This window comes from Myripristis murdjan, chromosome 16, assembly GCF_902150065.1.
Source record: "Myripristis murdjan chromosome 16, fMyrMur1.1, whole genome shotgun sequence".
NCBI classification, from domain to species: Eukaryota; Metazoa; Chordata; class Actinopteri; order Holocentriformes; family Holocentridae; genus Myripristis; species Myripristis murdjan.
The window spans coordinates 13,062,634-13,190,000 of NC_043995.1; the positions used below are offsets into that span (position 1 = coordinate 13,062,634).

General features: G+C 40.8%; 6 protein-coding genes across 15 annotated transcripts in view; 3 read left to right on the plus strand and 3 right to left on the minus strand.

Moving 5' to 3' along the window:
• Positions 1-873: 873 nt before the first annotated feature.
• On the minus strand, positions 874-10,567 carry LOC115373855 (protein LYRIC-like). Of its 2 annotated transcripts, none has more exons than XM_030072451.1 (13): positions 9,793-10,567; positions 9,421-9,549; positions 8,543-8,624; positions 8,004-8,177; positions 7,533-7,583; positions 7,213-7,359; positions 6,306-6,389; positions 6,110-6,178; positions 5,856-6,001; positions 5,008-5,124; positions 4,549-4,659; positions 3,838-3,964; positions 874-1,643 (listed from the first exon to the last, which is right to left on the minus strand). In XM_030072451.1, exons 1-13 carry the CDS (start codon positions 10,123-10,125, stop codon positions 1,579-1,581), a joined length of 1,635 nt encoding a protein of 544 aa, XP_029928311.1. In that variant the 5' UTR covers positions 10,126-10,567; the 3' UTR covers positions 874-1,578. The 2 variants fall into 2 exon arrangements, with proteins under 2 accessions (XP_029928311.1, XP_029928312.1); XM_030072452.1 differs by having other exon boundaries at positions 7,213-7,353; positions 9,793-10,565.
• A 15,325-nt stretch (positions 10,568-25,892) lies between these two features.
• ubr5 (ubiquitin protein ligase E3 component n-recognin 5) lies at positions 25,893-67,283 on the minus strand. Of its 6 annotated transcripts, none has more exons than XM_030071656.1 (58): positions 67,059-67,283; positions 63,867-63,911; positions 63,662-63,743; positions 62,598-62,674; positions 59,426-59,545; positions 58,406-58,691; positions 57,502-57,661; positions 57,016-57,165; positions 55,799-56,010; positions 55,438-55,554; positions 55,048-55,158; positions 54,683-54,837; positions 53,796-53,913; positions 53,419-53,603; positions 52,384-52,493; positions 51,802-51,914; positions 51,519-51,665; positions 51,253-51,364; positions 51,003-51,157; positions 50,543-50,740; positions 49,900-50,110; positions 49,254-49,380; positions 48,167-48,318; positions 47,750-47,845; positions 47,316-47,439; positions 47,033-47,130; positions 46,469-46,626; positions 46,153-46,244; positions 45,850-45,996; positions 45,478-45,596; positions 45,114-45,240; positions 43,631-43,760; positions 43,146-43,306; positions 42,772-43,011; positions 41,731-41,854; positions 41,186-41,297; positions 40,931-41,062; positions 39,636-39,893; positions 38,731-38,999; positions 37,867-38,078; positions 37,200-37,433; positions 36,765-36,838; positions 36,373-36,545; positions 34,496-34,645; positions 33,830-34,047; positions 33,586-33,706; positions 32,682-33,027; positions 32,399-32,486; positions 32,151-32,295; positions 31,728-31,858; positions 31,438-31,498; positions 30,837-31,018; positions 30,315-30,399; positions 30,063-30,218; positions 29,622-29,735; positions 27,208-27,352; positions 26,945-27,030; positions 25,893-26,105 (listed from the first exon to the last, which is right to left on the minus strand). In XM_030071656.1, the coding sequence occupies exons 1-58, from the start codon at positions 67,118-67,120 to the stop codon at positions 25,893-25,895; spliced, it is 8,526 nt and encodes a 2,841-aa protein (XP_029927516.1). In that variant the 5' UTR covers positions 67,121-67,283. The 6 variants fall into 6 exon arrangements, with proteins under 6 accessions (XP_029927516.1, XP_029927515.1, XP_029927519.1 ...); XM_030071655.1 differs by having other exon boundaries at positions 30,837-31,015; positions 32,655-33,027; XM_030071659.1 differs by having other exon boundaries at positions 30,837-31,015; positions 34,532-34,645; positions 67,059-67,120.
• A 7,650-nt stretch (positions 67,284-74,933) lies between these two features.
• On the plus strand, positions 74,934-79,736 carry LOC115373238 (Krueppel-like factor 10). The gene is made up of 4 exons (XM_030071520.1): positions 74,934-75,076; positions 76,025-76,255; positions 76,601-77,510; positions 77,899-79,736. The coding sequence occupies exons 1-4, from the start codon at positions 75,071-75,073 to the stop codon at positions 78,156-78,158; spliced, it is 1,407 nt and encodes a 468-aa protein (XP_029927380.1). The 5' UTR covers positions 74,934-75,070; the 3' UTR covers positions 78,159-79,736.
• Positions 79,737-80,417: 681 nt separating this feature from the next.
• Positions 80,418-88,975, minus strand: LOC115373770 (antizyme inhibitor 1). Of its 2 annotated transcripts, none has more exons than XM_030072321.1 (12): positions 88,748-88,975; positions 87,840-87,962; positions 86,380-86,590; positions 85,866-86,039; positions 85,275-85,447; positions 84,717-84,851; positions 83,916-83,997; positions 83,673-83,747; positions 83,325-83,490; positions 82,995-83,110; positions 81,936-82,153; positions 80,418-81,751 (listed from the first exon to the last, which is right to left on the minus strand). In XM_030072321.1, exons 3-12 carry the CDS (start codon positions 86,479-86,481, stop codon positions 81,637-81,639), a joined length of 1,356 nt encoding a protein of 451 aa, XP_029928181.1. In that variant the 5' UTR covers positions 86,482-86,590; positions 87,840-87,962; positions 88,748-88,975; the 3' UTR covers positions 80,418-81,636. The 2 variants fall into 2 exon arrangements, with proteins under 2 accessions (XP_029928181.1, XP_029928180.1); XM_030072320.1 differs by having other exon boundaries at positions 81,936-82,156.
• A 5,552-nt stretch (positions 88,976-94,527) lies between these two features.
• On the plus strand, positions 94,528-104,436 carry atp6v1c1a (ATPase H+ transporting V1 subunit C1a). Its single transcript, XM_030072742.1, has 13 exons — positions 94,528-94,687; positions 95,286-95,458; positions 96,114-96,181; positions 97,418-97,503; positions 97,902-97,996; positions 98,255-98,346; positions 99,100-99,198; positions 99,360-99,428; positions 99,722-99,814; positions 100,073-100,166; positions 102,658-102,755; positions 102,846-102,972; positions 103,686-104,436. The coding sequence occupies exons 2-13, from the start codon at positions 95,327-95,329 to the stop codon at positions 103,782-103,784; spliced, it is 1,152 nt and encodes a 383-aa protein (XP_029928602.1). The 5' UTR covers positions 94,528-94,687; positions 95,286-95,326; the 3' UTR covers positions 103,785-104,436.
• A 1,089-nt stretch (positions 104,437-105,525) lies between these two features.
• spire1b (spire-type actin nucleation factor 1b) overlaps positions 105,526-127,367 on the plus strand; it is a 41,669-nt gene continuing 19,827 nt past the window's right edge. For all 3 annotated transcript variants that reach the window (XM_030072516.1, XM_030072517.1, XM_030072518.1), the window contains exons 1-4: positions 105,526-106,093; positions 110,514-110,542; positions 120,725-120,955; positions 123,908-124,033. In XM_030072516.1, the coding sequence (XP_029928376.1) occupies positions 105,724-106,093; positions 110,514-110,542; positions 120,725-120,955; positions 123,908-124,033 (756 nt within the window). In that variant the 5' untranslated portion in view covers positions 105,526-105,723. The remainder of the gene's footprint in view (positions 106,094-110,513; positions 110,543-120,724; positions 120,956-123,907; positions 124,034-127,367) is intronic.

Genomic DNA, 127,367 nt, shown 5'->3' on the forward strand with positions numbered 1-127,367 from the left:
GTAATCAAACACAGATTACATGACAAGTGCATATACAGTAGAAACACCACTGTAACGCTCCTCCAGTAGTCAATAATGATCTTCCAGTGACCGCATCACACTTGGTGCTAGTTTACTTCCTATGGTTAACACTATAAAAGTCCAAGTTTCCTTACAAGGTCTTCTTTATGAGGACTTTGTGATACTGAACTGGTTTTTACCTACAGAGGCATCCCTATCATGTTCCTATTGTGACACAGCTCTGTTAACTTATGTGTGCTTCTTTAAAGTTTACAGTTACTATTGCTTTATTTGTCCAGGGGAGCAGCCTGCAGGACGAATGACCCAAAATGTCCAGAAAAGCTGTTTGCAGTGCAGGATGATGGTGAAAATATCTAAACTATTGCCCCATTCTGTCTCATTAATCATGAGACAGTAGTGGGTTGCTGACCCAGAAACTGAGTGTGCTACATCTCCAATATAACATCGTTGAAGTGGAAAAAAGCCAAATGTAGAAAAAAAAAAACAGGCCTTTATTTAGTCTTTTTACATATGGCTTTAGCTTTTCTTTTATTACAAAGAGGTTTTACAAAAGGGTTCGAAGACGTTTGAATCAACCACAGGTGGACGATGATGATGATGATGAAGTCAATGACACTGCAATGGTACATCTAAGGCCAGAGGCTCCCGGGTGGTTCTGGCCACAAAGTCGTCACACAGAGTAAAAAGTAAAGAGCAAGGAAACGACTTCTCTCAATACACACAGCAGAACAACATCAGGCAAGGGACATACCGGATGGATTCAGTCAGGTGAAATGTTCATAGCAGATACAGAGAAATGCAAAAAGTACAGAACAGACAGGGTTCCCCTTTTATGCACATAACAATGCTCATGTCTTTTTTTTTTTTTGTAGTTTTTTTTTTTTTTTTTTTTTTAAATCACACATTTCTATGCACACGTTCTTCATTGTTTACACCCTGGTGAGCCTAACTCAAATGTTGGTGTCCAATCACTATTCAAATAAACATCTGATGTACTTGTAGTGTTTCTGCTTCGTCCAACAGCGCTCACTGTAACTGTGTGAATGTAAGAGGCTGAAAGAAAAGACTACAAAGCAAAGGCCAGTTCAGCATTATGGGATAGTCTTGTGTGACCTGATGCGCGCTGTGGACCGGATCATTTTCTATACAGTAAATCTCATCCGTTAGCCACCACAACATCAAATTTTCTAAACATGATCAGTATTTTCTAAACTTCTAATAATTACAGTACAGTTCCTTCAATCAGTCAGTTACTTGATTCAGTGGACTTAAGGACAGAATCTGAGTGAATCAAATGCATAATTGGAAAGAAAGAAAAAAAAAAAAATCAGCGTTAACATCGCATTATGTCAGCTTGCGCCATGTCCTGAATGATCCACCGACTGACACTCGAAAGTGTAGAAAGGTTCAGAAGTCTTTTTTGATTTTTCCAGACAGGTTTGAAGACAAGTCCATCATGTAGTTTTAGTTCAAAGTTCTTGTCACAAAAGGTGTCGTTGCATAAACGCGATATGGAGTCTTTTGCATACAGAAGTCTGTAGAATGGACTCTGTCTCATCATGTCTCTCTCCTCGCCTTCTTCTTTTTCGCTGGCTTAGGGGCTTGGCTCTCCTCGGGTTTTTCTGTGGTTTAAAAAAACAAAGGCAGAGGAACAACATGTAACTGAGCACTGAACATGTGATCACGGTTTGTTTAATTTCTGAAGTTTTCTCAACTGCTGAGGATGGTCCAAGCCAGTAGGGTCACCTATTGTACCTTTGGGTGCTATGGGCCTAAATCATCTACATATTTAGGATGGGAGACAACTGGGGGTGAACAATTAATCAGAATATTATCAAATTTGTGATATGGCTGAATAAAACCCAAATCCTAGGTGCTGGTGTTTTTTAAGAAAGATAAACTGCATTACAAATTAGGTGTTGTGATGCTACAGAGATGCCCTGCCCTTGACATTGTTTTCTCCAAACAAAATAACATGTTTGTTTGGGAAAAACCCTAGCAAAATATTTACATAATTTTAAGGGATTTTTCAGTGTACATGAAAATTAAGACACAAAGGTCCTTCTCACTAAAATCATGAATCATATTGCACTCTTTCAAATTAACTGCTGTACGATTTTGCCATATGATTCAGCCCTAGAGACAATAACTTGAAAACTGTTCCAACTCTTGTTCCTTTAAACACAAGTAATAATATTTACTAATGCAAGCTTAAGCTGTAAAGTGCTGATCCAACCAAGTAGCTCATAAAGCTCACAAACAGCAAGGTAAATCATGTTCAGCAGCTCTGCCTTATGTTGTTTACACTGAAGAAACTGGTTAGGGCTCAACATGCTGGCAAGGACATTCATAGAGAACAGAACTGACATCTGGCAGCAATAATCTTCAGACCTCAGTCACTTCCTCCACCTCCGTAAAACACTAAATAAACCTGAAGACTTCAGCAGTAAGTCTGGACTGAGATATCAAGCAGAGACGAGGGAGAGGAGCAGATGAAACCTCCCCATCACCTGCTAACCTCCAACTGTCTTATGCTTCAAGACAGTTAACAGGTAGAAACAAGATGAATTCCTCTATCTAAATCTCAAGGAGTCTGAGTTAGAATTGGGACTGGGATGTAATTCATTCATCTGTTATCAGACCGATGTTACCGATCCATGTGCCAATCCAGATTTGATCATCTAATATTTTTATAATTATAAATGCGAAATAATGCAATTTTAAGACAACAGCTTAAATGCTATGGCACATAATTAGTAATTAAACAGTTCTAAAAAGATTTCCAGAAGATCCCATATGTTTGTCTCCCAGAATTCTTTAGATGCACAGGTGCGAGACCATTAGCCTGCAACAGATTGAGCTAGTAAAGGGCTTTTTACACAGGGGACGAAAATCACCTGGCCTCAATGCATTTTCAATAAGAGGTGAGCTGAGGAGCAACGCAGGGGGAGTGATGCGGGCAGAGCAGGACACAATGGTTTGTCCTCGTGAAAACACTGCACCAGTGCTTGTTGGTGCACATACCTGCCCGCACGTCACGGTTGACTCATCCTGAATTTTTGGCTGCATGACACAGAAATCGCTCACCTAGTTCACCAGTCAGCAGACACTACATACATTATGTCTAAATATAAGAAGTGCTGTGTGGTTTACTACAGCCTTATGTAACCTTACACATAATTCTAACAATAATAATCATAAAGATAACAATAATAATAATTAAAATTACAGTGATAACATAAAAGAGCTCTTGTATCAGAATCTGATCAGTACTGAAAGAAAGGGGATCAGCGCATCACTAGATCACTAGTTAATGTGATAATATGTCAGTGTGTCCAGTACTATGACATCTTTGTGTTTTCTGTTGCTAAAGTTTAAGTTTCTGTAGGTGGCACTCTTTTCTTTATCTGTTCAGCTATCCTGGCTATCACTACTCTCTATACTACACATTAATGTAAAAATAATTCTCCACATCTATTTGAAGCACTGAATTAAAGACAACAGACCCTTTCCACAGGAGCCATTTTTTACCTGCAATAGAGCAGGGTAACCACAGACAATATAAGGTTGTTTCATTTAGATCTTTCCAGTGAGCCAACATGAGCAACATCAGGACCCCGGCGCTGTTAGACCTAAATGGACTGGAATCTTAATTAATGTCATTAGTCACATCTGTGCTCACCCTATTCCATGTCAAAATAGCTGCAGTGACAAAGGTCTGTCATCTGTCCCACGTATTCTGACTGAGACTTGCGAAACCCTCACTGGTGTTACATATGGCAGGCTGAGGCATGAATGTGAGGATCTTATCCTTACTTTGTTGTGTTGGAGCAGGAAGGGTGTTCTGCTTGGCAGTGGGCACTCCCTCGGTTGGCTTCTGTGGCACTTGTGTGACGGGGGGTTTCTGGGATATGTTGTCCTTCACTGGTCGCTCCACTCTCGCCTACAAAGGGAGGGGAAACAGGGTGACGTTTGACCATGGCAGCAAGGAAAGAGTTCAAGGAAACTGAGTTTAGAACCACATATTTTCTTCACTGGAGCAAGATAAAAATCACTCCTACTCTCTGTCCCTCACCACTTTCTCTTTGTCCAAAAAGAGCAAACATAATGAAGCTAAGAGGACTGCCCACTCTAAATTGCTACAGAAAAAAAAACACAGTAACACAATCCGCATTTCCATTTCTTCATTAGACACTGCAATAAACATCAGGGTTTTCTTGAGTGCCGAACATTTTCAGGATTCTCCTAAGTGCAGTAAACTTTCGAGCACAGTTACACAGGAGTTCCAAAACCCCATAAGTCAGCAGTGTCTAGGGCTACACGATACATCTGGATTTCTGTATATTGTTATTTTATAGTTCCACAATTCATCAACATGTATTTTTTCTACATTGCAGTGTGCTACATTTTCGATTCACCTGAAAAGTCCTGGTGGGATAAGCCAAGCAGAGGCTGAAGTGTGCTGTGGTTATCTGCAGGGAAATGAATTTTACATTATCTGCTCAGGCCTGAAATATTAACACTGACCTCGACAGAGGCTGTTTTGACAGGCTGGATGGCGGCGGCATTCTCCTGAATAGGCGGCTGCTTCTTCAGAGGGGCCTCAGAGGCCACGTCCTTCTCTGGCTCCTCTCCCTCCTGAAGAAACAAGGACACAAGGCTAAGTTTATATTCAACTGTCTGGAAAATAGGATTTTAAAGGGCCTCTTGTCAGAAACAAAGAAATACAGTTAATTAATTTGGTGGAATCACCAATGGGAATTTAAAAAATATATATTTTTCCCCAATATTGAAGAAATTTTAATCAGCATCTTTGATTTTTACTCTGCAATGTGCAATGTCAAAACTATTCGTGATTTCAGGTAGTTATGTGCTCAAGTCTCATCAGAATCATCACTGTGTGTGTGTGTGTGTGTGTGTGTGTGTGTGTGTGTGTGTGTGTGTGTGTGTGTGTTTATGTGTGTGTCACTAATAGAGACATTTTACCTGGCCAACAGGTCCTCCCTCCTCAGTTGTCTTCTTCTTCTTCTTTTTCTTCTTTTTAGTTTTACCTGCTCCGTCAGCAGCAGTCTCCACCTTATCCTTCTCCTCCTCATCTTCATCCTGAGGAAAACAAATGGAAAAGCAGATGAGAAAGATGAAAATCAAAACATAACAATAGACTGGGATAGAATGCAGAGCAGCAAACATACAGAGTATTTAAAGTCCTTAAAGTATTTCTAACCTCATCACTTCAGCAACATCATTCATTTTGAATGAAAACAACAGAAAACACAGTATTTTAACTGAAAAAGCCTTCACTACAAAGTGCTGTGACAGAACTTTGCCCAACAAAAAAAACTTTTAATACCAACTGAGATGATGCCAATAAAAGACAAAAGAAAAAAGTACACCCATGAGCCAATCATAGTGTACACATTGACCTGATGGTCTTAGTGTTTGTGAGTTACATCACTACAAAATTGGCCTTAACAGTGTCTCTTTACAAGCCTCTACTGTACTGGTGTCTAAACCACACACTGAGCAAGTCAGCCATTGTTTTTCAGGGTTCATTCAAAGGCTATATACATACTGAACAAACGGTAACTGGTAGAATGGCCTCCAATAGGTCCATTTTACCTTACTGTAACAAACAAAGAAAGGCTGTGCGTGTATTTTAACCATTTTGTGAACTCATTACTGTAGGTAGCAGGGCTGCTTTTGGTGGGGAATAACCAGGACAGCCGTCCTGGGGCCTGAGCCCTGAGGAATCATCAATTACTGGACTGTTATTTTTACAACTTCTAGGTACCTCCCATCATGCAAAGTTTGGTCCCAGGCCTGGGAATACTTACAGCCGCTCTGATCAGCAGGTTGACCTTGGCAGGCTCAGGGAGAGGCTGCGGCTGGGGGGCTGGCAGCTCAGGAGTGGGCTCTTCGTAGTTGCCCCAGGCTTCAGAGGGGGCGTTCCAGTCAGAACTGGGGTCGACTGAGCCGCCGTCTGAAAAACACAGGTCATCAAAGTCAGAAGGTAGCTGGAACAGTGGACTGTGATGTCTGAAGTTAAGAGGAGCCAAACACAGAAAGAAAGCTGATTCATGAGCCTTACTCAGTCCAGACCACTCATCATCCACTTGGGGCTGGCTGAGCCAGGGCAGCTCAGTCACAGGCTGGGGCTCTGCAAAACAGTGGACACATTAATGACACCTGCCTGTCAATTTGTGATGGCCTGGGAAATTGCACCATCTAGTGGCCTAAGCTGGGTTCAACCTCAACTCATCCCATTATCAGCTCGAGCCACTTACCAGCAGCACCAACTCCCAGTGCGCTAAAAGACATAAGATTCAGGTCCGATGTCTTCATCCCACTTTCAATCACAGTCCATGACCCTGAAACACACAAATTTCAGATCTGACTTTAAAAAAAAATTCTTTAAGAAAGTTAACTAGAAGTCACAAGACTGTTCACATAAAGCTCAATATTGTACCGGAGTGTGTCTGCACCTAAAGTTCTGCATTTTAAGGATAACTTTTTTCTGTTTTTGTTAAAAAGCTGATCAATATTGAGCTACATACTCCTCAGCCTGCAGAGAGCACTGTTCTCCAATGCAAAGGTTGAGTGGCTACAAGCACAACGTACCTGTATGTTGAAGTGACATGTAATATCTTTAGATTAATTTAGATTAATGAATTAAATGCAGCCGTTCTATCATGATTCTGGAGATTCTATTCTTACATAGTTAAGTTCACTTGCACGGCTGTGGGACAAAACTTTTGTTCATAGTTTATTTAATCAACAATTATTCTATTACTGTGTATAAATACTGACAGCTATTGCTAATGGAAATACATTACACCAAATTTATCATTCATTCACAATATTATAATGATCCGAGTCTATTTTTTGTCAATGCGTTATAGCTAAGAGACACAACAGTATATATATATTTTTTTTTTTTTGAAAAGGCTAATTATTAGTATTAAATCAGTGTATTTTGCTCTTCTAAGGCTGCCTCTGTCTTTAAAAAAAAAATACTCAATAATGTTTACTTTTAAAAACCTTAAAAGTATAATAGTGGTCTGCAGGTATGTAACTGCTTCTTCAAGTACAACAAAGCCTCAAAGCACGACACTCCATCACAGGTTCAATAACCACACACGTCCACAGAAGACACAGTACTGCCACAACAAAGATTGCAGTCCTGAGTCTCACCATCAATCTCTGCTCCCCACAGCGATTGTGGCTCCCGTTTGGCTGTCCAGCGGCCCAGGTCTGGATTAACTGTGTGAGCTGGAGCCTTGACAGGGACGTCAGTCAAACCACCGGCCACCACTGCCGGCTCGCTGCTGTTTACTAACACCAAGAGAAAGGAAACATCTTAGACTCAGCCAGAATACACATACGCAACACAATTAAATTAGGGTAGTAAGAACTAATTAACTAAATTAAGTCACAAATGGAATACTTCTATGCATGGTCTTGACTGGTCTTGATCAGTCACTGTTAGGTGTTCCCCTGATGCTCCCACTTACCTTGAGATACACCAGCCTCAACTTTCTCTGTTTTCATCTTGGAGGCTTCCCCTGAGAACAAAAGGGTGAAGGGAACGGTTAATATATGCCAAGAGGTTTCCATATTAATCAACTTGTTCGAGGTTCCACCCACATGCTTATGTGCACACACACACTTCAGCTAGCAAGAGAAAAACTCACGAGACTGTAACCAAATCCCCCAATGCCTTTATTTATAGTCAATCCAGTCAACAAGAGACCAGTCGAACTCAACAACAGACTGTACAGAAGCAAGAGAAAGAACTGGCTTCTCTCTAGATGCCAAATTAGGCTGTTTATCCAAGATGGTCTGGAGGGTTTGTGGTTTGTGTGTGCACATACAAACAAGAAAACCTTGTAAGCTTGTTCCCTCTTCGCAACGGAAAAGAACTCTTGAGGGAAACAAAACCAGACCAAATTGAGAATTCACAGCTTCAAAGAGTTCCTAGCTACCTTTTTTCTTCTTCGGGCCAGCAAGTGCGGGGGCTGTAGCAGTCTTGGGTTGCTCTGGGGGAGCACTGACAGGAGTGTCAACTCCTCCAGGACTCGCTGAGCCATCACTGGAAGTTTTGTCCTTCTTGCGTTGCTCACGCTTCTCCTTGTTACTGACCTTGGTCTCCCACGTGCCTGAAAAATAACAAGAGTGCAGTGTGGAATTAGTTGCAAAATACCACATGGGTATAATGTGGGATCAGTGGGGAAATATAGAATGGATTAGGAGATTTAAAGGAATAGACCCAGAGACTGTTCAGCTCAACTATGAAGAGATTTTTCTGGGAGGAAAAAAAAAATCATGTTATGCCTACCTTGAGTCTACCATGATAAATGAGTCTTTGACTAAAGCCACGTCACCATTACTAATGCATTACCACTTTAATACAGAAGTCAGTTTTCTCCTAAGCAGTGCAATTATCTTGCCAAAATAAAGTTACATTAAAATAATAATAATAAAATCAACAAAAAACTGCTCAATGACTGAGGTGATGATTCACCTTCTTCTGGTTCTTTTCCATCTGTAGTCACAGTCTTATTCTCCTTCACAGCCTGTTTGGCTTTCTTCTTAGACTTCTTTACCTAGCAGAACAGAGGCAGATGGGGGAAGGTGGAAAGAAAGCCACTTTATGTTTAAGTGTGTGGTATGGTGAGGCTGGAATTTAATAGAGGCACAGGCAACATTAAGTCTGCAGACAATGTAATATACAGCACACAAGTTCACTTCTAGGAATAGCAACCTGGGCAAGTGACCTCATGATGAGCTATACATAGTTAATCAAATCAGCATGTTCAAGTCATATCTAGATATAACTGAAAATACTTATGCAATCCAACATTCCTCAAATTTATCACAGCCATTGCATCACTATTGATCTGCTGGCGTCTTCATTATTACTTCTATCAATACATATTGAAGTCTGACCAGTGACTAAATGTGCCTGACAGTTATGAAGGTCCAGTTTGCCCATGCTGCTTTTGTGGTTTCTAGAAGGCGGCATTTGATGAACTGGCCACACCTGACACTGCCCTAAGTCAGGAGTCATCCTCCAGGATTATGCTGCATCTGCAAGTTAAGACGGTAACCCAACACTGCCAGCTGGTCTGGCCACATCATCGCAGGACGACATTAAGAAAGCATGGTGCACTTTTGAATGTTTCTCAATGAAGTGCAAAGAGGACCCGCTATATTTGTCAATGAGAGTCATCACAGCTATTGCACTTAAACACACCAATTTATGTAGACATTGTCCTGGCATATATACTGTACCACTGACAAAGATATTCAGGTCACACCTTGTTTTGTTGCATGTGCTATCATCTTATTTTAACATAGCTCTTTAAATTAGGGCTTTAATTGCTGCCAACAGTTAATTACCTCTGCAACCTTTTCAGCCTTGACTTCTGGTGGAGGCGGCTGGTGATGTGGCACTATCTCCTCTGACACCACAGCTTCTTCCTGGGGTTCAGCAACAGCTCTCCCGTTCGGCTGGGCTGCCTGGGCTTTCTGGAAGAGACAAGCGAGGACAAAACGTTGAAAACTGTCGCCTAACAAAGTCTAAATCAAGTACCGGGCGAGCTAATGTCCGTTCAAGTATTTGACGTCTAACCTAGCAAGGCCGGACACTAGCAAACCAGTTAACTAGCCTATTAGCCACAATCAAAGTGTTACTGTCACTGGGATGCTAGTTAAATAGCCTCGCTAACGGGATCACGCTCAGACATGATGCGGGTGGTTTTCTCTACATGCCTTGTCTGCCTTCTTCCTCTTTTTCTTCTGCTCCTCGGATTTTATCGCAGCCTTGGCGCCGCTCGGTTTTATTTCCGTGCCGTCGTGCGCGGAGCTGACAGCGGCTCGTTTCTTGAAAGGAGACCGGCAGGCTGAGGCCCACAGGGCGACCATTAGCACCAGCCCGATACATGCTGCTAAGAGGATCACCCATGGCGGAATAAGCTCAGGCTTCAGCCCCAAATCCACGCCGAGCTCGGAGTGCAGCAGCTCCAGGCCGTGAGACAGCAGTTCATTCAGTCTGTCAGTAAGCAGCTTGACCTGCCGGGAGGCCGCGTCCTGCCACTGCTCCATTTGTATTGTTTCTCTTAACAACAGACCGATTAGTCACGCTTGCTCGCTACTATTAGCCTGCAATGCTAGCTAAAAATAACCGGACGATTTCGACATGATGGAAAACAATAAAGTCATCACCTGCTTTACCAACAGCGTCCGCCTAGCCGAGCAGCTAGCTAACATTACCTATATCCGAAAATTTATAAATGTTGCGTCAACACGTTAACAAGCGAAAATCATCGCAAAGTAGGGGAAGCAGCGTTTGGGTTGCCCACCACAATGAGTCCAGTGTGGGGCTTGACCGCGGGCAAGGCAGGTTCACCTCATATGGCTCCGTTTTGACTGGAGGAGAAGCGCTGCCTTCAGGTGCGCCTCGTTAGGTCCTTCTTTGGACCTTAAAGCCACAACTGAAACTTGCAACATTTAACTTCTCTTTTTGTCAAATCAAAATCTAATTTGCGTGGCTTTGATGCTTCATCTAAAAAAATAAAATAAATGCCATGTCTTTTGTGCTTTAGCGGCAAAATGAACAGTGAAGGCGCATCTGGCATGTAAAAAAAAAAAAAACAAAAAAAACAATGTTGTTGTTGTATGAGTTGTTCTGTCAACTGGTAGCAGGGCCTTCATGCTCTCATCCCCTAGACATCACATTTCGGCAGCTCAGATATCATTAAAATATGAACTTGTCCAGTCTACTACCCGCTCGTCTGGGTCGTTCTTCCACACTCTACACCCAATTGCAGTATTTCCGACAGTACATGAAGGGATCCAGCTCCGTGCCGACAGGCACCCAACTGCAGTCAAGATGGCGGACATGAACGCCGCCATACATCCAATCCATACCGGAAGTTTCTTCTTCGTGTATGGTGTAGAGGCGAGAGAACCGCAGTTTTTTTTTTTTTTTTTTGAAATCAATGAATGAAATTTTATTTTAATCTGAAAAACACCGGCGTTACCAAGGCAACGCTGCTACCTGATTTTTTTTTTTTTTTTTTTTTTTTTTTAATTTTATTTGTCACTCCACGCATAACAATAGTTCAACCGCAGTTCTGGACCCCTGGTTTTTGCGACAGCGTCATCTTCAAGGTTGGATTTGGTGTTGTGCACTAAAGTAAAATACTAACAATACTAACAACAATTTCAGCACGACATGCCCGTTTTGCGGAGATGGTGGTGTCTGTTGCTTTTATAAAACAACACCTTGAGCAGCTAGAAATAAGTAGGGAGACTGGGGTAAGATGAGCCATTTTTCATATTTAGGATCACTACATCAAGGCAATCATAGTTTTGTTGCTAACTAATATATCTGCATATATTTCAGGATGTTGTGCATCTCTTCAAACAAACAGAATGAGTGTAAACATAACTGTTTCCATAATATAGCATGTCCAAAAAAAGTGGTCTCGTGGCACAACTTACCCCGTGTATGGGGTAAGTTGAGCGTAGGAGCGGGGTAAGTTGAGCCGTATCCCTACTCACCCCCCCACCTTCCTCCCCACCTCCATCCCACCCCTCCCTCACCTTCTCCCTCCCTAAATAACAGTCACTTCTTCACATTCATGTGTATTTTTATGTATTAAACACAATTCAACAGGTACAGTAAACAGCTGTTATAACATGCCTTAAAGTGCTCTTGGGAAGAGAACATGAACAGCTGTGTTTTTGGAAAGAAAACACTAGAACACTAGTTTCTTGGTGTCCTTGCTGACAGTAAGGTCAGTTATGAACATATGAATGTAACACATTTGGTGGCCGCGGCCACCATTGGCCACCACATAGCTCCGCCCCTGGCTTTCACTCAATATTCCACCTGTCGCGGTTGCAGGGGAATACAAATTGCTCGGACCTCCTTGCTGTACCACCAACTCTGTGAGGTTTGGGGAGTTGTAGAGATTTAATATATAACCCTTGTAAAGGCTTAAGGGGTCAAAGCGGCCTGAGCCGGTGGCTCAACTTACCCCTGGCCAAATGGCTCAACTTACCCCAGAGCTACCATTTTGACTTTTTTAGTCCCCACAGCTAAAATTGTGCACTTTTATGCTAGGTTTATGACCTCATGTTGTAGCTCATAGATACCACAATTGATGTATAAAACAAATTTAAAATGATCTATTTTGGTTTTAACACAATTCTCAAGAAACTGATGATAGACTAAATTCACTTTCAAGAGTAAAAAATGTTTTTTTGGAAATAAATGTCTAACCACTTTACCCATGTGGTTCTTACCTTCACAGACTCCATGAAATGATACCTTCCTCCTAAATATTTGGTCACATGATCAATATTTTTTACCGTTTCCTAGCAACAGGGGGTGGCTCAACTTACCCTTTGGCTCAACTTACCCCAGTCTCCCTATTCAGTAGATGAGATGGCCTAATGAACATTGGTAGCCATTTTTATTTTTCCATTGTTTGATGTTTTTTTCATTCATGTATTATGTACACGCGAGTGCTGACCTCGGGCCCTTCTTTATTTAAAACTAACTCTATTTTCTCATTTGTTATTCTGTTATTGCTATTGACTGATTGTGTCAGTGCTTTACGTATATTGTCTGTTGCACTCCAAGCATGTTTTGGGTTTACTTGAATCTTTAGGAGGCACTGTAAAGTCATTTGATACTTGTTTGGCTTGAATAAACTATACTGGACTGGAGTAGAAGAAGCTCAACTTCCTTGTACTTGTAAGATATTATGTCATTATAGTAATGGAAAAGTCTTTGCCCACTGGACCAAAGAATGCCAGGAGCTCCTTGAGGGAAATCATATTCCAGTCTTCAGGCAGAAGAGGAAGGCTGTGCAAGACACTGAGGTTAGTTATCAAGATGGATGATATATAACTGAAGTTTTATTGATTTTAGTGTTATTGAAAACAGTTTAACACAAGATTGTCTCTGTTGGAGTCCTTCAAAATGCACAAGGTTTTCTGGATTACCATTGTCATGACCCTGCAAATTGACTTTTCCAGAAAACCAGGGCAGAGAGGGCCTCTGATGACAACAGACAGTGCATGGCTGACCCAGAGAGATTCTGTGTTTTCCAGACATCAAGAAACACAGGACAGAGGTTGGTTTGAGACTTAATTTAATAAATGAAAACCTCTAGGCCTATTCAGTATTTTTAAGAAGTGACTCGGACTTTGTTTAGTTTTTATAGATAAATCTGGGAGAAAAATGATTTATGCATTCACATGCACTGTATAAGGATAGCAATTGGATAATATATGTGTGTTTCATTTCAAAGATGTCTCTTATGTGGTTAGACTGTTATACCCAGATGCTGAGTCTCTGGAATGGGTCCAGTGCCAGATGTGCAGGGGTTGGCTGCACAAAGAATGTGCGGGAAAGTATATCAGCAATGACTCATTCAATTGTGGATGCACAGATTTCAATGAACAACCTAGGTATAACACCATTTACTATTTTAATATCTGTACATAATGTCACTAAAAAATGACAGAAGCTAAGAAGGAAAAGATGAACACTTGGCTGGCACAATTAGCCATGACTTTTCTAAACAAGTCTTGATGAACATTTATTTAACTACTGTGAGAAAATGCCAGTTTAGGGAGAATTATTGAGAGGAATTACTAACCCCCAATATCAACCCTTTTTACAGTGGTGTTACAAAATATCTGTGTGCTATCTGTGTGATTGGACAATAGTTCCTAGAATCACTGCAGCTGCTGGCAGTCCTAATTTTTTCCATCTTTCTCTGCAGGATCATGGATGCTGTTGAGAAAGGAGGGATTCTGGCAGTGTTTTCCAAGACACAGATGAAGGTACATTTTGAATAGACTGCTTTCAGCAGTTAAGAGTCTCTCTTATTTTCTCCGCCAACACCTACCCCCGAGAGAACATGACCCCCGTTCATTGTCTTTTCATTGTTGTATGTTCATTTATTTGTGTGTCTGTTCTGTTTTTTGCTTGCTTTGGTTTTTGAGTAAGCATTTAAGTGAATAAAGATGTTTACAAAAAAGAGAACTCCAAGTCAAGTTATTATTGCCAGTATGATAGTGTAATATTGTGTTTTATTAGATTCCAGAAATAAAATAGCATTAACAGAAGACTGACAATAGGAAAATGTAATTGTTGCATTAATTTAATAGCTAAACCTGATCATGAACACATTTGTAGACCCAGGAAATACCTGTTCTGTTCAGTAACAAATGTCTGGGGGCACTGTGTTGCCCATGATGCCCCCGCTCATCCCTGAAGATCCCTGGTCGACCAGTAGGATTGAAGTCATTTTGCTAAGCTGCTCTTCATTTTGCTAAGCTGCTCTTCTCTGCCTTTGAACAAACAATGTATGGGGAGCTGTGTCTGTGCAGTGTTTGAATGATATTTGCTCCAGAGGCAGATTAATACACCAGGAATCTACAACAACTTTCCTTCCTCCCCAGCAGTCTGCAGCATAAAAGACTGCACAGACTGATGAAACATCTGCAGCATCTTAGTACACATGTCAAGAGATCTGAGCTTCCTTAAGAAAAAGAGGTGGTTCAGACAGCACAGTTCCCCAACCTGACAAACTGGCCTTCCTGTCAAGTAATCTGTGATCCAAGAGATAAAGGAAGGATCATATGATCAATGCATAATGTCTGGGCAGTACCACCAATGATTTACAGTGGCTTTTTTTTTTTTTTTTTTTAATTAAAATTAATATTAATGTCAAAGTAAGTAAGTATGACATATGTTGTGACTGTGCATGTTGCAACTGCTGCCTAATCTTAAAGTCTTCAGTTAATTTGGTTGTGTAAATTCTCATTTTATTAATCCTCAGTTTATTTAATATGAGAATTCAGTCTATTCAATATTAGGTATTACTCAGTCCTATTGAGAGAGAGTGTGTGTGTGAGGGTGGAGCCCCCTACCACCACCACCACACAAACATAATATTCACATTTGTATTTATAACGTTGTTATTAAAGTTATATTCATGACACATTAACGCTAAAACTTAGTGATTAGTGTAGGCTTACTAACTTCTGAGTTTTACAGTAGCCTTGCGGAGTCAAAATAACTAGTCAATTCCCCACATCAGCGGATGGATAAATAATCTCAAATTATTCTAAAAATCTGTATATTACATGTCTAACAAAAATGCCTGAACACTCTTTTCTTTAATGGATTTGTTTACCCTCCTAGATTAAGACTCTCACATCTTTGGCTTTTCTTTTCTGTCTTTTTTTTTTGTTTTGTTTTGTTTTGTTGTTTTTATTATTATTATTATTATTATTATTATTATTATTGTTGTTGTTGTTGTTCTATTTTCTTTGTCTGAAAGCTGTTTCAACTTTGGATAATGGATACACAAATGGTGCCTTAAATGTTGTATTTTTCAGATGACTAAATAAAGTTATAAAAAAAAAACAACAACAACTAGTCAATTATACGTTTACGATAAACATGTAACTGCCAAAAAATCCGTACAATTATTTGTAAACGTTCGTGGTTTTTTATGCTTTTATTTTTATTTTTGGTCGGAGTAGCCATTAACTACTCCGCTTGAGACTTCCGGCATCGGTATGGACCATAGATATAGAAATGGTCAAGACCTTTCAAACGATGTCTTCATTGTTGTTCTGTGACAAAGTTTGATTTTCATCTTGCTCCAAGCCAAGGCTGTCTCAGGTGTACATCTGCAGACCTCTTTTAGGGCCAAGCTTGATAAAATCAGTCAAACTTCTTTAAGGGGTATTTAATGGCCAAATTTATTTATAATATTGATGTTAGTCTTAAACACAGTCATACTTTTCAATTTGGACCATTTCAAAGCTTATTTTCCCCTTAAAATACTCAGTGTTTCATATTTCATATTTTCCCATTAACTTAATATGGCCACCTGAGACACTTTTAAAGGCTTACAGTGCAGCAACAAAAAAATGGCACAGACATGGGGTCAACATTTTTGGAAAGCTCTTGACCTCTACTATCATGCCCGATGGCAAACCAATAGGGGGCGCCACTGACTAGTGTCAAAACGTGGAAAAAACATGATTTCACTATCTTAAGAAAAAAATAAATAAAATTGGACCAAACAGCCGTTCTTCCCACACCCAAAAACTATGATGAAGATTGAAAAATTAGTGATCACAACATCACATAATAGACATAACATATTAGAACTACAAAACCTATGGTGCAGCCTAGGACACCTCTGTGTGTTGCAACTCCGCGCAGATTGTAGTTCTGGTACGCCTCTACCGGGTTAGGGTATAAGTTGTGAAATTAGGTTTAAAAAACATACATACGGTAGTTTTTCAACACCAAAAGTATAGCCTTAACATGTAGCCTATGTTTATATCATGAATAAAGATATGTTATGAAAAAAAATATATATATAAATCTTTAGTGCTATTTTGATGTGTTTCCGCAGTTTTTCCACCCGCTCTGTTTCGCTGACTGAAAGGGTTGTGTTCAATGGCGTAACATATCAGCATATTATCAACTTTCATGCACTTTATTACACTTTATTGACTTTATTGATGAAAGTCAAATCAGACACGTCGCTGATAAACACTAGGATTATGGGTAATGTAGTGCTTCTCCGTGATATGATCTCGCAAATAAAACGTTTTTTCTTAAAATAAAGTTGATATTATACGGGACTTGTGGACTCGGCAGAAGCACATGCCATCGTTACACAACCTCATAGCTCGTGGTAAGTCTGCCTTGGAAGGTTACAACGTTATGGCTAATAATCAGACCTTTTTCCGGAATATCGATTAAATTTGCACTTCAGGGATCTATGAACCACCACCCACAGCGTGACGTCACGGATTCTCGCTGACTTTCAGTGGACACTGTTTGTGTGGTGACCACATTGAATTAAAACCATAGAAATCGATTAAAACAGGTTACGTGTGAGGAGCACGCAATGTGTTATTAGGAGGTCATGCTCATTTCACGGATTTCTGTGAGAGCAAGTTAACCCCACACCTCCCTCCCCAGATTTCCACGGTGACAGTGAAGACAATACTTCTGAGCGGAAGCTACATCAGCGACAGTGGTAGCAGCGTCCATAGCAACAACCATAGCAACGATAGAAACCTGAAAGAACTTTTCATATGATATCATACGAACCGTTTCATGAGAATACGTTGATACAAACATATGTTGATATGTTGTGCAGATATATTTCATAGCTTGCAAAGGTTCAAAGATGAAAGGTCTCAATAGATGTATTTTAGTGTATTTTTTTATTGCTACTTTTTTATTGTGATAGGTTAGGGTGGTCGATTTTGGTGAGCTCTTTTACTTTGGAGCCACTGTTGGGGGACATGTTGCATGTTGGTTAGGGGTAATGGTGGGTTTGGGGTCTTGTGGGTGGGTCTTTCATGTTGTTTGTTCGCAGGCTACTGCCTTGTTGGTCTACAAAAATCCAGTTGAAGAATCTCCTCATCCTTGAAGGCTTCTTCTTGGGCTTGACCGGCTTCTCGTTTTCTTGAAGACAGGTCTCGAGGTCTTTCGCATAATTCTCTCCTTTTGGGCCCTACGGAGTGCGTCCAGATATTTGTAATTCAACTCTGTCACTTGCTCTTCATTGTGTTTTTTTGCCAGGTTGTACATTCTCAGCTGCATATAAAAGGATTCATCCAGCTCTACATTCTCTTCTGATATCTCTCTGATTTGCTTGTCCTTTTCCTTGATGAGAATTTTGAGTTCTTCCAATTTTTTGTAGAGAACCTGGTTTTCGGCCTCCGTGGGCTTCAATTCTTTACAGAAAGCCTGCATTTTGGCCTCCGGGAGATTCTGGTTTTCAGCCTTGCTGGCTTCCAATTTTTTGCAGAGATCCTGGTTTTCAGCCTTGCTGGCTTCCAATTTTTTGCAGAGATCCTGGTTTTCAGCCTTGCTGGCTTCCATTTTTTTGCAGAGATCCTGGTTTTCAGTCTTGCTGGCTTCCAAATTTTTGCAGAGATCCTGGTTTTCAGCCTTGCTGGCTTCCATTTTTTTGCAGAGATCCTGGTTTTCAGCCGTGCTGGCTTCCAATTTTTTGCAGAGATCCTGGTTTTCCGGCTTGCTGGCCCTGAGCTTCTCTTTTAGCTGCTCCAGCTTTTGATGGAGATCTTGGTTCTCTTGCTCCCATATCTTGATCTTCTCTGGTGGCTTGGCGGTGCTGGGGGACATGCCTCCCACACAGCATTTTTCCTCCTTCTTCAGCCAGAACCGCTTGGCCTGATGGAACCCGTTGCCGGGTTCCAGGCCTTTGGGTTGGTTCTCTTTCTCCCATATCTTGATCTTCTCTGGTGGCTCAGCGGTGCTGGGGGACATGTCCCCTGCAGAGCATTGTGCCTTTTCTTCCTTCTCCACTCTTGGAGGTGGAGAGGTGACCTCATTGAGGTGGTCGTCAGGTTCCAGGCCTCTGGCTTCGGGCTCTTGGTATATTGGCCCATCAGCTCAGATTCCTGTTCCTGGAGATGTTTGGCTTCTCTGAGTGGGTCTTCCTGGATCATTGTGATCTCTTCCACTGTGTTGGGTTCTGCATGCGATCGCTGCATGTTTCAGTTGGGGTTGTGGTGAGTCTAGGGTGGGGGGTGAGATCTGTTAGCTGGCACTCCCTTTTTTTTTTTTTTTTTTTTTAATCTTTATTGACAATTCAGATTGATACAAACACGTTTGGATAGAAACAAAAAACAACAACAACAACAAAAACAAACAGACAAAAATATAGAGTAATACTCAGTGTCATGCAATTGCAATAAATGATGGTAGTAAATAAATAAGTAAATAAATTAAAAGGACGTAAAAATTAAGTAAAGAGGGAAGGAGTACATACATTCATTGATTGTAACAAAAGTCCAGGCTGTCGTAATACTGTAAGAATAGTTCATTTTTTTTTATCGTTTATAATTCTTAGAGACTTTAGATTAAAGTTGAAGCTGGCACTCCCTTTTATGACATCTGTATAGGTGGTGATGAGGTAACCACTGTGACGTCACGGTTTGAACAAGGACAGATTGTGACGAAATTGCTGTCACCCAGGTCACAAAGGGTTAATGACGAGGCAGCGCCTCAGCCAATCAGAGCGCATGTCTGAAACACGTGGGCAGGCCAGACCAGTGGCTGAACGGTGAAAATGTGAGTCAGATAAAATCATCAAGAACTAAAGATAATGTTGTAATGTTGACAATTGGGAAAGGTAACAGCCTGTATATTTCAAGATTGCAGTTGTGTGTGTGTGTGTGTGTGTGTGTGTGCGCGCGCGCGCGCGTGTGGTAAGCCCTGCTCACTGAAAAGTGCTGAGGGACGCGGTGCTAACGTTAGCATATCTGAAGCTAGCGAACTAACAGCAGTAACACTGAGTGATGAACACTTGAGCATTCTCAGTTAGCGCAGAGCTGTTTGACAGCTCAGCTGGAAACAGGAGAAAAACGGGACAGCAATGAAAAAATAGCACACCTCATGAAAACCTGTGTGTGTGTGTGTGTGTGTGTGTGTGTGTGTGTGTGTGTGTGTGTGTGTGTGTTTTAATAGTTAAACATATGGACGTTTGATCTGTTTTATGGCAATACTGAGAGATCCAAGTCAGTGTTTCTCATACATAGGAAGTTAAATTATCCTGTTGGACCGAAAGCCCGTTGAGTAAAGATGCCCATTAGTCCGACAGCCCGTCATCTGACCTGAAGCCGGCCTAACCCCAACCATAACCATAACGGCCTGTCAGACTTATGGGAACAGTGGGCTTCTTTTTCCGGGACAACGGTTAACACTCGCCAAACCTCCATTGAAAATACACTGACACACAGCATCTTTTGAACAAGCTGACAAGAGTATGGATGAACAATAAGGGCCAAGATGAGCGGCGAAGACTAAAATACAAGGAACACAAGGGAGACAGAACATTTAAGTCCAAAACTTGAGTCAGAACATGAAAATAGCAAACGAGAGGAATCAAGAGACAAAAAGAATCCAGACGAAATACACATAAGTCCAAAAACCACAGAGCCATAACATCCACAGTGCAACATAAATCTAATCACAAAATCTAATCGCTGAAGAGTACGGAAGCGTAGAGCTGCCAGACCAAGAAAATAAAAACCGAGAGGCTCAGTATCACGTAATTACGTAAAAAGTTTATTGTTATAACAATATATTTTCACGTTATAACGTGAAATTATCAAGTTATTTCATTATATGATTTTTTCACGTTATAACGTGAAAATATCACGTTATTTCATGATATGCTTTCACGTTATAACATGAAAGTATCGCGTTATTTCGTGATACGACTTTTTCACGTTATAACGTGATAGGTATCACGTTATTTCGTGATACGAATTTTTCACGTTATAACGTGATAGGTATCACGTTATTTCAAGATAGGAAATTTTCACGTTATAACGTGAAAGTATTACATTATTTCGTGAAACGTGTTTTTGTTTACTGTCTGCTGGCCATCTGTAAATCATGGCTGCTTTACATGATGCCGTCCATGGCGATGTTCAAGCTCACTGAGGAGAAGCGTGTATGATGTGGATGATTAGGTATCACGTTATTTCAAGATATGAAATTTTCACGTTATAACGTGAAAACATTTTATCACGAAATAACGTGATACTTTCACGTTATAACGTGAAAACTACCTATTATGAAATAACGTGATATTTTCACGTTATAACCTGAAAATATATCTTGAAATAACGTGATACTTTCACGTTATAACGTGAAAACTTCATATCATGAAATAACGTGATATTTTTTATGTTATATCGTGAAACTATATTGTTATAACAATAAACCTTTCACGTAATTACGTGATAATGAGCCCCCATTTTTTTCTCTCGATGTGGCAGCACCACGCTTCCGTAGAAGAGCCATGACAAAAAGGTGGCGTTTCCCTGCCTGTAATTTCAGAAAATCATCACTGGGTGTCACACTCGTGCCGCTTAACAACGGTGCAAAAAAAGAAACCTCTGACAAGCGATTTATTCATGTATTGAAATATTTTCAGTCATATTTTAAGCAATCAAACCATCTCCAAAGTCATAACAATGGAGTTAGATGCACTGACTTGATTCATTGCAGTTAAGTTAGTGTCAAGAGTTCTCTGGAAAGGTGGAGTTACTTTATTACAAAATGACTATTGCCCTGAGAAAAGCTTAATTCTATTTTTTGAAAATTGGCATATTTTCAACTTAGTTTAAAAAAAATATATATAAACATTAAATTCAGACTGACTGACAGATTATGATTAATCAAATAAGATGTCGAATTCTTTGGGGAAAAGTGAGATTATATCACATCAATTGCTCTCATAGACAAGGGATTTTAAAACATAGGAGAAAATATCAGTTATTTATGTTTTCACAACAACTTTTGTTGACAGTGCCGTTCATAGCTCTTTTCAACAGGAGTTAATTGGACAAAAAAATCAAAACCAAACTGATAAAAATGTCCATGTCCTAACAACTGTGTTTAATCAGATCTGTCAATATAATCATATTCCAAAGGGGTGTTATGGTGGGTCTGTGACGCTACATTGCGACTTTATTGTGACCTCATCATCAAGATATCCTGTGGTATCGCGATAATATTCCTATAATATTCCAGTGTGTCTGTATGTGGTATTACTACAGGCTACTACTCCTATAGAGGCTTCCAGTTTTGTTGTGATCTTCATAGGTTACATTTAATAGCTGACAGTATAAAGCAGAATAATTGTGCTATATTACTGCACTGCAATAGCGCAGCTGCTGACTACATCTGGTGGTGGTTGTGGTGAGGGGGGGGGGACGGCCCTCTGATTGGAAACCCCTGGTGTAGCCACAACCACCGCCCCCTCCTGCCACGCCACGCCGCTCCGGCACGGCAGCGGCTCTCCCCGCTGTCGCATCACCGAGCGGGGAGGGGCCCCGGTCTCCACTATTGGCCAGTACTACCGACAGCTTTACGGTAGGGCTACGGAGAGAGGATGCGTGAGTGTGCGTGCCAAATCAGAACCGTGGTCTTTTTTCTCCTCACAAGTGCAGAGTCCGCCGGCTTTCAACATGATTTTAAGACGATTTTAGCGGCTTTCCCCCTCCCCTTTGCTCCACACACAACCGCCGATACCCGGACTATTCAAACCGTGAAAGAGATGCGCCCAGATCAAGGTGGATACATTGATCTGTGGCAGTCAGCCTTGCTGACTGGTCAGCGGAAGTCAGCGGTTTTGAACCGCTGACTTCTTTCCAACCACTGTGTCTGTCTGACTGGGTTGCACCCTCATACAGCTGATTCACAATATTTGGGTCCAATATTAGTCAGTAAATGCTGTTAATACAACCCCTGCTTCAGCATCATCACTTTACAACTGGCGTCAACCTCACAATAGTTCAAAATTCACAGTTTCAGCAACAGCACAGTCACTGGGATCAACAGGGCTGGGACGATACACTAACCGTATCTCCCAATTCCACACTCTGACGAACCTCGGGTGCTGAGTCCACATGTGTTGAATTTCTACAAGTATTACCTCTTTTTTTTTAATCCCATTTGGACTGCAGGGTTTGTGGCCCAAACTGCATGGGATTAGCGGAAGGTGGGCATGTCTGCACACACGCACGCACACACACACACACACACACACACACACACACACACACACACACACACACACACACACTCACACACACGTACAAGCACACACACACACACACACACACACACACACACACACACACACATACGCACGGGCAGGCACCTACACACACACACACACACACACACACACACACACACACACGCACACACACAGAAGGGTGTTGGCTTGCTGTACAACTTCCAAAATCCCTCCCCATCCATGAGACCGTCCCCTCCTCCATACATTTGACATTTTGAAAATACCATCGGACTGCAATGAGAAGCTCGTGGCCACGACTTTATAGTAAAAATGACATTCAAGAAATTAATTCCAGTTATTGTCATGGTCCAGTCAAAATGCACTCTCTCTCCCAAAGCCAGAAACTCAGGAACACAGACTGCTCAGTGGAACAAGTGCAGCTGTTTCATGTCCATGTTCATCACAGACTGAAGCCTCAGTTATGTGGGGGCTGCGGTCTTACATGCTGCCTCTATTGTTTATGAAATAATCAAAGACATAGAGCAACTACTTTTCAAATTTTATGGAAAATTAAAATGCACTACATTAAAAAAATAAGTCATCATGAATACATATGACAACTGGACCTTTTATGAACTAAATATATTACAGCAAAATAGACAATGTACACGGAATTGGAAGCGAAAAAAAACTCAAGGTTTTTCTATCAATAGATGCACAAAATTCTATATTAATAAGAAAGTGAAGGCTACAATCATTGCTGTGAAAGAAGAAATAAAATAACCACTAGAGCATCTTTGAAATGAAATGAGTCATATCTCACTGATACTCTCCAACACTCTAAAGGAAAAAGAAGAAAAAAGTTAAAATGGTTAGCGGTTCTGCTGACCATGCTGGCAGTCTTGAACATGTTTTAAAAGACTAAAAGACATTTTCTGTACATTTATATTTTATTTTAGTTCGTATTATTAGAACACAAAATCATTTCAGTTATTTTTTTTTCTTCCTTAAGTCTAGTTTTTATTTATTTATTTATTTATTTATTGTGTCTTGGTTAAGTTGAGGGAAATGTTATTGTTTTATTCACCACAACTGTCTATCTGTCTTTTTGGCTTTTTTATTTCTTTATTTTATTTATCAATTCAATTTAATTTAATTTCTATTATTATTATTATTATTATTATTGTTATAATTTTAATAGATCTGTGGATATCATCAACATCCCAGTGTTATCTGAATCGCTTGGAGTCACTGGGCTCCTCCTCTCTCTCTTTTCTATGACACTTCATATTCATCCAGATTGACAGTAGGAGCATATCATCATCATCATCATCATCATTTGTGTCATCTTCCAAAAGATCCATGTCATTGTGTGGCAATTTTATTATATATTTCATTATATTTAGTGATTGATATTTCTACATAAGCTTGTAGAAAGATCAGTGACATATCTTTTAGTTTTTTCCCCCCATGGAAAAGGCAAAATCACTGAACCGTTTTGTGGTACTCTGCCACGGGGGCCACTAACTTATTACTCAGTCCCTTGTTTACTTGTTTTTCATAGGACAAAGTGGCATTTCAGTCATGTAGCCCATGTTTTTCCCTCCATGTGTTGTCTTGACAGACTAAATACCTACTGTTTTGCATTCCTCAGGCCCACTGAGATGTGATCAGGGAAGATTTAATGAGCATCTGTGCTGGTTTTCCAACAGTGCTCTGCTTCTCACTCATACAGTGAGAGTCATCCACACCCAGGTGCTGTTCAAAACATCCACAGTCCTGCTGCTGGTGACCGAGCAGTTTAATGGTAGTTAATGAGGGAGTGGGACCGGGTTCATTGACTTTCCTCATCCAGATTCTTCCTGTCAGTCTTCCAGCTCTGATCTTGCTTGTCCGACCTTCAGGGGACATCCAGTCCATAACAACTTCAGCATTATGACTTGTATTAAAACAAATTTAACAGTGAATAGCAGGGGCCTCCTTATGGCCTATTTTAAATATCAAAATATTTTTTTTTCCATTTTAATTTTACAAGTATGTATTCCCCAAGTGCCCATGGATAGAGGACCACAATATTGAACCATTTACATTTAATTTCTGTGAAACGCTATCTGGATGGCCTGGGTTACACAAGAATGATGTCTTGGCTTGTTTAAGGGAGTATTTGCAGTCTAGCATATTTTTATGGAAAAGGTTATCACTTTTATATTTCTTAACAATATGTGTTCACTGAAGTCCAATTTTGGTAGCCAATACATTCTAATATTTTACAGTAATTTTCAGTAAAATTACAAGCACATCAGTGTTTTCTGGCATTCACATTTGTTCTAGTAACACCATGGAAAGCCTCATTAATATGCACATAACATACTCTCTCATTTTGAACAGATCAGACAAGAGCCTTTACCATTTTGTTTTGTTACAGTGGCGTTAAATCGAGAGAATCTTTTGGTAAGAATAGACCGTGACTGCACCTGACTGTAAAGAGATTCTGTGTAATCATGTTTTCATCAACATTGCAACATTTGTCAAGGGGGAAGCCACCTTCTGTCACACTAAAGCATCATTCATTCCCTGCCAAAGTGTGTGGTGAGCTGTATTAGAACCAGCAGGTAGTAGATTCAGTAAGAGTCCAACGTCAGGACTATACGCTGTTGAAGCTGAGATGAGCGATTCATTTATGCACTAAAAAATAAAGACCAGATAACTAATTTGCATCCAAGTTTATTTTGAAATTCCCTACTCCCCCTATACAAGAAAAATGACTTTTCCACAAAGGCAGCAGTGAACTGTCAGTGATAGTATTTTTTCAGGGCAGGGAAAAAAAATCATAATCACAGTGTGTCTTCTTTTCTTCTTTTATTTTAAATACTTCTACTGCTGTCATCTTTGGCTGGGTTTCGGCAGACAGCTTGCTGTCAAGCCAAATTCCTGGGAAGTAAAGGTTTAAGCCAATAGAGCAGAGCTGTGGGCTTTACATCTTTACAATGCCAATGCAGGAATGTTCTAGACAGTATACCTCTTTATAAGCACAAAAGAAAAAAAAAATAAAAAAACAAAAAAAAAACAAGCCGTTTGTGTTCACAACACAAACAAATATTACCGCCAGGGGAGATAGCGACAGTATGTCGAATTTCATAAAATTGTATAGACAAAAAATAAATCTACAAAAATGGAACTAGGTAAATATTACACAACAGTAAACATGTTTTCTGTTATTTTTTTAAACTTTCTTCTGTCGAACCTCTACACAAAACCAAAATTCTTGGTCTTAATGGCTAGCAGGAGTTTCTGTTTTAGAATCTGTTTGGAAGAATAGAGTGGCACGTAGAGACGTGAGATGCAGGTGTTGGCTGTGGGGAGGTGCTGGTCGTCCGGAGGCCGGATGGTGATGGAGGGCATTGGCTGGAAACCCTCCTCACTGGCTGGCAGAGAAGGACTGGAGGTCCAGAAGTACACCTGAGGATGCAGAGGAGTGCAAATTTATGAGGAGAAAACGATAGCAGCTTACATCTGACTGGCACCTGAGCTTTAAAGCAAACTTTTGTAATGTTGCAAATTAACTGCAAATTAAGCACATTTCCATCAGCTGTGCTGCCAAGAAAAAAGGCCTCCTGCATATAGAACAGAGCTACAACAGAAAAAATAGCAGCCAGAAAAACTGGAAAGTATTGGCTGTAGTTGTTTTTTGGTGTTTGTTGATTTGGCCACATTTCATGCAGTCTAAGAAATGAAAATGAAATGCAATTGACAGAAATAATAAAATGTTTTGCAGGTGATAGTAAGCAATGAACAAAAAGAAGACGTATAAAAACAAGAGATTACATGAACTTAATCATAAATCTGTCAACAAAAAGTGTTTTTAGGAAGTGATTTTAAGACTGAGCTAGCCTTAGGTCTTTTTCCTTCCTCAGTACAGAGGAACAATCTGTTATATATTCAAAACCCTTTGGTCTTCAATCTATTCTTAAGCACAAACCCATGGCCAAACAACCACAATGGATGTTGTATACATGCAATAATCACCAGGTGCATCATTTGTGAAGGTCATGGTAGACAGTTTATACAGACAAAGCCAAAGTCAGTGTTTCCTTCAGTTAACACATTTCCATTAACACTTATCATGTAGTTTCTTCAGTTCCACCTCAAACTTGTATGTCACTGAATAAGTTGTATGAAACACCTATTACTTTGCAGAAAAAACAGCCAGATGGAAGCCCAACTGTTGAGCCTGTTCAACACTGTACTGGCAAGAGCTTTTTGTTTTTGGCAGCATTTGTGATGTAAAACAGACTTACCAGATCTTGCCTCTCCGTCATGCTCATCTTCTCAACTATGGACCAAAACCAGCGTTTAAACTGCAGCAGCTTGTCTGCATTTTCTCCTGTGAAATCAAGCAAATACAAGTCTTTACCCAATACACTAACAGCAAAAAATGTACAGATACAAATCTTCTTCTCTTGAATTGCTTCTTATGGAAATTGAAAAACAACTACAGGTACGAGACACATAAGATAGAGAGATTGACATACACAGATAAAGAAAAAGGAGAAAAGCATACCGGACTCATCATTGAAGGAGGTGAAGCTGATGAGCATCTGGACGTTGACCTCTCCACAGCCATTGACCAGCAGCCTGAAGTCCTCAGCTGTCAGGTCCTCCAGGGAGTTTTTAGGAAGCACATCCAACAGACCCTTCCTCATTGCCTTGGAGACACAAACACAACTGGAATGAACACTAGAACACCACCTGGAACTGGTGTGATTTCCCATGTCTGTGTGTCTATGGAGGAAAGAGTGTGTTGCCGAGTTGTTTGGTTGTAACTACGGCTACAACAAGCATCAAGTAGGGCTGTAGTCAACCAGAGAAAATCTTGGTCGACTAAAGTCCTGAAATTTCGACCAAAAGTCGACTAATCGGGGGCAGCGGGAATACAAAAAACAAACAAAAAAAAAGACTATTTTTATATTAATTAACTGGACAGTAGCCTACCTAGTAGCCTTGTTGCCTAAATGAATTATAAATAAACATAAACAAGTATTTGCAGTATATTAAATCGCACTGAATGACCATACTTGCCAACTCTCTCGATTCATGCTGGAGACTCCTGATTTTTAACCCTATCTCCCGCAATGCTCCCAGTCAGTAATTTCTCCCGCTAATCTCCCGATTTCACAGTGAAGGAAACAAGTCAGATTGTGGGGGGTATTTGTCGCAGTATCTGGCCATAGCTGCCAACACTCCTGTTTTTCCCAGGTTTCTCCCGTATTTTAGACTCATCTCCTGCCGCCCTCTCGTTTTGTCTTTTCTCCCGGGAATCTCCCGTTATTTACAAGCCCCAATTTTGTTTGTTAATAATATTGAGAAACGCACAATGACAAAGGTTTTATTTTGAAAGATGAGACCGGAAGCCGCCGCAGCTCCGTTAGTTTAACAGAAGCTGAAACACACGGCGAAATGTTTAACTGTAAATAAAAGTGCACATTTTCCAGCCTGTGTCAGACAATGCCGAGTTAACTGACTAATTATTAAAAACCTGGATGTGTTGTAAATCTTAACCCGCTCGGCAGGCACTAATATCCCCGCACATCTTCTGCTGTTCCCCACCACAAAAATCTCCCGGATTTTACTACTCAAATGTTGGCAGGTTTGTGAATGACACACTCAAGTCGGTCGGCTCTGACAGCGTTGCATCACGTGCACCTACGCAATATCATAGCCTATGATTTCCGTTTATGTCAAGCTGCCGTCGTCGCGGATGTGTGCGCCTGCAGTTATAAAACGATTAGACTAAAACTTTGAAATATGCCAATTCTGATATGTTTATACTCAAAACTGACGGAGCAATCTAACACAGACATGTTAGCTTACCGTTTTAGGTGATATGCCATGTTGGTTGTTGAGCTATGATACGCAAACTGTTGTTTGCAAAGTTTGCATTTGACTTTTTTTCCATCTACTTTTGGTAAAATGCTGCCACACTGATGACGTCTTTGACATGGCAGAGGACTAAATGTTCATTAAATGTTCTTAATTAAGCAAATAGTTGGAAAACCAGACCTAATTTTTTCTTCAATTCAGAACATACCGGCCTACCTATCTGTCTCCGCCAGTGGGTTGGGCTAATCCAAAATTGTGAAAACAAGGGGGGTGTTCTGAAGACAGACTGTTACCTGTGAAACAGGCTGTTCTGAAAACACCCCCATCAGCACTTAGTGCTTTACTTCTAATAAAATTAACACGGCAAATAATCGACCAATCACATTTTGGTCAACCAAGAACGTATCGACCAATAAATCGACCAGTCGACTAACAGACTACAGCCCTAGCATCAAGCATCTATTGTATACACTTATAAATTTGGCACTGTCATCATCAGTGTGACATTTTGTCATGGACATGGTTGTGTAAAGCCCAACCCAACAAGTGTATGGATGAGAGTTAAAAAAAAAAAAAAAAAAAAAAAAAAAAACAGAAAAACAACAAAAACAACAACAAAAAACAACAACTCAACACCCAGAGAAGAAGTAAGGGGAAGACCATAATGGGAGACCCAACAACATGATGCTTTGTTCACTTAACAAATCTGAGATGAATCGACAGTGGTAGCTCCTGTGCAGTGACTATCCAGAACTTATTTTGGTTGTATTAACTGGCTAGTGGGTTAGCATGCTAGCTAAAGCGCTTTGCAATTTGCAGTTTCCATAACAGTCCAGGAAGTATACTGTATCCAGTGAGTAGTCCTTTTGGCACAAGGTGTCACTAGTTAATTTGATAAGTGGTCAACAAAATCATCAAGACTCTGACTGCAGAGTGATAATGTCAGATGTGAAACAGCTGTCTGTTATGCAGAATAGACAACAGAATATGTTCAATGGCCAATCAAAATTGAGATCATGGGTATTCAAAGCTGGTGAAATGGCACTGTGGCCAGCCCTAGTATTAAATGATAAAAACACAGAGCGCATGACTCACATGGAGAGGCTGCTCGGCCACCACCAGCATCCTGTGCTCTGCGTACTTCCTAACATACTCGTAGACATTGAGGGGAGTCACTGGCATGTTGACTCCACCGGACAGCAGCTCCACCTGCAGGAACCAGGGACAGCAGGACAGTTATTTAGTAAAAGCCATCACTTTGTCTAAGAAATCAATCTTTTGGTTCAGTCTACAGAATTATTTTTATGTGTACATTTTTCAAAACAGTATTCAGAATATTTGGACTCTGCTGCTGGCACTCTGAAACGCTAATCTACATTATACGTGAATATGTGTATGAGTCATTTATTACTGGATTAAAAAACAGAATTTTGTAACATAAAATTGGTATCATGTCAGCTATCACAGCTATCAGTACAAAAGCAATAGTTGACATTTACTATTTTAATGTGCATTTGGATATAAGTCATCTTTTACCTGTCCAGCCCCTTCCTCTTTGCAGAGGTCAATAGCGAAGGCCAAGTCCATGGCAGCGAACACTGCATCTGCCTCTCCAGCCTGTGAATGACGGATAAGCTGCCGCAGGCTCTCGTACATCACTGGGTCAAAGAAGGCAAAGTCATGCCAGTTCACCTGTAATAACAGACATAAATGATTTAACTCAGCACATTAAGCACCTTTGTTTTAAAACATGAACATCATGTTACAGGGTCTAAAACCTTCTCCTACCTTCCGGCCAAGCAGCACCTTGATGACATGTCTGTTCAAAGTGATTGGGCAGAGTTCGTTCTGCAGCAGACATAGCCCAAGTATCCTGGGAACAAAATAAAAAATATTTCTCATACAAACGATTGTAACTGACCAAGTAATTAAATCCCTTGTCCCTTGTTTGCTTTATTCAGCCATTGTAGCTGAACTGCTAACTATGCAGTTGTAATTTATGTAAATATAATTAAAGTAATTTAATTTAATTTAATTTAATTTAATTTAAAGGAAAGTGTGCCAGGACCTGGATAAGAACCTTAATGTCATTAGTAACACCTGTGTTCACCCTGCTTTTTCATGTCAAATGCTGCTATGAAAAAGGTCTATTTTGCTAAGGATGTAGTTCTAAAATGTGAATTTACTATGCCTAACATCCTTCTCTTCTGATTTATAGAAAAACAGGGTTTTCTTGCACCAAGCTGAAAAAACATAATCCTCTTCTTCTTATACTTTACTAAACAATCACTGAGGAGACAATCCCATTACCTGCCGATGTTGCGGAAACAGTTGAGCCTGGCCTCTGTGTTCTTGCCAGGCCGGGGAGAGTAGAAGCCTCGCTTGCCGGGCTGGTAGAAGAGAGGAGCGTTGTCGTCCCCGTCATCTGGGTCGTCTAGCTCCATGTCCACCACGCTGCGGGTTGAACCATGACGCTTACGGTTCTCCTGCTGCTAGAACCACACACAAGGAAGAAGAATTGTAGTGTGGCAACACTGATTGTTTACCAGGACTGTATAGACCTTTTTCACAGCAGCCATTTTAACATGAAGTAGCAGGTAAACACAGGTGTCATAATAGACATGAATTAAGGATTTGCTCCATTAATATATGGCAGAGCCTTTCCAGTGAGCCTGCATGAACAACACCGGGACCCTGGCTCAGTTAGACCTTAATGGAACAGAAACGTCAAGAATGTTCTCAGCGACACCTGTGTTTACCCTGTTGCTGAAAAAAGTCTATTGTGCATAAGAATCTTGCCAGACCAGATGTTACATTAACATCACAAACTGGTAGTTAGTGTTAAAATGTGAAAGTAAAAGTCAACATTATGAAACAGTATAGATGGAAAACAAAAAACAACTGTTTTTACTTGTGCTTTCTCTGGTGCCTCTAGAAGACCCAGGTCCAATATACTGTCAGCGCCATTTTCCCTGAGGAAGACAAAAAGAAGAGTTACATTTCCAGTCTGTCAAACAGACAGCTGTGTGGGAACAAATTGCTACCATGATTTAACTTGAAAATGAAATTTTGATTTCATTTACTGTTTATTGAAAAAGTACCTAAGTTTAACAAGCACTGAGTGCAGAAAAATGAATGTGCCACTACAGAAATTAAGAGCTGGTGATGGTCACTTTCTGCCTGTGTGTCACGTTATCATACCTTCCATGTGCGATGAGAAGCTCCATGGCCTCCTCAACTCTGGCCCTGAGAGAGTCCTCGCTGGCCAGCAGCAGCAGCAACTGGGCTGGGGAAAGCTCCAGCAACATGCCTGTGATTTTACTGGCAAACGCCTGATGAGACAAACACACAGCTCAGGTTGCATTCTCTGTTACCTTCTTTATCTGAATTTAGATTACGGCTGAACAATTAATCATAATCCAAACTGCAGTATTGCCAAGTGCAATATCCAATGCGTGACAATATATCATTATTTGGTATTGTGCAACAAAAAACAAATCCTACTCTCCTGACATGTTTCTTTACAAATAAGTAAATAAGTAGACAATTCTAAAAAATCCAAAAAAATTCTCATGGCAAATTTCAGGTCAAATATCTTCTCAATATGATCTGTGGCTTTGTTACCGGCTGCATTGCGTGAACACGTGGGTACAGCCTTTCCCCCAGGGCTTGTCTGTGTGCAGGCAGGGGGTCAGGTTCATCACTGGGGTTGCCCTCAGATGCGGGCCTAAAAGGCCGGGTGTCAATGGACAGCTGCCTCCTCGAGTCCCTGATGCACAAAGACACACACAGACAGTTAGGAATGATCACTGTCTCACAGTGAATGTGACATGTGTGAGATAAAAGGTTAGAGGGAGATAATTAGCCTTCACCTGTCTCTGTCTCTCCGAGAGCCAGCACGAATCCCTCCACTTCTCCTCTCTCTTTCCCGATCTCGGTTCCTCAAACGCTGCATTAGATCTACACACACACAGAGTCACAGACACTTATTTGAGCAGGTTTAACTGAATCATTTTGTAGACATAATTGCTTTACACCCAGTGATAGCTGTTTCCAGTATCACAAAAATGCCATGACATATATCAATGAAATCAAGTTCCATGATATAGTTTCTATATATCGTCATACTTGAGTTGTAATCGTGATGACACGTACTGCTGGCCTGCATTCCCTTGCTGACGCTCTGAACGCAGTCCAAATTGGGAAGCTTATCGTTGGATAGAAAGGCCAAGGCGATGGCCGTGTAGAAGCTGCGTGCCACACCGCTGCCCTCGCCTGGCTCGTCTTTGAACGTGACCTTCACCCGGTGCACGGCCATGGGTGTGGTGGTGCAACGCCGCCCAAAGTGTGTGTTTAGCTGACGCATTGTCTGTTGTATGAGCTGGTCTCGGTCCCGGTCCACCTCCAGGGCCAGATCACGGGACTGCAGGTTCCTCAGCTTCTCCATCTCCCGACGGAACTTGGATTCCTTCACCTCAAAACCACCCAGCTCTGTGAGAATCTGGGACACACAATGAGGGAAACAGTTGGTGAAAAATCTATCCTTTAATGCTCAGCATCCTCTTTTTCAGCAACACCCACTTCACATTTGCACAGTTGCCCACATTCACACCTGGCAGCCACCCAGTACAACAACAGTCTTCTCCTGTTGCTTCACAGTATTGTGTTATTCAGTCACTTCTGGTCATAAGCCTACTGCTCTACCCTGCTAGTCCTACAATCCCCAAAATAAATTAAAATGAAAACATTTTACCAGTGTTACTGGGAAATATCAGTTTACAGTAATTTTAGTTTAACTTTGCCAGAATCTGCTCATGTAGAATGTTGGATTGCATTTGTCAATGCAGCTGAGAGATTTTTGAAAAACAATTGAAGCATATGACTTTGGAAAGTAAGACAAACATGCAGTAGGACAAACAGCAGTAGATTTAGACTCTTCATAGGCATTAATGGTGATGGGGAATATACACTGGTGCTATGATCCAATAATGGAGGGTGGTGCAATAACTACAGCTGCTCTAAACAAACAAACAAACAAACAAACAAAAAAACTGCATACCGATCCAGGCTCAGCACCCACATCCTCCATGAAGACACGACCAAAAAGTTCCAGTGACAGACGCCAGCGGCCTAGCAGCATGTCATGTGAGATCACCATTCCCATGAAACTACAGTGAGGTCTGGGGAGAAAGAAAACAGAGTTAGAGAGACAACTTTTACTGGCACTTTCAAAAACATTTTAGCAACACAGCACAGAAATTGTTGGATTTGGTGAATGTTATGCCCTGATTGGTGATCAGTACCTGAATGATGGCAGAGGAGGTCCGTCACTCTCAGTCAAGCCAATCTCGGCGAGCAGGCTGCTCTTCAGCTGGGCAGCTAGGTCATGTGGTGAGGGACCTGGCTTTGAAGCTTCCATCTCCTGCTCCGCCAGTGATTGGTCCTCAGTGCTCCGCTGGCCCGTCTCCATGCTCATCACATTCTTCAGGTTGGCCGAGTAAGACATCTTAGTCGGCAGGATCTGTTTTAGTGGGATTCATGGTATTTCTTTAGTCATGTGAACACGTGTATGTGACAAGATGATGACAGTTTGATGATGAAAGAATGGAAATATGGAAATGGGCCAGAAGACGGGCTATGTTCCAATATCCACACTTGCATGTCTCTGCATAAACACAAAATTGACTCTCCAAAGTATCCATTATTTCCTCATACTCTTTTTTTTTTTTTTTCTTTAGTTCACAACGCACATGGGAGTGATCAAGCTAAGTGAAGGAAGAAAAAAAAAAAAACACAAACCCTCTTCCAGTGCTCTTTGAGACAGGGGAGGAAATTATGAATCCTGGATAGCTTTTACATGCTCCTTAAAAGTGCATGGTGACTTTATAGGCAAATTAGCAAGCTTTTTTATCCGTGGATATTAGAACACAGCTGCCAATGAGTTTGATCAGTGACGAGGGGTGGTATACCTGAGAGGAGGAGGGTAGAGAGGAGCCCATGTTTACCTCCAGGCAGTTCCTGTCCATGCTCGCCTCAGCCAGGCCTTTGGTTGCCATGTAAGACGAGGAGTACAAGCCCTGAGAGGGACGACCAAACAGATCCTCCTTCCTGGCATTAGGCTGAAAGAGAAGGAGCAAAGTAATAGAGTGAACATACAATGGTTATTGAGCAATATCTGATTGACAATATCATGCTGTCAATTGTCAATTATGTCAATCTTGTCTATCAAAATATTCTCAAACTTTCAACAGGGTTCGTATACTTTTTTCATGGTCAAATTCAAGCACTTTTCAAGGACTTTCAAGGTCAATTTTTTCAGGTTTTCCAGTACCATTAAAGGAGAAATCCGGTATATATATATCCTTCTGCTTTTTTTTTTAATACTGCATACAGGAAATACAGGTATGCAGTATTAAAAATCAGAAAAACAGAAAAAAAAACAGAGGGAAAAAAGAAAACAGCTTCTACAGCTAGAAGTATTTAGTCTGCCCTCTCCTTATACAGTAGATGTAGGGTATAGGTAGATCCCCCTAAGGGAAAATTCAAAATTGACATAACAATTGCATAAGTAAAATAAGATTAAAAAAATAGATTACATTAAATGAACAAGAAAACCATCTAAGAATATTATATAATAATAATAATAATAAATATGTCAATATAATTCATATATATTATTAATATACTGTATCAATATGGTTCATAGATAGATAGCATAAAAATAGCCAAGCGGTGTCTACTCTTATGTCTATCATCTTATGGGCTAACATCAGCTGTGCTTCAATTCTAAGTTGTGGGAAGTTCCTGCAGTTTACTGTTGAGAAACGCAGGCTTTGTTCTTAACTTAGCCCTTAATAATTGTCACTAATTGACACTGCCATTCAGACACATCACATAGTGCTTCTACATTTAGGTCTAGCATGCAGCTAATGGTTAGCCACAGTGGTGTAGTCTAGTTTATTCTAGTGGGTATACGCGCGCACGCACGCACGCACGTACGTACGCACACACACACACACACATACACAGGCTCCCTTTCTGAAATGTTAACGTTAGCTCCAGCTGTAGTGTCCCCCGAAAAATGGTCAAAAAGAGCCGCTTCGTAACACAGAGAAGGCGACTTTATGAACGGGAAAGTGAACGTTATGTCAAAAAAACATACTGATACGTATCTTTGCGCATTTTTAAGTGGTTATACGGAAATGCGGGACCTTTTCTAGTGGGTATACGCAGTATACCTGCGTATCACGTAGACTACACCACTGGTTAGCCAACAAATCACACATGTAGGGCTAGTCATCTCTGTGACTTACTTTTAATGACTCAAGAGTGCTGACTCTCCCATAGCGAAAAGTTGAAGCTTCTTTTTGCATATTTTGCAGCATGCTACACGTGGATTTGGTCCATGTTTTATCCACTGTTTCTACTTTTCATTACCCAGCCAACGTTCATTAAAACGGCAACCTCCCGGCACGTTGGTCGCATGCTGCTGCACTGCCCTCTTGTTGGGGGCGTGACACATGACAATCAATCCAGCTCTTGTGAAACCCATCAGAGCGTGAGCTGTGAAGGCGTCATTTTTAATCCGACTTATTTTATTTCTCTCCATTTAATAAGTGGTCCATTTAGTCAGACCAGAAATATGGTAACAATTTCAAGCATTCAAGCATTTACAAGCACGTTACCCAAAATTCAAGCATTTTTCAAACCTTGAAAACATAACATTAAAATCCAAGCATTTTCAAGGTTTTCAAGCACCCGTACGAACCCTGTTTGAAATTTTTGAGATTATGGTGAAAAAATGTCTCAAATATCTCACTAGGACACCAACTTCGGTAAGTCTGACCTGTAGGAGGTGTGGCTGGTCTGCCAAAGGAATGGCCTCAGCCAAGGGAACCTCAAAGGGGTTGGGTGGGATGCAGCCCAAGAACGTCATGGAGTCAGAGCGACGGAAGAAGGGGTGATTTTGACCTGTTTCAGCAGGAACGGGATCCTCATCCTTGTCTTGCAGAGTTGAACCTGAAACAAAACAGAAACACAACTGTTAGCACAAACAATGTAAAATTTAACAGGTGATCAAGAGACCGCAAATCAGATGCCTCAAAACCCCCTCAAAAACAGTTCTTTGAATATTATCACGTCAGTTTACTTAAACAACATCATTTGCAAAACATCAAGAGAACAAACTCAGACTGTGACTATAGCTAAAAACAACAACAAAAGTATTATTTCACTTACTCTGATTGGTGTCCTCGTCATTCTCATGTTCAGAATCTTCATTGTCTAAACCCAGATCCAGAATCTCACGACTCCTAAAAGTAAGAGATTTAAGTGGATTACAGAGTCTGTTTCCAACATGGGGAGACCGTTCACTGGTTTTTGGCTGTGATCAGTCACAGGAGTGTCTCAAGGTATGACTAACCAAATGCACTTGCAAACATTAAAATAAAGATAGCTTGACAGTTGTTATATTCACTTATTTTTAATTAGATACAACTTAAGCAGGACTCAATTTTTTTTTTTTTTTTTAGCAATTTTTAGAGTATCAAGTAATTAAGTGGGCTTTTAGTTCTTGGATATAACACAAATTGTCATATTCATTGTTCTTAACATAACTATTACCAGTTTTTAATTAAAAGGAAAAGTGCATTTTGACCATGTTTTTCCATTTACCTCTTCCTATCCATCTGTGGGGTGTCCAGCGTGGTCTGCTGGTTCATGGCCTTAATCCAGTAGATCAGAGCCTGGAAGACGTAGGCCACGTGTTTCAGTGAGCACACGTCCAGCACAGGAAGCACATCTGAGTGCTCATCATTGTGGGAGCGCATTAGTGATAGAGCGTAGTTGAGGAAGTCGCCTCGTGCAGACATCATGCCTTGGCGAGCTGTCAACAGTGTCGCTGCTCTCCTGAAAAACATGCAAAACAAGTCAGAACATCTCTGGTCTCTCTGGTGTGAATATTCAACTGGATATTCAAGTGTATGAAGCACGACCATTTTGCACGCATGTAGATTCAAAAGCATTGGCTTGGGACTAAAAGGATTCAAGGTTCCTTAATTTTAATCACAAGATTAAAGCTGCATTCATATTGGTGCTGTGGGATATGTGTGAGACGAACTGTTAGCTAATTGTTTTCAATAAGGGAATGACAGTTAACCAATGCTGTTTGAAACTGCCCGTAATGCCAACTGCTGTAAATTTTATACAGCATTTTAAACATAGCATACAATCTCAGAAAGTAAGGCCATGATAGGACAATTTGGAACGATGCATACAGGATAAGCCAAATCCCATTGTGTGTAACATGAAATTTGTTCGATGGAGAGGTAATAAAAAATACCTGCGTCCTTCCAGGGTGCGGAGGCTGGCTTCCTCCCGAGCCGTCATGCGTTCTCTGCGAGCAGAGTGCTGGGAGGCGTGGAGGGGGTGGCTGGGGTGACCGGGGTCTCCAGCAGACGACAACGCAGAGCCATAACGCAGCTGAGCCTCAGTGGAATCCATGATGGACACCATCCAATTCCAGGTGGGGATCAGCTTTTCTTCAACGTAATTCTGGTTGAACACAAATTTTATTCAAGCATAATAAGGCTAATCGATATAAATTATTCCATCTCACAATGACAGAAAACCTAGGGAGCATATCACTGTGGCGGTGTTTCTAAAATGATATGCCAAATATATCACAGTGGTACTGCAAATGTTTCACCAATGTTAAACCTATATATCAGGCTGATATTAACTATTTTTAACTTATTCCAAAACACACACACACACACACACACACACACACACATTAGCCAGGCATTGTTGTCAACCACCAATATGATCAATATGATGCAGTTTAATTACATTTTTGTAATGTTAATATATTATTGTTGTTATTATTATTGTTACTCTGGTTATCAATGGAAAACCTGTAAACCTGAATTGATTGTGATGAGACATTTCACACAGGTACCCATGAACATGCTTCATTAATACCCAGAATCATAAAATTATTACTAGCAGTACTATTAATGGAGTATTTTCCAACCCGCAATTATAATAAAAGTCATAAATTTATGACTAATCAGCAAGATCATCCAAAAATATTCGGATGGACATCAAAAACCAATATTGATCATGATCTACCAATAACCTTTTACATGTCTTAGCTGGGCAGCATAGTGTAATTTGATGGCCACATGATAGCAATCCATCTCACCTGCAGGTTGACTGCATCCTGGTAAGTCAGCTTGACAGCAGCAGGGTACTGGGAGTAGACCAGGTGGTTATACTTGGGAATCAAGCTCATGAGGTCTGAGATCTGCCTGATGACGATGCTGTAGGCCCGGGCCAGGCTGCTGGCGGATGTCAAATAGCTGCTGGAGTTACTGGCCTCCAGAGCTGCTGCTGCAGCTGCAGCACTGGAGCTGATGGCGCTGGAACGACGCAGGTTGGAGGGGTCAATGTATATCAGCCCTGTGGAGCTTGCTGTGAAAAGAGAAACAAATATATATTATTTTTGGTTACAGATTGTTTTTGGTTTCACAGATGGAGAGACCAGGTACATTTGAGAAAATTACTTTAATGCCTACCTATGGACTAGAGCTGCAACAATCAGTTGACCGATTATTTACTTACATGACTTAACTATTAAATTAATCACCAACTATTTTGATAATCAATTAATCATTTTGAGTAATTTTTAAGAAGAAAATTTCCAAATTCTCTGATTACAGCTTCTCAAATGTGATTATTATCTGGTTTCAGTCCTCTTAGAGTTGTACACTTTGGTCAGGACAAAACAAGACCGAACAAGTAATTCACTAATTGAGAAAATAATCAACAGATAAATTGATAATGGAAATATTTCTCAGCTGAAACTCTATATCTGACCCTCTGCCCAAGCCCCAGAGTAACAACAGAAAGTTAAGTATTAGGGAGAAAATGTAGTAGATGAACTCAAACCAAGCATAGTTGAGCAAAATGACTATACCTGGCAGGTATCTAATACTGTTATTTGCAAAAAAAAAAAAAAAAATCAATGCTCCAGTCTTTAGTAGTGTTCAACTAAGTTGTGAGTGATACATGACATGACAAATGAATCCCATAAAAAGGTCCACTGACCAGCTGGCGTAGAGGTGCTAGAGGGAGCGCTGCTCGTGGCCCTCTGGCTGGGGGTGTTGCGAACAGCCCACTGCATGGAACGAGGTGCCTGTGCCGCGCTGTTAGGGTGGGAGGAGCTGGACGTCCTCTCCAGCGGCTCATCCAGCAGGAATGTCTCCTGGTCAACATCATCGCTCTGACTGCTGCTGCTGTCTGAGTCGCTGGAATCGTTCGACTGGGAGTCATCCTCTGAAAAGAAGGCAGGGACACTGCTGGCACCTTGGGAAAAGGAGGAGGGGTGAAGAATGGAGACAAGGAGTGCAGGTTAGTGAAACACACCAACACAAGGCCAAACACTAACATGAGACTGAAAACACAGAGGCTTCAAGTCAAACAACAGCTCCATTTCTGTCGATCAGCTTGTGCTGAGTAAAGACATGGCTTAAGTTTTTGTATTTGACTTAATAAACAATTGGAGGCTACGTTAGAGGGAAAGACAAAAGCAATATCTCATTCATAATGGGTATTCAGAATGGAAACAAGACAAAATCATTAGTTTGGGAATGCAAATGATAGATTGCTAAGGAGCAAAACACCACACTATTTGGTAAAGTTACACATATTCTGATTAGTTTGTTATTTGGGAAGAAAGAACATCAAGGTTGCTAGACTTCTGATGCATGATGGTATCAGTTAATGATGACAGGTTCAATAAAAGTGAAATGTGAGGATGGAGGACTAGACTGAGGAACTCGGAGGAAAACTGTGTGTACACTTTGCAAAAATCACTCTCGCCCTGACATACTGGATATGCATTGAAGTAAAAAGAAGCCCATACCAAAAATAGGAAATGCCAAGGACACCCTACTGCCTGCAAATGAAATAAATCGAGTATTGAGCCAGGGACCATTTTGTCTGCTGTCTCATTAGCTCTCCACATAGAGAAACGCCCACAGTCTAAAATAAACTCCAAATAATTAAAAAGAAGGGCCTCTTCCAGATTGTGACTGTTAAGCACCACAGATTATGTGAGGGCTGAATTAGTGCGTGACTGAAGGGGAAAAATACATCATATTATGGCAAGACAGAAATGCAATTTCTACTTAGTAAGTGATTGAAGCCTTAGAATAATCTGGAAGGATTTCAGTTAAATGAAGTCAATCAGACAGGTGACCCCCTCCCCCTCCCCCCACACACACAAGTAAAGGGAACAGTTTATGAATGCTGGCGACAATTATTCATGTTTTTTGCTGGGATTTTAGTGAAAATCTAAAATGAAATCTTGACTGCAACATCAAAGGCAGTTGCTGACCAACCTGCTTCAGAGCCAGCTGTGGCTGCAGTGACGACACTCCTGCGGCCACTGGCGTTATCCTGATTGCTGTGGTTACTTTCACTGTCACTCTCAGTCTCAGCTGCTGCCAGCAGATCCAGCTCCATGTCGCTTCCTACAAGCAGGAAAGATAAGGCAGGGCTCCAAACACTGCTTGGCTGTGGTTTAAGGTCTAAGTGATACAAAATACTAGCTAAGTATTCCTATGCAAAATAGGGCACAACATGGCGTTTCTCACCATCCTCATCATGTTCATCATGCTGCCCCTCTGCCTCGGCATTTTCCTCTCCCTGTTCCTCCTGGTCGTCATGGTGATCTTCCTCCCCTGCAACTCCCTCAACAACCTCAACCTGAGAGGCAAAGACAACACAGTTAGACAGAGGAGGACGACTAAGGCAAAACAGAGGCCCAGAACCTCACAATTCAAACCTGATTTAAACCAAATGTGTGTATATTATTTTATTGCAAAGCTAGCAAAGAGTATATGTTTGTAAATTATTTAGCTGAATTAGCATAGCTGGAAGACTGGGAGCATATATTACAGCGTTAAATTAAAACCAAAACTAAAGAAACAATCAACTGTCCGCACTTATTTGCAAACTAGGAGAATGGAGACTGTATGTATCCAGCTCTACTTGAAAATTTCATTTGTAATTGAGAGTGGATTTCACATACTTCTAAATGACATTGTGCATTCTCGGAAATTCAGTCACCACCACACACTGACTCACAGGCATGCAAAATTCATTGTCGACTTAATGATTTTATAATGAGCCTCCCCACCTCTTCAACATCTGCTGAGACTATGTCATCCTGCTCCTCGTCTCTTCCTCTGACAGGCTGAGACTGGCTGCTCCGTCTAGGCTGGGGGTTCCTGATGATGTAAGAGGAGGTTGTCTGGCTGGAGCTGAGGAGCCCAAACATTAGCCCAAAGTCATTATAATCAAAGGAGGGGAAAACAGGAGACTCTCCCGTTTTTTGGTCTAATGTTCAAGTTGAGTTTGAGTTTGCTTGTCTCTTTCTGTCTAAGTTAAGTACTCACTGAACTGGAAAACACTGACAAAAACTTCTTTATAATTAATGCAGCAGCAATTAGATGAAGATGACATTCTACAAAATTTATGACACTGAAATTAAGACTACAGAAAAAATGAGATGACACAGGTACAGGGAAATGTGAATGTGAAGCATAACAAAGCATGAATGTAGGCATCTCTTATGTGATGCTAACTTGTTTAGAAAGTGGCAGCAAATGTAACTGAACAGCCTCATTTTCATTAACTGATGTTAATGTTATATTTCCACAAATTTTCACTAGTGACGAAACTAGAGCTCCATTGATTTAGGCTCATTAACTCGTGGGGGTAAAGTGAGACTGAAGGGAAAATATGAGTAAAGGAATAATTGAAGTGACTGTTCCACTCTGGCTGGCTGACGCACTTTGAAAAGTCTGTAAAATCCTGTGTTAGTGAAAAGGAAGACATGAATGTGTTCGAACTATCCTGTGACTCAGTTTAAATATTACCAGAAAATGGCCTTACTATCAGTGTGTTGCCTTGTTTAGCTACTGTTAAAGAACTATGCTACAACACAGAACATTTTATTTTTATTTAAAAACACAATGGCACAATATGGCAGTTTTATAGATGTAAATGCTGGGCATATGGAAATAACACCCCTCAGCAGTTCTAAATTTACTGTAAACCATCAACACATATTGCTTAAAAGCATCCATATGTTTTGTGAATGAACACATAAGCAAAAGTTACCCAGAGAGTTAAATACCATGCTTGACGGGAATCACAGGGTCTAAAATCAACTGACCTGCTTGACTGGTCAGGCGAGGGTCTTGGGGGCAGCGGCTCCACAGAGAAGAGCTCTTCGCTGCCCTGAACAGCATCAATGCTAGTGCTGGCCAGAGTGAACGGGGCAGTGGGTCTTGCAATGCCCATTCGTACTGGGACAATCAGTGACTCTGCCACATTACAGAGCTCCTCCACAGCGTAGGGCAGCAGGGCCTGGAAAACACGCCGACACTTCCCAATGGGCTGTGGAATGAAGTTGCTGTGTGGAAGAAATTGACGAGACAAAATCAAAACTTTGTGCAGTGCTTTTAGACTTGTTAAATGTTAATGTATTAAAAAAAGAAAGAAAATCAAGCATTCCATTTAAACACTTAGATAAAAATGCATGCTTACTTTTTTTTCTTGGATGAAGCCATCTCCACGCTGAGGATGACAAAGACCCGGGCTACAGAGCGCAGGAACCTCCTGGTGACATTGATTGCCTCCTCTCTCCGGCCAGGAGTATATTTGTTCTGCAGCTCCTTCACCAGTGTGCCCAGTAAAGTGTCTATGAACTGGTGTAAGAGTAAGAAGAGGATAAGGGAGTTAACACATACCCACTGACTAATGATGATAGGGAGTTACTTCAAATATAAAGGAAAGGGTGCCAAATAATGTTTTAAATATTAAAGAAAGTGAGGAAAATGCATAATGAAAGTACATTTGGTAGTTTAGGTATTTCCTCAGGTAGTCTTATAATACTGCATCAAGAGGATGGAGGATTTGTGTAATATTGTATGTCCCACACAAATAGTTAATGAGTGAAGAAGCTGTTGGGAGACAGGCAGATGGCTCCTGCTGGATGCCGTCAGAAAGTGACAAAGACTAACCCTACTTACGGTAATGTCAGGAGCACATTTGACAATGAGGCAGTGGGTAAAACAGTCGAGGCGGATGGTGCCACTCTGCTGGTTCAGGTAGACCTGCTCCTCAGGCAGGAGGTGGGCAATCCTGCTGCTAGCACTCAGTCTATAAAATACACACGACACAGTGCTATGAGTCACAGCAGTATGGTCTTCATTACATATAATATCTCTGCTCTGTGTACCTAGTTGCACAGGGAATTTCTTTGCTTTTACAATACGTATGGCTTTATAAGATTAGCTCACACACATCTAAACCACTATTAAGGAAATAAAACTGATTAAAATGATGATACTATTTTCACACCATGTTTGCCGCAAGCCCAATGCTGCCACTATAAACAACGGACACTAAAAAATTAGCATGGAGGAGCAGAGCCTGTGATCTGCAGGACACATACTCTCATCACTTATCGAGTGAGTTGACCAACATGTCAATCTTACAAAAACTTTATTCCTTTAACACCCCCAGTCTTGGAAGCACTGTAGGATTGTTATACTCATGGGAAGGCCTGTGCGATATGACCTCATATTCTGATATAGGTCATTTAATATCCCAATAATGATATGTATCACGATGTAGCACATGTTCAGTAAACTACATGAATAAATATTTTACATAAAATGACCACATGAAGGCCTATTTCTTATTACATTTTGAATTATACTTGACAAATAAAAAGTACTCAATCATATTTTTTTTCTCAGTTTATTTAGAACCTTTGTGCAAATTTTCAATTCAACAGTAAACAAAATGTAAAATATTTAAAATAAAAGTGTAATGATGGAAGGAGTCTATTCATGATCTGTGCATGCTTCCTAATGCTGGCACAATTTCTTCCCAGGCAACAATAGTGCCATGAATGCGCCATATGGACCCACACTACTTCATTCATTTACTGTTTACTTGTCTGTCTAAATGCCGCTGCAGCTACACCGCAGGTGTGTGTGGTTCCTGCAGAGGCTGCCGCTAGGGCTTCCTGCACCTCTCCACAACTGTAACTGCACCTGGGTGACGTGAGACTTTTTTGCACAGGTTGATGAGGACACGGAGTCGGTTTTCATGTCTCGTCAACCGGCTGGAACTGAGGAGGGCTGTGCATCTGTTCTGTGTTTCCAGCTCACCCTGGCCAGCCGCCTGGGAATTGAACCCAGGACCTTCTTACTGCGAGGCACCAGTGCCAACCACTGCAGCACCATGCCATCCCTGGATTTAACTTCCCAGATTTAACTTCAGCTGTATTATTATGTATGCTATGTTGTTAGTTCATATTGCCTACACTCACGGGTGTGGTTCAGGGGAACACTAAGCAGCATCCAAATTATAGAATATAAACTCCTGTAATAAATTACCAGAGAGTTGATTTGTGACAATGAAATAAACGAGCAAAACATGTTACGATTTACGTTTTTCTACCATTGCATAATATATATTGTCATATCGCACAGCCCTACTTACGGATCTTTATTCTCCTGGGAGCCGAACATGATCATGGACTTAAGAGCGTTCCAGTCCTGCAGCACCCTCTCCAGAGCCAGCTGAGCAAAGCGGGGAGGCTCCAGATCATGGTCTGGCATGTCAGAGTCTAAAGGAGAGGAAAAGAGGGAGGATTTGCCTTAGGGGAATATTATTTAAAATACTGAACTTCAGACAAGAGTCTGAATTGGCAGTAAACAACACAGAAATAAATCTCTCATGTAAGTTTGTGTGAAGCACGACTTCAGAGATCCTTTGTACTTATTTGGAAAATTCACATTTATAAATTCATTGTCTGTGTTGGTGATGTAAGGTGGAGATTGGTATAAAATGATGTTTTGCCCACCTTCTGCGTTAGCAGCCTTGCGGTTCCTGTCTTCTCTGATGCGTGGTGGTCTGTACTGACAGTGCTCAACACTCTGCCTGGCAACAGTCTGCACTAGGAACAGTAATATATGCTCCCCCCTATGGATGTAAACAAAAGGCTTTGGTAAAAAAAGTACTTTTTGGCCAGTAAAACACTACCAGGTATACATCATGCAGCATGTCAAAATAATATAGCTCAGATGATCAAACCAGAAAGGCCCAAATCCAGCTGCCTATTATAAAGTAGTTTATTTGTGTAGCAGTGTTACACAAATAAACATCCTAGAAAGCACCCCATAAACAAACAGTAGAAAGTAAAGGGCAATACAGTGGAGTAGCACAGAGGCCTTACCTGCTGTTTGGTGTGGTGACCAGGTTGGTGGTGGTGAGTAACCTGTAGAGCAGGTCCAAACGAGCCGCTTTCTGGCCAGCGATCAATGTTTTACACTTACATTTCTCCCAGCAGTCACAGTATGCTGTGGGAGAGGTCCTCTTCAGCCTGGGAAACAAAAAGAAGCACAACAATAAGATAACAAAGATAACAATCATGTGTGCGACCTAGTTAGAAATACAGGCGATCAAGGAGCATGGTAAGAAAGACACTAACATTCACAAAGCTTGAACATTGCTAAAAGCAATAAAGGCTAGCACTCACTTGCAATCATGTCCCTTGTGACACACCCTGGCACACTCAGTGCAGCAGCAGAGAGACTCAAGCAAACCACAAGTCCGACACTCGAAGATATCCTAAACACAAAGTAAATGTAGATCATTAAATTATCAAACAAAATGTCCAACTGAGTGCAGAGTCAGTCCAGTCACAATGCCCTGTAATATGAGGACTAAAAAAAGCTTTGTTCAGAGCCTTGAATGTGGGGCTGGGTGTGTCTCATAACCCCGCCTCTTTTCTGGTGACTGGGTGCTTTTCCTGTGAATCTTAGCACGAGGCCCTCCTGTCCTGTAGGACCGACCTGGTTTATGTGCTCGGCTCCAGTCCAAGTGAAACTGCAGGTGTCATTGCAACAGAGGACGTAGAGGGGAGAATCATCCGGGTTGGTCCCCAAGGGGCAAATCATTTCCATAAACACAGAATCTGCATCTTCCTTCTCTGCTATGCCAGGGTCACCCACTGCATTGAAGACAACAAAAGAAGGAAGATATGAGAACAGGAGGATACCAGTCACAAGTCACATCATGGCTGCAAAATAGGCTGTTGTCCATCCATAAATAATGGGGAACCAATGCTCCAATGCTTATTCTGTTACCTAACCAAATTCCATAAGTTAGACATAAAAATATTCATGCCGTTTTAACTGAATGTATTCATAAAGATGGCAGTGTTTTGTTCAACCTCACAAACCTGCTTCCACAGCACTGTTGACTCCCCTTCCCCTTAGTATCACATCAGATTACATGTCAGAGGAGTAATTCACAAGGCAGAGCTCATATTAAGTACGGGTTTGCAAGCACAACAATCGCTTCTCAAATACCACCCAGTTGAAGGCAAACAGCAGTGAGCTGATTGAGTGACCTACCCTTGGCCATTTTCTGAGCTGCCTCCAGAACAGTGATGGCTGCAGGGTAGGCTCTCCCACTGACTGCCAGCATGAATGGGGTCATTCCGCGGGCATCCCTGTCAGACAACACAATAATAATACACGCAGACAATTTAGAGGGACAGAGGAGTGAAAAAAGGAAAACAGACAAAAACAAGGGCCATCTGCTATACAAAAAAGTTCCAGCTGTTTTTTTATTTCAAGGATGCACTGTTTTTTCATATTGTGAGAAATATTGTCATATATGAATAAAGACTCGTACTTGGCAGAGAGCAGCTCTCGTAGGTGTGGCCTCAGAACAACACTGTCACACATCAGCTTGAGGATAAGGTGAGCATTGGCCTTCCTGTCTTTAGATTCAACCACAGAAGGCTCAGTGGACGGCCCTGCTCAAAGGGACAAGCCAGCCCATTAGATTTTAGAGACACCATATGCATTTTTGCATGGAGTTAGAATACCAAAAACATATACAGCTAATACAGCACTACTTTAAGAGTTAGGGATACAGAGACAATATCATCACAGACACTCATAATTTTTGGAGACACCTGAACAGCGAAAATTTACCAAGTCTCATCCACAAAAGAAACAGATGGACTCCTGTTATCACTACACCTGGACATTTAAACACAATCCTGACTGAGAGAATATGGTCTCGTCCTCATTTTTTTCTTTATATTTATGGCACTATCTGACCTGGTATGGTGGAGGTGCTGGGTCCCTGGCTGGTCCCTGTTGAGGCAGTGGTGAGTGAACCCACAGCTGGGGCCAGGATGAAGTCAATGTCACCATCTGGTTTTGGGGAAACATATTTTGATATTAGTCTGATAAAAATAAGCCAATGTTATCAATACTGTAAAGATAGTAAAACTCTCTTCCTTTAAAGCCATGCCTGCAGCATTCTGAGATTCTTTATTCTTGAACTCAAAGTTTGAGGCCTTTTCCCTCAATAGGCAAGGAAGGAGACAGTTAACCTTAGATAATAAAACTTTTGACTTTCCAACACAATTGTGCCAGGCCTAACTTAAATCAAAATCATTATTTCCACTTAGTTTGTCTTATAATTTTGTGATTCCTTGGTGAGGTATCAGGTTTTTGATTTGCTGCACTGACCAGGGTCCATGGGTGGGGGGTCAGGCACCCAACTGGGAGGGGCAATGGGAGGAGAAACGGGGTCCTGGTGGTCACTGGAGGATGGGCCAGACTCATGGCGGCCGAGACCTGCTGCTCTCAGAGACCGCCGCATCATCTCTCTCAGACGAAGCCTGGAGACAACACATAACCAAGACAGCAGACTAGAATTTAGACTAGGCTGGGGGCGATATGACCTGAGGGCCTTATCACAATTTACTGCCATATTTACCATGATCATCATGGTAATCAATAAGGCCATGATTAATCTGTATTCTCCATTTTTAATCACACTTCACAGGTATATACAGTACTGGACTATTCATCATAACGATTGCCAAAATATCATTGAAAAGAACAGATCCATTCCATGATGTTGCTATGCTCCATTAGGTTTGCTGTCTGTCAGCATCATATTAGCCCGTTAGCTGGAATGTGTCGTTAACACTGCCCAAACTTGAAAAATTCAAAACCTGTATGTCAATTAAAAAACAAACAACTGCTTTGCAAGCTCATCGTGGCTGTAATTAAAATATCTGCCAGCAAAATTATTTATGGTCATACATAAATTACCCACTGTAAGTACAAACACACAGTCTTACACCAAAGCAGAGTGAGTAAGCATTAGGTAAGGCTGTGCTGCTTGTCAGACTGATCTACAGTTGGCTCCTTATGCACAAATTTTATGCTGTGGGAAAAATAACTTGCCTCCTACGCAAATGTATTCTAATTCAAGTAGATATAGAGCCCAACACGTTATGTTTCTTCTAGTAGTATCTTTAAAATTTAAGGAACACACACACACACACACACACAGAGAGAGAGGGGGGGGGGGGGGGGAGAGAGAGAGAGAGGACTGTGCAAGAGAGTGCATTTACCAACATACAGAAATGGAAAATAAGGTTGGTCAAAGAGTCACAGCACAGTTTTGGTTAATTTGCAATTTACCACCCAGCCCTAATAAAGATTAAAATTCACACATGTATAGTTTTCTGTACAAACAGCTGCTCTTTCTATACTGAGCACAGCACAATACTGTCACTCTTTTTCTGTACAAGAAGTTATTTACCCTCTGCTACTGGACGACCCAGTCCTATTTCCAGAGCTGTTGCTAGACACCACCGAGATGGCATTGGCAATGGCCTCCACAGCAGACAGACGCTCTGCAAATGTGTTTCTCTCTGACCGTTCAGCCTCTGAAATGACACAGCACCAACACTCAGCATGAAGACAAGGGTCAGGAAGGAGCAGGCAATTAAACAGATACTGACGAGTCCAAGCTGGAATTAAGTGTTGAGTAAAATGTGATTTTCTTCCATGATTGCATATAATTTCCAATTTCCATCCTTTCTCATGGCTGAGAAAGGCTTGAAAAAAGGTACAAAAATGACACCACTCAGTTTAATTTTCTAAAATAAAACAAAAAATTTGGGAAGTAAACGGCAATCAAACTATGCCATACTGCTGAAATTACATACACTCCAGTTTTGTGTTTGGACTAGTATTTCAATTTTCATTTTATAAAACAAAACAAACAAAAAAATTAAAAATACTAAATTGGAAAAGTGAGTGTATAATCTTAATATTGTGCATGTGCACTATACTTAGGAAGACAGAGTGGTGCTTTAAAACTGAAAACTCAAGTGATAGTGATTACAGAAACCCACTTCTATCCAACAGATCTTTCCATAGGCTATCTATCCATTCCAGCTTACCTTCCTCCTCCTTGGTCTCCTTGTTGCTAACAGGAAAGCAGACAGAGACGGCGGCATGGAGGATGTTGCGGTTGCCATCACAGCGGTGCCCCAGAAGGGCTCCAAGGGCCTGGCCACTCTGGTCCAACAGGAAGGCCTGCTCTAGGTTCACCAGATACTGCCGACATGCCTCATAGTCACAACGTAGCACATGCTGCATCAACGTCTGCTTCTGAATGCACAAGGAAAGAATGATATGGTAATTAAGAGTTATCACCATTTGGATGTGGTTGATGTGGGAAACAGTATTGCTGCTGGTTTCTCTGTGACTTGGACAACTGTGTTTTGTCTGTTTTATGGTTTGAGGCTCATGGATAGTAATATTTCTAGTTGGGTTGATGTTGTATAACCAGTGTTATACAACATAATGCTCTTGGGTCACCTAAAAGCTTTAAGGACTAGGATATCACATAATACAACACGTTTGTTAGTTTCTTTAGCCCTTTATTTATCCATTTATTTAGGCCTATGTCTTCCACAGAAGCCTTCAAACAGCATTACACAGAAAGCCTATAAACATCAAACTGTCCACTCTTCATTGATGCTCCCCATGACAATAAAAGACTACACACAAAACAGCACTCATTACAAATGTGATATTTACCTCGACAGCCATGATAATAATAGCAGCTTTCTTTTTAATGGTGGAGTTTGAGGGGAGATTTGCAAGTGAGTGCACCCCCATGCCAAGGCTGTTTATGGGTGGCAGGTCCAGCCAATCAGGATCTCGAATTCCACCCATGCAGTCTTTAGCCATCGGGTAGATTGTGCCATTTCCATCCCGGAGGATGATGGGAGACTCCTGGAGGATAATCATTAAAATGTCAAGAGTCTGCTTCATGTGCGAAAGCCACTGACTTAAAAGCTATAGCCAACAGACAGAAAAGGTGGAGGGGTACAAGACGTGGTAGTATCTTTTGATTTTTTTAGAAGCATGCATCACTCTCTCTCTCTCTCTCATATGTGTGTGTGTGTGTGTGTGTGTATGTATGTATGTATAAAAAGAAAGTCAAGTGCTTTAACGCCGCCGCAAATTATGTCACCTGCAGAGGTAGTGGGCTCACCTGTCCTGCAGTGAAAATAGCCACATTGCGCTCGCTCTGCCCCAAGAAGGCCAGGTTACTGGTGGGGAAGTTATTCTCCTGCTCTGCTTTGCCTGTGGCCAGGTCAAAGATACAGTACCTTACCCAGTTACCAGTTTTCAGCACTGCGTGGACTCCTGGAAGACAGGTAGTAGTTAGAGAGCTGGAAACTCTTCAAACTATGGATGTATATTGGTAAAATACACAACACAGACATATAGAATTGACATACCTTTGGAGTCAACATTCACAGCCAGAATCTCAGCTTTCTCTGGGATGCAGAGCTTTTTAGGTGTGCGCTGAAAGCAATCAGGAACTTTAGGAGTTCCACCTGTTTTGACCACCTGTTGGAAACAAAGCAATGGAAGGACAAAAGAGAATGGTGTGAATGGTGTGAAAAACAGTCCCATGTTGTCCACTTTTTCCAGCAGAACGTCCACTATACAAGTAAATTACAAAATAGGTTATAAGTAATACACATTTCATTTGTGTCCATACCTGTAACTCATCTATTCTGAGGAGCCTGCAGTCCTGCAGCAGTGATGATGGGTCAGAGTCGGTGGGAGCAGCAGTGCTCTGGCTGCTCATGCTGCTTGATGTCCCTGGAAACTTCACAGCAACGTATGCACCGTCCACTTTTAGCACCTTTGATTGAGGAAAAAGTAATTAAAAGTATATATTGAGATGTCAAAAAAAGGAAACAGACAGACCAGGGGCAAAAATAGTATCTGAAGGCAACAAAGAAAAAAAGAATATTGACACACTACTCATTGCCACCTACCTTTCCAACAGGGACATTTTTAACATCCTCCACAAACACCACCTCCCTGAGAGGCCACTGCTCCTCATTCACCTTTTCTTCTTCTTTGGGAGCTGGGGTAGAGCGCCTTCGCTCTGCAAAGAGTAAAGAGTTCCTTTGACCTCAGCACTCAAAACAAGACACCACATTTCTACTTGAAGCTATAGCAAGCAGACTGGTACAAAGTAAACAATGGAATAGTTTAATAGTCCTGATCCAAGCATGAAAAGCATCACTGCTGACCAGGTCATAAAGGATTACTTTGCACTAAGGAGAACTAATTATCAACACCCACACCTTGCCATATGGTAGACATGATAAGAGGTGGTAAAAGGGCAACCAACAGTACAAACAGATGTACTGTAAGCTGGCCATACTTCACTCACAGGAGAACAAGGCAGCAAAAAAAAAAAAACTAGATGATAAAAGACTGCGCCATCTGTTTCAAAGTCAAAGGAGTCATGAGAGCATAGAAAGAGGAAGAAATGGGTTCTGTGCCTGTGAGATAGAGAGCAAAGGCAAGATAGAGTGTTGTGAGAGAGGGGCTGACAGAGGCTGACATACTGTAAGGCAGTGAGGCACTGCTAGCGATAGACGAGGTATCACTGCAAGTCGATGCTGGAGAGGGAGGGGGACCCATCTCAGTCTTCACCAGCTCTGGCTTGCTCTCCGTCCTACAGAATAAATTTTGGATTTATTGAAAACGAGGCTAATTAAATGTTGAACATAAGATAGCATTACATAGTACTTATTTTCAATGAGGCAATGTAATGTAAAATAGATCCCTTTTAAACTTCTTCAAGTGCAGAACACTAATCCAAGTCATGTCCTTGGGGCTAAACTGTTCTGATAACTGTTTCTTTGCAGTCTTTAAATTCTCTGACATCTAGCATTGCTGCATTCTTTGTAAGGATGCACCGATCCGATATTAGCATCAGATATCGGCGCCGATATCAACATTTTACCTGGATTGGGTATCTGTGAAAGCAGCCAATCCGTAAGACCGATCCTTCCCCTTTAAATCTTTGCGACACGGGTTGCGTCATACGGCACGTGTCCGGCATGCCACGAGAGTTGATTGAGTTGAGTTGTAAACACAAGCAACATGGAGCTAATGAAAAGGTCTGCGATATGGAGGTATTTCACCCTTAGCACGCAAACTACCTCGACGGCAGTTTGCAATGTATGTAAAATGAATGTTGCCAGGGGTGGTGGTAGCACTGCCAGATAGAATACCACAAATTGAATCAAGCACCTCCAGAAACACCACGCGAAGGAGCACGAGGAATTCCAGCAGTTGAACAGATCAAAGGGAGCCGCCGCTGCTGTTGAGGTTTGCAGCTTCAATGATACTGGATGAGTATCGGGTATCGACCCATACGTAAGGCCTCAGGATCGGTATCGGCATCGCAACTGAAGAAGTCGGATCGGTGCATCCCTAATTCTTTGACCTATGTTTATTACTGAGAATACATAAAACTGATTTTCAATACATATTAGGTTGTCAGAGAAAATGAAGTCACTAAGAACCTACGCATAGGGACAATTCAAGTCAAATCCTAACATGGACTGCTTTATGCAAGCTATCATGGAACTAACTTGATTTCCTGGGTCTTAGTGGTCTTCTCCATGTTCTTGAGGCTCTCTGGTGAGCGCAGCTGGAACCTGCAGCTGTCGTTCATGTTCCAGACAGACTCCAACAGGACGCCCACTTTGGGGATCCCAGCATTGACAGAAAAGGCCACTGCACCGGCATGGTAGAGGGGGTTATTCCTCAAGCACACCTAAAGAAAGGAAAAATAAAGTCATATTACACCAAGGTTATATCAACTTCAAGGCTTGGAGGGCTAACTGCAAGAGAGAAAAACAACCAACAACAGGATGGAAGTCCATCTCTGTTTTGTGTGGTGGGAATTAAGACAAAAACAAGCTAAGCAAACAAGCGATAAAATATAATTTTATTTAAATGTTATTACCTGTGTTCCCACAGTAATGTTGGGTATTGAGGAGATGCCAGCGCTGGACTTTGGCTTCTTGTTCTTGGCTCTGGCCTTTTCAAGCATCTTCTTTCGTTGACTAAAAGGCACAACACCCCTGTGGAGGGATACAAGCAGCAAAATGTCAAAACACCAGTGACATACTGACAGTCATACCATGCCCTGATATGTACCAGTTTCCCATTGTGTAATGGGGGAATGTCACAGTGAATTCTGGCAGTTTAATTTGCCTTGGCGAATGTTAGCTTTTAAGATGGACCCACACTTGCAGGAATAACCTGTTTGTGTGTGTTTGTGTGTGTGTGTCAGAAAAGGTGTTTAATCATGTTGTGCACAGTATGTACGTTTGCTGTTGGGTTAACTACATTAACTGCAAATATTCGTAGTGAAGCCCTCTCCTATACCAAAAGAAAGAATGGCACATAGTGGATTAACACATATCTTGTCCTTAGTATTCTTCAATGTTTGAGGTCTGAATCTTAGCAAAACTATCACTGGGCCTCTGCTGTAGAGCTTAATGAAAGCAATGACTTTCTTTGCCCAGCTGTGATTCTTGATTAATATTTCATCAAAAGAAATCTGCTGTTCAATATCAGCTGTGAACTACATTGTCCCTTCAAAGGTCATCACTTTCTTATGCTTAGCTATCTGAAAAGGGAGGTTGCACAAAAATATGATTGTGAACTCAGCAGAAAATAAATTCATAGCCTGGTAATGCACCAACACTAACTTACTGTAAAAAGCCAATTTATCTGTAGTTCACATACAGTCTGATATAGTTCTACTTCTTTTAGTCTTGTTCCAAAAAAAAAAAAAAAAAAACACAATTCCACTCAGTCTAGTTTCATGGTAAAGCCCTCTCTCACCACCAGTAGAGGCTATTCTCCAGCTGTGCACAGGTGTAAAGAGCGCAGCAGTGCAGTGACACCATGCGCTCTCCCTGCAGCTCAGGGAAGGTCTGGGCGCTGTGCTCCAGCTTGGAGGCCACTGTGCTCAATGTGTCATCCACCCAGGTTGCCACCTGCACCAAACAAACATGAGTAAACATGTCATAATTAAATAAAGAACATGTATAAGTGATAGAGAAAGGGATGTCTAATCAGTAACTATAAAGACATGTATTTCTTAATTGCAACCCTATAACAGCATAAATTATCTTATGGTCAATCTTGCTATTAACAAAGCAAGGCACACAGGTTTTTACATGAAAAGAGGAACAGGCATAAACTACCTTGTTGCTCTCTGTGGCTACAGTGGCTCTGATGCTGTTGGCAGACAACAGGGTGATCTTCTCATTGGTCAGGCCCAGGAAGGACACACGGGGGTGATGAATAGAAGGGTTCTGTTTAGACAAATGACAGACAGAGTTAGTTCCTCTAATAACCACTAGTTCTTTCCAGCCATCTGATTTTGACTGACTAACACATGGCAAAAGGGACTCTGTAAGCTAAAGTGGAGTTCAGGCAGATAAAAAGCCTTCAATCACTAATGAGCAAAGAAGTACAATGTGACAAATTCTTCTTCTTTTCCTGTAATATTCTTTGTCCTTGTTTCACTGAATTTTGTCTTAATTCAATTGAGAAACCACCATTTAGCAGATCCAAAAGGCCTAAATCTCCACCTGTGCATTTCTGTAGGGTTCAGGTTCGCTCCACTTCCATTGGTAGAGCTCTCCTTTAGAGCTGACGGCCACCAGCTCTGAGAACAAGGCCCCGATGCTCACAAACTTCACACCATCCTGAAGAGGAAATTTGAGCCTTCAGTGAAATGTTCCGCAGAACAAAATTCAGCCATATCTTAGCAGGACATGAATGTGTAAAGTCAGTGGTAGCTGTTAATAACAATTTAATGGCAAAAGTATATTTCTATTTACAGTCTGAGGTTATAATCTAACATCTGACTAACAGCAAACTTGACTATTTCTTTTGAGCAAGCTCTCTGATTCCTCAGATATGGAACTAACAGCTTCATGGTCCTCCTACCTTATCAGGCCACCACTGGAGCTCCTCTCCCAGGGAGACAGGGCTCTGTACAGGGATGCTCTTCTTATCCAAGCTGGGCTCACCCTCGCGGCTGGTGGAGCCTCGCTCCGTGTCGAACGAGGCACCGTCCAACCACCGGCGCTCACGTAACCTCAACACAGACTCGCGCTCACGCAACAGCTCTGAGTCGCGCTCTAAGGGAAGAAGGAGAACTGGTATGCAATAAGGTCACACCAGTGGGATAAAAGTAAGCCACTCTCTGGGAAAGACCCGTCAACATATTTTTAAGAATAGAGAAAGAGATAGATTTTTTTAGAATCACTGTAATGCAAATCAAAATTGCAGCAATGAGATTGAATGGGAGTCTAAATTATACTGGTGGGTGAGTCCGTTTGCACACTCACATGTTAAAATGCGAGGTAGAAGAGGAAGAAGTGGATAGACAGAAAGAAAACATGCATAGGGCTAAAAGTGGGCTAAGTAGGTTTTTAGAACAGACTGCTGTAGAGGGTCCCTGTTAAGACAGGTGGGCCTAGCGGGCCTTTCTCAGAGGGCTCACAGTACGTACTACAGCCATGCAGTATACAACACCAAACATTTATAGGCTGCAACACCAACATTCATACTACAAAACTGGCTGAACACATTGAAGAGAGAAGAAAACTACATTTATTTCCCAGCAAGTAAGCTCAAACAATTCAACTTTTTCAATCAAATACATCCAACACAAACACATCGAGCTATATCAGCAAATCACTTGAGCAAGTCTACACCTCCATTAAATACCTGTCATAAAAGGAAAAAAATAATCAAATACATGCCATATCACAGGAAAGACATCCCCTGGACATAGCCCCTACAGTTTTCAGTTGGTGTCAGAAATCAGCATCCCTCATGAATGTTAATACTTCTCCTGGGTTTCCTACACCTATTTAATTCTTAAGCCACTCACAGGTTTGTTTGTTTTTAATGCATCTAAAATAAGACTTCATATACTAGGAACATTTCATACAGTTCCTTGCTTGAGGCGATGTGCTCAAGCAGTGCTGTCTTTTCAGGCTCATCAAGGGCTTACTGGTTCTGCCACCTAAGTTCATTGCATGGTCTTTCACATATATCAAACGTCCATCTCCAACACCAAAAGTCCTCACCAGCATTGCGACATAAGCCTCTCTAATGTCTTCCCTTCAGTAGATAGCAGGGAATTAGTGAGTTACCTCTGGAGGATCCTAGGCGGGACAGTGAGGAACGCCTGAATGAGGGGTAGCCAAAGTAGCTGATGTCCTCAGAGAACATGGCGTCAGCATCAATAATCACACTGGGGTGAGCTGAGTGGATGTCTGCATCCAACAAGGACATCAGGTCCTCTGCAAAGAATATGGACACAAAAGGACATAACGTTAAAAAAAACTGTCCAGTTAAGACTACAGCAAAGGCTTTCCCCATTTGTCTTGACTATTACAAGACAAATGTCCCCACCCCTCAATCAAATCACTCAAATGTACACTATACTGCCCTTCAATACAATCTCTCCTCATAATGAATGTACATGTGTGCTGAGCTGTTGGCACACCTGTATAATTTCAATAATAAACAGAGATATATAGCAATTAGCTCTAGCTTAAAATAATAAACATATAATTAAAATTATCTTATGCAAGCCAAGATCCCTTTTGTCACCATTTCTAGTTTTCAAGACAAACCTCCAGGCAGGTAGGACTCGCTTGCAGTGTCATCTCCATCATCCCCATCCTCATCATCCCGGCTCAGCAGGTTGTTGACGGCCAGGTTGACATCCAGGTTGGTCCTCTGGAGCTCCCTGATGATCACGCTCCTAGACTTCCCCTGCAGGACTACCTGGGCCTGGGGATGAAGGGCAAAGCACATGATGCATTTTCATGATCTTTCTATGACAGCAGAAATTGGTTAGCCGACCAACTCTAAGTAGAATTGGCAATGAAAACAAAAATGGCATAAGCATCAAACTTTTTCTGCATCCAGAGTAAAGGTGGAGAAGAAACTTTTTGAGTCATCCATTTGGGACCGCAGAAAATGTCAGTTTACTGATAGTGGGTATAAATCACATAAAAGAACAGTCGAATGACATCAGCATCAAAAGCAGCACCAGATTTCTCAGCAGCCCTTGCTTAGCCTAGTTAGCTTCCAAAATTCAGATAAATGCCAATAACCTCTACAACAAGGATGGTGGGTGCTTCAGTTTCCCAGCAGCCCCAGTGAAATTTTATCTTCATCTCTTTTGCTTTCAACTATTGTATCCCTCCAGAGGAAAAAAAACTACAGTTTGAAAAGAGATTAAAGAGATTTTCTATGGGGAAGGTATGATTACATGTTCACTGTATGTAAGGGAATAGGGTTCAGGAAATCTGTAAAGGCAATAGAACACAATTATGGCCTATGAAAACATCCAAATGGGGTGTACTGGGCTTAGGAAAGAGCCTTATGTAATAGGAGAGTTAATGAAAATAAAACCATAGACTGAATTTCATCTATCTCCGCACTGAAAAAGTATTACTGAAATTGTTAACTGTATCATCTGTTTCTGAAAAATAAATGTACAAATACTGGCTAGCCAAAGAAATTCTGTACCTGAGAAATAAGTTCCTCCGGGATGACAGAGGCTGGGATGACTGGCTGAGGCTGGCTACCCAGCAGGCCCGAGCCACGGTCCCTCCCTGTGCGGATCACCCTGGTCTGCCTACGAGAGTCCCGGGCTGCTGTGGACGACCTGCCCGAGGTGCCGCCCCCTCCTCCCCCTCCTCCTCCACCACCCCCTCCTCCACCGCTGCTGCCACCTCCAGCTCCACCTCCCCCAGCTCCTCCTCCACTGCCACTTCCTCCACTGCCTCCGTTAACGCCAGAGCTCCAGCGACTCCTGTTACATACAGTACAAGGCCAGAGTCAGATGAAACTGCCAAAGCAACCTTCTGACTAACAGGACAAACTCAAACCCACACACACACACACACACACACACACAAACACAAACACACACACACACACACACACATCTGGGTATGCTCGGATCAGCCTTGTGACAGCTGAGACAGAACAGTCGAGACTCAGGAGATTTTGTATTTGCAACATTCGAAGGAAAGATGAAGTCATCTGATTGCCCATTTCCTAATTTAACTGTAATTAGAGGGGAAATAAACTGAAAGATTATAATTGAACTGATTATGTGTACATTTTGACATTCAAACTTCCATTTTAAAATACAGAACTGTTAGGATTGCAGGTTCAGGTTTAGATGGTTAGTTTGTGTTTATTCTGCAAAACCTCAAAATTAAGACCCTTTATAGATATTATCTTGAAGGGGGAATGGATTATCCTGTGGCCACCAGTGTCCATAAAAAAGCACTACAAATGCAACCAGAGAGACTGCCAATTTAACTGGATTCATGACCACGACTGGCTTTTTTTGATGTATACCATTCGGTGGACACATTTACCAAAACAATTTTACAGCACCCTGCATATGTTCTCTTGAAATTGGGTGGCACTGGGCGCAGTGGAAATAAACCCCTAACCCTTGCAGCGTCAGTACCATGCTCTACACATTGAGCTTTCACAGGACCATTTGTCTCTGCCAACCCTGCCAGAACTTACCCAAAGGTGTTGCCTGCCAGTCTGCCAAATGTGTCAGAACCAGACAGGAACCAGGGCGGATCACTAGTCCTGCCTGGCCTGGAGCTCCTTCCTGTCCCTGAACCACTGCTCAACTTTGAACTGGAAACAAAAGATGGGAGATCAGTTACAAACCTATAAAAGTCCTACACAGGACCAAAAGAAATTGTTTTCTACCCGGGTAGACAGAAACTAAAATTAACCCAGGTGTTAGGCCCCTAGGATTGGGCTTTATTTTTTCTTAATTTTATACTGTGAAACAGGAGGGGCTTTGGTGGAGACTAGCATGGCAACACCCTTGGGAATCAGAATTGGCTGCAACTCATTCCTCCTTCAAGACTTTCTTTTTTAAAAGTTCTTGGGGTTTTGGGGCTGCGATTGCTTTCTCCTATGCCAAGATTTCTTACAATGGGAAGTCTTCTGAGTTTCATAATATCTAGGCAGATACATTTGACTGGATTGATGTATTTAAACTTGGCTGGTGTAAATTATTGGAAGCCATTGCAAAGTGCCACAAGGGTACAAAAGAGTATGACAACTTGCACAGTGTAAGCCAACGATGATACTGAACTAAGCTACTTCCCAGGAAAAAATTACATGCAAGTTCTGTACCATAATTTTGCAGAGGACAGTGGAAAATAGAAACAAGGTTTTCAAATATTCACATATACAACAGAAAATGAGTAAATTCAAAATGATGAACAAGTTGGGGCGTTACATGCAAATTCTGCTGTAATTCAGAGAGTATCAAAGAGGAAATTAGGTCTTGTTCAGTAAGCTCACAAACTTTCACAACAGATGATATGCAGTTCTCTTTTCCATAGGCTTCCCAGCAACCCACACTGATGCTGACTGCAATGCCATTACCATTTGAAACCATCTTATTTTCCTTTGCAAGTCTGCGCCAGGCAACAAAACATGTGTTCTGCAGAAAAGCTTGGACCAGGCTGCTCCTCAGTCTTTTTACAGCCTGATTCACATGCATACTTAGCAGCTAGAGGGGCCTTGAAAACTCTGAAATCACTGTTGGATGCTGCTCTGCTGGCAAGATGTAAAGAACTATCAATGAGACATTCACAAAAATACATGCTCACAGCCAACACACACCATAGCAACTACTAAAAAGCCATTCTTTTATATAGAAAATGAAACACAGCAAGAGGCACACACTCACACAGTCAAAAATACAACTGGCTTTCAGAATGCTATGTTTTCTGATACTCTGGGGATACAATTTCAGGCTTGACTAGTGTGGTCTGAAGATCAGTAAAGAAAATTTTTGTTTTTTGGAAAACCAAATCATATGCCCATATAATTCATTTAACACAACGGAGGAAAAATCTTTCTGAAAAGCAATTCTAGTTCTAATTGTGAAAAATCACAAGATAAACATCATGATCTCATCAAGCATTACACCAAAGCATTCCACAGCAGCCTGTTAGTGCAATTCTAATAATAATGACAGTCCTGTGATGTATTCAGATACAAGTTTCACCCTTTATAGATGGAAATATTTGCAGTGAAGATTCACGGGGTACCCCCACAGGTCTCCAAGTTAAATTTAAGACTTTTTAGGACCTTTTTCATACCACTTAGAATGACATTTAATGCCAACTTGACAGCCATACTGGCAAAAGTATGAAGGACATAATGGCAAATCAATATGGATTTTAAGCCCTAGAAAATAATAATTTACCAAGTACTTGAATTTAATAAACCATTTAATACTCAGATTGATATTTAATACACAATAGCTATATGAGGTGTGTGTGTACTCTAATAACATAAAATGAAAAAAAAAAAGAATGCGTGTCATATTAAGAGTCCTTACCCCTCTCCATGGCCTAACATTGCGTCTTTTGGTCACGAATACAGTTGTCCCTCGCTATAACGCGGTTCACCTTTTGCGGCCTCGCAGTTTCGCGGATGCTTTTTTTTTTTTTTTTTTTTTTTTTTTTTTACATAGCGCATTGTGTTCTGCATCCTGATTGGCTAAGGGAGAGACGTGCATTGTGTTCTGCGTTCTGACTGGCTATGGGACTGTGGACCATTGTCAATCAATCTCCTCCGTGCCGGAAGGTTCTGATCTTTGGTTTCATTCTATAATACTGGACTTATTTTTCTAAAAAGGTTTGAACTTTGAGAGTGTTTAAACAAGAGAGAAAAGTGAGAAAATGTTAATGCCTGTCTGAGAAAAGTGTATAAAGGGTGTATTGAGGGGTTTTACAGCCTTAAAACATCTATAATAATTGTAAAAAAATAAAGCTGACTACTTTGCAGATTTTGTCTATTGCGGGTTATTTTTAAAACATAAGTCCTGCGATAAATGAGGGACCACTGTACTTCCATTTCAAATAATGCTAATCATATCAGATAAAATAACATAACAGACATTACTTGCAGTAGATTAGGATCAGAAAGCGCAGCGCGAGTGTGCGTCGGTGAGTGTCACTAGACACGCGGACCTATAGTCTTCAGAACTCTGCTCCCTTGGCTACAATTTGTTCATCCAGGTTCTTGAACACAACTGAGCCACCTTATCATTCCCATTCTGAGGGGACAAACTAATGCTAGCTTGTAAGGAGTAAGTTGCAAGACATTTTGTTTTCTTTCCTGACATTTGATTGATTCGCGCCAGAACTTGTGCACAATCCACAATCAAGAGTGTAAAGCAATAAACTGATGTAGACATTACCTATACCGTTGTAACACCTAAGTCACATTAAAGTAAATTGTAATGCTACACACACAAAACATTTTTTACATGTGACAGTTATTTATGATGTTATGGTATTTATTTAATCCAATGAAAGGACAAGAAAAAAATTTAAGACCTTAGTAAATTAAATTCAATACTTTTAAGGCCTTATTTTGAGAGTATTCAATTCAATGTTTTTTTTAATACTATTAAGACCCTGCGGGTACCCTCGACTGAGAGCATTATTCTAGAAGTGAAACCATGCCCAAATGTTTTATACTCAGCCAGAAAGGGCACAAGTGCTGAATGGAATTCAAATGACCACAGCCACCATCAGTAGGTCTGAGCATGTTCAATGTATCTTGTAGCCACCTCTACAAAGCAGCAGGTTTCCTAACTCTGTGCCAAAGGTAAAACAGTTTCCAGGAAGGATCCCAATGTAAATTAGTCTCTCACCCATCGCTGCCATCAGGTTTGCTGAGCTCCAGGCGATCAGGCTGGACAGCAAAGCTGATTCTACACACACGTCCATCCTAAAACAGACATATCATTTATGGATTTAAATTTCACATGTTTGACAGATATAACAATATTCTAAATCTGGTGAGCTTTACAGTTATCATGTCACTAATAGTGTTAACACAAGTGGAAAAAAAGACTTTGTAATATTGAGTGCAATGGACCAAAAATGGCATTGAAATTCCATCTGCAAAGCACCCACTAATGCCAAATAAAAGTAATAAAATAATTGATTACATTGGACACATCATAAAGAAAACTCAAAACCCTTCTTTCCTCCACATTTGTTGTGCACAGTGTGCACAACAAATGTGGACAACAGTGCAGTGTGCATGACACCTCATATACCACAGGGGTGGCCTTCTCAAGTATACAAGTCTACTACAAAATTATACATCAACGTAAGTGCTATATGCAGATTATTCTGTCATAACAGTGCAACACTGGACTGCTACAGCACACAGCACTGATTTCCTACATTTCAGAAAAAAATTAAACTTCAACATTAAAATCCATGCAAATCCAGCACAGTTTCACCTATGCATGTTTGACCTGTCTGCTGATGTTTCTATCAGATCAACACACAGACATCAATTCCTGCACATCTCTTCGGTGTGTCCACAACCCATTTCAAACTGGATTAGCCTCACTGAGGTGAGGTCCTGTAACTTTAACAATATTCAAATCACCCAAAACTGTAATCCAGTTAATCCATGTCTGAAAGTCCAGAAAGTAAAAATAATGAACAACTTTATTACAGTGTTCGAGTGTGAAGTAGCATTTCCCAAATGTAACAAGGTGCTATGTTGTTGCTAGTTGGCAGATAAGTGCATTTCATGTTTTTTGTCCCTAGGTTTTGAACAATAATTTGAGGGCAATCACAGACAACCTTTATTCTGTGGCACATAGTCCACTGGAATTATCCAAAAAGCATGGAAAACGATACATTACAGAACATTCTCTGGTAAAATTAATGCACCACTAATGTCTTACAGCATTACCTCAAGGAGAAATCCAGCATGGTTTGGACCGACCACACACTGTTTCAGGGTGGCCTGCTCCAGCAGACTGAGGTGTGGATGACTGCATTAAGGAAAAACAAGGTAAATAAAGAGCAGGAAATACTGAGAAAATAAATGATGTACTATTCACACACACCAATCTTGATCAAGGCAGCCTACAGCCACCATGTCAACACAGACTCACCTGTTGTAGTTGTATTTGTTGAGTTTCTCTGAGACTTCACGGAGCCTGAAAAGACAAAGAAATAATTCAAGCAAAACCCATTTCAGGTAATGCAAATACACACTCCTTAAAAAGTAAACGTCAAAAGACAAACGACTAAGTACACATGAAACCTGTGTTATTTCAGTTAATTATTGTGGAGTTTTCTGCACATAAAAAGTTAATGAGCTCAGCTCATCATGTCGACCAAGTCAATATACCAGACGCCGTGTTCACAAACTTAAGGTCATTAAATGAGTAGATCTATAAATTTAACTATAAATTTGTTAGGTAAAACAAATCTGTCCACACAGTGTCACATTAACCTATCCATACTGGGCATTAATGATAGTGAGAAGATGAGTCTATCTCAGAAGTTGGGATAACCATTTAAATGTGACAAAATCCATTTACAGTTTTGTGTCTTTTTTTGCTGATGCCACAACATGTGAACGCAGGTGTCATAAGCTATTCTCCATTGTTGGCTTCACTCACCCTGAGACAGCAGAGGACAAGTCATACCTCTGAGACTCGCCATGGAGGCATAAGGGGCAAATGCTGAGACCCATCTGACCGTGACAGCCGAGCAAATTCTGAGAAACCCAATAGTGCAATGCTAGTCTCAAGCCTGCCACTCTGAGCAGGAATGTCTGCCATCTAGGCCTATCTATAGTCAAAGCATGGAGGCAATGAGTGATATCCTGAAAATGATCCATCAACAGATTTGTGTAAAGTTCAAAAAAGACTATCCTATTAGCTTCCTCAGCACTGAGGCTCATTAAATGGCCTGGCTGACAGACAGAGTTCATTGAAATTCTCCAGACCAAACAATGGAGGAGGCAATTAGACATTTACTTTCTGAGGGACGACCTTCCACACTCTCATGTTCAATACAGGTTGTCAGTCTCCTGTACTGTAGTTAACCATTGGTTCAGCAGCATGAAACAATTTTATACATCTAACCAAATCTTGACTGAGTTAGAAATAAGAAACAATGTAACTCTGAGGGGGGGAAAGTGGCATATTAAGCTTTCAAACATATGTGAAACATGTATATATACCTGTTTTTTTCTATATTTCAAGTTGTTCAAATGCTTGATGAAAAGACAGTTTCAACCTTGTCAAATATAAAGCAATTGTAAATGTCAATTGTAAGTCAACACTGCACAGGACACACCTTAGCAACTTAACACATGCAGGTTACAGAGAAAACACATTTGTGAATTATAAACACTGACCTAGCCACATTCATCTGGCTCACCATGCTTGACACATACGTCACTTAATGAAACTAGAAACACCCCCAAACTACAAGAGCACATTTAAAAGCCAATGCACCAGCAGTCCAAACACTGCAGGGAGGTAAGAGAAATTGAGTCACCAAGCATCCAGGTCAGTCATCCACTAACCTTCCCCTCAAATAAATTGCACCACCATAGCACAGACACAAGCCATAGTAATTTGGGGCTGGGCCTATCACCTAAACAAGCCATATAAAATAGTTTAACTAAAACATTTAGCAAAAATGATTTAAAAATCTCTAAAGAAATATTGGTTGTTCTGTTTTACCCATATGCCAGAGTTGACTTAAGTTGTGTCAAGAAAAAGACTGCTATCTGGTTGAGGAAATGTGACCGGATATTCATACCATGCAAGCGCCTCTACTCAGACAAAATGGACCAAGCCTTTTTTTTTTTTTTATTACTTCAGATAAAGGCACTTATCTGCTTTGACAACTGCAAGTTCCTTCATGGGTAAAAGAGAGGAGGGGGCCCAGCAGCACATGGTGATTATAGCACTGCATGTGTGCAATGGCATGCATTGCCTGGGGATGAAACAACCATGACCTCCTTAGGGAAGTGATGGTCTTTGACTGGCCTTTTCAATAAGAATCAAGATGACAGTGAGCTATCCTTTCTTGTCAATCCGGCCAGAGTTGGTGCCATGGAGTGGACCAGCATACCAAACTGTACCAAGCTTTCAAATACTAGATGCCTATATCCAGTTCTTTATCTCAAGGTCATACCAAAATATGCTTTCCGACTTTTCAACCTCTTTGTCTTAAAGTAGAACGGCTCATTAATCAGTTCAATCTCTATGGATGATATAAATAGGTTTATCATAAATCACATGCTGTGCCAAAATACAGGTCGCACACTATTTTCTGGACACTGCCTACAACCATTACTCCTGAATGATGATCTATACAACTTCAAAATAGACTTAGCTAACAACAAAGAGCCCATCTCACACGGTGTAATAACGCTACCACTGACAATATCTACAATGTAAACTGCAGTCACAGTTTGTGAGCATTACAATGTCCTTACGTGATCACTCAAACATCCTTCCCTTATTTCAGTATTCAGCTCTTATTACTGTCATTTCATAAGCCCGAGCATGTCATCTTATCAAGAACGATTAACGTTGCTTGAGTAACATGAATGCAATGTTGCTAGCTTTGCATCACTGCATATTTCTTGGGATATATATCGCACTGCGCACAAAGTGCACCGGTTAGACTAGAGACAGAGGAAGGTGATATTCCCGTTGGTGTCAACACAACACTAACATTAATTCACTTTCAATATACGTCGACGCAAAAGACAGATACAAACACTTGGCTTTGGCAAGAGCGTGGTTATAGCATTAGCTTGCCGTTAGCTTCCTAGCATTAGCGGCTAGCCATCAGTTAGCTGACGTTAGCTACTTCATTGATCTTGATAATCAACGAGACGCCCGCAAAACAAACACTAAGACGCACAAGAAGGGTGTACGGAAATTTTCGCAATGAAAACACGAAAACCCCGCACGGCATTGTTTTCTATGACATTTATTCCATATCTCCCCCCATCCCCCAACCCGCATTGTCCATCTCAACTTTGACTGTGAGCCAATCATTCCGGAGAACCAAGGAAACAGCTTGCAAACGTTGGCTAACGGGTTAGCAGACGACTGTTTAGCTAGCAGCAAGCTAACGAGGATTGTTCAAGATGCCGGGCCTTGTTTCAACCCGGGGGGTGCCATAAAAAAAAAAGAAAAACATTTCAACTCGTATTCGCACGTATGACATTCTCGACACCGTTCACAAACACAACACCATACGCCACGCACTACACCTCACACATGAATATTGATCTTAATTCTTCTTTTGCGCCGCCCGCAACAAAATACCTGTCATTGAGCTGATCCTCGGTCCCGGGCAACGGGTGAACCACGAAGTGTATAGATGTCATGGGGTCAATCCAAAATCACATGCAGACGTGTGAAATATGTAGAAAATGTTATTTTCTCGATTACTGTATATATGAGGATTCATAGGAATCTTATAATGGCGAAAAAATCCCGAGTTTAGATCCACAGCCTCCTCACCCACATGCCGCCATCTTAACTCTACCAAGCTTCTTCTCTCTGTGTGTTGATTAGCGCACATGCAAGCGCTCCGCTGGTTGGATCCCGAGCACAAACAGGAAATGTGTTAAATTGGACGGGATTGGCTTGGAAAGGAAAGGCATTGCTACTGTAATAAAAAAATACTGTACTTCCACACACACCAAACTCTTTGTTCTCGCCCAGTACAGATAACGCATCCTTGTTTGTGTACATTTACACACACCTGCAGTGATATCCAGGTACATTCCCTGCTCAGTCACAAGAGCCAGAGAATGACTTGAGTGAGGCTGGGTTATGGGTGCTGCCATGCTATGCACAGCAACTCTAATAGGGTATTGTACTGTAGGGTATTGTGTGGAGGCTGATTGTGGGGAATCAAGCTTTTTCTCATGGATGAAAGGAAAAATCAGGCCGATGTGCACTCTTAATCATAACTAAGGGTTGTAGCATTCAAGAAAAATGTGGGGGAAAGTGTGCGGTGATGTATTTCCAAATCAAACAGCATGCAGCATGCTCATGTTACTGTGTTAAGCAAAAGCTTAACCCTCCTGTTACCTTCAAATTTACTGACATTTTTATATCAGCTCAATTTGACCCCAGTAATTTAAACCTCCAGAAATTGGCCATAATAAAAATTGTTAACCATGTTTATGTGTCAGGTACTTTATGTTTCTTGTTGACTACCTAAGTAGTCCTTTAAATAAAATCTAATTCCCCCATTCCCCCCTTGTACATCAAAGTTCTTGTGGGAATCATGTCTTTCTCTCCCTAGTGGAAAATATATATCGTCATCTTAATTTTATGTTTATTCACTTGTATCCATTAAAGTAGGAAAAGTCATTAAATATGATACAAAAAATGTATTTAGAGAACTTAAACATTGAATGGGACCCCAGAGATAATAGGAGGGATAAGCATAACATTCTTCTATCAGTAATGTGCAGGCTTCCCCCTTGGGAGGATCTGGTTTTTAAAGTAACTATCATACGTTTCCTTTCTCGATTACTATAACCACATCATTATTGTCTTTCATGATTACTATTACTACATCATTATTATTATTATTATTATTAATGAGGCCAAAAAGAACTCTTCTCTTATAGTTTCTACATTGGCTCTGGGTGCAGTCAAAGCCACACAGAGGCAGGTGCATTGCAGATGATTATACGGGCCTGATCACATTCAGGCTACTCCTTTTAAAACTTTTCAAGGCATAGCAAAATAACTCAGTTGCTTTTGATGATAATAGATGAGAGCAATTTTATGGCTTCATATATACACCTTTAATTAGTCACATTGATATTGAGATCTCATTTACAATTAGATTGACTGTATACTTCTAAGGAATGATTCATTAGGAAATGTGGAAAATGAAGTGTAAAAAATAATCATCTGATGTGAGATGGCAGTAAAATTAGTTGGAGGGTGAGCAACCTATAACCACCATAGTGTGAATAACTGTAAAAATTGTATTGCCATATCTCAAGGGAAAGATGTGTTCATACCTGCCATGCTATTAACACAACTGGGTTATGGAAAAATTCATGAGAGAGCTTGAACTCACTGCTACTATTCTTACACTGGAATTACATCTAAAACTAAGCAAGCTCAAATCTAAGCAGTACCAAGTAAGGGGAGCTTCGGTCTGTCTACGCTGGGCTCCTTCCTGTCTAGGAAACCCTAGTAGGGTGCAATATCCCCACATCATTTGAAGCCTATTAAGCTCAGATCATGCTTTAAACACGTTTCAGTTGAGTGAGCATGTCTCCCTGATTTGAAAGCTCAGCGGTAACCTTGGGTTAAAAAAAAAAAAAAAAGGAAAAGAAAAAAGTCCACTTTAAGCAGTGCCTGCTTCTAAGCTGTTGCCCTGGATCTAGGAATGAGAGCTGGCCTAGATATGGCAGCCATTAGGGAAGGGAGGGGGCTGAGGACCTCATCACAGAGCATGGATTAAAGGAATGGGCTGACATTCAAAAGATCCAGCACACTGATGATCAAGTTTTTTACTCCTTTTGATGATAGCAATGGAAAGAAAATGTTTGTCTTAGTTTTGTTTTTTGTTTTTGTTTGTTTTTGTTTTTTTTAGCATGATGCACTATGTACAATGTATTATTTCACCATAAAGTTAACATGACTTTTATTCTAATTTAGGGGCGGGGTTGGGGGAAGGAGGGAGTGGGGGTGAAAAAATGAATCACTTACTAAAGAAATATGACACTGAGGAACACTTTGTGACTACTGTGCAAAGCATTATGGGCTGGGTTGGGCGGCCATATACTTGAACTGATCTAATAAAAGCTTTTGTATTTTTGCACCAGCAGATGGCAGGGTTTAGCTTTCATTATGAGATGAGTATTAGACCCAGGAAAGCCACTCTAAAGCCACTGCTCCCCTGAACTATTTGCAATAGACCATAGAGGACATCTGCAAGCGGACTCTCACACACACACAGAAGGAAATAGAAAGATTAATAAACAGAGAGAGATACAGCCGTGCATCTACAGTGCTCTAGAACTGGCCAGGATGACCTCTTGTCAAATATTATCATTCTCACTGAATCAAAACCAGCTGGTAAAGAAATGCATTGGATAAGGGCAACTGACATATTTTCTGCAGAGACATCATAAAAAAACATAAACTCTGCGAAATGATGATACAGTTGTTCTCTGTCCTAATTCAGGTTCCCCGTTCATCTGTTATGCTTGGAAGCTGGAAACTTCACACTTTGCAAGCTGTCTTGAACACATCACAAATTCCCACCCAGCCAAGCGCTCTAATCTGCTTCACTGACTTCATGATGATTTGAGGAAAATTTAGTTTTGCAGTAGGATTCAGAAAAATGTTCTGGGTACATCAAAGCACTTGTGTGACTATCTAAAGTGCCCAAATCCTGAGTTAATTAGCAGTGACCTGATTTTTTTCATCATGCTGAGAATAATGTTGACTAACATTCAGCTGACATTATCAGGATGACTGTTTAGTAAAACACCAAATGCGGAAACAAGGAACTGTCATGCTAAATAACTGCATGTTATGAAATGTTTTATTCTGGTAGACTAGTATCACTATTTTGAAAGTAGTTATCTGAAATCAGATAGACAACAGATCAAAAATCTAAATTAACGCACTGATCTAAAACGTTATCAGACCATACTGCTTCAGTAAGAAATTGTCTTTGAATATCTAATAATGTTAGAAATATTAAATAATGAGAAATACCCTGGGTACTAATTTTGGAATGAAACTATAAATTAATATATGATCTTTGGTCTGCTTTGCTCCACAAACACCACGTGTAATGTACCCAGCACCGACAAAAACTGTCCTTACAGAACTTCTAGGAAATTTTGCCTGTGTTGACTGAGTCCAACACTGAGGTGAATGAAACTAGTGCCGTTGCTCCATGAAAAACACCACAACCTATTCCAGAGGGAAGTCAAACAAAATCCCAGAAATGTCCAGAGCTATTTTTAGGTAGACGGCACGGTGGGTTATCAAATGACCTCTGGTGTTGTTAAATATGGGTACAAAAGACTCACAGCCAGCAAACTGTGGTATCTTCACGGCAAGGTTAGTGGGTTTGCAGCTTAAGAAACTGCTAACAGTTCAGGCCAGATTAGTTTAATAATTAGAAACCACCTTCAGCATGGGTGAAAAAACACTTGAGATACATTCAATTTGATTCTTTTAGGGTAAAGCCCAAAGCAAAAAAAAAAAAAAAAAAAAAAAAAAAAAAAACCCACAAATGCTGATATACTGTTGAAACCTCCTCTATATCCACGCAGAGATCAGTGGACTAGCACCAGCTCTTGTCACTCAGGCCTGAACTAGAAGTATAAGTACATGCCTAGTGAGGTAACACAATCTGTAGACTTTAAAATAACTCCTGTTAGTGCTGGCTGTGACATATCTTAACATGCCATGGGCAGCACTGACCAGTCAGGGGTAAAATGAATGTAACTCTGCCTATTAACACCGGGTCAGTCAAGGCCTCGGGCACCAACCACACCACACCAAACACCAAGTCACAGATGCTGCGGAGCTTAAAGGGCATTATGGCTTCTGGCGTGCACACAAGGAGCAGAGAGTTATAATGAGCTGCTCCTGGCTGCTGTCTTCTAAGAGCCTATTATACTTTTTGGGGAGAGCCAACCATCCATTCCTGAAGCATGGCAAAAAAGCAGAGGAAACCCGCATTGGCTTAATCTCACTTCCTGAAAAATCTTTGCAGTTTACTTTCAAGAATATACTCCATGTTGAGTGAGTTCAAAATGATCTGGTTACTTCTACTAGTGTTGCTAGTACATACATGGTATAAAGTCCATCTATCTGTTGCGTAACGGTGATTCAAGTGTTGTAATGTTCTGATCAAAAGTACATGGCTATTTTAACTAGTTAACACGGGACTAAAATCTGGGTCGCTGTTACATCATTACTAGGAAAGCAGGGCATCTTGATTGGCAGAGGACCAGTTACATGGCATTTGACCAGTGAAACATTTTTATGATGGTCATGACTGACCCTCGCTGCAGTCTGGAGTGCATTCTATCCAAGGCGTTTATAGGTAAATAGGGTCAACCGTGGTAAAGCACAGTCATGAATGAACGTCATTTCACAATATAGCGGTGCGCAACACACTGCATATTTAAGGATAGCTCTGTAATGTGATCCATGTTTTGGTTAAGTCTGAAGTCTTGGCTTTCAATCTCAGTGGAGCCAAAGGGGAAAAGATCACAGGGTCACAGCAGTCTGATATCATCATCAGCATGAAATGAGTCTCACTGAAGGGGGCTCTATCTAATGGTAAATTATGCATAATGAATTTTAAAAAATTATTGATTCCTGTGGGGAAAATCAGGCCATTGCAGCAACAATTTGTTGTAACAGGATACAGCAAAATAAAAGCAAAAAATCAGTATGTGTAGGTGGTCAAATATAAGTTATCTTAATTGTGACTGCCAGTTTCAACACTAGAACATTTCAGTAGAATGCATGCATGGGGTATATAATATGACAAATGCAAAACATATCAGTAACTAAAAAGTCAGTTCACATAATAGATACACAATGACTCAGCCCTGGTTCATAGGACGTGCTCTACCATGTGAACCATCAAGGCATCCACTCGCACTATTAATGTTAATAAATATTGTTAATGCTGTTATACACTGGAGTGATTTAAATTTCTGGAGAAAGAGATTTTTTCTGCCACAATATTGTATTGCATAGTGAAATATAGAAACACCAGCTAAGGAATCTTGTTACAAATTTATTAATGATTTTGCAGATGTACAAAATACAAATAACAAAAACACAAAGTAATTAGCCAAATTTTTCAAATGCAGTAATGAGTGATGCTTTCTTCAAGAAACCAGCACAGAACTGTGTATAATTTATTGTCAGTGTATTTTTTTCATATGTTGCTGGAAACCATGTTGTTAAATATGTTAAAGTTGTTAAATACAATTGTTAAAGATATGTTTTTAAATAGGTTCGCGCCAAATTTTTGTACTTTTTGTCACTTGCTGTCATATTCCACTGCTTTCTATTTTTCTTCCAGCAGCTCAAACCCATTTCTGCATTCCTGGATATGCTTTTGAGGAACATCACCCAATGCCAGACACACTGAAAGAGCCAGTCGTCTGTGTGTGTATTTGTCTATTGTATGCCTACAGCCTCCCTTTTGTTCTGGTTCTCTGTGCTGTGCAGGAAGGTCCAGACAGATGACACTTACCTAATCCTCTGAGCTGCCTGAGGCCTCCCATCCCCTGTTGGCTGACCTCTTTCACTCACAAAGGACAACAGGCCTGAAATTTCACGCTCATCTGACCACTGACACCTTGAAAGAGGAGCCAAAATGGACAAAATTTCTGAGTTTGCTCAGGTGACAAGGTAAGGTCAAGCAGGTGACCTCAGAAATATAACCATTTGTAGTTAGTTGATGCCTGGACTGAGATTGATTCAAGTCGATTCCAGTATATCCTGTCAGAGGAAATTGGAATAAAACAAATCCCTTTTATCTAAAAATGATTCTTATATTAAAGTCACTGTCAAATTCATTAAAGGGGGAGTTTTCTAAAATTTATTTTATTGAGAATATAATCGCAGTGGAAATTTGGTTGACGCAACGTTTTGATACTGCCCCCAAACTTTGCGAGTTTACACAACTACAGTTTCACCTTTTACATTTCACATTTCTACATCCAAAGTCATAGATTTAAAGTAGGATGTTGGTCTAGTGACAATAAAATGCAAATGTCCAAGAATGGTGCAAAAATTACAGTATTATAGGCCAGAACACTCAGAGTAATGATTTAAAAGTTTTGAGCAAAATCCCCTTTTCCGACTTCACCAGACTGAGACAAGATGTTCAATATCATTTTCACCTCTGTACGTCCACTGGTTCAGTTCCAGTGGGTAGCATTTCATGTTAGCTTAACATAAAGACTTGACGTCTATGGGAGTCATTAGCCTAGCTCCATCAAAGTGAAAACAATTACCTTCCAGCAGCTCTGACGCTGTGTACATACTTAATAAATGTGTATTTGAAATACACAAATTAGAATAAAAAAAAAAAAAAAAAATGAGAGTGATTGTAGGAATTAATTAACTCCTAAATTAATTTTGGAGTGAATTAGGAAAATTTTGCCCAGAACATTGGAGTATTCCTTTAAAGCTTGTAATAAATATTTTTTGTTTAACAATATTATAACTTTCTACACCCTCTCCATTGTCTAACCTACGGGACACCCAGGGGGCGCCACATCATCAAGTCCTAAGATATGGTTAACATATATTTATTTATTTAATATTTATTCACTTACCATAACTTGGAGCCCTGCTGATACAGGTTGAATTCCTTGGGTCAAAGTGGAGCAATAACTGATTACTGACAAGATACTAGGTCACTGAGATAAATAATCAGAGGCAGAGGTCACCAAACTGTCTGCTCACCATGAACATTAGTCCTAATCTATCTATCTATCTATCTATCTATCTATCTATCTATCTATCTATCTATCTATCTATGTTTTTGAGGATGTTTTATTTTATTTTATTGGTCCCTACAATAATGATTTAAAAATATATCTATATTTGAATCCACTGAGGTGGACAGCTGATGCCAACAGGTAAGTGGAGCAGCTCTGTTACTTATCAGTGAGAGTGTATAATAATCTGTATTATCTGGTCAGTGTGACATGTCACTACAGTTCACCATCATGTCTGGAAAGATTGTTCCTGCCTGCTTGTTTACATATGGCTTCCAAATGGATTTCGGTGACATTTGACTGATCTTTGCACTATAATAAGAGAGAAAAACAAACAGGTGAAGCAGGCCACACCCATGGTGGTGGTATGAGTGCAGCCATGGTCCCATTGTCTTGCACCTCAGGATGTGATTAGTCACTGAAGGTGTGTGTCTGCTGGTGCAGGGGTTTTTAGGTGACTCATCTAGAATGAGACAGGGATGTTTTCACACGCTGATGCTGTTGTGTACCATGCCGTCTTCACGGTCCCATCAGCCTCTGATCACGCACCCAGTCCTCTCCCATTGGCCGGCGCCCTACACACCTTTGCGTCCTATTGGCCACGCGCTGGGTCTCACGCCTATCTTTTCCCACCGCGTTTGAAACGATGAATGTGAATGGAGCTGGAGGAAGAAGAGGGAGAAACGTGCAATATCGGTTTAAAGTCTTCCGACAACACGCACCGTCCGGTAGTTACCGGCAAGCATTAGCCAACAGAGTTCCCGGACTTGTGGAAATATTTCAAACCAATTCACACAACGTCACATGGAAGTAAGTAAACACTTTTATTTATTCTATTTAGCCAATTTTTGCCTGTTCCTAATTAGGCTATTTTGCGTCATTTCTGTTTTTCTGATGCTAAAATTGTTTGGCTTATGTATTGATATGAGCAAGGATGCAGTGAAGGGAAAACCCACTTAAACCTGTGTTGACCCACCTGTTGAGTAGAGAAACTGTTTACCCAGATTTGACATAAATTTTCCCAACATGAATCCATAGTGGGCGCAATAGTAACTGAGGTAATTTAAATACAATAATAGTAACAATAATAATACACAAATAATTTAAGATGTATAATTGATTTCTTTTTTATTTGTGGGTGTTGTGCCTTGTGATGATCAGAGGTCATAGATTACAAACTTAGTGATTGAGCAGTACCATTAGTGGTGATGGCAAACTCAGGGACATGATGTCAGTAAATTGTAGTTTTTAGCAACTGTGAGTTGATACTGAGGGACTTTGTGACTGGGGAGGGGTTGTGTTGTGGGACTGTTTGTGTAAGCACAGTTGGTGCTTTTGGCCCCAGGGGGAAGTGGGTGAAAGGGCCCAGTGGTGAAGAGCAGCAGCTGATCATGCTTAGTTCACATGCTCTTTTTTACACATGCTGTATGGGTTGATATCTGGCAAAGTCAATATGTTTTAAAAAGTTGACTGAACAGGCATGTGGCATGAGGAGGCAACTGTGTATGTCTGCTTACATAATGTAGGGCCATTGATATTTGGCATTTTCTAAATCCAGTAAAGCAGTCTGGCACAATGAAGACTTCTTTTAAAGACAAGATTATTATGAATCACATGTTGAAAGTTCTACTTTAAGAATACATTAATCAAAATAAAATGCATGACAGGGATTAGCAAATTTTAAACGATTGTTATGAATATATGTTCATCTCTACACCTTACAATGATGTCTGATGATTAGCTTTCCCTTTTAAACAGAGTTGCACCATGCAGGTTGAGGCGCCTCACTCAGGCATTCAGGATGATTTCCAGCCCAGGCCTTTAGGTTCAGGAGATCTGGAGGCTGTGGAGGCTCTGATGTCAATGACTAACCACTGGAAGACCAGGAACTTCAGGCTCAGCCACTTCAGACCTCTGACCCCCTCCTCAGACTTCTCAGAGGACGATTCCCCCTCCCCTGGCTCTGCAGTATTGCAGGACTCCCCACTGGTAAATGACCCATAATGGGCTGAGAGTTGTCATGTTTAACTTTTTTATTCTAGGCTGTGTGATCAAGATTTTGGAAATGTGCAGGCCTAGAACATGGCATTAGAAACCAGAGTTTGTGCACTGTTACCTATTTATGATAAATAACCTAGGCCTACTTTAGTTAAGGCTAGTCTCATCAGTCATTTCCACTGTACAAAATATTATTTAGCAGAGCATCATTATTTTATCGAAATGATGCATATAACTCGTGACATATAGTATAGTGGTAGAATCAGAGAAAATTATCAGTGTATATCAGTCATATTAAATAATAGAATACCGATTGATCAACCATTGTCTTTTCAGTGCATGACACCTCCATACAGTCCACCCAACTTTGAGACCACTCACCCATCTTCAGGAACAACACTGCACCAACCTGCGCCATCTAGACCTACATGCCAGCAGAGCCCAGTGCCAGCAGAACAGAGTCTTCTGCAGCCTCAGACTGCTGCTACTCAGCAGAGGTCCCGCTCCACCAGCGTGATCCGCCACACTGCAGACGCCCAGCGCTGCTCCTGTAACATCTACCCCGTCTCCAGAGAACACAGCCTCCCCCAGCAGGACACAAAAGACTCAAATAGCACTTTAAACTCTGAGGATAGACTCAATCGGAGAGACTCTGAGGAGAATATTATAAAAAACTCTCACTCTCCTGCTTCACAAATACCCGTTACTGTGACACTGCCGACCTCAGCTGAAGCCAGCAACACCCAGTTGAAGCTTCCAGTCCTGGGTGATAAATCACACACCCTTCAACCTGTGCCCTCTGTCTCTAGCTTTTCTCCTGTGCCTGTCTTCTGCCAGATACCTTCAGTGTCACCTGCTTGTACCGGTGCAGTAGTCACTACTGCCGTTGTGCCCAAACCTGTGACGGCTACATCTGCCTGTCATCAGCACCCACTATCACAATCCCCCGCAGGCACTCCTCCTCACGTCTTGCTCTTGGGAACTCAGCTGGCAAAGGGCCCTGTAATGCTGCTGGTCCCTCAGCCGACCATCCCCACAGTTTACGTTCAGCCAGCAGTAGTGACCCCTGGTGGCAGTAAATTACCAGCCATTGCCCCTGCGCCTGGTTTCACCCCTTTAGTTCAGAGAGTCAGCCCACCACAGCCAGAGGTGTCACGGGTACGCAGTCATGTTTGTCCCCACGACGATTGTGGCAAGACCTACTTCAAGAGCTCCCACCTCAAGGCACACATGAGGACCCACACAGGTGAGAGTTAGGATTTGATTTATGTGGCTGTCAGTGAGGATTCATCTTCCGTAAAATGTGTAGAAAACCAAGCAATGGGAGAAACCTGCTTCTAGTGTCAAGGGTCTGTATACTTCCAGGTCCAGGTACAACTGTGATTCAGGTTATGCCCTGCTTCTTCTTGACACTAAAAATATATTTTTCCATTGCTTTTTCTATTTACTTTACATAGCGCCTAACAGTCAAAATAAATATAATTGTGAAATATAATAAGATAACAAACAACACACAAAAGCAAGTCTTGAAAAGAGGTGTAGTATCTATTCCCACCCCTCAACCTCCATCCACGTTGGATTGCATGTCTAGGAGTCCTGTCTCAATGTTCACATCACTGTCATTGTCCTCACAGGAGAGAAACCCTTCAAATGCAAGTGGGAGGGCTGCGAGAGGCGATTTGCCCGCTCCGACGAGTTGTCCCGCCACCGTCGGACCCACACAGGAGAGAAAAGGTTCGCCTGCCCCATGTGCCTCAGCCGCTTCATGCGCAGCGACCACCTGGCCAAACACGCCCGGCGACACCTAGCAGCCAAGAAGACACCCTGCTGGACGATGGGGGTATCTCAATTTGTTGACCCCACGGCCTCATCCTCAGCAGCACTCTCTAAGTAGGGAAAACAGGGTTAAGTACAGTAGACTGTGTCTTGTTTTGAAGGTATTGCACAATATGGATCCTGCATCACTCCGTACTTAGATCCCATTAAAAACCAGCCGCACTACTAGAGCAACAACTGGAGGAGATTGTCTTATCCCAAGAAGTCAGTGTAGTTTTGGCCAAACAGCTCCTTCGACCGGAACATTTTAATGCAACGCATAAGAAACTGTGCCAACTACCATTCCCTCCCCACAGAGTGAAGAGCCTGGCTTATTAGAAATCACTGTAACGTATATATCGTATATACGTATAAACACACACACACATATATATATATATATATATATATATATATATATATATATCATAAAAGCTGTCTGTCTTGTCTCTGTAGCGCAGGCTCTGTTTGATTGTACTTGTATGCTTTTATTCTTAACATCTGTGCTTTTAACTATTTGTCTGTCTGGGGACAACAGGTGAAAATGAGTTTATCTCACTAACTCATATTTTCAGAAGTGTTATTAATAAGTCCCTGTCAAATAAAGTAATAAACTAAACTAAACTGAGCTGTGCCCTCGAGGGGCCAACTCTCTCTGACCTGAGAGATCTTAAATGAAGACCAATGGGACAGTGGGAATCTGAGAAACAGTATTCTTTGATTTTTTTTTTTTCCCCTCTGATGACTGTTAGGCTGCCTTTGGTTGGACATAATACAGGTCCCACAGACTGTTGTGATAGGAAATTGGAAAAGGGAAATGTCAGACTTTTATATGTTAACAACACTGTCAGTCCCCACTCAAGACTATTACTATTTGCCGGTGCAGCATCTTCCCAAAGTTATGCTCAGACTTGGAAGATGCAGGAGTCCGCATGCAAAAGTTGAATCTCGGTGTAACATTTGGCAACTTCTCCCTTTGTTTGGTTTTATTGTGAACAAAACAACAGGCATCTTTTCTTCACTCACGGGGAACAGCTTTAGCCGAAACATGTCTGTCTTCTTGTTCACAGCAAAAGCAAAGTCAGAGGTTACCAAGATGCTAAACTGAGATTCAACTTTTATGTGCGTGCTTCCACATCTTGTAAGTCTGACTTAAACATGCTGCCATCCAAATTGAATAGCACTGCTGAGATCTTAATATTGCTGTGTATGCTAAACTGTTAAGTTAGATGTAAAGTTTTGATTTAGTGTTTTTTAATGGTCCCTACTTGACTAGGTGTTGTAATTGAGCATGAATTGGGTTTGGAGCCAATGCTAATGTTTACAGTTGCACGACAAACTACTGTATTTCTTTAAATGTCAAAGTTGGAGTCTACTAAGCCCATGAAAATACAGCTGTTAAAAGCAGGGCAGTTACAACAAACAAATTAGGATAATATTGTTTGACATCATTTTTGTACATGTTGCTTGTCCAATATGCTCATTTAACTGTATGTTTTACATTTTGGTGTTATTTGACCAAAGAATGTTGGAAACTTTTCTGTCTTTTTCTGTCATTTCTTTTTTGTAATGAAGCAATTTTGCACACAGCTGTCTTTTTCAGGGAAAATAAATTCTCTATGAAACATAAAATCATGATGTTGATTTCTTATCTTGTTAAATAGACGGCTACAGATGCTGTGATTTTTGAATGCGGGAGATTTGGTTTTACTGGGGTATTTTACCCCATTATGGTATTGCTTTTATTTATGTAAAGGAGTACCTTTTACTTCCACTGATCATTGTTATCAACAGCAAGAATATTGCTATATTTGTGCATGCTGATTTGTCTTACTGTATTGTCACCCAAGAGTGGCAATAGTGAATAACACAAACTCCTGGACTCTGTCAATTAATGTATATCATATAATTCGCATGTAAACAGCAACAAAGGTCTATATTCCAATTTATTTCTCCTGGAATCAAGTTTGTTGTAGCTGCATCTCAGTCACTTTGTAATGGTACAGTAGCTGGATCCATAGAACTGTGATAGAGAATCCTGTTTGCCTCCTACATGTTTTACATGCAGTTAAACATCAACAAATTTTGCTTAATGGTACCTACATAGACATGTTGACCCCAGAAAGAGATTTGGCTTCCTGAACAATATCCCCTTTAGCCTCTATCATCACATTATCCAGGATGAGAATGGGATGAAGTGACCATGTTAGGAAATCATTTGTCAGAGAGGGAAGGTGGTGACTGAAGAGATATTGCTTGTTTTGATGTGTGTGTAATAGCATGATGACCCTGCTTAAAACCATCATTTGATATATCTCAATGAAACATTAACACAATATTTCACAATCCAGTCAATGAGGTGTTTATTACAAGCATAGCTACAAGTTAACAGGCTACTGCCTGTTACTCATCATGCCTTGGACAAAGGTTGGGAGACAATTCACAGATATGGTACACACTTTCCAAATGTACAGGCATGAAATAACATTCTTCCAACATATTCATAAATGTTGGAAAATCAATTGTTTTTAAACAAAGTACAATATAAATATCAATTGACATGGCAAAAAGTAAGAGTTCTAGCACAAGGGATGCTGTTCAAACAGCATCCCATCCTCAATGGTTGCCTCCTTATCCCTTAACACTTCCCTTGTGCCATCGCCAGCACATTCTGTCTAATAAGCCTGTTGAGCTATGACAAATGCATAGCAATTACCTGCCAGTCCTTACCTGCCACTAGTCTGGGAGCTAGCTAAGGCAGCACTCAGCACTTTGGAGAGAACCCACTGAAACACCAGTTAGCTGGTGAACACTGAACCATGAGCTTTCCACTGTTTCCCGACCAGACCAGACCATACAGCAGTGCAGCCATGAATTCCCCCAGGAGGGCTTCTCATGGTGATGCTGCCCATTAATCACATTGGTTCCATTTGCTGCATAAAGTGGATGAATAAATGTACTTTCATCTGTGCAGCAGTGTGCTGCAAGCCCTCCTTGCAAAATACTGAGTAGGCTAACTGATTATAAATGCAACCAGAGTTAAGCTTTTATCACAAAACAAAAACTATACAACCAAATAAAATCATAAATATACATAAATATTCTTGTAGCAAAGCATCCAAAAATGTCTCAAAACAATGTTCCTGTTTAAATACACTGCTTCACTCAGGGATAGACATGTACTTTACAAGACTGACAACAGCAGTGGAGATATAGATAATACATGTTTCAACTATAATCAGTTAAAATCAATTATATATCTAGTGTACGTGTGTAAACCGTAATGCCATGGGATGCCCAAAGCGAAGGGAAGATTCCATCTTTATTTTGGAAGTGGTCCATTTTATTGCATACTAATAATTTAACATCTACTCAGCTTTTTCATGTCCAGCCACACAGTGCACTGTACATTGGGGTTTGCTAGATCAATCTGGTCCCAGAAAATTTAAGCAATATCTGCACTGTCTGTACAGTTCATCCCAGTGGAATGTAGGCCAGAGGAGATTGGCAGCAAAAACCAGAATGGGAAGATAAAAGCCTTCCTGGGCTGACTGTAGCTAAGCTGGGACTGAGAGGGCAGCCTCTGATTGGCAGGAATTGAAGAAATAAGGGACCAAAGAGAAGTTCTTCAGGGAGATCTCCTGGGTGACACTGGTGTCCTGCATCTCAAACCTGTTGGAGGAAAATGAGACAAGGATTGAATACCAATGCCTGTTTCTTTAGAAGTTTCTTTGAAATTGAGTGCTCTAACACAAATCATCTGGTCCATTACATCTATAACTTAACAGGCTGTCACACTAATCATCCGCAACTTAATTCTTTCATTTTAAACCAACTCTGTTAGTGCTTTTCTCACCAGTCACCAGAGGAGATGACATAGTAGACAGGTGGAGTGGGTGTGTCGCTGGAGATGGAGATTGGCTGACCCAGACTGTAGGCCCCAGCGTGGGTAAAAATGAGCCAGTCTCCGATGTTGATCTCAGGCAACAGACAGTGCTCCACCACCTGATCCATGTCGTCCCCAGATGGACCCCAAAGACTGCTGCTGAACACAGGATCATTCAGGGCTGTGTTCTGCTAGCACACAAAGCACAAATGATTTCAGTATACAAGCAAAACAACTCACATCTTTAGAAACAAATGTGGGTTGGGTTGAAGGAGTCAGAAGTCAGCAAAACAACTGAGAGTTTGTGCAACATAAGATGACAGGGAAAATCTAACCGGCTCCATTTACATGCATAGAAAATTCACTTTTCAGCACCATAACTCAAACACACCAACTGAAACTTGGGAGTCACACCACTCTCCAACATTTACAAGACCACTTAGACAAAACAAGTTGGACTCTAACTGCAAGTAGACTAAGCAGTGGGCAAGGCTTAGTTACATGCTGTACAAGTTGATAAATGAATTCTGTGACATGCAAAAGCTTTCATTCCAATCTATATCAGTAGAGTCCTGTCTCCCATCTATCATCGATTATTGACAGGTAATCCATCATTAGTAAATTTCTAGAGTGAATACATTTCTAGCAACATCTATTGCCTCATATTCTTAATGTCTGTGATTGCTTGTAATGGCAAGTATAATTGCCTATAATGTTGGGGTTATTTGTCAAGAAGAGCATAATCATGGTATCATGGTATCATAATCATGGTATCATCATTTTCCCTGTCAAAAAGGAGGGATATTTGGTGGGAATAGTATTTTTTTTTTTTTATTGGTTTATTCATGACTGGAATCCTAAATCACAGAGTATCAAAGGTGCATGTAAACAGCTTAACATGGCCATAGATAGGTTATCCTAGTGCATGTAAACACAGTCAATGACTTATTAGGGTCTGTGGTTTTGTTACCAAAATGCTCTAAATACCATTATATAATGGTTACATCTTGAGATGTCAGACCGACCTACCTTGTGCACAGATGGTGCAGGAATCAGTGTTTCAGTCAGTTTGCTGGCAAATGATCCATACACACCTTCGTTCATGTAATACTGGAACTCTGGCTCATCGTTGGGAGACGGTTCATCTATACAGAGATGAGAGACAGACACTTTATGAAAGAAGAACACTGATTTAGAAACCTCTTTTTATGAAGTCTTTTATTTTCACTTCTGTGAGTTGCACGTCAATGTGGTTCTCTTTGGCTGTACTATGGAAGAGTCTGACGGTTTCTGGGACATAATATTTCTCACTGTATACTGTCAGTGAACAGTGTTTGAAAATGAATAACAGACACTGACCGTGTGCCTGGTCTTGGCGATCTCGTGCAACCACCTCCTTGGAGATAACGTTGACGGCAAGAGTAAAAGCAGAGGACACAAAGTAGCTGCCTGGTTCAGCAATGATGGAGACCCCAGCAGAAGGAGGGAAGTACGCGTCCACCACAGACATGATTGCACTATTAATCTGCCAGAGATAATTGTGGTAAAGAAAAAAAAAATCAACATCTTTCAACTAATAAAATAGTTGAGTCACACAGTCAAGCTTTGCAGAGTGGTTTAGCTGTGACCTCTCACCCACTACACACCACTGGGTCAAGAGGGGCTCTGATTCAGTAATATGTAAACAGCAGATGGAAACACACTGACCTGTTCCAGCTGGGACTCAGAGCCGCTGAAGCCACCTCCAATGTCAAGGATTTTCATGTTGAAGCCAATGTCCTCCTGAGGTAGAAGAAGAGCTTGTAAATATTTGACCCACATGGGTGTAATTACATAAGTTGTGAATATTTCTGGAGTGAATCTGTCACCAGTGTTCAATGAACAAGCAAATGGTGTTTGCTGAACTCTATAACTGCACTCATAGAAGAACATTTTATTATTGTTACGTACTCCCATATCAAAGACACATCGTGCGTCAGAGATGGCATGAACATATGCCTGGTCATCCTCACAGGAGCTGGAGATATGGAACCTGTGGGAGAAAACACAGCGGCAAGAGCAGTTAAACTTCAATATTTTAACAAAAGGTTCATCTTACAGCTACACACAGCTGGAATCATTATTTTAAGAAGAGAATGTGGTGGTCAAAACAGCATGCTTGAAAATCTCCACACAGGAAGGTCAGGTAAGTCATTCAAACACTTCAATGCTCTGTACGTGTGTTCCAATAAACGTTATAATCGTGTCGACGCTTGATTTTCAACAAACCATGTCTGTTATTGAGCAGTATATCATTAACCAAGATGTTTTATTGTAAAATTTTAACTTCAACTCTAAATCTTCACATATTAGCTATGAACTTTAACACAACTCCATGACACTGCATGATGAACAAACTTCAACGTGACTAGGTCGCATGGACTGCACAAGTGTGTAGCTGACTGTACACAACACGTGCTCTGACAACTTTACAATAAATCATGTTGAGGTGTAAGCACTGCTGCTATGTATACTGCATGTAATATGATATGATTACATTTCAGTTGCTAATGTTAAATAGCAAGCCAAGTGGTCCAACATTACTGTACTCTCCATGGACAAGCAACTGTGAAATAAGGAGCGGAACTGTGATCAAAATCAAACAAACTGCTTATCATTAATCAGGACAATATTTACATCGCCGCACAGAATCTATACTTCCTCTACCTCAGATCTTAATAACCAGCCATGGAAAATTTCTGTAGACCTCACCTGACCCCCACCACCTGCGCACCCAGCTCCTTAGCACTCTCCAGCAGATGCCTGCAGTCTTTGAGGGAGCAGCCAAACGCCATGCTCATCTCCTCCTCTGGGCTGGATGCCTCTGTGGACACTTGGATCAACAGCCTAGATCAAAAGACATGAGAGAAAAAAAATCTTTTGTTACTGGTTTGTTGAAGAGAATGAAACCAGATGAGTTGACAGTTTAAAGATACATAGTTTGAATAAGGATGTGACAAAAACACAGTAAATAAAAGAATATCTGCAGATGTACCCTGACATTTGAGTTTGAAACAAGATGTTACAGAAATATTTTGACTTTTTTTGTTGCTGACAACCTTGTTCTGTTGTGACAAAAAGTGTGACAAAATATTTTTCACGATATGTTGTAAAGACAAAATAATAACTAATAACTGTCTAATAATAATAATAAGGGATGGGAGAGAAGGGATATTTGCATAACCAGTTATTTAACAATGGAAAACTGGTAACTTTAAAAGTTATATATCACTGGGACAAGGACTTTTTACATCATTAAGGAGCACCTACTTGGCGCTGGGGTGGCAGCGAGCAATCTTCCGTAGCTCTGCTTCGTTGTCACACACCAGGAGGTCAATGCCATTTTTAGCAGCATATTTAATCTGGGAGAGCTGTTTGCAAACACCACTGTAGATGATGTCCTCAGAAGGAATACCATGGTTCTGCACAAGCTCTAACTCAGACTGAAACAAGTAAAAAACAAGGACACAGCAATACTATTAAATATTTCATCATACCATGTTCATCCTAAATAGTTCCTTATGGACAAAATATGACAATAAGCGTGGAAACTGATCCCAAGTTATGCTGACCACTAGGTGGTGCTACGAACCCTACTATAAAAGATGCAGCCAAAGAGTTTTTTTTTTTTTGTTTGTTTGTTTTTTTGTTGTTGTTTTTTTAATACTTAGGCTTTCTAGGTGCTCACATGTATGGATGAGGTGTTGGAGTATACGTGTAATTGGACTGTTATTAAAAAAAGAACTGTACATCAAATTCCATTTTCATGAGACATGAAGCTTGTTAAAACTATGGAGAACCCTGAAGTTACAACAGTGATCTATCATGCTGGTCCTGGTGGGTGGCAGCCTCCTCAGGTACCTTGTTAGTACATATGAATCCAGTGCCAAGGGCAGCAAGAACTTCGATAACAGCTGGGCTACTGTTGCATCTGACAGCATAATAGGCCCGAATCTGGGCCATGTGGGTTCGCCAGCGAACATGCTGCCTCATTATAACTCCCAGGTCTGCTACAAAGAACGCACTCTTCTCAGCCTATGGAGCAACAACACACACAGAGGTGCATGGCAAGTCAAAGAATACTCTGTTGAAGTAAAAACACAAATACTTGTACAGCTACTACACTACTATACTAAATGCACAGTTAGCTACATTACAAACAAAATCATGTTTCAGACAGTTCTGATCTTTCAAAGATAAACAGGCATGTCATAACAAAACATTTGTGATGTTTCATTTAAAATATCACACTAAAGTTACCATGTACAATAAACTGTACTGCACACTGGAAGTGCATGTTTGAGACAATACTAAGACAGCAAGAAATCCAAACTTACAACTGCGCAATGTATGTTGTAATAGTGAGGTTCCTTACCAAGGTTTGTTCATAAATGTGATTGTCAATCACATCACTAAGGGCCGTGCCTCCCTCCAGCAGGCCGATAGAATACTGTGGTTCATCTGCGATTCCTTTCATCCTCTCAACCGTTCTCTGCTAATCCGACAGGCATAAAGAATATGGCTAGTCTGAAGTGGTCTTGCTCGCACCCTCTCGAGCCCCTGGGGTCCTAGACTTATGCAACAAACTGTACAAGAAAGAGAGAAAGTCAACATGAGACATAAAGTTCAACAGGTAAAACAATTCAACAATTCAATAACACATATTCAGTCATCCTCTCTAGACTATTCATTAGTTCTACCCTTAATTTTAAACATCTCCCATCAGATCCCTGGTGCAACAAGCCATTTTCAGTGAGCAGCCAATCGCAGCACAGAATAGATGGTTTTCGTGGAAGAGGCCTATTCATCTGAACAGCTGCTGTGAAAACACCGCCTCTGGGGCACAGGGTTCGTTTACTTTACCATCAATTACTCCCAACAATCACCATTAATCCCTGAGGTGGTGACCCGTAAAGGTTCCTTTTGATGGCATTAACCAGGGTACAATACTGGCGGCATTGGTGTCACAACTCCACTTTCGATAATGTTACACAATGCGTCAGAGGGGCACAGTGGTCTGGTCTGGACCAGATGTGAAATGACTCTGTAGTTTTGGTAGGTACAATGGGGGAGACTAACAATACGTGTAGACAGACTGTCTAAAAACCCTGCTGCATGGTAGACTGCAGTGACAAGGCAGAGTTTACTGCTGTAAAAGGGGTTAGTGACAGTTGTGTACAAGGGATTAGCATTTGGCAGGCAAATAGCTGGATACTCAACACCCAGAGACAGCTCTGGAGCAACAAGTAGAGCCAGGTCCAAATTAGCTTTAGCTGAAGTATTAAAATCTGTTGTCTTAAATATAAATGTGAAAAATAATAAATATAAATAAAAGGGTAAAGGCTGTGGGAAAGGGGAGAGGGGTTAATTCCTGTACAGTAATACATCATATCAACAAAATGTACCTCTACAAAAAGCACTATGATGAAAATTTCATTTCACACATTAAGATGACAAAAATCTACTACCAAATTGCACACTCTATTATTACAAAATCAGAGCAAGTGACAAAATTCTTCAAATAAAAGTAGTCCAGAACACCATGTCCTGTTATTGAAATAGAAAGGCTGAAAATAGATCTGCAATGTTAGATCTGGAATAACTACAGGCTGTTTGTGATATATCTGGGACATGCTGCTTATTAATCCGTCCATTTATTCATTCTGTCATCTATTTCTGTGAGACAATTTTACGCAATGCATACACAAACAAGCACACACGCGTACACAACTGCAACAGGAAACAGGGTTCTGCCTGTATGATATCTTTCTTCTGTCAGCATACCCTGAGAGTAGGCATTCATGCTTCATTCTGCCCCTCTTCCCACCTACTCACATGGACGAGTCCTGAGATGGAACTCCTCCACTATCAGCTAGGATCCCAAGGTGGCTCGGCGTTGAAGTCAAACGGCTCTCGGTAGAGAGCCGCCCCTAGTCCCTCTGGATAGTTGTTATACACCTGCAAGGACAGGTGTGGTCAAGGCACACAGAACTCAGACACTCACATTAGAGAAAACCTGATGATGATGATAATATGTTAATGATATGGCACTATTTAAAAACAGAGTTTACAAAATGCCTGTGTTTTTTCCCCCCAGCATGTGAACCTCCTCCTTTGCCCTTATGTGTGGCAGGTGCACTATCTGACTCGTGTTTTAATAGTGGCAAAGGGGATTAGCATAAAAGGGGGAAATCTGTTGATAAGACAAATTATTGACAGCGTTATCAAACGGCAAAAGGGGAAGCAGGGACAGCACTAACTACGCAGTGACACAGGAAACAGGATACAATGGACACATGCAATTTAATAGGGTAATGAATGAGTTCATTTAAAATGCTAATTCACACCTGTTTAAACATCAAGATAAAACTCACAATTTCATTATCATCTACAAGTTTACTAGATGCTTCCAACCCGTGTGTGGCTTGCTAAATAAACAACTGATTTGTAGTTATCATTTGAAAACATCACGTTAACATGTCTGGCTAGAACCTGGCTGGCCATGTTGTACTAGCATGGTTGTATTAGGTAGCGGTGCTTACGTTTACAAGGTTAGCAAAACGTATAAACTACCTAAAAGGTAGATATTCAACAACACTATTGTTACGCAGAGCTCCATCGGTGAATTTACAGATAAATAACGACGCTAATATCGCTAGCGGTATCTGTAACAGCCTCCATTATAGGCTTGTCCGCAAACTAGCCGGTTAGTTTAGCAACATGCTAACAACGTCGTTACTTACGTGTGCTGAAAGCCCAAAGGTGGGGGTAGATCGCTTTTTCTTTTTAGGCGGAATTTTTAAAGAGTAATGGGGTAACTAAAGGAGGAAATAATAACTGCCATGGAAGTGTAGGATTAGGTCGCTAGTTAGTTTTGTCGTTACGAGCTATGCTTCATTTCACACGACCCAACAAACGATGTGGAGGTCGAGTGCGGTGGGACAGACGGACAGAAACCAACAGTCGTGACAAGGTGGCGAAAATTATAACTACCACTTCCGGTTAAACTATCAAAACAAAATCCATATTTATGAACACATTTTGAGGAATGCGAAATACCGAAATGAAAATGAAGAAGGTAGTGTCGGAATAACAGTTTCGAATAGCTCAGTATGCGAATTGTACTGGGTGTACATTAATATTATCTTATGATTGTAAATGCCAGGCTTGGTTTGAATGGCAATAAAAACGGAACAGTTGTCGGAATTACACGCGTTTTATAAAACAAAACAACTGTTGTTTCCCCTCGTCCCACCACCCACGACAAATTTTCACAATATGTACAAATTTGGCGTGACCAATATGTGTTGTCTCGACTTCCGCTCATGTTCTGGCCTTTTTGTGGCTAACTTGACGCTAACTTGACAAATGAGATGGGCGGGGTTTAGAACTGTCAAAGCCAAACTCAGCGAGCTGTTTTACACGAGACTAACTGATCTGACAATGTTGAATATTTTTATTTGCACGATAAAGCAATCATAAAATTATGCCACTAAAATTCCACGAGAGGATAATGATAAAATAACATTATGACGATTGCAACAGTTTATGTATGGAGACGATATGTGTAATTTGTTGGGTCCAGGAGATGGATTTATGCTGTCAAATTATTTTAAAAGATTTTTGTCCCACATAAATGTCATATTTACAAATTTTCACTACATTCCAGGCGAAAATTGTAAATTTGGCCTATATTCTAGACAAAACCAAACAAAATCACACCTTGGCTGATTACAAAATATAAGCCTAAAATAGCAAGTTCATGTGGCCAGAATTGAATTTTGAAATTTTACCTGAGTTATGTCTTCATTGTACTTCCCATGGCTCAGCAATAAGGACAAAATGTTGTCCAATAAAATTCACAGTTTTTTTTTGCAGAGAAAAACAAAATTCAACAGCTGCAAACTACCAGTCCTTTGTGAAAAGAAGGGATTGCATGTTTTTATCCCGGAGCACAAGTTCAAACTGGATTTTCCCGTCCTTTGTCCCTCTTGTTGTGAGTTTGTGAAGTTGTGCCTGCCTCTGAAGACTCACGGGCTGGGGAGGATTTTTTTTTTTCTTCCTCAGATTAATTTGCATGTCTCCCTCCTAGACATCGGAGGAGGAGGGCGCCAAGGAAAGCTCAGCTACTGTTTAGCAGCGGCTACAGAGGGGAAGTGTTTTCTCTTGGCTTGTTTTGAATCCTTATCAATAGTAACAACATCTGGCCCCAGTGCTGAGCCTTAAAAAGCCCGCACACCTATGGAGAAAAGTCCCGATTTAAATCACTGTTTACATATGTACCTACTGCAGAACATTAGGTTTTCTTTTTTCCCCACTAATGCAAGATATAAACATACATCTCTTTGTGCCTGCGTTTTAAGAAGTCATGGGAAACATGTATTAAATTATGCTTACCTATGTATTTAACTGGCTAGTTAGTTTCTTTCATTGCCATTATTATTTTTTTGTCGACTGACGCTTTTGTCAGCTGTTGCAGCTGCCTGGAGTCTCAAAGTCCACTTTCTCCTGTCTGTCTGGTCATAGCACGCCATGTTTCTGTTTTCAAGCAATTGTTCCCAAGGTGGGGATGGGTACATACATTCTGCTGTTAATACAGGAAGGTAATACAAGGTACAAGGTAATACAGGAAAAAAGAGAGAGAAAAAAAATCATAGACACAGTTAAAGGTTAAGTTACTACAATGTCGATGATTACTCCTTACAACTCCACACATAACTGCCACCACAACATAAACACACAATGTTTCTGATTAGCTTGAGGTTCTCATCAACTCATAGAAACATAAATGTATTTATATTTGAGAAACAAAATTATTGCTACATGTATACAAGGTCAAAAAAGAAGTTAAGTCAATAAGTCAGTCAAGTTTTTTTTAATGATTCAGTGGAAAATGTGTGCCAATTCCACACAGGAGGGGAAGATACTGGATTCTGCCATTTTCAAGCAAAACAATATTGTCCGGCACATAATTCAAAGATAACATTTTTTATAACACCAAGAACAGCCAGACCTCCTAATTTTCAATGCTGATTTAATCTCATATTGATTTAATCTCAAATTGTCCTTAATCTTTAGGAGAAGCCAAGCAACTTAAGCAGTTTTATCTCAGCTTTTACCACAAGGAACAACTCTACATGGACTTTAGTGCAATGATGCAAATATCAAGATGTGTTTTACCATCCAAATAGGACAGCTGTGGATTTGTGGAAGCAAATTATTTAAGTTCTACTTGATGAGCACTATCAGCCAAGCACCTTTCATGAAAATACTATCTGTGCAATAACTTCTCAGTGTAATATCATGCAAGACTGCCGATATTAGGCTGTGCATAAAGATAACAGTAAAATCCTTCATAATGTTAGATGAGCAGTGAGCATTGCTAAGGTAAGAAATACATAACAGTGACGTTTGTTTTACCCATAAATCTGTTGCTTGAGGTGCATTGTAAAATCTGGAGAGGCAGCGTCTAGCACAAAAGCTGTTCCGAGTTTTGTGCCTGTGCTCTACCACTGTAAAGTAGAGTATGTATATGTGAATCTAATCGCACATAGCATCTAAAGTGGCTTCCAGTAAAGCACAATGTTTGATTTCCATTGTTTAGATCATAATAGCCACCACAGCCACCGGCTATGCGACAGCCAGACATGTGTACCGCCCACTGTGAGGGCAAATACTCCAGTGGCTGCATTGTGCAGCAGGAATTCTCATTTGCAAACATTGCAAACAGATTACATCAACACACAGCCTCAGTAAGGCCTTGAGATATAAAGTGATTAACCCTGGCTGACCAAAGGTCTGCTGTGAACAAGAACACAGGCAGCACACCCAAACAATGAAAGCGCAAAATCATAAAGCATTAAAATATTACAACCTTTTACACATTAAACAACATCTAGGATGATACATCACAACTTCCAAAAATAAATGTTTGTGCGCATTGCTTTTCAGATAAGACATTGTCCATAGGACTATCAATCCAAATTCATATATTAATAAGTCATTCAACCACCTTTGATGTAGTTTCAGTTGGGCTGGTACAGAGAGGTATGGCAGGCTAAGCCCACCATGAATTAGACTCTACATTATGCAATGGGCTCTTAGTGTTGTAGGCTGTTTGATGTCAGTGCGCTGAGTGGTTGTATCCTGGTGTTTCAGCTCTTTTGCATTTGCCAAAGCAGTAAGTGTTGCTAAGTACAAGCAACTCCACACAAACTTTTCCTCAGACTGAGCTGAATGTTAAACAGCGTGACATAAAGCAAGTGGCTGCAGGAAAATAACAAATATGCAAAAGCAAAACCCTCAAAAGACTTCCACTGCAGGTGGTGTAAAAATGAATTCCCAGCATTGCTGTTAAATTTCTTTTTTAATAATTTGTCTCATAGTTATTTATAGATTCAATCTTTGTCAGTTCAAGTAGATAAAACGGCTCCACTTTGGCTCTAAAATATGCCACCTAAAATGAGTGATCCTTTTTCTGTGGGTTTTCCCAGGACATGTCATTGGAACAATATTATCAAAGCGGTCAAGAGATACAGCAGGATCCAATATGAGACGGAAACAATAATACAATCTAAAAAATGTTCCACCTTTAACCCTTCATTCCCTTCCCTTCCCTTCCTTTTATTGTAAAATTAATGATGATAGGCTTAAACTGTAACATTACTCTATGTCTGCGGATGAGATCCTCATAAATGAGCTTTTGTAAGGGCGCATTGTTTGTGAGATAATGTGACCGCCTGACGGATGATCCCATAAATTACATTCAAATGGCTGTCTCATTTTTGTGTATAGTGATTTCTTATGTTTTTAAATCTATTCTGCAAGTACATTTTGCTAAACAACACCCGCAGTGGTATGTGTGTGTGTGTGTGTGTGTGTGTGTGTGTGTGTGTGTGTGTGTGTGTGTGTGTTTGTGTGTGTGTGTGCAAACCGATAGGTCCCCTGAACCCTAGTGAACCAAGCTCTGCTAGTTTAAAGTTCAGACATGTGATACGCACAGTGAGACAGTGTATACAAAGTATTTAGGGAAACCTCATTCCTTGCAATGCACATGAGGGATTTATCAACAAATTGAGTGCTTCATTGTTTTGGTATTTGCAGGAGAGGGTGCAGTCACATTATTCTAAAGAAACAGAGGAAGAAGGAAGGTGACTGCAGCATGCACATTCCAACAGATTTATGAGCCGTGACATTTTATGCCATCTACTTTTATACTTAAACAATTACACATTTAAACTATGGGGTCCAAGCAGGTAGTTTGGAAAAAGAGGGATGAGAGGGCATGGGATCCAGCTTAGAAGTAATAGTAAATTGTACTGTTTGCTATTTACTGCTATGTTCTATGATTGAAAACATACTTCCCTTTTAAAATCAGACTCTTTCAGCCCACTGGACTCTGAGCATCAGTCTGGTCTCTGCAAAGTGACTGATTATGGGCCATGCGCGTGTCCTGATAACATCCCAGCAGACTGGCCCGTGGCCAACCATGGGCAAACTCACCCTACTGTTTGATGTCTAGGGTTGGCTCCAGGCAGACCAAGCATTGTGTCCCAAACAATGAACCCCAGACCCACTGAACTATAAACATATCCCTTTGGGGGCGTTTTCCTAGAATTCTGTGCAGGAGACACCCAGAGTCAGGAAACTTCAAGCCGGCTTTTCTAAAATTAGCAACTTAAATGCCTCAAATGCTACTGACTGGGTACCCAAGATTATCTGTCTCCTCCACTAATAAGGCAGTAATACATGTGGAGTGTTCATAAAACAACAGGCTGACACTAATGTGCTGGGTGGGGGTCTGATCATGTCTCTTAATTCAGGATATGAACCAAAAGTTCTTATCAAAAATGCAAAAGTCTTTCATCATTCAAATTACAGTTTTTTCTAAAATGGGTTGTACACTGATGCTGTCAGCCAAATAATGTTGTAAACTGAAATCCTTACTCATGACTGTTACTGGGCTATGTACAGATGCACAATACTGTTTTGACACAATCTAACCAGCTTGAGTTGGCAGGGGTTAGTGTAGTGCTGGGATGGGGAACCTCATTTACAACCTGCCTTTACACTTACTGTGGCCTGCTGCAGCTTCTCTGAAAACAGGACAAAATTCATTTCTATTCATTTATTTTAAATGTCACTAGCAAAACTGACTATACTATTGATCCATTTGAATACACTTCTTGTACTGCACATACACTGAGGTGAAATGTATAGATTTTCCATTCAGTCCACTTATGGTTTCTCTTATATTGTTTCAGCTACGCTCTTGCACACCTGACCCAATTAAGGCGAGTACATCTTCCAGCACGCCCTGTTCAGGTAGATCTGCTTCAACCAATCAGCATGAAGCCCTTAAATGGATCAGGTGTGAAAGAGCAGAGCTGAAACAAAAACCTGCAGGACAGGCGGTCCTTGAGGACTGGGTTGGGGAACCCTGCTCAAGAGGGTCAAACATGTTGCCTGCAGTACCCACTTCCTTCCAGCTGTGGCCGCTATAGAGTCTGCAGCCTGAGCGGAGTGTGAGAGGCCTTCCGGTTCCTCTGGCACATCAGCTGACTCTGATGCTGCTGTCAGGAGACCTCACGAACTCTGCTGAATGGCAACTATGAAAATTATCAAGCCATAGACACGCTATACAGAATAATTCACCCGGTAACGCTCACATTTTTACAACACAGGTGAGTGAAACGGTTAAATAGTGACGATATCTACCCTTTGCTGTTGTTGCTACTTGCTAGCAGAGCTGACTGGCTAACATTAGCTAATCCCTGCTGGTTGTTATTTAACATTAGCCATCTGTGTTTTTGGCAGCTTCCATTTGCATACAGTTCCGATTTACCCGTATCTATCGATTTCTAACATTGGCCTTCAAGGAACGAAGATATGCGGTGTTGGAAAAACAGTAGCCACATACTGGACTTTAGCACTGAATGAGATACTGCTAATGTTACATTTGCTAGCATCATCCGAGCTCAGTTTGCTTCATGATTCACACAGTGTCAGGACACTTCGTGACAGCACAACTGGCGGCGTTGCTGACAGCTATTTTGAAGTCATAAGATAGGTTGGGGGGGAAAACGGTGCATTTTCATCTCAATTTCCATTTATTTTAACCAAATCAGAGCTACAGGTGAGGAGAAGGACACAAGAGGAAGATAGGACAATAGTACTTAAGTTCCTTTAAAAAAAAAAAAAAAAAAAAAACCTCTGGACATCCTAACAATTAGAAAAGCAAGAAGACATTGCACACCAGTCTAAGTGATGGTCTCCTCTCAGTTTTCTTTAGTTCTACCAGTTGTCAGAGGCCTGCGGTAACAATGACAGAGTTTTGGTTAATCTCTGCGCCTGGAGAGAAGACTTGCCAGCAAACATGGGACAAAATGATGGTGGCCACCACGCGTACCAACAACCTCTCCACCAACCACAAGTTCAACATCCCAGATCTCAAGGTGAGCATGGATTTATCATGTTTTCTGCTGATCATGTTCCCATCTCTATTCCACAATGAGGCATAGACATAACAGATGATTTTGAATTATGATTGTGATAAGATGCTATGAATGTCTCACTGTAAGTGTACTGACTGTAATTATTAAGTAATTATCAGATAATTTTCAGATAAGTTTTGAAAACAAAATCAGGTTTTGGATTTAAAACTACGCTACCACCATGATCAGATAGACTCACCTTGATATATCCACCGTCAATACTAAGCTGTTTGTGTGAATGGGAAGCAGTCCTAAAATAAATCCATTGCCTGCATGCTGATATATTAATTTGGTAAAGCTTTCCTCCACAGAGCAGCTCAGCTAGGCTGGTGTGGTGTTCCTCTGTGCTGCAAGGTGAAGTAACCCCACTGACCTTGCTGCCACGTGGGGCTGTCATATTCTCCTGGAGCTGTTAGCAATGCATGAAGGGCTCTAGACAAAAGAGGCGCCATCCTAAGCACATAGGGCCCCTGGATGTCACTGCGGGCTGATTGAAGCCCAGATGTCACTGTTGAAACACAGCCCCCCTCAGTTCAAACAGAACCAAATCTCAGGCCTTATGACGCACATATGGAGATGTGCTGATGCCTCACTTTGCTTTTGTGTCCACAAACAGGTGGGGACCCTAGATGTCTTGGTCGGGTTGTCTGATGAACTGGCCAAACTAGACTCCTTTGTTGAAAGGTATGCCACCATTCAGTATTCTAATTGGGAATAAATTTATCGCCTCCTGCTTGAGGGATTATTGTTTTAGTGCACTACAGGACTACCATAATCACCCTATGTAAACTGTTCCATATTCTTTAGAGTTAGAGTTCAATACAGGCAGTGTTTTAAAGGACACCAAACATGTGCTTTCTTCTAACCGCTTGATTCTCTGATGTATAGAGTTGACCATTCCTTAATCCCTTCCCCTTACCTTGTTACAGTGAGGAATTTCACATGGGCCTGAGCCTGGCTGGCCTGCAGACTAAAGTTAGCAATTTGCAGTTGGCTGACACAGAAGCAGCTCTTTCTGTAGTCATATTTATGCCAGATGACTTATGTGCTGCTAATGCCCTGTGTTTGGCAAAGTTATTTATAGTCTTTTGGAAAAGTTGACATCCAGAACTAGCACACAGTCAATGACTGGCTGAGCCCTGCTTTGCTTCCTCTGTGGACATTTCAGCAACTGTGAGAAAGTCCGACATTACAACTCGGCTTCACTTGTTAGACCTATAGACTTTTTTATACAGTCTATGGTTAGACCACAGTCCATCTTTTGTCAGGTTCCTTTTTTAAAGTTTCTGTCCAAAATATTTGCATAAGCAGAATACTTTAATTACTGACTACTTGAATACTGGATCCACTAATGCCTGTAAGGATCATTTTGATTTTGTTTTTTAATCCTTTTAGCTTGCCGGTTTAATGACCACAGATGCAATCCTTTTTAACAAACTAGTATAATATGCATTTCGTAATGCAAAGCTAAGCAGCAGATTTGCCTTTTTGTGAGCTAACCATTTTCGGCATGAAATGTGGCTTGGACCAAACATCAAATACTTCTGTCAGTTTCTCTTCTGCTTGGCTACTATACACACAGCTCAGCTTTGATGTGCTGCACGGTGTGTTGAAAGTGTGGAACTGTGAAAGTATGTTATATCATAAATTGCTCTAACAGGAATGTGTGAAACCTTTTGATGTATGTGTTGAATTGGGAGGAGGGGGCTGTACATGTGAGGCCTGCATGTGTGTAGGGTGTGTGTGGTTGGACCTGGCTATGGAAGACTGTGTCCCTGGCTGTTCACTGTGCATCATGCATGTGTGCACAGGACTGGCTCAAACTGGCCCGAGCTGTTCACAGTATTTGTGTGTTAGTTTACACGTGTATGTGTGTGTGTCTGTGCGCACTGTGTTTTGATGACTCCTGGTCGTTCACAGTGTGGTGAAGAAGGTGGCTCAGTACATGGCCGACGTGCTGGAGGACAGCCGAGATAAAGTACAGGAGAACCTGCTGGCCAACGGAGGTACAGTGATGGTCACAACTCAATGCTTGTAGTTTATTTAGGACAACAAATTCTGGTGATCACCCAATGGGGTCATGTAAAGCAAGTTTTACAGGGAAATATGTTAACAACACTCGTGATTCTTATTGTCCCAAGTTTGTGCAGATAAAATAATAAATTTGAGGATGTGTGCACCATATTCATTATACTAGACAAAGTCTCTGATGCGATTCATAATATTATTCTTGTCAACATGACTGAAAAAGCTAGATGGCAATTTAATAGATGAGTCAACATCATATAATAGCATTTTATGTATGCTTAGCTGCGCTGCAATAAAAAGTGAGCTTTTCGTAACTGTCAGCTATAACTTAACATTTTTAACCAGAGCATTATGTGCCCTTTGTTCCCTTTTGCAGTTGACCTTGTTACCTACATCACAAGGTTTCAGTGGGATATGGCAAAATATCCCATCAAACAGTCACTTAAAAACATCTCTGAAATCGTCTCAAAGGTATGTCTGTCAGCTCGGAGGGAAAATATACAACATATATTTGCAGACATTAACATAGATAGGGCAGGTTTTTCATTCGCTCTGTGGATACCCATGTTAAATATATGTAGCACAGAGATTATATAAGTACTCATGCAATTTCCATGGTAGATACACTTGTTACTTTGTGGTGCCTTAGATAAATGTGTCTGCTAAATGGCATGCTGTTATTAATTTCCATGTCATCGTCATAAAGTCTCTGCTGCTATTTCTTTATAGCAAGTAACCCAGATTGACAATGACCTGAAGGCCAGAGCGTCAGCTTATAACAACCTGAAAGGAAACCTGCAAAACCTAGAAAGGAAGAATGCGTGAGTAAACCATTTTTGGAATGAAATAACTAGGACATTTTCCACAGCAACCATTTTGACATAAATAGCAGGACAAACAAAAGAATTACTACAGACATTAATAAAGGTTCTGCCCCATTTAGGTCCGACTGAGCCAGTGTTCTGCTATTGCTCATGTTGGCTCACTGGAAAGGTCATGATCTGCTCAAAAGGAGCAGAACCTTAATTAATGTCATTGTATTTACCTGCTGTTTCATGTCAAAATGGCTGCTGTGAAAAATGTCTGTTTGAAATCCTTGGAACAGTTTTAAAAATCTATCAGTGAGCAAAATGCATCCTCCCTGCCCTGAACAGTCAAAACAAACACTGCACCAGCCAGCTCAAGCATTTGACTTTATGTGTAACACTCCAGTCCCTTGAAACTAGACTCTAAGACTCTAAACAAACATATGCGTCTTGTCAAGCAATGGTTAAAAAACAACTCTTTGTAGTGTCACTTTCTAGGCCCATGTTTTATAGTTTAATACTGTATATCCAGGTAAACAGCTCAGTTGAGAAATAATTTGCAGTGTATTAAGAGCATTGGTCTTAGTGTTTTGTTATTATATGGACTGGTGCTATCAATCATGCAGTAAAGGATTACTGACTAGGTTGCCATGACCATGTTATCATGGACTGAAAAGTCAGACTGCCCGTGCCTCTGAAATGCTTTGTAAACACTGGCCACTGTCAATATGCCATTTGTGTCATTGCAACACTGCTCTGTGCCACCAGGGGGAGCCTGCTGACCAGGAGCTTGGCAGACATTGTCAAGAAGGAAGACTTTGTGTTGGACTCGGAGTACCTTATCACTCTGCTGGTAGTTGTACCAAAGTGAGTATTGCTGTCTTAGTCAATGACAAGCCTTCCTTATATTAGAGCACAAACTCAAGGCCAGTATTTCTTGATTGAAACCATTTCAGAAGAGAGTATGCATACAGCTGATGACAGAGATGGGTCCTAATTTAGTTTCTGCTGCTCCTTTATCTTTTCAGGACAGGATATGCTGACTGGCAGAAAACATATGAAACACTTGCTGAGATGGTGGTGCCTCGATCCACTAAGTAAGTTATATCATTAATACTGCCCTATTACAAAATGATAGATGAAATGTACACTGTAGTTTATTCTTCAAACACCATTTCTTATGGATATTATTTTATTCTTCAAATATGCTGCATCTAGGCAAAATGCACATTTTATTTTTACCATGTGCAGTTGTTCCTCACATGATTGGGATTTTATGTTTGCTAGTTAAGTTATACCTACTGTTATGCCTACTTAGGGGTTAATACACTTAATGTTTTATCAGTGGAGTCATGACAGCAATATAATAAGTCCCTCTCTTTTCTTCCAGTCTGCTATTTGAAGACAATGACAGTGGACTCTTCAGTGTGACCTTGTTCAGGAAGGCCATTGATGACTTCAGACACAAGGCCAGAGAGAACAAGTAAGGGGCATTAACCTACTTGATGAGCTAAGGACACACTCATGATCATGTACGATTGTATAAATCTCAAAAAGATAAGCCAGACCAGCCTCTATAAAAGAGATTTGCTTTATTTCAGGAGAAGCAAGAATACCTCTAATATAATACATGACTATGAAGGATTATTGTTATATTGTTTAAAGAAAAACACTGTGTGAAAATAGAATTTGTGTTCTATTAAAGATGATTGATATTCTCCCTACTCCATCTTCTCTCTAGGTTCACAGTGAGAGACTTCCAGTACAATGAAGAGGAGATGAAGGCAGACAAAGAGGAGATGACACGGCTCTCCACAGATAAGAAGAAGCAGTTTGTAAGTGACATGACAGGGTAAAGTTATGGGAGGGCTGATGTGCTTTCTTCTCTTTTGTATAATAAGAGGCTGATTCTTTTCTGGTGTAGAAGAAAGTGTGTAAAGCAATAATATTGTACAAACAAGCCCATTCCTGTGAATGCAGTCAGCCAGCTGGGGAGGTACACAGGCCTTCAAGTTGTTTACTGCCACTTCTGTTCTGTTACCATTGCTACTATTTGTTATTGGGGGGCGTGGCTCAGAAGGTTGTCTGGAAATTGTAAGGTTGCTGGTTCAATCCCTGGTTGTTATAGTGTCCTTGAGTGAGACAGTGAACCCCTAGCTACTCCTGATGGGCAGCTTGGCACCTTGCATCGCAGCCTCTGCCATCAGTGTGTGAATGTGTGTGAATGGGTCAATGTGAGGCAAACAATACAAAGTACTTTGAGGTCCTATTGATTTGGGACGTTTTCAAATTTAACCATCTCTGTAGTGGTGCTATTTTATCTCTAGCATTTACTGTTTTTCTACAGGACTGTTACGGCACGTGATATGGGACCCAAACTATGGTTCAGGGACTTCCCCAAATCCTATCGATTTCACTTTAATTCGACTTAACTCTCCCAGAAACCATAGGGCTTGGTTCCACATTTCTAGCCACAATGGTTCTGTATTTATGTCAGTGACAGTTGGCCTGCTGGTGGCGCTAGAGGGAAGGTCATGGGCTCACCAAAATTGCCAGGTTCCATCTTCTAGGCCCCATGAACTTTGTCACCCAATTTCCTGGCAATGCAAAACTAGAGAGGTTCATTTCCTGAAGAATGCCTATATGCCTAAAATGGCTCTTGGTAACAGCTTTTAAACAAACACAACAAAGAAAGGCTCTCATCATGACTGGCAGATTTTTTCAAGATGAATGTGAGCTCTTAAAAAGGATTTCATTTGTAGCATGTCTTTGTTTTCAACACAATATATGTTGATTTGTAATGTATATTGTGTTGGAAAAAATAACACAAATGTGCAACATCCTTTAAGAGTGTGACACGGGCAGCACCTTGGCTCAGTGGAAACTCTGTGGCCTCACAGCAAGAAGGGCCAGGGTCAGTTTCCCAGCTGCAGCTCTTGCTGTGTGGAGTTTACATGTTCTCCTTGTGTCTGTGTGGCTTTCCTCCGGGTGTTCCAGTTTCCTCCCACATTCAAAAGACATTAGTATCAGTGTTGGTAAACACTGGTAAACACATCAATTATAGTGTTGTTGACCCAATGTGCTGTAATGGGTGTTTTTTTCTGGGTAGATAGTATTATAAAATAGTTGTAGTTCTAATAGTATTCAGCCTGAAGTTCAGCCAAATAAAAATTATTCAAAAGAGGAAGAGTAACAAAGTGTATTTGTTTCAAGAACTACACTTAAGTACAGTTTTGAGGTACCGGCACGTGACACGAATTACATGAGTTTACATGAGAAACATTTTCACAGTCGTAGTAGAGTGTTAATGCATCAGTAATTTAACACACTGATTCAAATCTTCACAATTCCTACCTAAAATCATCTTACTTCTGATGTGTACATATTTAAGTGAAATTTAGAATACACAATATTACTTTTCCTGAAGAATTTCCATAATCTTATTACTTTTCTCACTGAGGGAGTTTTTTCCATCATTGATGTTACAGAAGTCATGGAGTTTGTCTAAAGCTGTCTGTGCCTTGTTCATCCCCTGCAGCATTCTGTCATTTTTCCAGCTATTTTTGGCTGATATCACTGTTTGTCTTTGGTTTTTCTTTCTTTTTTTTATGTCATTTCACTACATACATGTGTATAGTTTCACAGCGTGTTCTGTAGATATGTCCAGTTTTACCGGTGGCTGATTTTTAGTGGTTCATGGATTTTAAAAATTCTGCGTACTGAGTACATTTTCTATGCCTTCTGCATAGAGTGAGTTGAAAAAGTGAGCTCAGTACTGAGAAATGCTTTAACCAATTGCATTAAACATTAGTTCCAAATCTGAATCCAAATCTCTGGTCTCCATAACCTCCTCAGTGTGTAGGTTATGGAGGGGAAAAAAGCAAAAAAGCAAACTCAACAATGGAAATAGAAGATGTATGGTTGGTTGGAGAATTGATAAAACAGCAACATGCTCTTCTGGAGACCCACCAGCTTTTTCCAGCAATAGGAGATAAGTGTGAGACTTATGGTATATTATGATTTTAAATAAAACAAATGTTAGAGGCGCAAATTGAGCATTGAGTGCCAATATACTATGCAAATGTATTAGTTCAATAACATTGGCCCCAAAAGGCTTGTTGGAGTCATCAAAAGGATTAAAAAAAAAAAGTGCTCTTTTGGAGATAGAATTTCTTACCCTGATATGAGCCTGCTGTTTTGATTTTGTGAACGATGAACTACTAAAATGCATTTTCCTTTCATGTGCATCATAACACTGCTACATGCACAGCAGATGGGATTAAGGGACAGCCTTTCTTAACCCCAGGATGCATTTCTCATTTGTAGGGCCCACTTGTCCGGTGGCTAAAAGTGAACTTCAGTGAAGCCTTCATCGCTTGGATCCACATCAAAGCACTAAGGGTTTTTGTGGAGTCTGTTTTAAGGTACAAATAAAAAAAACAAAACAAATGTCATCATTTGACCCTGGTGGCTTGTTGTGAGTGTATTTATCATGTCATGTGGTGTTTGTCCAGATATGGCCTGCCAGTGAACTTCCAGGCCATGCTGCTGCAGCCCAACAAGAAGACCATGAAGAAACTGAGGGAGGTGCTCAACGATCTGTACAAACATCTGGACAGCAGTGCAGCAGCCATCATTGATGTGAGTGGCCAGGCAATCAAGTTTAATAGTTTGATACTGATATTTACAAGGTCATAACATCAAAACAGTGTTCAGGGTGTAGCTCTGTTCACAACAACACAGACACAGATTGGTTCTTAGAAACAGATGTTTATTGTCTGGACATGTCTTTTTTTCTCTGATGCATTCATGCCTTAGTCACACTGTGAGAACTATATTAGTGAATGAAAATGGTACAAAATATGTCAACAAATTATACAGTACATCATAGCATGAAAATGAATGAAATACTCATTGACTGCTTGAGGTTCTTGAGTCCTTGAGAGTCTTTCAAAAGTCTTTCAAAAGTCTCTGGGTGTCAGTACTGTTTATAGATTGAATCACTGTTGTGTTATTATAAATAGACAATGTAGAGTAAGAAAAGAAAAATGTATTAATACAGAAGCATCATGATATTGTGCACAGCAAGACTTTGCAGCACCAGAACAGATTATTTTATTTTATTTTTTTTTATTTTATTTAATGCTTGAAAGAACTCAGTGCACTGGAGTCAGTGATAACTGGCCTCGGTGATATAGTGGCTGTGTGAGAATGTAAAGGAGATTTCATTTAGCCTCTTGCTCAGCAGATAATAGATGAACCTCCTGCAGAGAACACTATTTACCCCGGTTTTAAACTGCTACTCACATAAAGTAATGGACTGCACTGTGGTTAATGTTGTTTTTCCTTTCCAGTCGGCGATGGACATCCCAGGCTTAAACCTGAGCCAGCAGGAATATTATCCTTACGTCTACTACAAGATTGACTGCAACCTCTTGGACTTCAAAGTTTAATACTTCCCCCAGTTTGTCATTATGTTGAGTGTAGATTAAATTATGTTTCCTTGGCAAAAAATTCCCCTCCTTGCCCTATCTTCGCTGTCTGTGTCCTCACGCACCCCAATCCCTCCACTTGATTGGCTGACAAATGTGCATGCGCATTTCTTGTGTTTTAAAGGGTCATGAACAAGCTTTTACCACTTTGACAACCAAGCAACAGTAATGACTTGGACCTTTTTTCTTTGTTTACAGTTTTTTTTATTTTAAGAAACAAAGTGATAATTTCTATCAGTGATGTGAAATGATTTATGAAATCTGTCTGGATTGGATTTATTTCCAGGTGGAGAGTTGTATATTTACAGTCATTCCACTTATGTGTTTGTGTATATTGACAACTGCATCTTTCATGTTGGTATTCAGAGATTTGTATTTACATGTAAGCAGGTTCATCGTTACACCAACGCCAACCAGATCTGGTATGTGTTGCTATGATGGTGGTTCACCTTGGCAGACATTGTGTAACAAAGATGCAATATATGTGTGTGTGTGTGTGTGTGTGTCGTGGTCTCATGTTGTGTAAATTTGATGTCAAAAGAGATCTATAACTATGAATATTGTGCAAGCCATTGATTGAAGAACATAAATAAATATGAATATAGCTGTCTGATTTCTCATGTAATTTCATGTTGATCTGGACTTGCTGCAACTGTGAAGAGTTAGTTTCATGTCATAACGTCTTGTGCAATGTACATGACGTGAGGGGGCCATAGATGGACAGAGACTGATCCACAGTGAAACCCCATGATGAGTCATGGTCATCTGCAGACCTATAGGCAGTTTCATTATAGGTCTGCAGATGACCTCTCAGTGAAGACTCAATGAAAGTTCCTTTTTCAGCAGAGGGGGAACTGCACTCCATATAGCTGTGAGGAAAATACTTCACTTCAACATGCTTAACATCACAACAGCAGGGGTCACCAAACAATCAGTGTTCAGATTTGGTTGGCTGCTTACTTAAGTTTAAAAGCAAGGAGTTTGGACCTAAGATAAGGAGCCCTTTTATATTAATCCTTGGCCTCTATTTACTGCAAATGGTTGTGTGTCTATGATCACCCTGAGTTTTTAGAGGAAAATGTTGAGTGGTGCAATTGATTCAAAGGCAAATTAAATCACTTCTAACTTAAGATCCAGTAACCTCCCCATGTCAAGGAACCCTGAAAACATACAGTATACAAGAAAGGAAAAAATATCGTTTTCTATTCATGTGTGAACAGATTTTCCGCAAGGGCAAGGGCAACTGAAGTGGAGAAAGAGAAAGATGTGGAGAGAGGGAAACAGTCTAATATATAAATAAATGTAGAGAGGGAAGAGTGACATGGAAAAACAAGAAAGTCGAGTGAAGTGGGGAGGAAGAGAAAGGCAAAAAGGAAACGGGAGACTGGGAAATGTGTTCCTGATCTGTCACATTCCATCGAAAGAAAAGAAGAACAAAAAAACAATACATGCCTGACATTCTTGGAGATGGAAATAAACCTTAGAGATGGAAAGAAAGAGAGAATCTTAGAGATGGAAAGAAACCAATCTCTCCATACATATATTAAGTCAGAGAGAGAGAGAGAGAGAGAGAGAGAGAGAGAGAGAGAGAGAGAGAGAGAGAGAGAGAGAGACCATGTGATGTAGATGTGATGTGGGAGTGAGGCTGGGATGTGTCAGGCTCTGCGACCATGCAAACACACACCGTCTTGTGACTGCTGGTTTTGCCTGGACGACAAACACTGCAAGGCGGGGAGGAAAACATCCATCAGTGTGGTGCTGGCTGCTGCCAGAGAAGGAGGAGGCGGAAGAAGAGAAGGAGGAGGAGGAGGATAGCGCATCAATGCCTCCAGGTTGCCTGTCGCATATCGGCCTGGACCTACCCTCGACATCGGGCCTCCGCCGCTGAGAGAATGAAAGGATGGCCGAGCAGCGATGCGCGGACGACGGACAGTTGATGGATGCTGCGGCGGCGCACCGCGATGAGCGGCATCACACATCCATGGATTTAACGGAGGAAGGGGGGGCAGAGGATCTGTCTCTGGAGGAGATACTGAGGCTTTACAACCAGCCCATCAATGAGGAGCAGGCATGGGCGGTGTGTTACCAGTGCTGCAGATCGCTGGCTCAGGGACACCGGGGCAGGAGGAGTTCCGCCTCCGCCTCAACATCCACCGCCGCCGGATCCGCCGGAGCGTCAGCAGCGGCGTATCCGACAAGGATAGGCGGACCGGAGGATGTGAGAATACAGAAAGACGGATCTGTTAGGTTGCAATATCAGAGCTATGCAGGTAACACCATTATATAAGACCGACTCTGCCTATTGCTTAAATAGATCTAGGCCAGCAGGGCCTCTCTTGCATTTAAAAATAATGGTAGCCCACTAGATAGTGATTGTCATCAAGAAGATCTTGCCTATAATTAGTCGGTAATCCTATAGTTAATTCCAGAAGGGCACAGGGCACAGTACAAATACCACAGCAACACCATAAGCCCCTACAGGAATGTTATTTTGATTCTGTACAGCATAAATTATTCAACAGATTTTAATACGGTCATACAAACTCAGTATTATAGCACTGCAGACAATATACATCCTTAAAGAAATATTACAGGAACAGTAAACAGGGTCAGGTGTCTGTTTGATATAATTGACGGAATAAATATTAGCCCAGATTTAAGGTAGCTCCAGTATCTGTCCTGTCAGAATCAGCATCTCATTGAGTTAAAAGGCAAATAGGCTTATTTCTCTAAGAGCACTCCAAAATCTGCAGCAGGACATCAGCTGTGATCTTTAAAGGCTCCATTAGACATGAGTTCACTGGTCCTCAGCTCCTCTGGCTGATAAACAAAGGAATGCATGCCTTCTCCCCCCACCAGAGACCCCATGTGGCTCTCATATAGTCATGGTGACCAGTGATTCTTACAGTGTTTGCAGGGTAAACGAGAGGCTCAATTTTCTAAATGTTCGTCTTTTATTGAGAACCTCACAGCCTGTTGGCTACTTCATATCAAATCAGTGTGGTCATTAGATTAATCTGATTAAAGCATGTGATGAGATGCTGCAGTGTGCACACAGATCATATCATGGTCTGGATTGGTGAGATGTGTGTGTGTGTGTGTGTGTGTGTGTGTGTGTGTGTGTGTGAGAGAGAGAGAGAGAGAGAGAGAGAGAGAGAAGGAGAGAGAGACAGAGAGAGAGAGGTATACATGTATGCCAGTTTTTGCATGAAAAGGACTCATGTCCACCTATTGTGTCCTCAGGGACCGTGGCCAGTGTTGACTTCCTGTTATTAATGGCTGTTATTGATGAGGTGCTCTGGAAATAAACAGTTGGGATCCCTCTGTTTTCTCTATTTCATCCCTGGAAAAAGAGACCGTGAGCATTATGTCAGCAAAGCATGCCATATATTGTGATAGTCCTGGAATATTCCTTTCGGGGTTCATAATGTGTTTGACATACTCAACAGTGACTTTATAGTGACCATTTTTGCTTTATGATATTTTGTGTCTCCTGTAATAGCACCATAACATTGCTACAATATTCCTGTAGGGACTGATAGTGTGTTTATGGTATTTTTCTAGCACCACTTTCACATTTGTCATGGGATTACTAGGGTTTTTTCTTTATACGGGAGCAGCCAGGATTCAAAGCAGAGGCTATTCTGAGGCTGCATGCCATGCCATATAATGAGCAGTGATAGATGGGTGTGCCTGAGACAAACAGTGCACATTTTTAACCAAACACATGAAGGTGTGCTGTCAAACTGAGGCATGTCACATCCATCACCTGCCGTCTGCATCCTGTGCACTGTAATCACGTTTTGTCACACACTGAACACAACACAGACCAGAGCAGACTGTCTAAATGACTGATTAATATGTCTGTATTTTATTCTGTTATGGACATGCTCTTTATTCAGCTACAACACACACACACACACACACACACACACACACTGCAGAGCCCTGCTGAGACAAGTTGGATTCAACAATGCACTGCAGGCTTTATCTAATCAACTTTTGGGAGCAAAGATGAAAAGTAGAGCTATAATAAGGGTGCGATTTGTGGTCTGTCTGGCTATATGGTCAGAATGAATGGGCTATTTTTAGCAGCATGGAAGCAACCAAAGGGGAGGGTGGACCTTCTGTGCAGTACTGCTTGAAGCACTGCAGCCTCCTGTAGTCCACTGTTGCCGTTTTGGCTGCTCTTATTCCTCTGTTGCTTATGTAATGGCCATGTAATGAAAAGTTGAAATATTTTGCTCAATTGATGCAGCTCACCAAGACATTTGACATGGTTATTTGAGTGATTATTTGCTTCCTATATGTGCCATTCTTCAAGTATTGCAGTCAATACATTATTTCATGTTATTTTACAAATGTACATGCTATCAGTGTCATGCTACTTATTTTGCATCACACACTGAATGTCAAAATATTAGGGAAACTTACTATTCCTATGAAGTACAAGTACAAGTTTTTTTTTTGTTTGTTCGTTTTTTTTAAAGCTTCAGACAACTGAGATGTAGAAAGTACCAAAAGCGCTGCAACTCAATATCAGGAAAATGGCCCTAACATTTTATAAATCGTAAGTAGTTTCTCAAGCAGTTTGGGGAGAATGTTTTGATCAGTGTATCCATGCAAACAGTCTCAGTTTTCTGGGTAATTTGCTGCTCTAATTTCCACTTATCTGTGCTGCTCAGCAGGGGCTCTCTCTCCCTGAGGCAAAAGCTTAAGCAGGCAAACTCAAGCCAGAAAAGTGTTAGATTAAAATAAAAAGAGTCAGAAGTGTAAAGGATGTAGGAGTTCTTTCAAATTCCATTCCAGGGATGATTTGTTATCAGTGTCCATCACTCAAAACCACATGTCCTCTCATCATCCCTTTATTCAGCAGTGTATTAAGCTCACCTGACTTATTGCCTTTTATGAGAATCCATCATAGCAAAGCAGGATAATTTTAGTAATCTACAATAGCGGACAATTTGGAATGTTTTTTTTTTTTTTTTTTTACCATGGCTAGACAGTGATGAATAGATATCATTTCATGCTTTCAAAATCATCCCCAAGTGTTGTAGTATCTTTAGGGAGTGACATTAGATTATTTTCCCCATCTTGTCTGGTGTATAAAAATACAAGGCAGGTGTGCAGATTACCAGATACACTCATAATACTGTTACCTGTTGCTCTTCACACTGCAATATTGCATTAGAAATAGCTTATGCAAGTAAAGGTCGTGAGATAACGTCAGACTTGCTGCGATATTGCATTACTTTCTGCCATAATACAATGCAGGCGTTTGTTTCAGAGGGTCATCTGTTAGCTGACTGTTCATGATACTGAAGCAAAAGCTGTTTATGACGATGATGGTGAGGCCTCGGGACACTAAAGTAAATCCTCGTTTTGTAACGAAGCACACTGATGCGTCAAGGCTTCTCCCAACCAGATTCAGGGAGAGTTTCGTCATTACTGGTCACATGCTACTCTTACTAATCAAGTGGTAAAACTGAAGGGCAGCTTTTATTAAAACTGGCCTGGTTTGCATGATGGAGTAGCGGACAGAAGACTTCCCTTTAAATTAATTTCAGACGCTGGGTGTAAGATAAGGACAGAAGGAGAGACAATGTAATCACTGATAAGTAAGCTGGGAGGGATGTTGCGCTAAAGGCTTTCCTGCACATGTGTGATAACATATCAATGTCAAAATCAGAACAAGCTGTAGGAAAAATCATAGACACCTTGCACTGTCATTTTTTTTTTCCTCTTGAAAGCTGCACTAGAAGGTAAATTTGCTCTTTGGTAGCTCCAAGTGACACTGAGATAACGGTTTGAATATGAAAGGACTTAATCACCCAGATATCATATATCCTGATGTTAAAGTGTGCTACATTTCTACATTTCTTTTTATTATTGCCTTGTTTTGGGTGGAAAAGGAAAAAAAAAAGTCTAGTTTTCTCTGGATGAAGAGCGTATTTGCTGCCTCTTAAAAAACAATTTGCGGTTTTGATTTTTCCACTTTTGTACTTCAAGGGAATTTACCACCCGTGAGTCGTACAGACATCAGAAAATAATGTAAGCAAATGGTGCAAATACAAGGCATCTCAAATAAACATGCACCATGTAAAATTACATTGACATGAGAACCCTTTAGATTCGAATGGCAAAAAACGAGGAATAAGTACAAAATTTGATCATCGCTGGCCTGACTTACTGATAAATTATGTGCTTCTGTTTTTTTTTTTTTTTTTTTTTGTCAGCTGAGTCCAAACGGTCCTCACCTCAGTCAACCCCCAGTCTTGTCTAGTGCACCTTTAAGAGGAATGCTCTTTTCTTTTGTACCCCCAGTTTATGTGTGCCTATGTCCCCCCAGCTTCAAAAGGAAAAAGGAATGACAGTGATTTGTGATGGGCACTTTTCATTCAGTTTCTTCTCCATGAAACTGTTTTTCAAATATTTCTGTGGGTATTTTTGGACATTGAAACCTGAGACAGTTCACGCCACAGTGATATCAAGCCATTGTTAGCTGAAGCAAAATGCATGCATGACCTTTGGCTTTAAAGACTTAGAGCATCGACATGTGGGCTTAAGCTCTCTCAGTCACATGTATTTATGTACTGTAATTGAACAATGGCCTACATGTAGCCATGTATATCTGTGTGTAAGCTGCTTTATATTCAGGTTTATGTCTGTTTCTTTCTTGTTTCCCTGCAGGTAAATACAGCGCTTGCACATCAACAGAGGTGAGTAGCTCTACTGTAACACTGCTGTGTTTCATCATCTCTGCATAGGTGTGGTGAAGATACTTTGGACAATATTTACCCCGAGTGCCTCACTGCTAAAGTAATGTGTGTGGTGTGAGGGAGAAATAACAGATAATACCTTACGCTATAGGAGGAAAGTCATCACTAACAGACTACATCAGGCATAAGCTGCATTTTATCACCATCTTGTTCACTTTGCTTTGGACAGTATATTTTATGTGATTGACAGAATACCACTTTTTATCACCACTTTGTTTACAGCTCCTTGGTCAGTGTTTAGCTCTTGTGGGTGGTATGTTACTTTGTTGCTGGGTGAGAGAGAGAACAACAGAGATGTTGGTCACATAGAGGGATTACGTTGGGTGTAACTAGTGTAACATCATTAGCAATGTTTTTGATGATTACCTAACAAAACCACATACACTCCATGTAGGAAAACCACCGTGTTTCTGGAAGGGTACCAAACACTCAACAAGAGACATGTTTATGAGGGGGAGAAATGGTTGCATAATGGTAGACTTAACCACAATGATGCCATTACTTGCTTTTTGAAATGTTTTTCTCACACAGTTGGCTATATGACTGATTTAGTTACAATAATGGAGGAAGCCAGTGAACAATAACAGAGAAAATATTTAAACTGAAGTGGACACTCTCAGAGTTTATTTCGGCTGTGACCAATGGGAGGTAGTGCTGTGGCTGAAACTATGAGTTGACACTGGTGTGTTGTGATACCTGCTGTTCAAGTTTCAACTGTACTCGTCTCTAGTGGTTTACATGAGAAAAAAAAACACCAAGAAGGCACTCAGTAGAGTACTGACCTGAGTCAAAATCACAATTGGAATTTGCAGCCCTATGTTTGCTAAGCCACGTCCCTTCTTGGCAATGCTGTTGTCATGGGAGACGCACCTTTCGGCCAGTGAGAGTTGAACTTTGGTCAGTGCCGCTTTGACCAATGACCAACCATCCCTCCAACGCTCCATGATGTTATATGGATGTATTTGCAAGTTATGGACCTGTTTGCCACGCAGAGTTATCCTGCTGATGAATGAGTAGACAGGTGGACTGAATCACGTAACCCCCTGCTGGGCTCCCTTCACCTCATGGTTGGAGATAATAACACAACCCGCACAATAAAGTGGGGCTTAACCACTTGCCGGCGTGGAATACTTTAAAAACAGAATATAACAGATTAGAAACAACACAGGAAAATAATGTTTACTTTGTTAAGCAGGTGTTGGGACATCTGCATGCAGCCCGGTCACCATGTCTGATAATAGTGTCGATAATTGACTGCGGGCAACAGAATCCACCATTTTCAATGTGGCAGACTGTTTTTTCCTGTAGTCATTTGTTTTTATTGCCTATCTGTCAGGCGTTATATACTGTCTTCCATTTCATTGCCTGCCTCTTTCTCCCAGCCTGAATCTTTTGACTAGACATTTCCATCCTCCGCCCCAGTGCTCCCAGCTGGCCTCCCTGACTGACGGGGTGGAAATGTCACCCAGCAAGGCCTCCTCTTTGATGATTGTTCTGGGTGACGTTTAAGACCTAATTAATGAGCCACGTAAAATTGTCTCCTCCACCCACTGCCTCCACAGACTCTCTCTGCGCTAACATTAGTGCCTTGTTAATGGTCGTGATGGCAGCTGTAAAAAAAACAGGCTTTACAGTACTGAATGAACTATCATACTGACTTTTACCTTTCATAAACACTGCTGTATGTTCAAGATGTGACGATTTTAGTTTGCAGGGATCTTGATTGATGTTGCTGTAATCAGCAGACAGTCTCAAGGTGTATGATGTATTAAAAGGTGAGAAATGGTTTGAAATTGACCTGGAAGTGTGTTGCTTGAACTGTTTGGCTGGATGTTGTCAGAGCTATTTGCAGCTCAGTGGTGACGAGGTTGTTGTGTGGAAGCTGTGGATGTGGATTGATGGATCGCATGGTAATAGGGCTGCGATAACAGATGGGCAGTGAGCAGCTCAAACACACACACACATGGACACACACTGCTCATTGCAGTAGTGGAGAACCTGACACTGCATAGACAAATCCGCCCTAAGCAGCTTTGCAGCAGAAATGAGTTCTTACAATACAGAGTATGAGAAACTGGCTGACAAAACTACTGTCAAGTCGTTTGAGGTACTTGATGCTTGACGGCATAAAATCCCACAGCACAGACACTCAGCATAACATCGCTAATACCACAGCTTGTGAATGCTGAAAGAACGGGAGCACACACATGTACATGCGCTGACACACATTATCCACACATGACTTCAAACTGTGTGAACTCTACCAAATGATGCAGTTGTGAATGTCAGATGATGCTCTCTTTTTCATAGCCGGTGAGCTGAGCTCCAAGCATGATCACAGCATGCTACAGAGCCGTGTTTTTTTTGCACAAAAATGACTAAAGGTAGCTGTTGTAACAGTAACTCACCTCAAATGGACATTTACATGTGATTTTGTGCAATCACCCAGCCCATGATTAGTTTTAGCTGTATAACAGACAGTATAACCATTTGGCTGCCTAATACACCAACTCTGTCTCTTTTTAACTTTACTAAGGGCATAAACAGCGGCAAATTTTTTTTTTCTCTGCTGGTGATCCCTACGGCCATGCTAGACCTTCCCAGTCCCGTGATGGGGTTGTAACCCCCCAGAGAGCGAGGATTATGCTTCATCGCATTCTGTCAAAGTTTAACTGTGCAGACTTGAGGCATTGTTAATGTCTGGTTGTGGATCTTTGAAGTCTGGAAAGGGATTAAAGATTAATGATCACTTTTACTGTTTAACATAAATAGAAATTTCAAGCCAGATTGTTGCAGGGCATTTTTACTAAATTTGTGTAGAATACTTGCCTTTTTTTTCTTGGACAATTTTACAAGTTTACTTTATGATACTGGCTGTTTATGTTTGTGTGTGTTTGACAGAGGGAAAGAAAGAGCAAAAGAGAAGGGAGTTAAAAGGAGAAGGATGAAAGGAAACTGCAAAGCAAGGTCGAGATAGAGTGTATGTGCTTTGATTCAAGTGTTTTCTCTGCACTCTGTACGTGTGTCTCATTGAAGTTATGTGTCTTGCATGTCTGCTGAACAGTGAACCAAAGCAGCTATGGTCAGTCATATGACTGTCAGAGGTTGTAGCATAGTCAGGCGTAAGGACCTCCGTAAGGAATCTGCTCTTCTACAATGTGTGTTTGAAGGAATAACATAACTCACACTTGTTTTCCACATCATGAAGCGCTCATGATGCCTATATCTTATCGCCATGGGAATGCTTAACAGGTTCAGCAAGTTTACTGTCCATGTTTGTTAGCTGTCAGTCACTTTCTGTCGAACACTTAGCGCTTCAGTCATCAATTATGAACTGAGCGGATCGATTCTCTGCAGCATTGCTTCAATGTCAGTCTTATGAGACAGTGGCATTAGTGGTACATTTGTTTGATGGTTCAATTTGTTCGATTTTGTGAGAGCAAGTTATTTAATAAATGACCCGAACAAGACAGGGGTTTTTATTTCATGTTAAATACACACATATTGCATGTGTTTCTTACAAGATGCTCAGAATATACTTTTAACTTAATATCAATGACGTACAAGCCTGTTTTGAACACATAGATCACCCATACCAGCCATTTGCTTCCCCTCCAGAGATGAATGTAAGTGGGATAAGAGGTGGGCTGACTAGATTTTACAGTCCAGCTAGGGCCTCAGTTCACAACAGAATTCATTTATTTTATTTATTACATCAAGCGGGAATCTGTTTGATGTGGCCTGTGTTTTAGGAAGCTGCTGTCTTCTGCTGATGGTCACTGCTAGGGCTTAGTTGCCTTGCTCAAAGGCATTTTTGCAGGAATTACTGAGAGAGGGGAGATTGTCTCCTTTTATTCTCCCCACTCAGATCTGCCCAGTTTGTCTTGGATTTGCACTAGCAACTGTGGCATGACAAACAAGAAGCCCTTGATCCCGGTTGTATTCAATGGTATAACAATTAAAACAATCCAAACATTTATTTGTTGTCCTTTTCCTTTTTGTAAAATTCCAATCAGGTGAATTCCTGTTTACTTGCACTAATGCGAACTAATTCCTGCAGCCTCCACTAATGAGGAAGTATAAATGTCAGAAATCCCCACATTAGTTCCTGCAGTCCTTTAATTCTAACCAGTTTGTGCTGATTCTAGTAATTCTTTGCCAAGGTGTTGGCTGTTGCTGATAGATGGAGGGCTGTTTCATTTGCAGACAGTAACCCAGATCTGATAGATTTCAGTTAGCAGTCAGTCAACAGTTTAGTGTCGCTGTGCTCTGGCCCTTTGTCTCGGAGAACTTTCACCGAGCGGAATTCATAGGCATTCTCAGTTTCTAACAGTGGTTGTCTTTGTTTTCACATCCAGAGAAAAAAAAGTGTGGATGTCCATAAAATCTCATGGCCAGATCCATAGTCCTCTTTATCGCCAGCCTCCTGACCATGTGAGATCCTCACTTACCTCCCTCAGTGTTGTCTGGGAGAGCCGTGGAGCGAGTCCAAGCTCACTTCAGGCTCAGGAGGCTGTTTTCCTCTCATATCGTGTGAAATCCAGAAGGCCCGCCATGTGATTCATACAGGGGGGTTCACTCCTGACGTGTGTTTTGCCATCAAACTCTAACGAGGCAAGAATTTTATCTAAAAATACACCCATCTTATCGGGTTCAATCAAACCGTGGGGCTGAATCACAAAAGAGTGTGCAATGTCCATATGAATTTGCCCTATTTACTCAAATTAAATTGTAGTGTTGGGTAGATAGACTTCTCCACCTACAAGAGCCTTTTATTTTATACAACACTAGATCCAAAAGTGCAGTCACAGCTTGGTAAAATGGCGTTTTTGTTTCCAGGCACCTTGGGTGTGGAGCAAATTGTGAAGTAACTTAGATCTGGCAGCATTATTCCCTTTAAATACATTTAAAAATATTGATTTTTTAAGGAAACTGGCTCTTGTTTTCAGAGATATAAGTATAAGATATATATAAGATATAAGTATATAAGTAGAATACAGATCAAGTAAGTACCCTGACCTGCCTTGATGTGTACTGTGCTACAGACTTTGATATTATAGATCAGCCTGCACTTTTTTCCTTTTCTTTTGGGTAAGTGAATGTTTTTTTATGTGTAACTTTTGGCTTTTTGTTGCCTTCTTGACTTTAAAAAAAAAAAATTGTAAAATAAAACAAAATAAAATAAAAAGACTAATCTGGACTAAAAAGCTGGACTCAACAGTGTTAGATCTTTTGCCTCTCCTGTTCCTTTTCTTACAAAACATCGCACACATTACATGTAGTTCACTGACCTCATGTTGTATTATTTCTGGATATTGATGTCAACATTTTTAATACACTTGCAATTTGGAGCCACCGTTGTGCAAAGTCACCTATAAACAAGCTTCAATTTGAGCTTTGATATACGCAAATGTTGGGCGTGGGGAGCATGAAGTAATAAATAAATATGGAATTGTGGTAGCATTACTTTCAAAGAGTAACTCATAAACTGGGAATGTTTGGCGGCACCTAAACATCTCACCTAATGCATTATTTTGTGATGTAACGCACTGAAATCTAGGGCAGATGTTACATGTACCCTCACCAGCCTGAGGCTCTGTTGTTATATCATATCCTTTTGGATTCCTGTGCTTATACCTGAAGTCGTGTACTACAGTTACAGGCGACAGCAGGCGTGAAATCTAACCTGACATCACCCAGAAACTGACACCTTGACATAACATTCAAGTACGCCTTCATGAATAAGGTAAACACTAATTTGATCTGGTTAGGTAAAAAAAAAAAAAAAAAGACACTAACATAACAGTAGACAGTATAGGTGCTGGGTTTTGATGGTTGCTAATGGTAAACAAAATGAATGGGTGGTGTTTTGCCTCCAGGAGTAAGAGGCCTGATGCAGAAAGAAAGAGTGCAGTCTTTGTATGTAACTGAATAAGAATTCACTGCCGGCAGGCGTATAACTGTGGAAGCAGCAGCATCATGGCATATTTATCTGCTGCCTCACAATGTTTACTGACTCCATATTGGCAATAAGAAACATGTATGGCTTGGGAAATAAAATAAGTCGATTACTTTATACTGCATGAGAACATATCATACATATGAAGCGTAGACAGTGGAAAAGAACATGAATATGATGCTTGACTTTGACATCCACTATCATAACAATTGCCTCACCTCAAGAATCGTAAGAGTCGTACTCTGTATTAAGAAAGGAGTTTACATGTTTGATTTCTGGACAAAAGCGAAGGCCGTTTTTCTAGGCGGTTTGCCTTACGTTCAGCTCTCCTCCTCTCTCCTGGTTCGTGACAGGAATGCCGAAATCTTAGCCGAGCTGTTTGATGTTGCTCTGCTCTGTGATGATGGCCATTGCTGCACTTCGCTGCACAGTCAAATCTCCCTTGGCTGACATCTTCCTCCTCCTCCCAGCCTCTCTCTCTCTTCTCCTTCTTCTTTCATCCCCACCCCTTCCTCTCCTCCAACCCATCATGTCGAAAAGTTGCCTGGAAGCCCGGGAGCCAGTTTGGGGTGTGTGTGTGTAGGGGGGGGGATTTTAAACTGGATTGGAGACATGGTTGTGTTAGTGAACTGTTATGTTTGAGAGCGTCAGACTTTGGAGCCCTCATGGAGTCATGTGGACAGTTCTGGTTTGCCCAGAATGAGTCACAGTTTACAGTTAATTATTTGTGAGGAAAAATGACTCCATCAAGCACTTTAGTTATGCTTAGGCTGGACCGGAATGACAGTTGCAACAAAGAAAAGATTCTCTTCCAGGCACTGAAAAAAACAAGTCATTGGATTCGGATTAAGCTTAGTGCATAAGGAGTAAAAGCACTTTTATTAACAATACATCGTTCTGATTTTATAAAATTTACAACTGATGTTTCCCCTTTTTTAAGTGTGCATGCCTTGCTGGTGTGAGACATAGATCTGTACAGACTCACATAATTTAACTCTAAATTCTCACGGAGGTTCCCAAAGATGCCAAATATTAATTACAGGGAAATGTGTATAAAATGATGCACAACACATCTACATATTTTCTAGTCGATGTGATGCTGCAGCCATAAAATAATGGCATCTTGGCTCTGAATATTTCACTCTAATATTTCACACTGGAAGTGTGATGTAGCTGCAAGGAAGCTGCAACCAGCACATACACAGTATTTATGTGACATTATTGCACAATAAGAAAAAAAAAAAAAAGACACTTAAGGGAGAATTTAAGGTAAAATCAGGGGGTTGATGGCTATGGAAAATACAAATAACGTTAAATGTGGGGGGTTGAAGTACGCGTGACCAAGGGAGGAGTCTCAAATGATGCAACGCCTCCTTGGTTTCAGTTGCAGAGTTTTAAAAGAAGCGATCAAATCTATCTTCCTTTTCCATCGACTTTATCTCCTGTGACAGATTTTTAACCTTCACTATTTTAGTTTCAAATGAATTTTTGAAGGTGTGTCCAGCTCAGAGATAATCTTAGCAAGATGAGAAGCCTGAAAATCCACATACTTCACATGAAAAGCACAATCTACTGGGCAGGTCTTTAATAGATCTCTGATTTCCTCATACCTTCTACTGTGTGCTGCGGGTGGTGGCCTCAGGTTATAGCAGCTTCCTGCAGGGATATGTTCACATGTACAGGTGTTTGTGTATGTGTGTGTGTGTGTGTGTGTGTGTGTGTGTGTGTGTGTGTGTGTGTGTGCGCGTGTGTGTGTGCCTTGGCTGCCTCTGCGGTGTCATATATCAATGGGTGTGGATCTGGGTGGAGCTCAGACAAAGAGGTCTCATTCAGCTTGGCTGCAGCGATTCCCCCAGAGGAAACTCGGCTCTGAGCCACGGTGATGAAGAGAAGAGGACAGATCTGTCATATGACTCCTCCCTCCATGGATTTCCATTGATTTTATCCTTGATCTTCATGTCCGCCACCCCCCACATCACCCCCACCACCGCTAATCACTGTGTTTCTCTTGATCTGTCACCTGTCTCCACCCTCCTTGACCTCTCTTGGCCATCTAATGACTCTCTTCTCATTCATTGCATCTCCTTTTCCTCTTTCTCTGCCTCTGGTCCACTTTTTTCCCTCCCTCTTTCCTCTGATGGCCTCATTCACTTATCCTCCCTCTTTCTCACAGAAACCACACTTGGTTTCATGCTCTCACCCCCCTCTCGGTCTTTTCTCAGTGTTCAGGGCTGCAGAATAATCCCCTGTGTGATTTCCCAGTCTTTTCTTTTGTCTTGGCCTTGGCATTTGCTGGCTTTATACACTGTGACTCTCCATTTCCAGGGCAGTTTGAGCACTTAGAAGCAAATGCAGCACCTCCCGACCTGCAAGCATCAGTCTCTGTACCACAGTCGAAAAGTGGATCAGTCTACAGATATTTATCTTCTACACACACGTAGAGCATTTCTGTTTAGAGAAAGCATCCCAAAAGAATTGACAATTAAACAAATTACACAGAAAATGCTTTATACAGCCATCTTTAAATCTGTGCTGTGTACAATTGTGTCATTATTATGATTAGATAATATTTTAGGGATAGATATCTTTATGTTTGTGGATTTCTCAGAAAGCAAAACTGCACTGACACCGAGCAAAAAAGCTCAGTAATTGCTTTAGGTATGCAGATTTTCTGCTTTTGAAGATCTTTTGACTTTTCCATCATGAAAAGATAGGCTGATTCTGCATTAACGTGTGCATCATTATGTCGTTATGATTACAGATCCTACAGAGAGAAGTTAAATCTTCACAAATATGCTTGTCATTATGTATGCCATGATGACGAACGGTTGAAATGCCAGACGACTCTTAGTTACAGTTACAGTCATTTTGTTGAACTTTTAGGGTAAAATACAACTGAGCACATTTGCTTCTGTTAAATTACTGATGTAGATCCAAGCCAATAAATTCAGATGCTTCCATCCTCAAAATATGGACTTAATCCTGCACAAACAAGTATGTAATTGGGTTATGACCATTAGAGTTATATCAGTGTATGACATTAATTACTTGCAGCACGCTGGCAAATTAATAATCTTCCGTTCTTTCATCTTCAAGAGATAAATGCTCCAATGATTTCTGTGACTCTGTGGGTAAATACCCTTTTGACACAGTTCCAGCACTTATGCTCTCAGAGAGCATCATGTACGCTTGACCAGGGAACAAACGGCAGATTATTTGTGTTGTATCCATTGTCTCCTCCCCCTTTCATCTTTAAAGGATGGGCTGTGTCTGCACAAGGGCATGTATGATATGGTGATGGTGTGTGTGTATGTGTGTGTGTGTATGAATAGCTAAGGGGGGCTTCTCTCTCAGTGGTTGTGCCATGTGTTCACCATATTACAGCTGTTCAGCTCAGGCTTGGTGCACAGAAGTGGATCTATGTTTGTTTTTATTGCTCAGCGGATTAACATTTAAACAACATATAAAATCAATAGTGGTGACCTAAAAATCCTTCATTAAGTGTAAGCGGTATTGTTTGTTTGTTTTCTTTTTTGGCATTTATAAATGAAATACCCTGAAAAGTGAAAAGCATTTAACAGTTGTTTCATTCCTAAGAATTTCATGCCATACTCGATATTTCTTAAAGTACGACTTTTAGATTTATAACAAAATATGTTTGCAATTTAAGAAAGAATTTATTTATCATCTTTACACAGAATTTTTCTTTCAAAGGATTATCTTTAAAATAAGCTTAATTAATCATAAATTAAATAGCAATGATACATCACTTATCATTTTCTATAAATGTTTGAAACTGAGTAGTCTGTAGTTGTAGCACCAGTAATGACATGAAACACTTTAGACAACAACAAACTGAACATACTGTGAGCAAGGTAATAAAGGATCTTCCCTGGTAAATTTAGTGTTTAAGTGGATTTGCAAATGTGTGTTGGTTTCTATTCAGATAGTGGTAGAACAAATACAGAAAAAATCCGGGCATGAAAATATACACTAATGCTTTCCACATTATCAGACTTATAGATGGAGGAAACCAATAAACTGCATGGAAATGAGTCTGTACTTGCAAATGTGAATTGTTAGCATCAGATTGTGTGTATTCCTGCAGGTCAGGGTGTGTATTTCTGGGCTCACAGTCTGTATTTTCTCTTGTGCTCCTCCAGGTGATTGAGTCCCTGGGCATCATGATCTACAAGGCTCTGGACTACGGGCTGAAGGAGAACGAGGAGCGGGAGCTCAGCCCTCCTCTGGAGCAGCTCATCGCCCTCATGACCAACATGGCCGAGACCGAGAAGGACGCCTGTCCCGACGAAGGTTACGAGGCCACCGAGGAAGAGGAGGAGGATGAACCTGACAAAGTGTGCAGTGTTCGTGGCTACAGAGATATCCTCAAGGTAACAAGCTGACTGTATAAAATGTTGGCTCATTATGGAAAAAAATCTGTGTATTGGTGTGTTGCAAATGATTTTTTAAATGATATTTAAATGGGTAATCAGAGAGATTTTTTTTCACTTGTCAAATGGTGTAGGCGGTACTATAACTGGATTTTCTGTTGATGGAGTTTGAGTTTGTGTAGGTGGTGCTCTTTTCTTTGTCTGTTCAGTCTCTCTCTGCTCATGCAGCCAGACCTTCCAAACAAGCTGCTGCTGGAAATGTAAAACACATTAGTTCCTGTGTGCCAGAGGATTCTTCCTGTTAAAGACCCACCAGACACCGAGAGTTTAGAGCAGCAAATGTAAAACCTTTCTTGAACGGGGTGCAGGTTGAATCACTGTTGTGTTACATCAGTCGGAGATACAGAGCAGCAAAATGGATGTTCATTCACATGAAAATGTCACACATCATTGCTGTTAGTATTTGGCACAATACTGTATCCCAGTACACTGAATCAGCAATCAACCACTTAAACCATATACTAAATGCCGTATTTGTAATGATCAACATTTTAACTCTTATTTCTATGAGCAAATATGTAAAAATCACTACTTTGGCTGATGAAGATTCAAGAAGATTCAAGTGTGAATCCTCACATTTTTAAAGTTAAAAAAAAAAAAAATGTAATGCTTATTTCTAATTACTAATTTTGTTTTATTTTTTAAACTAGTGCCTGTATTTTGCAACCAAAAAAGTTGCATCCTCATTGGCCAAAATCGCAGTTTTTAAATATTTTGTAATAGTAATAGTAATACAGGGGGGAAAAAGGAAGTTTTGTGCATCGGCAACACATTTAGGTTTCACTCCAGTAGACATTTTTGTTTTAGACATTTTCATTTTCGAGCACACAGCCCCCACTTTAAAAACTAGAAACTAGAAAGTCACACTCTCCTCTCCAGAAAGTCACTTTCTTTAAAATAATGAATAATTTAAAAAATAACAATGATAATAAAAAGAGATATCCTTTATCACTCAGTCTGTAAAGAGGCTGAATGTGTTGGTGTCCATGGATTGAAAAATGTGGACTGTGGCCTCACACACACACACACACACACACACACATGCACGCACGCACGCACACACACACACACACACGCACACACACAGATTACTGCCACAGTGCAGGCTGGCAGGCCAGACTCATCCTCCCTGGGAGCTGTGTATCTCTGTCATCCAACAGAGCAGACGGCCTGGTACTTTTTACATAATGGCCATGTACCCAGTCACACACACACACACACACACACACACAGTCAAGGCTTGGGGGACAGAATCAGCTCTCCAACGAGACACCTCTGAGCGGTGTGGCAGTCCAGCCGGCCTGATGGCTAAAGTTAGCTGTCTGTTTAGACCGCTGTCTATGTTTTTCTCTCCTCTCCATCTTTTGCTCTTTGTATTTACTAGATGTTCCTCTCCTGCGGTTGTACCTCTAGCTGACACACTGTAGATGACACTGTATTCTGTTCGACGGGGTAGCCTTTCTCTCTGTGCCCGTCGCTCTCATTTGCCTTTGTTCCTCTGTATTCATTTCTATTTGATTTGCCGTGAAGAATTTTGTGTCTGAGTTATTCAATTAAACGATGCATTTTTATGTTTGTGTAAAAATAACCGAGTCCTGAAACAATCCCCATAACTCCTCACAGGCTTGTCTTTCATCTTCGACACATGATATTTTTCAGAGAGAAACATTCTCTTATTGTTGAAATTGGTAAAACGGAGGTAAGATGAAGCTTATTGAGAGAGGGTTGTCGGCTATTTTCTGGGTTTAGGGAAATTTGCTTTAATTGGAATGCTGAGTCTGGACAACTGGATGTCAAGAGGGTGCCAGGGAGGACTGTGTTCATCTGAGGGAGACAAGAGTGCTTTCTGTCACCCCTGTGTGTGTGTGTGTGTGTGTGTGTGTCTGTGTGTGTGTGTGTGTGTGTGTGTACACAGCAGCAGGGCTGTCCAGGCCCCTCCAGTGGCCATCCTCAGGCATCCTGGCACTGTGGATTGAGTGCAACAGTTGATACAGTTGTTGACAAATGTCTGTTGTTTTACTTGTGAGCAATACCCCTGAGCTCTGTTGTAAATGCTCTGCAATTATGTCACCATTCACCCTTCAGCAGCAGCTGGTGCTGTCATGGAGGCTCAGACGACAAGTGACTGGATGCAGATAACACCAAATATACAGTATATACCTGAGAAAAATACTGTTGTTGCTTTCGTGCAAGTAACTTTTCAAGTAAAATGATGATGATGCATTTTTTTAATGACAAAAAGAAACCACTGCAGCACTTTCACAGGAATAATATTTTTGAAATTCTTTGGCTGCACCTAGAAGTGATTAATCTTCAGCACCTCATGCCATCATCTTGCAGCTTTTTATAACTGCACTGTCAGTCAGGATGTCCACTTATCCATTCACTAGTCTGTCTGCTTAATCATCTATCTATCTATCTATCTATCTATCTATCTATCTATCCTGATTTCTAATTACTCACACATGGTATTAGGGTGACAACAGAAATGCAAGGACAAACAAAAGTAATCCATCAACCCATCAGGCTTTTCTCTCCTTGTTAATATACCAGACATTATAGACATTATTCTTCTTTTTATGTAGGGCTGTGTGTGTTGCTGATGTTGCATAATGTTGCCTAATGTTATGTATGTGGCACATGCTGTACATGCTAATGCTAATGCCAACTTTGGAAGTTGAACTTCACCATGACCACTGAATTTGTTATTTAGTGAACATCAAACTATGTCTTTGAGGGAATATGGGATTTAGGGGACATTGGACTATTTTCTGTTTGAAAAAAAGACAGGGAACACATGGCATGGCACTTCTGATATGTTGTGTAGAAAATGCTGCCTCACAAACTGTCTACTGACATCTTTTTCTCCCTACTTCTCTCTCTCCTTTGCAGCTCTGTACGAGCCACCTACCAAGCCTGTCAGATGCTCCTAGTCACTACCAAGCAGTGTGCCGGGCTCTGTATACAGAAACCAGGGAGCTACACACTTTCCTGGAAAAGATCAAGAGTGCCAAAGAGGTGGGTCCTGATCATCGTCATCATGTCTCTGGCTCTCATTTGAGATGCACTCATTGCAGTGTAAGCCATGATACTGGCGCTTTTCTCAGTGACACAATAAAGGTATTGATAAAATGGCTTATTAGCCACAGTGAAAGTATAAACTTGTGCTTCATAATCTAATTTTTCAACCTGCTGCACAGGGAATGTGAGTTTACAGAAGGATAGCTGACCTTCACAGGGAATAAACTAGATTAATACATTAGACAGGCTCTCTGCTGTAAACATGTGGAGGAAGGTCGTGCTAAGGCACTTCAGGAGATTTAGCACTGTGACCTTACATGCTCCTTATGCCCCAGTAATCAACTTATGTCTCACCTGCTGTGGGTATCACTGGCAATATTTACTAGGGTTTGTGTAGCTGTTGCTGCCTATGGTGAAAGCAAAACATTCATCTGACAATGTTAAAGATATGAATATGAAGCTATAGACTCTATTCATTTTTTACTCATTTACGTAATTTCCCCACCTATACCATGTATGATTATATGCTCTAATATGTTAAAATTGCTATATTGAAATTGAAGGCCCCAGTAAAGTTACCATAATTTCTGTAATTTTCCATTGTGAGTTTTACATAGTCATACTCAAAATAAATCAAAGCAAATATAAACAGTGTAAGACAGGAAGATAAAGCTAGGAATAAAACATACATAGTAAAAATAATTGGATGAAAATTATGTGTCAAGAAGCTATTTAAAAGGTGATACTGTTTCTGCTAACCAAGGCTAAAGAGTAGGAAAAATGGTATTTACTGTAAAGGCTGTGACTCATTGTGTAGAAAATAGAGTGGCCCTATGGTTTATGCAACAAAAATAAAATAGTCTCTGTGTGAATATTAGGTGTTACAAAATCAGTTTTTCTCTGGCCTTTTGTGTATGAAAAAGTTGAAATGAAGATGACAGCAGAACAAAACAGTGAATCTCTTCCTCCATATTCCACGGCATGCATGTGAGTTATTTACACCAGCTCCTGTCTCGCTGCGTCATCTCGCCTGTTTTTAGTCACAGCTTGTCGTTCCTCTGAGGAAGGCCTAGATGGTAGCATGTAACAGGCATGTCAACAGAGAAGTGAAGCCAGCAGCCAGACAGCCATGCTGACTGTGTGACAGAGCAAACACAGTCAGATGACAGCGAGAGGCAGCCGTGGAAATAACTGTGGATGCATCAAAGAAAACGAATGCAGGGGACGTCACCGCCGTGCAGATGAACAGAAGATACAACACCCATTGTTCAGTTGTAAATGCAGAGAGGCATCATAGCATTTTCATCCTTAGTGGTGAATAGTGATGAACACCATTGATAACACTGAAAGGCAGTGTAAATATAGCACCAAAATGAGACTTCAGACATCTAGAGCGGCTTTTTGCATTATTTTCATCAGGACCTAGATATCTGACTTGATGTTGAATTTGGCGACACCCTGCTTTTTACTTTTTTGGCATGAAAAGCTATTGAAAACTCCATGCAACCCTGTTCATATTTGCACTGGCCTTCTAAAAACACTTCAGCTGAACCTTTAGCATAGATAACTGCCAAATCAGCATGCCAGCACCTTGTCTGTAATGTCCTAGTTCACAGAGACAGCCGTGCGGCCTGTAGATGACAGACGAGGCTGTCACACCCTGGTGGCAAGTTAAAGTAGGCCACAGTGTGTACTGCATGTCAGACAGAGATGACAGTATTAGAAACATGCTGATTCTTATCCTGCCAAAATCACTGGGCTCAGGTTCCCACACCTAACATGCCTTCACGCAGCACCTCAGCCAGGCCCTGTGCTTAGCAGGGTCTGTCTGTGATGTAATATGTTTTCATCCTGTCTGCATACCATGAAGGATTAACGTTTCTTTGAGTTTGGCGCTGCTGTGCCATTTGCTGTTGTTACACTGTCAATCTCCATTCCTTTTCCCCAATAATCTGGAGTCAGCAAGGGACATGTATGCCATAATTTGTGTGAATGGGAGCCTTTTTTTCATCCACAAATCGTTTCTCTGTGTATGACTCAGTATTTATCATCAGGAGATATTGCTGTTATGTTTGAGTTAGAGATATTGCAGGATAAAGGCTACAAGTACATGTCAATTTTTTCCACTGTTATACTGTAATATGCCCACTGCTTTGTACTTGGAGGGAAAGCCTGAATTGCAACTTTGGGAAGACGAGTATGAGCTGGTAATATGTCTCTTTCATCACGGATGCCCTATTTATTTTCCTTTTCAAGTCGCACATTTCAGGTCCACTCCAAATGTTTTGCCTCTGTGCAGAGTTTCTGGTTTTTATTCTTCAGCTTATTCGTCAAGATTAAGTTCAGGAGTTATTTTGGCAGTGTTTTTCCTCAGGGCCATTTTAGAGCTCAGCTGCGAGTTGGAAAATTTCCCATGAGAGGTAGTGTGTGTGTGTGTGTGTGTGTGTGTGCGCGTGTGTGTGTGCACCTGAGTGTACTTTGTGTTTGTGTGTGTGTGTGTGTGTATATTCCACTGCAGGGTTCCTTCCTGCTCCGCACTACTGCCGCTGCCCTTTTAGTGTGCGTAATGCATCTGAATGAATGGAGAGGATTTGGCCTGTTACATAACTCTGTGTTACAAAAGAGAGAGGACTCTTATTCCAGGGAGAAGAAGATTGAGCTGCAAGTTTAAAAAGGGGACAGTTTGGGGACAGCGGGTTACAGCCTTTTTAGTTTGTAGTGTAAACAAGTAATGTCTTTATTATAATAGTGGTATTTATATCATTATACTCATACTATTACTACAACTACAGCTACTACGTCTAACTACAACAGCAATTCAGTTCAGTTCAATTCAATTTTCTTCAATTCAGTTCAAGGAGGCTGTATAGACCTTTCTCACAGGAGCCACTTTTACATGAAATAGCAGGTAAACAGAGGTTTACTAATGACATTAATTAAGGTTCTGCTCTGTTTCAGTGTAGCAGAGTCTTTCCAGTGAGTCAGCATGAACAACAGCAGGAGCCTGGCTCTGTTAGACCTGGATGGAGCAGAATCTAAATTAATGTCAGTTGTAACACCTGGGTTTACTCTGCTATATCCTGTCAAAATGGCTGCTGTGAAAAGGGTCTATTGGCATGACCATGTTTATAAAGCACTTTACTATGGATGACAATCATAAAATCAACAATGTATCAATTTGTTATGACAAAAAAAGTAAAAATTAGGGGTAGTACGGTATAGAAGAGAACTGACTGTCAAGCTGTAAAGTTTGCTGCAGTCACGGAGGGAGATCCCGAGGCACTCTTGAGTGTGAAAATGTAAATTCCTTTATTCAGAAGGGAGACCCAAC

Excerpts from the sequence above, each read along its gene's own strand:
- LOC115373855 (XM_030072451.1), bottom strand. The coding sequence starts at position 10,125 with ATGGAGCAGTGGCAGGACGCGGCCTCCCGGCAGGTCAAGCTGCTTACT. Across the intron at positions 8,625-9,420 it reads AGGCTGAAAAGGTTGCAGAG|GTAAAGAAGTCTAAGAAGAA; the intron begins GTAATTAACTGT and ends CTGTTCTGCTAG. Across the intron at positions 7,584-8,003 it reads TGGCCCGAAGAAGAAAAAAG|GGGAAGCCTCCAAGATGAAA; the intron begins GTAGCTAGGAAC and ends TTTTGTTCTCAG.
- ubr5 (XM_030071654.1), bottom strand. The coding sequence starts at position 67,120 with ATGACATCTATACACTTCGTGGTTCACCCGTTGCCCGGGACCGAGGAT. Across the intron at positions 63,744-63,866 it reads AACAAATACAACTACAACAG|TCATCCACACCTCAGTCTGC; the intron begins GTGAGTCTGTGT and ends TCCTTAATGCAG. Across the intron at positions 50,741-51,002 it reads CTATTTTCACTGCAGGACAG|GAGTCTCCCATCATCCTCCG; the intron begins GTGAGCCCACTA and ends ATTATCCTCCAG.
- LOC115373238 (XM_030071520.1), top strand. Across the intron at positions 76,256-76,600 it reads TATTGCAGGACTCCCCACTG|TGCATGACACCTCCATACAG; the intron begins GTAAATGACCCA and ends TTGTCTTTTCAG. Across the intron at positions 77,511-77,898 it reads ACACATGAGGACCCACACAG|GAGAGAAACCCTTCAAATGC; the intron begins GTGAGAGTTAGG and ends TTGTCCTCACAG.
- LOC115373770 (XM_030072320.1), bottom strand. The coding sequence starts at position 86,481 with ATGAAAGGAATCGCAGATGAACCACAGTATTCTATCGGCCTGCTGGAG. Across the intron at positions 84,852-85,274 it reads CGCTGCCACCCCAGCGCCAA|GCTGTTGATCCAAGTGTCCA; the intron begins GTAGGTGCTCCT and ends CTTTTGATCTAG. Across the intron at positions 82,157-82,994 it reads CTGCACCATCTGTGCACAAG|CAGAACACAGCCCTGAATGA; the intron begins GTAGGTCGGTCT and ends TTTGTGTGCTAG.
- atp6v1c1a (XM_030072742.1), top strand. The coding sequence starts at position 95,327 with ATGACAGAGTTTTGGTTAATCTCTGCGCCTGGAGAGAAGACTTGCCAG. Across the intron at positions 97,504-97,901 it reads GAACCTGCTGGCCAACGGAG|TTGACCTTGTTACCTACATC; the intron begins GTACAGTGATGG and ends TCCCTTTTGCAG. Across the intron at positions 102,973-103,685 it reads GTGCAGCAGCCATCATTGAT|TCGGCGATGGACATCCCAGG; the intron begins GTGAGTGGCCAG and ends TTTCCTTTCCAG.